The following is a 127268-nucleotide window of genomic DNA, read 5'->3' on the forward strand; positions in this document are numbered from 1 at the left end:
GGAACTATCGTTAGGTAAAAGTTAGGAACAAATCGATCTTTGTGCAAAAATGGTACGAAAAAGGCATCTGGTCAGTAATGCATTTATTAAAGGATGGAGGTAATATTTAATTTGAAGATTTTTGTGCCAATCATAACTTGCAAATAAACAACAAAGAGTTTGAAAAAATTATTAAGGCTATCGCTCCAAACATTCTTTGTACGGCACATAATCTCTTTCAAAACCCTGACTATACAGCCCCTGACCTCCCTGGGCTTTTAATAAATGGGCACAACATTGCAGCTAACCATCTAAAACAACTCTAAAATTTGAATTATTAGAATTATTCACTAATGCTCTTTACAGATATGGATCCAATCTAAATTCAATTTCACAACCGTTCTCCTGTGATCAAAAGAAAGAAATCAGAGCAAATTACCTAAAACTTCCCATTCCTCCAAAAGCTAAGGAGGTCCATTATGAAATACTCTCAGGCGTTTACCGTTCCAAAGAATTTCTCAGACATCGTTTTCCTATTGATAATAACACAACTGGGGAATAATGAATCGACAGAACTTTTATTTTACAAATGTGTATATACTGTAAAGCCCCGTGGGACAATATGCACTACTGGCTTTTCCCAAAGATTCCAAACTTACTTGAATTTTCTAAAAATGATATTATTTTTGGATGTCAAAGAAAAGAAAATAAACTTGAAAATGTCTTAAATGTGATAATTATTATGTATAAATTCTTCATTCATAAATGTCGATTACTAAAAACTAAGCTATTCTTTTTCACTTTTCACGAAGAACTCTGCACCTTCTTCTCATCTGTAAAGTTTATGGCCCAAAACCAGCTGTGGATCTGCATCACATGGTTAATGAACTGAAATGACTTTTAGAAAACCTTTTGTGTAATTAATAATTTTTTAAAAAGCCTTCGTTGCCTGTCTGTGACGTAATCGGACTTCAAATGCGGCTTCCGAAGGATGCAGCCTAGGTTTTGGGACAGACCTTATATTCTCGCTCACTTTTGCAATTTTGTACTCTTGTGTTACTCGCAGTAACAACTACACCTTATTGTCAGTCCATTTAATAAACTCGGCACTTTTCCTCCACATTTTGCTGCAGCGTTTCAAAGAGCCGGAAAGAGATCTTTTTTTGATATACAGAAAGCATATGATATGATTTGGAGGGAAGGACTATTAATTAAAATTAGGGAAATGGGTGTAAATGACTGAATGTTCAGATGGATTAAGAATTTTTTAGAAGGAAGACAAATAATGGTAAGGATTGGGAGGAGTTATCTGGAGAGTTTGCCGGTAGAAAATGGAACGCCACAGGGGAGCATATTTAGCCCATTATTGTTTTCATTGCTGATAAATGATGATGTGTTTAAGAACATAGTGAGTGGAATGGAGTTTTTGCTTTTCGCAGACGATGGGTGAACCTGGGCAAGAGGAAATGGGTTAGACTTTTTGGTAAAGAAAGTACTGGGGTCAATAACAGGAAAAGAACAGTGGTCCTAGAAATGGAGGTTTAAATTCTCAGTTGATGAGACTAAAATAATGTTTTTGTTGTTTTAAAAAAATATACATTAAAAATGGATACTGTCATTGCCTATCCCTAGCCTGGTTGAGGAGTTTAAACGTGCAAAAGTGAGGCTTCAGATGTCACTCACGGACTCCCGGGACCCCATAGTGAGAGGCACTGCTCCCACCCTAGCAACGGGGAAGAAGTGGACCCCAGCCACATCTGTGCTACAGGCAAAATCCGCTGTTCGGCATTGTAACGTGGTGGTCTTTTTAGACCTTGCCAACGCCTTTGGGTCAGTTCTGCACAAGATCTTGTGGATGGCCTTCAACTATTTCAGCGTACCAAACCACATCACATCACTGGTCACGACCTACTTTCAGGATTTACAGTTTTGTGTGACAGCTGAGAACACCACCACAGCCCGGCAGCACTTGGAAATTGGAGTTATGGTAGGCTGCACGATTTCCCCTCAGGCATTTATCATGGCAATGGAGTCGGTCATGCGGGCATCCCGGTGGGTAGTGGGAGGTGAGAGACACAAGAGTGGCCTTCGTCTTCCTCCCATTAGGGCCTACATGGATGACATGACCAACATTACAACAACAAAACCATGTACTAGGCAATTGCTACAGAAGCTCCAGGAAAACATAGAATGGGCAAGAATGGAGTTTAACCCAAGTAAATCTTGCAGCATCTCCATCAAAAAAGGAAAACTGACAGCCGAGCAATTCTATATCAGTGAAGAACCAAGTCCAACAGTCTTAGAGAAGCCCATAAAGAGCCTGGGATGGTAGTATAATGCAGATCTCAATGATACATGGCAACTAGAACAGCTAAGGCAGAACTTGGCCGATGACCTCAAGCGGATTACCAACACTGCCCTTCCCAGGGAAACTGAAGCTCTGGTGCTTCCAGTTTGGGTTATTACCCAAACTACTGTGGCTGTTGACAATGTACGAGGTCTCACTCAATCATGCCAATCGACTAGAGAGGCTAGTGAGCTCCTAGGTTAAGAAGTGGCTCGGACTTCCCAAATGCCTCAGCAGCGTTGGAATCTACTATACATCTTTTTTTGGTTTTGTCACCTTGTACAAGACTTCTGGCAGAGATTATGTGTCTTTATCTCAGAAAATATATTTAAATGATTTGCACTGATATAGAAATATGTATTATTTTGTCTCCACAAAAACCAAAGACAGTTCAACATTGATAACAGATATGATTAACTTGTTAATCTTAATGGCTAAATTTCATATTCACAAATCCAAATGTTTAGGAAGAAATTCCTCTTTTTATGTATACTTCAATGAGCTTTTGCAATATCTTAATTCAATAAAGAACACTACTAACCCAAAAAATATTTAAAAAAAAACAACTATGGTTGCATGTGACAAAATAAAGATCCTTAAATCACTTTACACTTTGGCTTAATCAGTCAAACTTCTCCCCCTATCATATGTATATTGTAGGTATGTTCTGAATAATGTTTGTTTTTTTGTTTGTTTATGGTTTACAATTTCTGTAAGTACAAAACCTTTAAGTTAGTACTGTTTAATTTTACTTTGTATTGTACTGATGTTTAAATAAAGGTTTTAGAGGGGAGGGGCTGGGGGAAACGGCAGGTTGGATCGTCTTACGTTTCACGCATGCGCAGTACGGGGACGTAAGCGTTGTCGTTGTGGAAGAAAACGATTGAACCTGATAGTGTAGACGGGGAGCGTTTTTAGACGAAAATGCTGGTTTCAAATTTATCCATATTAGTGTAGACGTAGTAGAGAGTTAAAGGCAGAGCCGCGCCGCGAGTTTAAATAAAAATAATAATAATGAAACTGATTCGTGTATGTCTCTGATTCGTGAGGATGACGCGCTCTGTGAGTGTCACATAATCTTGACCCTAACGTTCTAAGTCCGAGGATCTATGTAAGAGTTGGCGGAGTCGGTAAGTGTCCTGGTTGAATGTAAACTCTATGTGGAGATAATGTTTAGAGTGTGAGGAAGGCTGTGAAGGTCTCCTCTCAGCTGGGTGGTGCTGCTGTAATCATTCTGTGTGCACTTATTACTACAGTAGTGTCAGTGAGTCCTTATACAAGCTGCTGTGTGTGGTTTGTGCTCTGTGGTTATACACTCAACATGAGTCAGTGCATTCAAATTATTATAGGCATACTCAGGGATCAATGATCGATGGATTCACGTTACAGTTTAACTCGTACCCTCAACTGTTTGACTTTGAACTTTGGACTCATCTTGCTGTGCTAACAGAGCCTGTATGAAACTGTAGACGGTATGAACTGTACAACTAGTCAGACCTGTCTGTAAGTGTCAAGTCTAAACAGAGATGGATAAGTCTGCTCAGACTTGAAGAGATTAAAATCTGAGCTGTGAGCTGAGAGCTGGTGTTATGTCTCCTCCCAGCTTAGATCGGACTGTTACACCTGATATCTGGGGGTCCATGTGCACACGGTGTTGTGCTAAAATGTGATTTCTGTTTGTGTGTTGTTAAATAGTCTGTAGTCAACAGGATTTATGACGGGGTTATACATTAAAGAAAGAAATGACCTGACTCCAAGTATCTGTATGACTCTGTGTTAGTGCACCTGCATTATAGTCAGTCCACTCCTTGCTGTCCACCTAAATGATCTTCATAGAACTATTATCTTATATTTGTTGGATTGTCTGCTCTCCTCTTGGCCTGATTTCTCTTAAAGAAGATATGTTTAATGTCAAAGAGACTCTAGCTGGTTAGATAAAGCATATATGAAGGTCACTTTGCTGAAACATGACTGAAGCTTCTACCCTGTAACAGGAATGTTGTTTAGGACTAAAGATGTTTGACACATGTTTCACAGATTGTGGGTCAACACGTCATTTGCAACAGTTAAAATGTGGCAGTCAGTTTTTAGCAAATACCAGAAATTGTTTTTTACCAGAACATCAGTTTTTGGCACAACATCTGCAGTCAGAGCATGGCATCCTAGTTTGGACTAGGGCTGGGCAAAACGATTATTTTCCTAATCGATGAATCTAGCGATTAATTTTTCGATGCATCGATTAATCGAATGATTAATTTTTCAATCCGATTCGATTTCGATTTGATTCGATTATCGATTATTTCCATATTTTTTGACTTGTATAGCAATTTCACATTTACTAATTTATGTATATCAATGAAAAACACAAATTTCTTCATTTGAAGACCTTTTAATAAAAAAAATTGCAAAATAAAGTTGTAGAGGTCATACAATCAATAGCATTTAACAAGAAATGAAATGTGCAAACATATAAAATTAAGGAAAAGTTAACAAAACATTTCAAATAAATAGCAACAATGGTGTCTTTAAACAAACAAAATGTAACATTCACTTTGCTTTCTCCCAAAAAGTGATCTTCATTCACAAAACAAAATCCACAATAACATTGTAGTACAATCTTCTGTTTTTAACAAAAAATTAAATGTTGTGCAGAACAAATATGAACAAAGGAAATCATAGCAAAAAATTAATAAAATATAAACAGCAGCAATGGCATCTTTGAACAAATACAACGTAACATTCACTTTGCTCTCTGCAAAAAAAGTGCTCTTTGTTAACAAAATATCCATTTTGCTGCCTTCTCTCCTATTTGTGTGTGTGTGTGTGTGTGTGTGTGTGTGTGTGTTCAATCATGTTCATCACATGAAGTAGTTATGCATTGGAGTGGAGAAATGTTAGCATTTCTACATGCTCAGCAGTCAGGCTTGCCCTTTTTTTGGTGACAATGTTTCCAGCAACTGAAAAAAGCCTTTCAGATGGTGTTGATGTGGCAGGTACAGCCAAATATGATTTGGCTAAATTAGCCAGTGTGGGGAATCTTGTTGCATTATTCTTCCACCATGTAAGGGGGTCATTATCCCTTGGAATAGGGGCTTCCCCAAAATACAGCAGTGCTTCTTTCCTCACCGCCTCATTTTCTCCATCCCCACCCTGGTCAGTGTTTTCATTACAATCTTCCTCCTCAGAATCTGTACCCAACAAAGTGTCCAACACAGACCTCTTCTTTGTTGGGGGACTTGCTGAGGCTTCCTGTCCCACATGTTCCTGCTGTAACTGTGATCTCTGCTCCCTTTTGAGATCAAGTGCCTCCCTCTGTACTGTTACTTGCAGTTTCAGAACATCTTCTGGAGAAAGGAATTTCAGTTTACGAAAACGTGGATCAAGGGCAGCAGCAATGAGTGACACATTTTTTCCATCTGCTTGAAATGCAGATACCTCTGGCTGCCACCTATACAAGATTTCCTCTTCTGCACAGTTCTGGAAAGAGTTCACTGCAGCAGAATCAAATGATTTGTTTTTGGTGGATTTCAGGAGACCTTTCAGCAGGGGGGGAAGAACAGAGACTGTGACATAAGACTGTCCACTAAGAACATTAGTGGCTTGCTCATAAGGCTTGAGCACCTCCTTCAATTCATCCAGAAGAATCCACTGATCACTTTTCAGATCTAGGTACTGTTTCCCACGCTGTGTGACTTTTGGATCTGAAAGCGTCGCAACCACTGGCCATCTCTGTTCCAACAGACGTTCAATCATGTAGTATGAACTGTTCCATCTGACAGCGACATCCTGGATTAGTTTATGCTCAGCTGTACCCATCTGCTTTTGCTTCTGCTTAAGTTTGGTGCAAGCTGGCTCACTTTTCCTGATGTGCTTTACCAAGGCCCTGTGCAGCTGATAGTGCCTTATCAATCTTGGGGTCTTTCAGTGCATGGTTTACAACCAGTTGCAGTGTATGCCCGGCACACCGATAGGACACCACTCCAAACTTCTCTTTCAGGATGTGGAGAGCTGCAACTATGTTACTTGCATTATCATGCACAACGGCAAGGACATTATGCAAGGAAATGTGGAATTTCTCTGCCACCTTCTCCACCCAGGAGGCAAGGTTTTCTGCAGTGTGGCGCTCTTCAACTGGCAGTGTTGCTAAATTGAAGGAGAGAAGATCCCAATTGTCATTAATGAAATGACAAGTTACCCCTAAGTAGGACTCTGTGACCAGACTTGTCCAAGCATCAGTGGTAAGGGAGATTTTGGATGTGGCCTTTTTTAGTTCATTCCTTAGTTTCTCAACCGAAGTTTCATACTTTCTCTCCATCATGCTTGTAAAATGACGCCTAGACGGCAGAGTGTATTCCGGTTGGAAAGTGGTCAGCATTTCTTTGAATCCCTCACCCTCAACCACAGCAAGTGGTCTCATGTCTTTTAAAATCATAGTTAAGACGCTCTCGGTAAGTACAGCCGCCTCCTGGGGGGTGCATGGTGTACTTCTTCTCTGACAGTAGTCCTCCAGACTTTTCTGTTTGTTCCTGAAATCATAAATCACACACAGCACACAGATGAATTCGAATAATTACAAAATAATTATATGGAAAGCATAATATCAAAATAATTAGATAAGGATCTGGTTGTTATAATAAATAAATATAAACCATGTATGTGCCTTACTGTTATGCCATGTGCTTTCATAGCATAACAGTAAGAGATTAATGATAATCACCAATGTTGAACATATGATATGGCTGCAAAAAATAACTGCAAAAAATAGCATTTAAACAGCCATAGCTGATGGCACATTTACTGGTGCACTGCTTTCTAGCCATTAGATGGCATAACTTTGACCTATAAGATCAAGCTGAAGAAGCATTATGTATAAAAACAGCATTCAAATAGGATGAAAGACATTAAACTTGACAAATCAAGAGTTCGTTGTCATTTTGCTTTTGCAAGCACTTTAACAATGTTGTAACATTGTCCACGACGGCTACGTTTAGCAGGTGGTGCATTATCCTTGTTAACATTTCTCCTGCGGCCAATTCTATGTCTCACATTTTCATCTTTCGCCGATTCTGATAATCAGCCTGCGCGCATTCCGACTCATTTTGCCAGCATGGGCCACAAATTAAAAAAACAACTAAACAGCAGCTGCTATATGTTACTGCTAAGCAGCTTAAATTAGTTTTGTATTTATGGAGGTTGGGTGTTTATCTCTGTCTATGAGTGAGTGTATGTCTAGGGGAGGGGGGGGGGGGGGGGTCGGATGAATTAACGGGTAAAAACCAGCGTTAGTAAAAAAGTTGAAAACTTACGGTGGTTTGTCCTTTTCAGAAGCTGCTCCTGGATGTCGTCGTTTGAGGTGCTGGTGCATAGCCGTCGTGCTTTTATGATAGGCCATTTCCACCTTACAAAGCCGGCAAACGACTGAATCACTTCCTTTTCGGTTAAAATATCCCCATACTGTAGAACTGCGTGTTCGGGTGCAGTGGTTTAAGTCGACTGCGACTACCTCACTCATGTTACCGCTACTCGCTGCCGCCATGTATTTTTTTGAAAGTGACGACGCATCGACGCAAATTGTTTTACGTCAACGTATTTTACGCGTCGACGTAATCAATTACGTCGACGCGTTGTCCCAGCCCTAGTTTGGACGTTTTATGTCTCCTATATCTGTGCTTTTACTCCCTTTTTTAAGTTTCTGGTTTGTTTCTTTTATATTTCTGTATAACATAGATTTGCACAGTTCAGTGGGTTCTCGCTCACCGCTTGTCTGCAGGCTTTATTAAATGGAAAACCTCCACAACAGTTGTTACTACTTTGGTTCCCTTTTCCACGTTTACTGACGTGGAACAACGGGAAGAACAGTGAGACCAGAAGTTTAAGCTGAGTTTTTTAAAAACATTTGAAACTGTTTTCTTTAGTGTTCATGTGCTGTAGCATCGGAAGCAGTTGAAAACACAGCTGACATTAATCTTTGCAGCTGCTGCTCATGTGACCAAACACTTCAAACATGAGGAACTCTGACTTTTGCTTCTCAAACAGTCAGTCTTTTCTTCATGTGGGTTATTTTGGAATCTTTTACAGACTAAAAGACTGTGTTGTTCACCGCTACAATTAATTAAAGGCCTGTTGTTAGTATCCACCAAAGCTGCTGGTGTTTTTGTTGTGACTTCTTTATCATTTCCAAACTCCGTTTTTTAAGGGAAAGCCATGTAGTAAATACTTGTGCTGGTTTAAGGGTTTCTGCACCTGTTGATCATAATTTCTGCTGTGTTCAGTCCCTCGTGCTGGGTGAAGCATATACCTAGCTTGCTTGTTGTCAAACTTTTTTTCATGCTTATCTTTGATTTCTCCTGCAGACCACTTGCAGCCTTTCTCCATATTTCTTGAAGCTCACAGTAGAGCTTGTTAACAAGTGCTTTTGTAGTTGTGGCATTATCCAAGTCTTCCATAAAGCTAATACCAAACATTGCATTTAAACATCCTGTGAGGAACAATACAAAAAACTCTAACACGCCACCATCTTCTGGCTTAATTATTGGATAGTTCAACACTTTATGAAGCTTCTGCAATCCTATAGTCATCAACAAAAAACTTGTCACGCAAGTGTTTTACTTTAGCATCACCGCTGTAATAGTTTAAGGACAGCATTTTTACATGGTTCAAAATTCCCTTTATCTGCACCACTGATATCTGCTGACGTCTACATGAGCGTTCTGTACACAGCTCTACTAAAACTTTCGTTTCTGCTTCTGACCCAGCCAGAGCAGCAGTGATTGTATTTTCTTTCAAGCCTTTATAGCAGCTTCTGTTGTTTTGTGTTCTTCTAGAGTCTTAATTTATGCTGATAGACGTTTGGTTTTATCAATGACTTGTTCAAGCCACTCATTCATTTTATCTTCATGTATTGCTTCTCTTTTCACAAGTGCACATACATACAATATACAGGCTGACGTCCTAAGGAGGAGTTTGTTTTCGTTCATTCATTACTATCATCACCAGACACAGAGTAGTGCCTGAGTCATTCCAGTTTGCTTACAGAGGAACAGAGCTTATCTTCAGTGACCTCACTAAACCTGATTTTTGTTTGGACTGTAACTAGGGCTGCCACGATTAGTCGACTAGTCACGATTACATCGACTATCAAAACCGTCGACGACGATGCGTCGTTTGAAGCTTTGTAAGATCACAAAAGACGCAGGAATAAGTAGTAGTATTTACGAGTGTAATAATAGACTGAAACAGAAGATGGTAGCACTGCATGTACAAGGATGCCAGCTGCCATTAAACCCCGAAGAAGAAGAAGTAGCTCTGTACAGAATTCATAGCACAGCCCAGCTCAGTTTCCAACAATGGCGGCAGCTAGTTAGTTTTAATATTACTCTTATTATTCTTTCTGGGTCACAAAATAAACGTTTAACATATTTTTAGGCGAGAATGTAACTGTGTAAACCTCAAATATCTGCTCAGTTTATCAAGACACCACATATTTTCAAAAGCGCTCCGACGTTTTTGGAGACGTCTGTTACCCACTAGCTCGATAGCTAGCCGGGGGCAAAGCTCACTAGAGCCCGTGAGAACACCGGACTCCCGGTAAATCGTTTTCAAACCCACCGCCGTCTTTCGCTACTCAGGTTAAACATATATAGGTCACTTAGATCAGCGGTCCCCAACCCCCGGGCCTCGGACCAGTACCGGTCCGTGAGTCGTTTGGTACCGGGCCGCGAGAGTTGAGGCTCAGGTGTGAAATGCATGGTTTTCAGGGTTTTTATCGGTTTTCAGCGTTATTTTGTTATCGTTTTTATCGTTAACTCGGTTAGAATAAATACAGTACACAACTGTACAGAATAGAATAGAATAAAATAAAATACTATATACAGTAGAATAAAATAGAATAAAATATACAATAAGATAAAAATAGAATACAAATGCTATATATGACTGAGTAAAAATACAACGATGCCAGAAAAGATTATTGCACTTAGTGTTATTGCACATGTGTGGATGTGTGTGTTTGATCAGTTAAAGTCTTTATTGTGGAGTCTGACAGCAGTGGGGAGGAAAGACCTGCGAAATCTCTCCGTCCCACACCGTGGGTGCCGCAGTCTCCCACGGAAGGAGCTGCTCAGTGCTGTCACAGATTGCTGCATGGGGTGGGAGATGTTGTCCAACAGGGATGACAGCTTAGCCGCCATTCTCCTGTCACTCATCACCTCCACTGGGTCCAGAGGGCATCCTAGAACAGAGCTGGCCCTTTGGTTCAGCCTGTTCAGTCTCTTCCTGTCCCCGGCAGAGATGTTGCCACCCCAGCAGACCACACCATAAAAGATAGCAGAAGCCACCACAGAGTCATAGAATTTCTTCAGGAGTGGGCCCTCCACTCCAAACGACCTGAGTCTCCGCAGCAGGTACAGCCTGCTCTGCCCTTTCCTGTAGAGGGCGTCTGAGTTATGAGTCCAGTCCAGTCTGTTGTTCAGATGAACACCAAGGTACCTGTAGCTGTCCACAGCCTCAATGTCCATACCTTGGATGTTCAGTGGTTGCAGTGGAGAATGCTTGTGCCTGCGGAAGTCTACCACCAGCTCCTTGGTTTTACTGGCGTTGATCTGGAGGTAGTTCAGCTGGCACCAGTCCACAAATTCTTGAGTCAGATGCGTTCTGGTGCAATAAGCTGTACGTTTTACGTCCAATGGATGCATGATCTGATTAGTCGACTAATTGCAAAAATAATCGGTGACTAGTCGACTATCAAAATAATCGTTTGTGGCAGCCCTAACTGTAACTGTGCTGAAGATTTGGAAATCAAAAATAATTTAAGTTACAGGTGAAGTTATGATTTTGTATTTGTGCTCTATCCATTTTTATATTCTCTATTGTTTTTCTTTCTCTTTTCTGTCTGTCAGCTTTGACATTGTTATATTATACATATACTGTGAGTAACAATAGAAATGAATACATTACATTAAAAAACAACCAAACAGGATGAGCCTGTAGAGACTTTCTAGAGCTCGTCTTAGAAAAGCAAATCTGTTTGGCACAACGGTGCATTCTGATCATAATTCAGATTGCAGAGGCTGCCTGACAGGACCGGCTTAAACATATCTAATACAAAAGAAATGAGTATTGAGTTTAGAACATGTACTCATCAGGTCATATCCATTTAAGTCAGAATGTGCTCAGAGTTTAAATATGTGGGAACAGTTTTTGATTCAAAGCTGAAGTTGTGTGCTTCAAAGGGAACCAGTGCCTTTCATGTTTGAGACATCTTTCTCGTTTCCACATTGATAACATCATGATGATTTCATATTATCGAGCTTATGTTGAATCTCTTCTATGATTTTGCTTGGTGTCTTGGACATTTGTCAGGAAATGAAGCTATCAAACAGCTGATTGGTGAATCAGTTCTGAACCATCACCACTTTACAGGAGACACATACAGCAGTTTACTGCTTTAATGTTTCTTGATGACTGAACATACTTTTGCAGTTTGTTCCTCTTTCCCTCTTCCTTCTGGACAAAGGTTTCTGTTTCCAGAATAAAGAACAACAAAATTTAAAAAAGCTTTGCATCATTTAGATCAATGAATCATAGCTTTGTTGCTTTGTTGGTTACGCGATGCTCAAAACCTGACTGTATCAGGTGAGACAGAAACAGTCAGCTTCATCATGTGTTAGTAATTCTGATCTAAAATCATTGGTTTTCCTTGTGTTTTTCCAGATGTTTTCAGCCTGTTCTTCATGTTAGAAACTCCATCATCCCAAATCTCAGGGACATGCTCTTCTTTTGGACCATGGAAACTTACCCAGGAGCCGGGTAAGCGATCCAAACCTGTGTGGAAAAACGTTTTTAAATCATGAATAAACTATGATTAACCACATTTGTTGGAAAGTTGAGTTGAATTTCTCTAGCCACACTCAGGCCTAATTTCAGACCTCCTGAATGAAGAAATGCCTTAAAATAAATCTTTCTGACAGAGTGAAGTAATCTCAAGTGTCTCATAACCCAGTCTGAAAGGGTTACAGAGATATGAGTTTATGCTGCTACCAATGGGTCTGAGTTGGACCCCTTCTTTGTAGATCTTTGTAAGTCTGTAAATACAGGGTACAGCATTTCCTGGGTATAGACGGTTATATGTAGGGCACTCAATGATTTTGTCCTTTTCAAGTTGTTGAAGGCAAGCGATAATGTTCACATTTTATACAGAGTAGACAGTAGAGCTGGGCGATAGAACGATAACGATATGTATCGCGATATAACTTTTACTCGATAGAGAAATTAAGCTATCGCGATAGACCTCGCCGCTCTTGTCCTCTTAAAAAAAAAAAAAAAAAAAAAGGGTCAGCCAATCCAAATTAAGTAGCGCAGAGCCGAACCAATCACAGCCGCAGCGTCACGTCGCGTGACTTGTTACGTACAGCACAAGTACCAAGCCGCACGTGTGTTTGTTTGGGAAGCAGCCAGCGCGTAATGGAGGAAATGAGTGTGCCGACTAGAAAAATCAACCGAGCATGACCGAAGAGAAAACAGATGATGGTTCCAATGCCGGAGAGATTGTCGAACGGAAGAGCCATAGAAGTTCCGTAGTGTGAAGGTATTTTGGCTATTTCAAGTCTGACAAAAAACAGAGTAGCGTGCACTGTAAATTGTGCCGAAAGCAAGTCTGGAAATACAATAAACTGGTGCATGCGTCACACTGTGCGCCACGTTATTGTTTCGGTGAAATGAATTTCTACAATACTGTTACTGTTAATTCTACTCTCTGCAGTGTTTAAATGCTTACACATACACACAGTTACTGTCCCTCCACACATACGACTCGGTTCTGCTTCTATGCCCCAGCTTTGTTTACTTTTTCCCACCGAGGCTTCTAGACTTCTGATTGGCCAACATTTCTGCACGGTTAGGAATCTAGCGCCACCTGCTGCTTTGGCATGTTCATAGCAGCGTTTTCCTTCATTTCTGCCTTTATGTGTGGACGGGATTCTTTTTTAAAACGAAAACGGAAAATCTCCGTTTTCAAAAATACCCGTGTACGTGTGGACGTAGCCTCAGTCTCTGACTGGAAGCGCTAATTCATCATTCGGCTTTTGTCAGACTAAAGTAACTGTTAAAACTGTTTGAAAAGCTAAGCTATACAACAAGGAGAGATTGAGAATTTCCTTTTAGTTCTCAGTTTATTTGATATTGACAAAAGTTAGTCAGTTTTGTCTGTTCTTCTGTAAAACAAACTAAGATTTTTTTTTAGAATTAATATTTTGTTTCTAAGTGGAATTGACAATTTAGTCTGTTTTGTTTGTTCTATTTTGAAACTTAAACGCTTTAGCGGCTGCCTTTTGTGTAGTTTGCAATATTTGCCTTTATTTATCTGAAAAAGTCTCATGTTCCTTAAGTACATCTACCCTGTTGAACTTATTATGGGAAATAAATATTTAAATAAAAACAAGCTGCTGATTATTTCACATTTTACTTGTGAGCAACGGCACATTTAAATCTTACAAATATAGTTATTTGGCTTATATCGTGATATATATCGTTATCGACTGAAATGAAAAAATCATATCGTGATATGAAAAAATCTTATATCGCCCAGCTCTAGTAGACAGATGGTTTGAAAGATGAGGGGAAGAAGCCATCTATGTCCACTGTGAACAACCATCTTTGAACGGAGGTGGTGGTTTACGACACCAACCGTCTGCCATCTATAATCCAGTTTTGAGATCCTTTCCCAGACGCCTTAACACCCACTCACATCCTGGGCCATTTGACCTCAGGAAATCACATGATAGAGTGGGGCCAGGTTTCACAGCGGGTTCACCTCAAACCTTGGCTGATTGTTACCTACACCCGTTTTTACACCCTGGCTTGTTTGATTAGGTAGAGGATCAACAGGGGGTCCATCCATGTCCCTCTTGGGGGACACTCCCCTAGGACTTAACTTTGGGACTCTCCACCATTTGACCTTAGAACTGAAGAAGCTTCTCGGATGAGAGGTGAAACGTCTTCAAGCAACTGAAAGAAGTCCAGATGCTTTTCTTTCCAAGCTCCTTAGACCAGTCTTTCTCAAACTGTGGTATGCATACCACTAGTGGTACTTGGGTTCTCTCTGGTGGTATGTGGGAAATCTCCATTTTTTTTAAGATTAAATAACATACCATTGTAGAGGTATGAAAAGATGGCGCGAGAGTTCTCAAGGCTTTTCTGGGAGCCAGAGTCAACCAGAAAACGTCTCCCCCAGCGTGAGCCCTCTATGAAGAGCAGCCTTTCCTTATCGCCAGCGGTTGCAGCCGCTACAGAGCGCTGGTGGGCTCGTTTCCCTGGGCCTTAAAACAGCAAAGGTGGCACGGCCCTGTCACGCTGATGGTAAAAACACAGCCTTTTCCATGGTGCCGCAATCCCACCCACAATCGATGAGTTGGAGGCCCCCGGGAGAATCAGTGGGGGCCAGCTCGCACTGGTGCCGGCAACTGTCGGAGGAAGACGTGCGTGAAGAGGAATCCGCCGTCATCCGTTACTAGAAAGAACAGCGTGCTCTCCATGAGCTTGAGAGCGGTACCATCACCCAGGCCAGAGAGAGAGAGGGGTTTCTCGGCCCACTCTGCGTCAGAGAGGGAGTAGTGCCGAGCAGCAGCGCCTTGAGAACGGTGTATTTCCCTTGGGTGGGGGGATCCCATGCAAGGCCCACATGATGGTATTTTGTGTTGTGGGCTGAAACGCCATGAAGAGCAAACTGATTTTTGACGTGCATGAACCACGAAGGAGGGTCGTGAAGTCAAAAATCCAGCAGCTTACCCGCCACAGCAAAAGGTAAAACCTACACCTCTGCTATCACTTCTGACATAAATGAAGACAGAAGACTAAACAGCAGTGGTGTTTGTGTGGTTACTGAAGTTGGGCTAGCTGGTATATAATAAAGTGCTGCGTGGTGGCTAGCTATACAGCTATGGTTTGCATAATATAAACAGTGAAGCTGGAGGATGAACGCTAACTTTTTTCCACTTGATAAAAGTTAACGTGAGGGTTCCCGAAGGTTAGGGACAAATGCAAATGTCATCTCTTAAAGACTGTATATCCCACCTGCTGCGAATGTTTTAATGCAGTACAGTTGCTATTATTATCACATCCTATTTATGACAGTTAAAATAAATAACATTCATATAAGAAATAAAATTGTCTGTGTAAACTATATGTGGTGTACTACTGTACTTTAATGTCAGTCATAAGGGTGGTACTTCAAGAGACAGTTTATAAGGTGGTACTCATTGTGAAAAGTTTGAGAACCACTGTTGTAGAGGATAAATCTAAATTTCAAATATAGGAAAACTCTCCACATCAGAATCAGCTACAGGTACATAGAGGGAAATAAAACCTTTTTCAGAATAAGAGTATAACCTCTGTACATTTATCATTATTTTTTACCATTATAAAGTTTCTCTGTACCTGACAAAGGTCACACAGATATTGTAACTGAATGAAATAATGGCAAACCTGACAGTTTTCAGAGGTTATACTTGTATTCTCTACAGAGGATAAATTGTTTTCAGTGAAGTAGTAGTTGTGGATCATTTGTTATTTCTGATGTAATGCAGTCCATTGTGTGAATGACTTCTTTATATGGGTTTCCCCCCCTTATTCCTTCAGTTTTATTAAAATATTTACATTTTAAAATGATTTTTTTTTTCCAAAAACATTAATGAAAGTGTGTTTTTGTTTTTCTTTCTGTCAGGATGTGTCCTGTAACTGAAAATAGGACTGCGTCCTTAAAGCGCACCAAGTCATTACAAGAGCTTATAAATTTTGACAGAGGACAAGGTCCTGCTACTGCAGAAAGGTAATGTGTGTCTAAATGTTGTTCCTGACTCGGTGTTTGTGAAAAAATTCTTTCTCACACATATGGGCTCAAAATGTGGTCATAAATATTTTGTACTTGTAAAAAAGATTTGTATGTGTAAAAAAGATTTGTGTGTGCGTAAAAAAGATTTGTATGTGTAAAAAGAATTTGCGTGTGCGTAAAAAAGATTTGTATGTGTAAAAAAGATTTGTATGTGTAAAAAAGATTTGTATGTGTAAAAAAGATTTGTGTGTGCAAAAAAGATTTGTGTGTGCGTAAAAAAGATTTGTGTGTGGACTTAGAAAAAAAAACCCTGCAAGTTACAAGTACGGATTTTTGACCCTATTTTTCTTCCCTTCATCTGATTGGTCAATGTCATGTCAATCACAAATGTAACAATCCAATCAGAGAACAGATGGGTTTGGCTGTCGAGGGGCGCTTTTTTTGAACTGCAGGTCTTTGAAGGGAATAAATGCCCTTTTACATGCCAACCCAGCGTTTTCCTTCATCACCACGAAGGAAAACAGTCTGTGGTCGTCCGAGTTTGGTGATTTTTGTGTCAGAGGTCTACGTGTTTAATACAGGGACTTCCACAGCCTTTTCAACAGCGCTGCGGACCGCGGGGTGGGGGCGGGCAGTGTTTTGGAAATGACAGTCTTCATTACAAAGCTTTCTTCGTTATGAATTAGCATACATGTTTTTATTGAACATTTGAAGAACTAGCAAAAAAAACAAACTCTTGTAGAGGACATAAAGTCAGAGATAGAAAAGACAAGGAGCAGGTGCATCTAGTACAGGTAGAGCTGCTGCAAAAACCCACAGAGCCCAGCAGCCAGCGTAACAAATTCTGGATCCTTTGCTTTTAGTTAGCAGTTAGCATTAGCAGCGTATCCTGCATCCGATGTGAAAGGACTTTTATGCTGCGCACTGTGACTCACAGCAATGGTCCTGGGTCAGCCCTGACTTTGTGTTAAACTAATCCTAAAGTAATAATGTTATTTCCAACCACTGATATACCACAACTTTTTCCTTTCAACAGCTACTGAAAGTTAGGGGACCTAGCTGCTATCGGATATTTATATAGCGATCCTCCAGCTTCAAACGGTATCACCCTTCAAGGACCTGCAGTTCAAAAAAGCTCCCCTCCGACAGCCTAACCCATCTGTTCTCTGATTGGATTGTTACATTTGTGATTGACATGACATTGACCAATCAGATGAAGGGTAGAAAAATGGGGGCAAAAATCCGTACTTGTAACTTGCAGGGTTTTCTTTTCTAAGTCCACACACAAATCTTTTTTACACATACAAATCTTTTTTATGCACACACAAATTCTTTTTACACATACAAATCTTTTTTACACATACAAATCTTTTTTACGCACACACAAATTCTTTTTACACATACAAATCTTTTTTACGCACACACAAATCTTTTTTACACATACAAATCTTTTTTACAAGTACAAAATATTTATGACCACATTTTGAGCCCATACACACACTCCTGTGTTCGTATGTGAAGCTCAGCTGTTGTTTGGCCTGTAGCTTACTATGATTGGTTCTCTCCAGTTTCCAGCTGACTGCAGAGCCTTTCTGCCAGTGTTGCCAAGTTAGCGACTTTGTCGCTATATTTAGCGGGTTTTCAGACCCCCCTTAGTGACTTTTTTTCTAAAAAGCGACTAGCGACAAATCTGGCGACTTTTTCTGGTGTTACTGGAGACTTATTTATGACGACTTTTTGACGTGAAAGCGCGTATCGCTCTTACTCTCAACAAGCAGCGGTTGCTGCCGTTGGCACCTTGCCCGTACCAAAGCGCTCACAGGCGGAGGATAGTCTTCATGCAGCTGCTATCAGTGTAGGAGATGTTCACCCCAATGCGTCGAAACTGCAAATGAATCGCACATGAGCGAAGTCGCTGCTCCCGCACTGTCTGTAACGCAATCAGTTCTTCTTTCACTGTTATGCTGTTTTGTGGATCTCAAGGTTTAAAACTACTCATAAACACACACACAAAGTAACTCCAAAAGAGCGCCTATTTTGGGTCACTTTTGCCGGTCCAAGCCCGGATAAAGGAGCAGGGTTGGAATTGTGACGTTAAAAAAAACAATAATTGCTACAAGAAATTTAATTTGTAGTTCTAAATAAATTCTAACTGCATTTAGGACGTTTTTTACTCACTTTATGTCTCTTCCACAATGTTATTTCTCTCTCCAACAGCGTAGGTTACCATACATTAGCATGACCAATTATGCAAATTGCGCGATGATGTCATTTAGCGACTTCTAGCAACTTTTAGGACAGCCAATAGTGATTTTCCTTACTGAGGAGTTGGCAACACTGCTTTCTGCTCTTATTGAAGAAAATATAAAACTATTCCAAGGAACCATCAACGACTCATCCAGGAGGTCAAAGAAGACTCCAGAACTACATCTGTAGACCTGTAGACATCACTTGGCTCAGTTAATTCAATTTCATACAGCGCTAAGTCAGAACAACAGTTGCCTCAAGGGGCTTTATATAGTAAGATAGACCCTACAATAGGGTTAAGGTCAAAAGTCATGATTCAACAATAAGAAAGAGACTGGGCAAAAATGAATAGTTCAAGGAGGAAAGGTTCGTGTCACATCTGCCAAGAAACATAGATTTTCCTGGGGCTTCTCAGAAATATTCTATGGATTGACGAGACAAAAGCTGAACTTTCTGGAAAGTTTGAGTCCCGTTACATTTGGCACCAAAATAATGTCATTTTATAAAGTGAACATCGCAGCAGCAGTCAGACACAGTGGTGGTAGTGTGGATGGTCTGAGCTGTTCTGTTATAACGGATGAAACCATAAAGTCTGCTCTTTACCAGAAAATCCTGAAGGAGAATGTCCACACATCTGATTATGTCCTGAAGCTCAAGAGCACTCGGGCAGCAGCACAGTGATACAAAACACAGCAGCTATTCACCTCTGAATGACATATAAAAATAAAATGAAGGTTTTGGCACGACCTAATTAAAATCAGTACTTCAGATTCAGACTCATTCAGATTGAGATGCTTTGGCCTCCCATGTAGGTGAAAAATTCAAAAGACACTTTTGGACTTCAGAGCAGCCAATGCAGAGCAAGCTGTTAAACTTTAGATGGCAATCCTGATGAATGAAACCTTAGCTTGATGCGTCTAACCTCTCCTGTTAAATGAATCCACTCGTGCAAACAAACAGTTCCACGAGATAATTTGATAAACTCCACCATGACTCTTTATTTTGTCACCAAGATTTCCAAAGTGTCTTGGAAGTTTTACATTTTCACATTGAACTCTTTAACATCGATCAGAGGGATGTGGAAAAAGTCAATCCATGGTGAACCAGGATCCCTGTGCACACTGACTTTCATTTTATTTTCCTTGGCTTCTGTTTCCAGGGTACAGAACATCAAGGATTAGGAACAGATTTGTTCACTCAGATGAACAAGTCATAGCTGTGTCACTTCTGAGTTACATGATGCTCCAAATTAAAAATATTATTTTGCTTTTATTATTTTGTACTTAGCATATGTTTTGTCTGTTGTGTTGATATTAAGGGTCTGCATGTGAGGATGGATGACAAAAGACTGTAGATTAATAAAAAACAAAATAAAAAAAAAATCTTTGTGTTTGTCCAGCTGTTCTTCCTGTTAACACTCCATCGTCTCAAATCTCCAGGGACAGGTTTCGTCTTTTGGACCAAGGAAACTTTGAGCCTGCCAGATCAGATGTCTCCAAAAGGAAACCTGTGAATGTTGCCGCATTTCTGGTACGCACTCTTAAGATACATCACAGCATTGTAAGATGAAGAAAGATCTACCCTTAGGCCTGCTCCTCAATTTGGAGACGGTTGTTCCCTTTTCATGTAAATGGCCTCCTTGACTCTACGCTCAAACCAGTGTTCTGTCTACTCAGATAGACACTCCACAACTTCAATCACATTGGCTGTTTTTGTATTACAATACAGTACCTCCTAATGTGCATGATTCTCACAGCAATGCTGCAGAGTGCCCCGTGATGTAATTAGTATGTTACACAAATGCTACAACAAAGGTGGATGTTGAGGCAAGAATATATCTGATGCTTGGTCTGTGACTTTCGTCAGACTAGGGGAACAGGGCCTTGTTTTTGCAGCCATTTCCCTCATTCACGGATTTCAGAAATTGGCAGTTTTAATTTTCTTGAGATGCTCTTATGACTCGTTGAGTGACACCACTGCCCAGCCAATCAGTGGCATGCAGTCTCACGATGTCACATTTTAGTATCGTTCAGATTGGTTTGAACGCCGGCAGAGGAGCTCCTTTTTTACTAATGGAAAAGGGGCTCAAGTGACAGCCTAGGCCAAAAGCGGGAGGTAGTGAGCCGGTTGAGAATGATCATTAAGCATTTTGGGGTTTTAATTTTACTAGTTTTTGAGATATTGTGGAGGTAAGCATCAACGACACAGCTCTCAGTTCTCACTCCTTCTTTATTCGTCTCCAACATCAACTGCGCATATCGCGCCACAAAACACAGGAACACACTTCCTCTACACTGGGTGTGAGTGGAGCCCTCTAGTGGTCCCCCACAATATTAATGTTCAATCATGGCCTAAGATTTCAATTTGTGAAACAATGTCTGAAAGTGGGTCGGCAAACAAATATCTTCAAGAAAAAAAAAACAATATGTAGAGTACACCCCTCACATTTTTGTAAATATTTTATTACATCTTTTAGTAGGACAACATTGAAGACATGACTCTTTGATACAATGTAAGGTAGTCAGTCTACAGCTTGTTTAACAGTGTAAATTTGCTGTTATCTCAAAATAACTCAACATACGGCCATTATTGCCTAAACCGCTGGCAACAAAAGTGAGTACACCCCTAAGTAAAAATGTCTAAACTGAGCCCAATTAGCCATTTTCCCTCCCTGGTGTCATGTGACTCGTTAGTGTTACAAGGTCTCAGGTGCAAATGGGGAAACAGATGTGTTTGAATTTGGTGTTATTGCTCTCACACCCTCTCATACTTGTCACTGAAAGTTTAACATGGCAAAGAATTCTCTGAGGGTTTGAAAATAAGAATTGTTGCTCTACATAAAGATGGCCTAGGCTATAAGAATAATGCCAACACCCTGAAACTGAGCTGCAGCACAGTGCTCAAAACCCTACAGCAGTTTAACAAGACAGGTGCCACTCAGAACAAACCTTGCCATGGTCAACTAAAGAAGTTGAGTGCATGTGCTCAGCGTCATATCTAGAGGTTGTCTTTTGAAAATAGATGTATAAATGCTGCCAGCATTGCTGTAGTGGCTGAAGGCGTGGAGGTTGAGCCTGTCAGTGCTCAGACCATATGCAGCAAACTGCTTTACATGGCTGTCTTCCTAGAAGGAAGCCTTTTCTAAAGATAATGCACAAGAAAGCCTGCAAACAGTTTGCTGAAGACAAGCAGACTAAGGACATGGGTTACCTGTGGTCTGATGAGAACAAGACTAGCTTTTTATGGTTCAGATGGTGTCAGGGGTTTGTGGAGGCAACCAGGTGAAGAGTACAAAGATAAGTGTTTCTTGCCTACAGTCAAGCATGGTGTTTGGGATGTCAATGTTTGGGGCTGCATGAGTGCTTCTGGCACTGGGGGGCCTCAGTTAATTGAGGGAACCCTGAATGCCAACATGTACTGTGCCATACTTAAGTAAAGTAGAGCATGATCCCCCTCCCTTCAGAAACTGGGCCACTGGACAGTATTCCAACATGATAACAACCCCAACATTTTCACTTAAGGGTGTACTCACATTTGTTGCCAGCGGTTTAGATGTTAATGGCTGTATGAGTTATTTTAAGGGGACAGCAAATTTACATTGTTATACAAGCTGTACACCAACTGCTTCACATTGTATCAAAGTGTCATATCTTCTCTTAGAGTGTTAACTTGTTGACTCTTGGTGGCGCTGTCACTTGGTGTTCGCTTGCTCTGTGGTAGAGTATCACTTCCTCTTCCTGCTCAAACACAGTGGTGTTTCTGAGTAGCTTATCTGCTTAGCAATTTAATTTAAAACTTTTAAATACATTCTGTTTTCATAGTATAATCTTCACGTGCTTCATCTGAAGCACACTTTCTCTGTACTCACTACCTAATTTATAGCCAAAGTATTCACTCACTGTCTCTGTACTGTTTCGCTAGCTTAGCTCGTAGCCGACTCGTTAGCACCATGGCTACTTCACCTGTCCCTCCTGCACTTTCCTGCTCATTGTGTCAGATGTTTAGCTACTCCTCGGCCTCCTTTGGCAGTAATGATACCTGTAACAAATGTAGCATATTTGCAGCTCTGGAGGCCAGGATTACTGAATTGGAGACTCTGCTTCGCACCCTTCATTCACCCGTAGCTAGCCAGGCCCCTGTAGCTGGTGCAGTTGAAGATAGCGTAGGCCCCGCTAGCTGTTCCCCGGCAGACCCCAAGCAGCTGGGGAAGGAGGACGGCTGGGTGATGGTGAGGAGGAAGCATAGTCCTAAACAGAAGCCCCAGGTACACCATCAACCTGTTCATGTGTCGAACCATTTTTCCCCACTCGGTGACACACCCGCTGGGGGTCAAACTCTGGTAATTGGTGATTCTGTTCTCAGATATGTGAAGCTAGAGACACCGGCAACCATAGTCAATTGTCTTCCAGGGGCCAGAGCAGGCGACGTTGAGGGAAATTTAAAACGTAAATTCAGTAAAATCATAATTCATGTCGGCAGTAATGACACCCGGTTCCGCCAATCGGAGGTCACTAAAATCAATATTGAATTGGTGTGTAATTTTGCCAAAACAATGTCGGACTCTGTAGTTTTCTCTGGTCTCCCTCCCCAGTCAGACCAGGAGTGACATGTTTAGCCGCATGTTCTCCTTAAATTGCTGGCTGTCTGAGTGGTGTCCCAGAAACGATGTGGGCTTCATAGATAATTGGCAAACCTTCTGGAGGAAACCTGGTCTTGTTAGGAGAGACGGCATCCATCCCACTTTGGATGGAGCAGCTCTCATTTCTAGAAATATGGACAAATTTATTAAACCCCCCAAAATATGACTATCCAGAGTTGGGACCAGGAAGCAGAGTTGCAGTCTTACACGCCTCTCTGCAGCTTCTCTCCTCCTGCTGCCCCCCCAAAAACCCATCTCCATTGAGACTGTGTCAGCTCCCAAACAGACAAAAAACAACTAAAAACCAGCAACAAACAACTTAAACATAAAAAATCACAAAGAAAGAACAATACAGTATCCACATCTGAACCAAAGAGTAAAACAGTGAAATGTGGATTATTAAATATTAGGTCTCTCTCCTCCAAGTCTCTGTTGGTACATGACTTAATAATTGATCAACAAATCGATTTACTCTGCCTTACAGAAACCTGGTTGCAGCCGCATGATTATGTTAGTTTAAATGAATCAACGCCCCCGAGTCATTCTAACTACCAGAAATCTCGAAGCACAGGCCGAGGGGGCGGTGTGGCAGCAATTTTTCACACCAGCCTATTAATTAACGAAAGACCAAGACAGACTTTTAATTAATTTGAAAGCCTGATGCTTAACCTTGTCCACCCCAGCTGTAAAACTCAGAAACCAGTCTTACTTGTTATCATCTATCGTCCACCTGGGCCTTACACAGACTTTCTGTCTGATTTCTCAGACTTTTTATCTGATTTAGTGCTCACCTCAGATAAAATAATTATTGTGGGTGATTTTAACATCCATGTAGATGCTAAAAGTGACAGCCTCAACATGGCATTTAGTCTGTTATTAGACTCAATTGGCTTCTCTCAAAATGTAAAAGAACCCACCCACCACTTTAATCACACTCTAGATCTTGTTTTAACATATGGCATAGAAACTGAACATTTAACAGTGTTTCCTGAAAACCCTCTCCTGTCTGATCATTTCCTGATAACATTTACATTTACAATAATTGATTACACAGCAGTGGCGAGTAGACTTTATCACAGTAGATGTCTTTCTGAAAGTGCTGTAACTAAGTTTAAGAATATAATCCACCCACTGTTATCATCTTCAATGGCCTGTACCAACATAGAGCAGAGCAGCTATCTGAACGCTACTCCAACAGAGGTCGATTATCTTGTTAATAATTTCACCTCCTCACTACGTATGACTCTGGATACTGTAGCTCCTGTGAAAACTAAGGTCTCAAATCAGAAGTACCTGACTCCGTGGTATAATTGTCAAACACGTAGCCTAAAGCAGATGACTCGTAAGCTGGAGAGGGAATGGCGTGTCACAAATTTAGAGGATCATCATTTAGCCTGGAGAAATAGTTTGCTGCTTTATAAGAAAGCCCTCCGCAAAGCCAGAACATCTTACTATTCATCACTGATTGAAGTAAATAAGAACAACCCCAGGTTTCTCTTCAGCACTGTAGCCAGGCTGACAAAAAGTCAGAGCTCTTTTGAGCCAACAATCCCTTTAACGTTAACTAGTAATGACTTCATGAACTTCTTCACAAATAAAATTCTTATCATTAGAGAAAAAATTACCAGTAATCATCCCACAGATGTAATATTATCTACAGCTACTCTTAGTACCATTGATGTTAAGTTAGACTCTTTTTCTCCAATTGATCTTTCTGAGTTAACTTCAATAATTACTTCCTCCAAACCATCAACGTGTCTTTTAGACCCCATTCCTACAAAACTGCTCAAAGAAGTCCTCCCATTAATTAATTCTTCGATCTTAAATATGATCTCTAATAATTGGCTATGTACCACAGGCCTTCAAGCTGGCTGTAGTTAAACCTTTACTCAAAGAGCCATCTCTACACCCAGCAGTCTTAACTAATTTATAGGCTAATCTCCAACCTTCCTTTCATATCAAAAATCCTTGAAAGAGTAGTTGTCAAACAGCTAACAGATCATCTGCAGGGGAATGGCTTATTTGAATAATTTCAGTCAGGTTTCAGAGCTCATCACAGCACAGAAACAGCTTTAGTGAAGGTTACAAATGATCTTCTTATGGCCTCTGACAGTGGACTCATCTCTGTGCTTGTCCTGCTAGACCTTAGTGCAGCGTTCGATACTGTCGACCATAATATCCTATTAGAGCGATTAGAACATGCTGTAGGTATTACAGGTACTGCACTGCAGTGGTTTGTATCATATCTATCTAATAGACTCCAATGTGTACATGTAAATGGAGAGTCCTCTTCACACACTAAGGTCAATTATGATGTTCCACAGGGTTCGGTGCTAGGACCAATTCTGTTTACATTATACATGCTTCCCCTAGGCAGTATCATTAGAAGACATAACTTAAATTTTTACAGCAATGCAGATGACACGCAGCTAGGGCTGCCACAAACGATTATTTTGATAGTCGACTAGTCACCGATTATTTTTGCGATTAGTCGACTAATCAGAGCATGCATCCATTGGACGTAAAACGTACAGCTTATTGCACCAGCAGCATCTGCTCTTATATAACTATCATTAGCTTACAGCTTTAAGTGTTTAAGGTATGTGCTAACTAAAAATAAAGGCAAGATGATAGTTTATTAAATTTTAATGAAATTTACAGATTGTTTCGGTGAAGTTTAACTCCTTGCTATCTAAACTATAACGGGACACTGGAATATATTCTCGAGCATCTCACACTTCTGATAATCAGTTGTCTGCTTGACGTTTATTCAGCTGTGTTAAAAACTATAACTTTAATCTCAGCCAAACCGATTTACTCAGGAATAAATAAAATACTAAAAAAGAGCCAAACAATAACATTTTAAAGTTATCTAAGTGACTTGTATATGTTTAACCTGAATAGCGAAAGACGGCGGTGGGTTTGAAAACGATTTGACTGGAGTCCGGGGTTCTCACCGGCTTTAGTGAGCTTTGCCCCCGGCTAGCTATCGAGCTAGTGGGTAACAGACGTCTCCGAAAACGTCGGAGCGCTTTTGAAAATATGTGGTGTCTTGATAAACTGAGCAGATATTTGAGGTTTACACAGTTACATTCTCGCCTAAAAATATGTTAAACGTTTATTTTGTGACCCAGAAAGAATAATAAGAGTAATACTAAAACTAACTAGCTGCTGCCATTGTTGGAAACTGAGCTGGGCTGCGCTTTGAATTCTGGGACAGAGCTACTTCTTCTTCGGGGTTTAACGTCAGCTGGCATCCTTGTACATGCAGTGCTGCCATCTTCTGTTTCAGTCCGTTATTACACTCTTAAATCCCACTACTCATTCCTGCGTCTTTTGGGATCTTACAAAGCTTCAAACGACGCGTCAACTAATAAATCAGTCGTCGACGATTTTGATAGTCAACGTAATCGTGACTAGTCGACTAATCGTGGCAGCCCTACACGCAGCTCTATCTATCTGTGAAGCCAGGTAATACACACCAATTAGTTAAATTGTAGGAATGTCTTAAAGACATAAAGACCTGGATGGCCGCTAACTTTCTGCTTCTTAATTCAGATATAACTGAGGTTATTGTACTTGGCCCTGAAAATCTTAGAAATATGGTATCTAACCAGATTCTTACTGTGGATGGCATTACCTTGGCCTCATGTAACGCTGTGAGGAATCTTGGAGTCATTTTTGACCAGGACATGTCCTTCAACGCACATATTAAACAAATATCTAAGACTGCTTTCTTCCATTTGCGCAACACCTTTAAAGTTAGAAATATCCTGTCTCAGAGTGACGCTGAAAAACTAGTTCATGCATTTATTACTTCCAGGCTGGACTACTTTAATTCATTATTATCAGGATGTCCTAAAAACTCCCTGAAAAGCCTTCAGCTAATCCAAAATGCTGCAGCAAGAGTCCTGACAGGGACTAGAAAGAGAGAGCATATTTCTCCTGTTTTGGCTTCCCTTCATTGGCTTCCTGTTAAATCCAGAATTGAATTCAAAATCCTGCTCCTCACATACAAGGTCTTAAATAATCAGGCCCCATCTTATCTTAATGACCTTGTAGTACCATATCACCCTATTAGAGCACTTCGCTCTCGCACTGCAGGCTTACTTGTTGTTCCTAGAGTATTTAAAAGTAGAATGGGAGGCAGAGCCTTCAGTTTTCAGGCCCCTCTTCTATGGAACCAGCTTCCAGTTTGGATTCGGGAGACAGACACTATCTCTACTTTCAAGATTAGACTTAAAACTTTCCTTTTTGCTAAAGCATATAGTTAGGGCTTGACCAGGTGACCCTGAATCCTCCCTTAGTTATGCTGCAATAGACGTAGGCTGCCGGGGATTCCCATGATGATTGAGTTTTTCCTTTCCAGTCACCTTTCTCACTCAGTATGTGTTAATAGACCTCTCTGCATTGAATCATATCTGTTATTAACCTCTGTCTGTCTTCCACAGTGTGTCTTTCATCCTGTTTTCCTTCTCTCACCCCAACCGGTCGCAGCAGATGGCTGCCCCTCCCTGAGCCTGGTTCTGCCGAAGGTTTCTTCCTGTTAAAAGGGAGTTTTTCCTTCCCACTGTCGCCAAAGTGCTTGCTTATATAATTGTTGGGTTTTTCTCTGTACCTATGAAGCGCCTTGAGGCGACTTTTGTTGTGATTTGACGCTATATAAATAAAATTGAATTGAATTGTCCCATGTAAAGATATAACAAAATATTTACAAAAATTTGAGGGGTGTACTCACTTTTGTTTGTATGTAGGAACAGCTACGATACAACTAGGATCCTCAAGCTCCCAGGCCTCTGGTAGACAACCCAAATCGCCACCAAAAATTGTAGTGGCCCCTTTTCTCTATCTTCAGGTAATTCTGATAATTCTGATGAACGTCTTCAATGGTCTCAGCCTCACATGTCATCAAGGAGAGTATCAGATAGGAAGTGAATGCTGTCCGAAGTGCCTTTCAGGTAAGAACCAACTGAATGATGAATGCATGTGTTTTCTAAGCACACAACTTAGACAGAATAAAAGAGGAAAAAGCAAGCTTGAAATGAATTTGTTGCTTTTGTTTTCATCAGGGAGTATAGTGAAAACGCACTGTAATGAGTATAGAAGTACGTCATGTCTGCCATGCATGGATGGAACCTTCACTGATCAACCTAATGGCCTGGAGCGATGTATTCCCTGTACAAACTGTGACTCAGGTAGATTAATTTCACTGGGCTTAACTATGTTTTATGTTATAGTAGTTTAAAATCAAATTAAAACATTAAGGGAGGTCTTTCTCCATGATTTCTTTAATTTAAGATGATCATGTTTTCACATTTCGTAAAGACGACATAATGACCAAATTTATTTTCAGCAAAAAAACAATAAACTCTGAGCTCCAGTGTCTCTTCACAAACACATGAAACATGTTGAGTATGTTCTTTTTATGTTGGCAGGTCTTGGTCTCAGGGTAAAGACACCATGTACAGCAACATCAGATACAGTCTGTGAACCACTGGAGGGATTCTACTGTGTTTCTTCTGTAGGACTCAGCTGTGACATAGCACAGAAACACAAACGCTGTAAACCAGGACAGTACATCAGTCAGAACGGTAGGTTTGTGTTTTATAGAATATTGTTATTATCATTGTAATGCAGAATTTGTACAGCAAAATTAAGTCTAAAGTCAACAGTGCAAACATCAGTCGCCATATAAAAACATCACCACTGGGGTAAGTGCTATTGGCAAGTAGTGACTGATGCTGGTACAGACTGGATTCTCAGACAGAGGATATAGAGACTGGTTGAAAATCCCAGCTGGTCTGTGCAGTCCTTCAGCACAGGTCCAGGACCACCATTGGGTCCTGCAGATTTTCTCCCATTTATTTATAACTTAACTGTTGTTACGGTCCAGATGACCCTCGATCCTTCTCCTGTAGCCCACCTTAGATGAGACCTTTCTTCAGGTTGACTTGGACCATGCTGAGGAGACCTGTATTATCAGACCTGAAGATGGTGTCCTTTCTTTCAGGAGGTGCAGGATCTCCCTGTTTTAATGTGGGAGCAGCTGATGGAGCAGCTGTTGGTGGAGCTGTGTGTGTTTTAATTGTAATTACTGGAGGAGGGGGATTATTATTATGGCACTTAAAAAAGAGGGCTCCGTCTAACCCCAGGTGAGGATAATAAAACAATGGAAATGTTTAATTTACTGCATCATATTATCTTCTGACACTGGCATAATTTTCACTGCTTTGGTTACAGATCACCAATCAGAGTAGGAGGTATGTTTGTGTCTCTTTCTCAGTGTTCACTGCATCACATCATCACATTGATTTATATAATAAAGGTTTTTTTTGTTTTGAAATTTCATTTAAGAAGGCCACGATGGGGAGCCTTTACTGATGACATCACCAGAAGGTAGGACAGTGAGCTGCTCACTGACTGAGCTGCACTGATGTCTCTACAGATTTACCAGAGTGTGCTTATTAAACAGAAGCCTTTTCATGTATCTCCCACAAATGTGCAGGTGATAAAAGAGCAAATGCAGACCATAATGAAGGAATCCCTCAGTGAGCCATCTACTTCTTCCTGTGCTGCTCCAGTTGTTGTGGAGAGCAAAGTGATCCAGTTACTTCATGACACACTGTACCAGACTTGCATCACATCCTCCCTCCTCCACCACCAGTCCACCAATACCATGATGATCTTTCAATGGGCCATCTTAAAAGATATAAAACACATAAATAATTACCAGAACTCATGTACTGGTCTGAGATGAGTCTGAATGTGTACAACGCTGTAGAGTGCATCAGTGGTACAAACTGTAGAGATTACCTGGAAAGCTCCAACAACCAAGTTTGGTCAGCAGGCCTGCAGAGGTCCTGGGAGAAGACCTCATGGGACCCTTTACCTACACTGTCAGTGGAGACCTGTATTTAATAGTCTTAACAGGCTGGAGGGGACTGTTCTCTCTTTATAAAGTGTCAGCAGAAACCACATCTCACATCCTAACTAGAGAAATGCTCTCCTGATGGGTTATACCAGCTTACATCCTCTTAGACCGGGACCAGCTGTTCATATCCTCGAAGTCTAGAGAATCCTGCAGACTGTGGAATCTCCAGCTGAATCCTCCATGTCATCCTGAAACCAAACTGACTGAAAGGTAAGTAAATATGTGATTTCCACATGTGTGATGTGAACAGGAGGTGAAGCTGCTGTTGTACAAGATATGAAGTTTAGATGTTGTTGTTCCACTCTGTGTGTTTCTATGTTGTTGACATTTAATGTTTTACTTTCTAAAGTCAGACAGCAAATAAAATGACAGTTACAGTTCAGTATGCAGTGATTTCACACACAGGATGAGTGTTTGTGTTGTGAGTCAGTAACAGTCTAAAAACAGTGTTCAGCTGCTCTGATGGAAGATGGCTTTAAAATGGACTTTCATTATATACAGGACACACATGGACAAGATGGAGTCCATCAGTATTGTGTGGTTGTGTTTATGCAGCTCACATCAAATTATTACTAAATGTTTCCTTCTTATTGTTCCAGTGTTGTTCCTCTGGGGTCAGATCTTCATGAAGCAGTCAGGTTCTTTGTGAGTCTATTCTGTGCAGCAGCAGAGAGAGAGAGCAGCAGACAGGAGAGACGATACTGGAGCTGTTATCATCAGTGTGCACATATCAAACATTCCCTGTTCATGAGATATACATGGGAGATTATTATAGGAAATATCAGTGACTTCCTGCTGGATCTGTACTCTGATGTGAAGGACTGTGAAACTAAAACAGGCTTGAGTGTCCTTCCATCATTACAGTCAGTTTTACAGTCAGTTCCTGCAGTCTGGTCCATAAATCTCTCAGAGAGAAAGACCTCCATCCTCCTGGAAGTGCTGAAACTCCAACCAGAGAAGAAACAAGTGGAGCTGAAACTTTGCATGATATATGGAAGAAAAACACAAAACTGGATCTGCTGATAGCTTCATCATTCCCTGCAGTTCAGATCCTGCACTTCTTACAGTGACACCTTTACCTAAAAACACTTAATAATAACAAAATGTTTTTTATGCTTCTTATTAAAACCTGACTTGATTACAAAGATTTGATCAGGTTTGAACCTTTCCCCTTAACCAGCAGCAGCAGTGCTGTGATTTCTGAGAAATATAAAAACTGTTGCAATTGTAAAACTTTACTACTTTACTTCTGTCAGTCTGTCCCAGGGCAGCTGTGGCTACAACTGTAGCTTGCCTCCACCAGTTTGTGAATGTGTGTGTGTGAATGGGTGGATGACTGGGTGTGTAAAGCGCTTTGGGGTCCCTAGGCGGGACTAGTAAAAGCGCTATACAAATACAGGCCATTTACCATTTACTTAACAACTTTGTGACTTGTAAATGTTTAGGTTTAATAAATAGTTCTTTATCTCCTCCTGTATTACTGATCGCTATATACACAGTATACATATATACTGCTTGCCTCCTCCCAGACAGAGACGTGGCTTCCTGGAAGAAATTGCTGAATTTTTTTCCAAAATGACAACATTTGACTGCATTTAGGTGATTTTAACATTCACACTGACAGTAGCAGCTCTGACAGCGGACAATTCACCACTTTATTAACATGTTTTAATTTTAAGCAGCATGTGACAGAACCCAGCCAAACAACAGGTCACAGCCTCCATCTGATTGTTTCCAGAGGCCTCAGTGTCTCACTTACAAATGTTTTACATGTCTCGCAGCATTATTTCATATTTTCAGAAATGTTCTTCTTCTGTCAAAACAAATACAAACAGATTTATCAGTAAGAGTCATGTCAGTGCCAGCACAGCTAACACATTCACCTGTGAGTGTTCAGGTTTCATTAGCATTATTGTCTTTATGATGAAATGATGGGCAACCGCTCTAATACAAGTTCTCTAATTATATTGTTATTATTTCCTATTTATTGTTGATATGTCGACATATTAATGTATGTAGAACAACAAAAGCAGCCTGGATGTGATTTATGAATAACTGATTTCTTGTTTTGTTTCTGACCAATGCGCTGTTTTTGATTTTGTTGCATAAACGAACTGATAATGTGTTTGGTTAGTGTTAGCTTTGACTTCACTTCCATCCTGCGTGTGATTTGGATGTATCTGAGCTGACCAGGTCCAAGGTCCAATCTTGCATGTCAGGACAGAAAGGATTCATTTACATACTTGGGTTTATTGAACAGTCACAGTTTGTGAAAGTGTTTCTCTCCTCAGCGTGAAGCAGACACAGTGGACAGGAATGAATCCAGCTGAGTTTCCTGCTTCCTCCAGTCTGGATCGTCCTGCAGTCCCAGTTAAGGTGTTCAATCCACCGTCGGCAGCACAGAACTGAATGAAGCACAAGCTTGAAAAACTTCAATTAAGAGTCTATGTTTGTAGTGCAGTGAGTGTGAATGCTTCTCTGTCTCAGTGTGTTCGCCCTGTGACAGACTGCCAACCTGTCCAGGTGTTACCCCACAGAGTAACTCTGGTGAACAGAGCAGAGTGGATGGGTTAGTTTATTTTTCATCTTGTCGTGATCAAAACGATGTGCCGTTAAACATGAATGTGTTTACTGTGTATACTCTGTACAGTAGAGCAGAGGCCTGGCACAGACTCCTGGTGATGTCTGAAATATGAAGAAGGGGAGGGACGTCAAGCTTTACTTATAACTATATTTTAAAACGGTTCACAGTTTCCCTGCTGATCAGGACCTCCTCCATGCTCACTCATACTATTCCAGTGTTATTAAGTGATAGTTCAGCTGGTTACTGATGCTTGTTTTTCACTATCTGGATAGATTTTATTTACAATGGCTACGCCCACCAAAGGGCATTTTATGTCAATTAACAGAAACCTCGTATATAAAACTGCTCTGGAACAAGGTGGGAGCTCGGCACAGCGTTCACATCCCCAAAAAAGAGTGTTCAACAATGAGCAGTCCCTATTCACCGTTTCAGTTTAACTCCCGGGCCGGGGATTCTGGGAAGATGGCGGAGTGAGCGGTTAAACTTGAGTGGGCTCCGAGGCTTTTCCTGAAAAGAACCTCCTTTATGTCTTGACCGCAATCAAGTAAACTGGAATTAGAAGCAGACTAGTTATACTTCATCTCTAAAACTCAAAAACGTCCTCCCTGTGTTTCTCTCCGTCATTCTCGGCCACCTTCTCCGAAGCGGCGAAATGGCTAACATTAACAAAGATCATGGCTACCACCTAGCGGCTCTTCAACAGGCGTGCGACGAAGAAGATATTGAATGGATGGAACAGCAGCACGACTTATCACAAGACAGACCGCAAGCTGATCGTCACCACACACCAGTTAAAAGTCCAAATCCTAAAAAAATGAAGGCTAACGAATCGCAGACGCAAAACGAAGTTTCAAATACAGTTCTCCTCAATGCTATCCAAAAACTGGTATGTAAATTCGACACCCAAAGTGAACTTTTAAAGAATTATGAATTCCAGCTGCAAGAAAACACCAACGCTGTAAGAAAAGTAAAGGAGTCCGTGGATGCTAATACGGAAGCTGTTAGATCTGTGGTGGAAGATGTGAAACGTATTAAAACGCAGATGGCGACGCTGAAAAAAGAGAACGAGGCTCTTCGTGAAATTTGTCTGGAGCATGCTAGATACAAACGGAGATGGTCTTTGCTGCTAACTGGCGTTCCTGAGAAGGAGGGGGAGAACACGAGAGAAGAAATAATCAGAATTCTGACCAAGATAATTCCTGCGAACGCTGAGCAGCTGTACAACACAGTGGATACAGTGCACCGGCTGGGTCAGAAGGGACGAGTTGGTGACAAACCCAGGCTGATTGTCATACAGTTTGCCATGAGAACTGTTCGAGACTTAGTGTGGAAGATGTCCAAGGAGGCGAAGTTCTGCAAGGAGATGAAGATTCGGTTTAGAGAGGACTTTTGTAAGGAAGACAGAGAAGCCCGCAAACGTCTGTGGCCGAGGGTGGAGGAGGCAAGGAGCAGAGGGCTCAAAGCTTTCCTGAAGGACGGATATGCTGTCATCGATGGTCGTCAAATCAAAGAATGAAAGAACTTTATAACGACCTAGATAAGAAGGTATAACTGTTCAACTAAATTTAAGCCGGTAACTTGCTCAATGGTCCCTGACTTTGACTGGGTTTATTAGTTAATAGGAGGTAAAATGTGCCATTGCCCTACTCTAGTTATTACAGCACTTTCAAGCTATATTCAATGGTTCTTTCAATATTTTCTTTAAATGTTCGAGGTTTAAGAAGTAACATAAAGCGTAAAGCGATTTTTCTTTTTTGTAAGGAACAGCCTAACACGAATTGTTTTTTATTTCAAGAGACACACAGTAGTAAAGATGATCATATATTTTGGAGAAAGCAGTGGGGAAGCGGTGATATTTATTTATCTCATGGTACCTCTCATTCAGCAGGAGTGGCTATTTTTCTACATCGTTTTAATGGAAGAGTTATTGATCATAAAGGTGATGAGGAAGGTCATTGGTTAATGGTTAACATAGAGTTGGATGATACTAAGTACATTTTAGTAAATGTTTATGGGTTCAACAATAGAGCTAAAAACCGGAAATTAATTTCTGATTTGAAAAAAATGATAGAAGAATGGAAGATCATCTATTCAACTGAAAAAAGTCGTTGTTGCAGGTGACTTTAATATGGTACCAGATGAAAAACTGGATAGATTTCCAACTAAATATAACTCTTCTCATTTTAACCAAATATTAATGGATTTCTCCTGCACCCTCAACCTAATTGATATCTGGCGTAACTTAAACCCGGAAAATCTGCAATACACCTGGAGTAATTCTGAGCGCTCTCAATGCTCAAAACTGGATTATTGCTTAATAACTGGTAGTCTCTTCCCCCTATCATCCAACTGTAAGATTCTTCACTCCCCTGTTACTGACCATTGTGCCATAACACTTTCAATCTCCCCGGATAATAGATTATCAGAACCGAAGAATTCTCACTGAAACTTTAACAGTAACCTCTTAAGAAGCTCATCTTTTTGTATAAAAATTAATAGGAGAGGTAAAAGCAATAGAGGATTTTTCTTCTACTAGTAAATGGGAATGGTTGAAGTTTAATGTCGGAAAAATTGCCAGTGAAGAAGGAAAATTAATGGCTAATAAAAGGAGACAGAAACAGGCTGAAATCACTGCACAAATAAGTTCATTGTGCAATTTATCACATCTGACAGAGGAAAACTATAGAACTAAACCAGTTGCAGTACAAACTAGATGAACTTTATATAGACAAAGCAAAAGGTGCTTTCATTCGTTCAAGGGCTAAATGGATTGAGGAGGGGGAAAAGAATTCTTCTTATTTCTTTAACCTGGAGAAAACTAGACAAACAAAAAAAAACTATAATGAAGTTACAAATTAATAATACCCTGACTGAAGACCAACAGACTATAAACAACTATATTACAGAGTTCTATTCAGCCCTCTACACTACAAATTATTCCAGTTTGGAGACTAATTCTTTTTTTAGCTCTATCCATGAAAAAATTCCTCAAATTGACACACACTTTAAAAATCTCAATGAGTCTGAAATCACTTTAACTGAATTGGATGCTGCTGTTTCCCAAATGGCAAGTGGTAAATCACCAGGTCCCGACGGAATCACGATTGAATTTTACAGATATTTCTGGAGTGACATTAAAGATCTATTACTAGAGGTATTTAATGAATGTATAAATGATCAGATGCTATCTCCAACTATGAAACGAGGAATAATTTCTTTACTTCCTAAACCAAACAAGGACCCTATCCTTTTAGATAACTGGAGACCTATCACACTTCTTTGCTGTGATTACAAATTATTAGCTCATGTCTATGCCAACAGATTAAAAACAGGAATAACTCAAATAATATATGAGATACAGTCAGCCTTTATAAAAGGACGTCATATCCATCATCATACCCGTTTAGTATTAGATATGTTGGATTACAATCATTTAAATCCTCATTATTCGCCTTATTTTATTTCTTGATTTCTTTAAAGCTTTTGATTCTTTGGAGCATAATTTTTTATTTAGAGCTCTGGAGGCTGTGGGTTTTGGTCCCAGATTTGTTAGTGGTAAATGGCCTGTATTTATATAGCGCTTTACTAGTCCCTAGATTAAATGTAGTTAAAAAAATATTTAATCATTGGTTAACACGTGATTTATCCATATTAGGTTGTATCTTACTGTCTAAAGCAGAAGGACTTTCAAGACTCATATACCCCTGTTATTCAATTTTTACATCTCCTAAAATGATTAAACTGTCCAATTCTATTATATTCAGCTTTATCTGGAAGAATAAAACACATTATATACGCAAATCACAATTAGTTAAAGACTATGAAAATGGGGGCTTGAAAGCTTTAGACTGAATCCATTATTGCTGCATTCAGGCTCAGATGGATAAAAGACTGCATTTCCTATCCTCAATCTATGTGGTACCATATTCCAAACAAACTCCTTAATAAGGTCGGGGGGTTAGATTTTTTGCTCAGATGTGAATATGAAATGTCTAAGATTCCTCTTAAGTTGTCTAGTTTCTATAAGCAAGCTTTGAATTTTGGGAAACTAATTTTCACCCACAATTTTTCACCTCACAATTCTGTGTTGTGGAATAATAGGGTTATAGTCATCAATAAGAAGTCCTTATTTAAATCAGACTGGTATGATAACGGTGTATGTTTTGTTGTTGATCTGCTTGATAAAAATGGAAACTTGCTATCTTATGAAGAATTTATTGATAAGTATAAATTAGAGATTTCATTTAATAATTATAATAAGGTTTGTAAAGCGATACCCACACCGTTGTTAAATCTTATCGTAAATACTTTAAAGTATTCATTAATAAGAACATGCTTACCTTCACTGACGATAGGTAATACCTCAATAAAGGACAAACAGTTTAATAATAAGTTCATCTCTAATACCTTTAAGCAAATAGTATTCTGCAACTACAATGTCAATGTCAGACATGACCTTGATAGCATGTTGAAAGAAAAGTCATTTTCTTTTTACCTAAAATACCCACTTGCGCCTAAAATGAAAGAAACACACTTCAGAATCATATCCGGCATTTATCCAGTTGGAGAATTCCTGCATAAAAGGTTTAATTTTGAGGCCGACTCTTGTGCTTTCTGTTCTTCTGATCCAGAAACACTAGAGCATCTATTTTTCACTTGTCAGTATGTTAATGCTTTTTGGTTTGAAATACACTGTTGGGTTTCACTCAGAATTTCCAATGTACCTGCCTTCACATCTAAGGATATTCTTTACTTTATGGACAATCTGGATTCTGAAATCTCAGATGTTGTCAATTTTGTAATAGTGCTATGTAAGTTTTTTATTCATTTATGTAAGTGGAAGAATGCCTCTCCTATGTTTACCGTCTTCTTGAATTACTTTTGTCAATATTTTAAGTCACTTAAGCTTATTTCAAATATGAACAAAAAAACTGCTGTACTATACTGTAAAATCACAAAATACTTGCTATTCTAATTTTCCTGCCTGTGTCAAAAGGTCTATGTTCCTTATTACTTTACCCTAGAAACTTTTATTTTCTCCTTTTAAAGTTATGATGACTTGCGTCACCATCTTTATAATGTAAATTGTTACAATTCTGGTCTGTTTCCTTGACTTGTTTTGTATATGAAAATTTGTTTCAATAAAAAAAAAAAGAAAAAAAAAAGTTTAACTCCCGGGCCGCCCCACAAATCAACCAATCAACATTCAGCAATTGCTTCCGGTACAATGGGAAGTCTGTGGGGGTGTCGCTACCCGATCCGTACCGGAAACCCGATCGGTACCCCGCATGCGCAAATCTTACGTCACTTCCTCTCTTTGCCAACATTTTTTTTTTTTAATATTAAACTTTATTAAGAAACAGTATACAGAACATGTATACAATCAGAACAAAATTAACATATGCCAGGGGGTGCAATACAAAGAATACCAAACATTCAAATAATTTGTAATTACTACAAATAGCAATAGTTTTCATAGCCTTTTTGTTAAGTGATCCACTAATCAATTTTATGTAACATAAAACATCATTATAGTAATGTTTAAAATTAGGTTTTTTGTTACTGTATTTGCATTTGTGAAAATAAAATTTAGCTAAGATAACTAACAAGTTTATTATAAAGTAAACATCTTTTTTTTGCCTTCGAAAGAAACAAAATACAACATTTTCCCATTTCACAGTAAAGTCTTTATAGAGATGTCCAGCAATGAATCTACTGAAGTCTTTCCAAAATGTTCTAGCGTATGAACAGATCCAGAAGAGGTGTTGCACAGTCTCAGGATGGCTTCCACAAAATCCACAGTTCACATTTATGTCCCTTTTGAACTTTGTCATGTAATGATTAGCAGGATAAAATTTATGCAGTATTTTAAATGAGACTTCCTTCACTTTATTCGTTACCAGATACTTGTTAGGAATTGTCCATACTCTTTTCCAGTTAATGTCACTGACAAAGACATTCCAATAAGAGACCACATGTGGGATAGTTAGAGATTCTGTCTGGAACAAAGCACGGATATTCTTATTACTTTTACTGTGGTTTGTTGGACAGATTCTTCCTATGTGTGAATCTAAAGGGTTGGGGAGAGAAACAGATGATATGCAAGATTGAATACCTTTAAAAAGCATTATAATACCCGTAGATATTGCATCAAATAATATGGCATATTCTTTGGGTGTGGCTGGAAATTTATAGGTGTTTAAGAATTCTGAATAGGACATAAGCTGCCCATTAGGATTAAACAGCTGATTCACTAAAACAATCAGTTTCGCAACCCACCTAGAAAAAAATAATGATCTATTTTTATACACTATGTTCCTATTATTCCAAATTGAATACGTATGGGGTGTAAAGTTGATGAAAGATTTTTATTTTTGTGATTATGCTTAGTTGTAGCTTCATTTAAAGGAAGAAGAGGTTGTGAATGGGAACCAACACAGGAAGAGAGATTGAAGCCATATGTGTAGAGGAATGCGGTGACATACGATACTACCTCCTGTTTTAAACAGACAAGCTGGCGCTCTCCCTCTCTTTCTCTCCTTTTATGGGAATGTCTGAATTTCTATACATGCAAAGTTACCTCCTTTTTCAGCAGATAAGCGAAAGGTTTTCTCCTTTTAAGGAAAACTTAACAGTTCCATACATGCCACTCCTACTGCTGTGGAAACTTGCTTGAAGTATAAATAAACGAAGTTCTGAATGCCCTGGGCGGTTTTTCTGTGTCACATTTGTTGAGCAGTGACCGCCCATGTGCATGTAAAAAATAGATATCTGAGTTGTAAGTTTCTTTGCCTTTCTAACAACTTTCTCTTCACAAAAGTTGTGTTTATATATAAGGGACCAAGCTAATAGAACTTGTTTGTGAAACATCGAAAGCTTTTCTGGAAGCTTATCTATATTATAATCACAACCTCAGATAAAACTTAGGCCACCAAACTTAGAGAAAATGTAGTGAGGAATAAAATTCCAAATGGATACCGGATTTTTAAGAAAATGTTTAGCCCAATTAATCTTAAATGTATTGTTTAGAGTAGTAAAATCCAAAACATTGAGACCACCGTGTTCATAGTCATTCATCAATACACTTTTTCTGATGTAATGTGTCCGGTTTTTCCAAAGGAAGTTGAAGAGCATTCGGTCAATATCCTTACAAGTTTTGCCGTCCACATGCAGAGAAATTGCTGCATAAGTCAGTCGAGACAGACCTTCTGCTTTTGAGAGCAATACCCTTCCTCTTAAACTTAAATCTCTCTGCAACCATTGATTTTATTTGGTTTGAGATTTTTTAATAATTGGGGGAAAATTTAGTAAAATTCTGTCTTTTGGATCTTTGCAGATAATCAGACCTAAATATGTTGCTTCATTTTTAACTGTTATATTACAAATACTCTGAACATTACACTCTTTGACAGGTAATAATTGACATTTATTTAAGTTTAGGACCAATCCAGACCCTTTTGAGAAATCCTCTATTACACGTAAAGCAATTGGCACTTGGCTGGCATTTTTAAGAAAAATTGTGGTATCATCTGCCAATTGACTGATGACAATCTCTCTGTCTGCTATGTTTATACCCTTCACAGGGCTATTCGAAATATGAGAGGCAAGAATTTGGGTGCAAAGTAAAAAAAGATAAGGGCTAATCGGGCAACCTTGGCGTACACCTCGATTAAGACTAAAACAAGAAGTGGTGCCATTTTTCATTCTAATAGAACTATTAGCATTGGAATACAGAGTTTTGATAGCTCTGCAGAAGATATCACCAAAACCAAATTTCTGAAGTATAAGAAATATAAATTCATGCTCAATTGAGTCAAAGGCTTTATAGAAGTCCAGGAGAAGGATAAATGAGTCATCAGATATTAATGCCGAGTAATGACAGCCTATCCTTGTCATAGCGCTGAAGGTTGTCACTACCCGATCCGTACCGGAAACCCGATCGGTACCCCGCATGCACGAAAGATGTCTACTTCCGGTCGAAGCATTTTACGATAGTTACACGTCAGAGTATGTGTTAAGATGTTAAGAATAACAAGTATATCTTAAAATGTTTGCAATAATGAAGCATTTCAGTACAATGTAGACAAAAACGAAAAATAAAAAGAAAGTTACGGATCAGGACTCTCCGATCCTTACTGCGCATGTGTAAAGTCTGACCGTACAAATCGGGTCTACCCGATCCGTACCGCGCATGTGCAGATGTTTTCTTCTTCTTCTGTTCGTTTAATGGCAGTTTACTCCCCAGTGTACGAGGATACCGCCACCTGCTGACCGAGCGAATAAACCCTATTATAAACTGAATTAGCGTCATTACAAACGTGTGTTAAATTTGATTTAGTGATAGTCGAGTGTGTTTATGCTTGTCTGTGAGGAGAGGATTGTTGGAATAGTGATGATGATGTGCGCTATCACTGTCAATTGTCAGTAAACACTTAATCTGGCTGATGAATCTACACGTGAGATATTACAAAGTCTGCATTATTAACTCTGTAATTAGGCGCCATTCTTCTTATTTTACGGCGCTGTTGCTCAATCGGGGGATGCTCTCTGTTGTGTAAGTGACTTATATATTACGTTTAACCCGAGCAGCGAAAGTCCGCGGTGATCTGAAAATGATGTGCCGGGAGTTGTGCCGTTCTTGGCCGCATCAGTAACCCTCGAGCTCCCGGCTAGGTATCGAGCTGGTGGGTAGCAGACATCTCCGAAAACGTCGAAGCACTTTTGCAAATATGCGATATCTTGATAAACCGAGCAGATATTTGATGTTTCCACAGCTACTTTCTCACCTGAAAATATGTTAAAAGTTTATTTTGTGACCCAGAAAGATTAGTATGAGTAATTTTAAAACTTAGTAGCGGCCGCTATTGTTGGAAACTGGAGTTTGGCTGGGCCGCGCTATGAATTCTGGGATATGGTAGGCCACGAAGGACACACCCAACCCATCCTTCAAATTCAAGGAAAAGGAGGACGCATTTGTCGGCTGCATTCGGAGGAGTCTATGAATTTGGACAGCCTTTGGCGCGTCGCTGTGACGTAATCGGTCTACAAATGCGGCCTCAGTAGGATGCAGCCCATGAATTTGGACACGATCTATAAATACCAAAATAAGATCTCTCTTTCAGGATGCAATGGTCTCTGTTCCATCAGCCATATTTTATTGGGCCAATTTTGTAACAGATATTGAATGGAAAAAAGTTTGGACTTTACCACAAAGGTTTTTCATGACAAACAAAATTAAAGAGATTTCCTTTAAGTTGATTCACAAGTTTTACCCTACCAAAAAATATTTGTCCAAATTTATGGCTGAAATAAATGTAAATTGTACCTTCTGTCAAGAGCAACCTGAAACAGTTTCTCATCTGTTTTGGTCATGTAAATTTACGTGTAAATTCTGGAAGGATTTCCACAAGTTTATTACTGACTTTGTTCTCCCTAATCTTCAACTATACTATAAGGATGTTATCTTTGGCTATTATAATTTTAAAGACAAGGACAATGATGCTTTCTTCTTTATAAATTTGGTTTTATTTATGGCAAAATTTCATATACACAAAAGCAAAGTCCTCGGCAGAAAGCCTGAACTTCTTGTATTAAAAATGGAACTTGGAAAATATATAAGGACAATCTCCTCATCAAAAAACACTAAGGCTCTCAAGACTGTTAACATCTATAACCGATTGAAACTGCTAACTTGATTTTGGCTCTTGCAAACTTTTGTTTATTTATGTTCCCCTTAATTTATTTTATTTTTTGTACTCACTTTTGTCTCGCTGTCCTTGTCACTCTTTCTGTTCTTCATTGTACTACCACAATGTCATCTTTTATGTGATCTCTGTTTTACTTGACTGTATGTCTAAAAAAAAAAAAAGAAAAAGAAAAAAATGAATTTGGACACGACCACATTGAATGTCGCAATTTTGGCAAAGAGAGGAAGTGACGTAAGATTTGCACATGCGGGGTACCGATCGGGTTTCCGGTACGGATCGGGTAGTGACGTACAAATCGGGTCTACCCGATCCGTACCGCGCATGTGCAGGGGTTTTCTTCTTCTTCTGTTCGTTTAATGGCAGTTTACTCCCAGTGTACGAGGATACCGCCACCTGCTGACTGAGCGAATTAACCCTATTGTAAACTGAATTAGCGTCATTACAAACGTGTGTTAAATTTGATTTAGTGATAATCGAGTGTTTATGCTTGTCTGTGTGGAGAGGATTGTTGGAATAGTGATGACGCTGTCCGCTATCACTGCCAATTGCCAGTAAACACTTCATCTGGCTGCTGAATCTTCACGTGACATATTACAAAGTCTGTATTATTAAGTCTGTCATTAGGTACCATTCTTCTTAGTTTACGGCGCTGTTGTTCAATCGGGGGACGCTCTCTGTTGAGGAGAAAAGCCAAAATTTGTTGCGGATACGGATTATCCATTGTTTAAATGTCCCGGTAGTCGAAAAGGAGGCAGAGCTGTTGAGAAATGCTAAGAGCTAACTGGGCGCTAACCGTGTCATTCAAATATTTTTTTTTTCCTTTTTATTAGTAATATAAACATACAAACAAAATGCACCATATATTATAGATTCAGAGAATAGACATTTCTTACATATTAGCAACTTTCATACATAGTGAAAATAAAATATAAAGATGGGGGTCACATAATTTAACAAATTATTAACTCACTAAATCAAAATCTTCCATAAAGGAAACAAAAAAAGCGGCCTTTTTCTTTTTAACTAAAGTCAAAGATTTAACCAACAGGTTTAAGTCGTTTTTCCAGTAAGCTAGTGTTGGTTTAGCCTTAAAAAAGCGACATTTATGTATAAAATGCTTGCACAAGGGCAGCACGGTGGCACGGCGGTTAGCACTGTTGCCGCACAGCAAGAAGGTCCTGAGTTCAATTCCACCATCAGGCCGGGGTCTTTCTGTGTGGAGTTTGCATGTTCTCCCCGTGTTTGCGTGGGTTCCCTCCGGGTACTCCGGCTTCCTCCCACCGTCCAAAGACATGCAGCTTGTGGGGACAGGTTAATTGATTAATCCAAATTGTCACTAGGTGTGAGTGTTCGAATGAATGTGAGTGCAAATGGTTGTCTGTCCCTGTGTGTTGGCCCTGCGACAGACTGGCGACCTGTCCAGGGTGTACCCCGCCTCTCGCCCTATGACAGCTGGGATAGGCTCCAGCGCCCCCCGCGACCCTGAAAAGGATAAGCGGAAGCGAATGGATGGATGGATGGATGCTTGCACAAGATTAATAACACATTAACACCATAATTAGCTTTCTTTTCTTACAAAAACACTCCAAACATTATCATATTTAAGGTAAATGGGGTAATTCGAATCCCACTGGAATAAAGCCAGGTATGAAAATCCAACCAAAATATTTGTATAAAATTGCACAAAAAGAATAGATGGTCCAAATCCTCCTCTTCCGTTTCACAAAATACACAATTACCCGTTTCTATTTTGAATCTATCACTAAGGAGTCTATTTGTCGGGTAAATTTTATTCAAGATTTTAAATTGGACTTCTTTCCCTTTAGGAGGGATAGGGAAGGTGTGTCATTCAAATATCCGGTTGTTCAGTCTGACGTCACTAGCCGTGTCTGGGTCTAAACTCCGCTGCAGGTCCATATATCAAACGATCACTGTGGCATTACTGAGAGTTGAAAAACTGTGTAAAGTCTTTCATCTTTAATAAAATGATCAGCGTTCTGCTCTACCAGGTGTAACAATTGAGTTTAACATCCAGGCATCCATGAAAACGGAATTTATGACATTTAACGGAGTTAGAAGTTAGCAGGGAGCTAGCTTGCTAGCTTCTATCTAAATACAATATAGCATGTCCTGACTGCGGGGTTTTGGAAACAAATTAAAACGTACAGCTTTCTTATCACTTCCAGCATAAATGAAGACAGAAAACTAAACAGCAGTGACGTTTGTAGGGTTACTGAAGTTGGGCTAGCTGGTATATAATGATGTGCTACGTGACCGCTAGCGACATAGCTATGTTAGCATAATATAAACAAGCTAACTTTTTTTCCACTCGATAAAAGTTAACGTGAGTTTTCTCGGTGGTCAGAAACAAATGTAATTGCATGGCAGGATGCTGTAAAAGGACCAAACTTCAGCCAGGAGAACAACTGAGATAATCCATCCACAATACGAGGTCAGTCATTCATATACTGCTGCATGGGCTGGGCTGTAGTTACATCCTAAGGTTTTAAAAACTGAGCTTAAATAAATGATTAGCGGTAATAAAAGCCGAGGGAGGTCAACAGGGATCACTGACTGTTTTAGGAGCTTTTTGAGATCAAATAGAAGAAAATACATAACATTAAACATGTTAACAACACAAAAGCCATATTAAACGCAGACTACTTTAGACCCGGAAGTAGGATTCGTCGCGTCATCACTTAACAACCGGATAGAACGAGAAGGGTCTGGCTGCAGCCACTGTGGAGCTCCACAGTAACCGGATACACGTTACCTCCACAGTAGCCAGAAGCACGTGACCGCCACAGTAGCCGGAAGCACGTGACCTCCACACTAACCGGAAACACGTGACCTCCACACTAGCCGTAAACACGCATGGATACCATGGAAGTCTTGCAAGTTGATCGCAAAGGTTGGTTAAATCTTTCTTTAATAAATTTGCCGTTAGTGATTTCATAATTCTAGGAATCGTCTAGTTTTCTTACAATGATTATGTTGCCACTTTTTTTGCGTTACAACAACATTCCTCCTTATTTTAAAGTTTTATCATCGTGCTCCATGGCAGAGAAACACACAGATATGCTTTTTCCTGGGCCTGGTTTAAGTAAGAGAGCTGGATTAACGGCTTCTGTGGGCGAGAAGAAGCAAAAAACACATTTTGCATTAGAGTATGATTTATTGTTGGCGTCAGAGATGCAAAATAACGAATACTTCAATACTGTACTTAAGTAGAATTTTCTGGTATCTTTACTGCTGTACTGTTTTGTGCCTACTGTATACTTCTTTATACTTCTCACATTTTAGCACGCGTATCTGTACTTTGTAATCCGTACATTTGTAAATCAGCCCCCCACACGCGTGCTTTGGACGCAAGATTACTTCAAAATTTTGTACATAAATTATATTTTAGACCCTGTACTTCTTGCTTCGACTTGACTAAAAAGTCGAGTCAGTGCTTTCTAAACAGAGGTATCTAAACTGTAGTAAGGAACGTGTGTACTTGTGACACCTTTGGTTAGCGTCAACACTGTAAATTTCGTCACAAACAGATTTAGATATTTATCAATACTTCTATTCGTTATTCTTTTCTGTACAGCTTTTTTATTGCCCAGATTTTAGTTAGCCCCTGTTCAATTGACTGTTATATGTCAATAGAAACATGTCTCACAAATTAAAGTGTCTTGTAAAATATTTGTGTTTTTTTTTCATGCATTTTCTTCCCAAATCTATTACATGCCAACTGTAAATTGTTATTTCTGCTAAAACCTTAACTTAAATGTGTATATGGTGTTTATCTGTTTCTCTCTCTGTTTTAGATGCACATATCAATCTGGAATTCGGGCTTAAAGCCAGAATTGCAGGAATGCAACACGTGTTGCAGAGGACTCTTTCACTGCCCTCTGTGCCCCACTTTCAGCCCTACTGTCAGGGCAAAGATTGAGGAGCATCTAAGTGTGCATATAAAAAATGCTTTGCCTTTCAAAGGTATGTTTGTATTAAATATACTTTATAGTTATAAATATGCACTTTTTTAAAGCACTTCTGCAGTATCTTTGTTGACTTAAAAGTTGCTGTTGATATTGTACTGTTCATCTGCAACAAAAATAGTGTTTTTATAAAATATATTTTTATTTACTTTTCACCACTTTTCTTGACATAACTTTTGTGATCCATACCATTTAACTTTCATTATTGAGGTTGGCTTGGATGTTTTTGTTAACATGTACAATCTGATTGTTAGACAAATTGATTGCATTCTATACAACTACATTTAAATTACATCTGTTTGTTTGTTTGTTTGTTTTTTTTCTCTTACAGATAAAATGATATGCCGGTGCAGGCTGCCTTGTAGGACAACAGGACACTTTCACCGCCCTGTCTGTAAGATTACAATCATACAGCGTGGGGATATGGCAAGGCATTTATTGTCTTGTCAGCATTCTTCAATGCCAAGTCAGCCACCATTATCAGGACTGCTCCCCGCTGAACTCTCCGAGGAGACCCGTATTCCTCCGGCAGTACTCTTCGAGGAGCCCCGTCTCCCCCCCAAGGTTTTGTCTTCGGTTTCTGAGTCTTTGTTAGAACATTCATATGCTCTACCCTCTGTGTTCAATAAAACTGCAGCTGATGGAAAGTCCATGAAAATGACATGCCCTCACTGTGGCCTTACTCTTCGTAGCTCTGGCAAGCTATTTGCACACTGGAGAGAGGAAGCCAAACTGTGCTTGAAGCACAACACGTGCCCATTTTCAGACTGAAAAAGCGCAAGTTCCAGGAAGTCAGTCAGGTCAGTATTCACTTTAAACAGTAGTGTAATTACATGGTTAGTGAAATTTGAATAACTGTTAAAAAACTGTTCTGCAACAGAGAAATAACTATGTTTTCATCCCCATTTGCCTGACACAGGAGCCAGCAGTTGTTGAAGATCTGCATCCTGCTGTGCAGTGGGTTGTTCAAAATAAGGCACTTTTCCGTGGACATGTAACAATGCCCAAATATCTGTCCTAAAATCAAGGGGACCAGCAGAGGGTCTTAAGAGACATGTCAGAGGAAGAAGACACTGGAGCAAGGGACTTGTTCCTCTTTGTTTTACAGTTTGCAGAGGACATGGAGCTCTTTTTGAAAGCATGTGCTGATGAGCAGGGGCTAAGGGTCAGTGCTATGTTTGACATGTGATGGACAAATGAAGGCACTGGCTGTGTTTGTTTGTTTGTTTGTTTGTTTGTTTGTTTGTTTAATATGTTGTTGTTTTTTTGTTTTGCGTTTTGGGTAGTACAAAATTCCAATTAAACTTATTTCAAAATGTTGTTCACTTTATTCTGTGTCCATACTTATAATAAAGGATTACAGTGAAACAGCATTAAATGTAAATGTAACAGCATTTTTTTTAAACTTGTATTTTCAAAATAAAAAGCTTATTGTTGATATTAACAGTAAAGAATTGCAATCAATAATATTTTTATACATTTTAAACATTAACACTCTGGGCTCTATCCTGGCCATTTGTGGACACTTCACTTATTCTTTTTTTTGACTACTGCACTGCAGAGGACCAAAAGAATGACACGGGTTTGATCTTAAGGATCTAATAGTTGTGTGTGTTGTGCATGACATTGCCACACAAATATGTATTTGCAAGATAGAGTAGAATAAATTATGACGCATGAAATATTACATAGGCTGCAGTGAATTTCTGTTGATACAGACTATTGAGCTTTGAGTTTCCCAGTCAAACTTAGCTTTGAAGCACATGCTAAAAACACTTTTACTCTTATACATTTCATAACAAGACACCATAGCCAAAATATTAACAAAATATATATTATTAAAAAATTCAAAGCTGCAGCACATACAGCAACAAACACCGTTAGTAAATGTGTCCTGGAGTTTATGCAGGTGCAGAAAGTGCTGCTGCTGCTGTAAGTAAGCCTAACAGCTTCCAGATCAATTATTTTTCTGGAAAGATGGTAGGAAGGGCATCAATGCTCATTTCTACAGTCTCCCAGATCTTGGAATACAATCCCTTTGTACCATGAAACCACTTCGCAGTACTAGGATTCCACTAAAACCTATAAAGAGAGTGATCCTGGAAGAAATGGGGCACACACTAGTGACCTCAACAATTGCAAGACAGCCTTTTCCCCGATGCTCAGATGGGGGAAAAAAGGAAGTTTCATGAAAACATTAGGACTTTAGGTAATATATAACCTAACTGGCTATAAAGAGTAAAAAATTTAGATACAATTTTGATTTTGATGAAAAGGACTGGTGCTATTTTAAAGAGTCACGTCGGTAAAAGTAGAAAAATGTTTTAAGAAATATACATTTTATAGCATTTTGTGAACATACACAAAAAGTGGCCATTTTTGGCAACAAACAAGCTGAGAGAGAGTTGTATATTTTTGGCTCTCCTTGAACAAAAATAATAGTGCATAATAATCAATGTTGATGTTAATCAATTAGATGTCCCAGACACTACTATTAATAATACAGCAGCCCCTCGTTTATCGCTGGTGTTACGTTCTAAAAATAACCCGCGGTAGGTGAAATCCATGAAGTAGCCAACTTTATTTTTTACAATTATTATAGATGTTAAGACTGTAAAACCCCTCACTACATGCTTTATACACTTTTCTCAGACAGGCATGAACATTTTCACACTTTTCTCTTTTGTTTAAACACTCTTAGAGTTCAAACCTTCGTAGAAACATGACTCCAGTATTATGGAATGAAACCTAAAGGTGCATTTGAGGGTGCAAAACGTTTCGTCGGCATTGTTGTGTTTGTTTGGGAGAAAACTTCCAAACATACAGTACAGCACTTCAGAGTTACATTGCTAGTGATCGAAGATTTATGTAAATTCGACAAGCTAAACGCATTCTGTACTGTACAGCAGGAGCCCCCAACCTTTTTGCACCACAGACCACTTTAATGTCAGACAATATTTTCAGGGAACGACCTTTAAGGTGTCGCGGTTAAATACAACAAAAGAATTAAAAAAAGAAACTGTGGTATTTTGTAAATATAATAATAAACGTGACTTGAGCTGTGCGCCAACAACAATGACAGTGACATCCTCCTCTCTGCTTTTTAATGCTCTCTGGTCGCTATGGTAACGCGTAAATAGTTCTTTCAAAATAAGACACACAACTACAACCATACATTTCACACCGGAGGATCAACTCTCGCGGAACGGTACCAAAAGACTCACGGACCGGGACCGGTCTGTGGGCCTATTAGGGACCGCTCCTGTACAGGAGACACTGGACTAGATTGATTGTCTATGCATACAATTCTTTTGTAAGTACAACACCATTATTGTAGTACTGTTTAATTCCATTTTGTATTGTACTGATGTTTAAATAAAGGTTTAAAAAAAAAAAAGACTAGATTGATTGACAATGGTCTACAGCAATCAGAACGCACAACGCGATGTACTGTAAAAAAAAAAAAAAAAAAATCAGCGAAACGGCAAGTGTCACTTTTGGCCACGAACAATTTAGGGGATGGTGAATTTTTTTGAACAAACCCAGAGTGTTAAAAAAAAAACCATTTAAAACCTTTTTTTTTCTCAGCAGCATCAATACTACCAAAAACGCAATTTAGTTTTCGCTGTCAAAGTCGATTTAACCAAAGTTACGTGTTTACGGCAAGTGTGGAGGTCACGTGTTTCCGGTTACTGTGGAGGTCACGTGTTTCCGGTTACTGTGGAGGTCACGTGTTTCCGGTTACTGTGGAGCTCCATGTCACTACCCGATCGAGGGGTGGCGCAAGATGGCGTGTTGAGCAGTCGCACGAATTAGGAGCTCGTTGAACTTGTCCCAGAATTTACTTTGTGTTCGTTATTGTTTCCACTCGAAAGTAGTAAAATGACTGCCCCAAGTATAGTTAAACCTGCTAAATTCAAACTCGACCTCAAAAAACAAGAAACAACATCGCCATGTGATGGAAAGGAAGACCGCAGAGAAGGAATGGATCATGACTACGTAGCAATGGACGTAGCAGTGATGAGCAAAAGGGAACGGGGCAACGATTCGGTTCCATCTACACCTTGTAAGAAGCCTGCAGAAAAGAAAGCTAAGTCAGCAGAGATAAGTGAAAGTGACGAAGTCTCCAATGCTACTATATTGAAAGCGATTCTAAACCTTGAAAAAAGAGTGGACGAGCAGCTAGCTGACCTGAGTGTGCAATGCAAGCAAGCTAGTACGATGCTAGCCAGCCTAGCCAAAGCGGTTCAGTTCAACTCGGAGGAGGTGAAAGAATGTAAACAAAAGGTTAGAGAGTTGGAGAGACGAAACGAGCAGTTGACCAAAGATAACTACGATCTCAAGGAGAGAGTGAGAGAGCAAGAAAGGTACAAAATGAGGTGGTGCCTCCGGATTAAAGGATTAGAAGAGAAAAGAGATGAAGATGTCAGATCGCTGGTTATTGGAATTCTTGGCAAGATCGCACCTGATATGATATCAAAGCTTGAAGAATCTGTGGATGTGGTGCATAGAGTTGGGAAGAAGATTGAGAACAAGGTCCGACATATCATCATTCTGTTTGCTCTAAGACACGTGAAAGAGGAGATTTGGCGTCGCACCAAAGATTCGGCTGTCTGTAAGAACGGGGGTTTCCACTTCACTGAGGTACTGCCGCGGGAGGACTGGGAAGAGAGGAGGCGGCTGTGGCCGCAAATTGAACAAGCCAGACGGGCTGGGAAACGGGCCTTTTTCCGGGGTCCTCATGGATACATCGAAGGACGGAGGATCGTTGACGTTGAATGAAAGACTTGATGTAAGACTGTATACAGTGGAATATTATTAATAGGACAAAAGAGTTCTACTTAAAGTTAAAGGTTATTAGTCACTGAGTTGGTGACAAGTGTTACAATTTAAACTCATATTTATATATTTTTCTTTTCTTTTTAAAAAAAAAGAAGTTATTTTCTTAGCATATTCTTATTATGGTTCACTCAAAAATTTCTTTTGGTTCATTAAACGTTCGGGGTTTGAAGGAAATTGTTAAGAGAAAGGCACTTTTTTTATTTTGCAAGGGGCAAAAATGTCATTGTCTGTTTTTACAAGAAACTCACTCTGTGAATGCCGATGCTACCTTTTGGGCTAATCAGTGGGGAGACAAGATTCTTTTCAGTCATGGATCTAACAGATCTGGAGGTGTGGCGATTTGTTTTAATAAGTTCCCAGGGGAGATTATAACATATAAAGCTGATAGTGAGGGTCATTGGTTAACTGCAGTCTTGAAGAGCGAAGGTATATTTCTAATTGTTACAAATCTTTATGGACATAATAATGAGGGTCAAAATAAAAGTCTATTGGAAAATCTAACAAATGTTATTTCAGAGTTTAAAGTTATGTACCCCACAGATTACATCCTAGTAGGAGGAGACTGGAACATGACACCAGATGAATGGATGGAGAGATGGCCTCCTCGCTTAGGAAGGAGGCAACAGAATAACATTATTGAGAACTAATTTTACAGACATTTGGAGAAGTTTGAATCCTGGAGTTAAGAATTATTCTTGGTTTAAACCTAATGGAGAAAGCAGGTCAAGACTTGATTATTGGTTAGTGAGCGATGACATTTTGAGGTGTACTTCACAATCTAAAATCTCCAAAGCACCCCTTTCTGATCACTGTTTCATTGATCTTGTCTTAGAACCAACAAGAACGAAACGTAGTAGCAGAGGATATTGGAAATTTAATGCCAGCCTTTTAAATAAGGACAAGTTTTGTGATAAAATTAGACATATAATTATAGATATAAAAAATGATGACTCAGTAGTGGGTAATATACAGAAATGGGAATTTGTTAAATTCAAAATCAGAGAATTCACTATAAAATTCTGCAAAGAACTGAACAGGGAAAAACGGGAATATGAAAGTAATTTACTTCGTGAAATAACTCAGTGCTGTAGTAAAGAAAAACTAAACGTGCAAGAGAAGAATAAATTGATGGAGTTACAATCTAAATTGGACGATCTTTACCTAGAGAAAGCCCATGGTGCCTTTATAAGATCGAGAGCCAAGTGGATTGAGGCAGGTGAAAAGAACTCTTCATATTTTAGTAAGCTGGAAAAGTGTAGACAGCAGAGAAATCTAATCTCAAGCTTGTTGATAAATGGGACTGAATGTAAAGATTTCAGAAAGATTGAAAAGGAAGTCTTCACTTTTTATTCCAAATTGTACTCCTCAGAATATTCAGCAGCTGATTCTGATAGTTTCTTTGATAAGATTCATAATCTCATCCCATGTATTGACAAGCCTTTCAAAGATCTGTGTGATTCAGAGTTTAAAATTGAGGAACTGGATTTGGTGGTCATGAAAATGGCATTAAACAAGTCCCCAGGGACAGATGGACTCACTACTAATTTTTATCAATTCTTCTGGAAGGACCTAAGAACTTTATTGTTTGATGCATTAAAGGAATCGATAGAGAAAAGAGAACTGATGCCGAGCATGAAACAAGGGTTGATAACCCTGATTCCTAAATCGGGCAAGGATAAAAGAATTTTAGACAATTTAAGACCCATCACCTTACTAAACACTGACTATAAGATCCTGTCTGGAGCTGTAGCTGAGAGGCTAAAGAAAGGCATCTCAAACATCATCAGTGAAACACAATCAGGTTTTTTGAAAGGAAGACTAATTCATAACAATATTAGGCTGGTCTTGGATCTCCTTGAATACAGTGAATTAATCCAAGAGAGAGGATACATCCTGTTCTTGGATTTTTACAAAGCTTTTGACTCAGTTGAACATACGTTCATATTAAAAACTCTGCAGTCTTTTGGTTTTGGAGAGGAATTTGTCAATGTTATAGAGATGCTATATAATGACATTAACAGCTCTGTTTTGCTAGAACATGGTACATGTTCAAGGTTTGAGGTTAATAGAGGGATAAGGCAGGGATGTAGCAGCTCACCACTTCTGTTCATCATGGTTGCTGAGCTGTTGTCTATTTTGATTAAAAACAGTCACATTGAGGGGTTAACTGTGATGGGTGAACAGATAATAATCAGTCAGCTCGCAGATGATACCACCCTGTTTCTAAAAAATGAAGACCAGATTCCTTTAGCCTTACAGGCGATCAACCATTTCTCCAAAGCTTCTGGCCTACAGCTGAATATTAATAAATGCGAAATTCTAGCTCTGCATGAGTGTACCCTGCAAGCAATAGATAATATACAGATTAAAAAAGAGGTTAAGTATCTGGGCATTGTAATTTGCAAGGATAAGACATCAACTGAAAATAAGAATATCTGTACCAATATAGAAAAGTGTAAGTCTATTTTAAACAGGTGGCTGCAAAGGGACATAACTCTGTTTGGGAGAATTTTGCTAACCAAAATGGACAGTCTATCCAGACTAATCTATCCAGCCTTTTCTCTGCCCATATCTCCAAAACTAATTAAATCTATAAATAATCTTAATTTTAGGTTCATATGGAGGAACAAATGTCATTATATAAAGAAAAATGATATGATTAAGAATTATGAAGAGGGTGGGGCTAATGCCATTGACTTTGATGTTATGAATGGTGTACTAAAATTGAAATGGTTAAGATCTTTCATTAGGAACAAAAATTCCTTTTGGAACATTATTCCCAGTGTGATTTTTGGCAAAATGGGTGGAATAGACTTTTTGTTACGTTGTGACTTTGATTGCAGTTCGTTACCTGTTAAACTCTCAGCTTTCCATCAGCAGGTCCTTCTCTACTGGAAATTAATCTACAAACATAACTTTACTCCTCACAATACCCCTATATGGAACAACAGGTATATTCGTTTGTGTAGGAAATCTGTGTACGTGGATGAATGGAGATCTAAAGGGATTTGGGCTGTAGCTCATTTTATGGATGATAATGGGGTCTTATTAAAGCATGAGACGTTTTGTGAGAAATTTGATGTAAGATGTACTGTTAAGAGATATAAATCCCTAGTGAAAGCCATTCCAGTCCCTTTGAGATCAATGATAAAAGAAGATATTGTGCACTCTAAAATTTCTCCTGGACTGAGGCAGCTCTGCATAGCTGGAGTTGAATTTGGTGACAGCAGGTTTACAAACAAAGTGATCAGGAATATTTTGATAAACGAAATTTTCCCTAATCCGGTTAAAAGAAATTATATCCTTAAAGAATTTGAGACCATGGAGGTTAAGGCGATAAGAAAAAAGTATATTTCACTTCCTCTTTCCCCTAAAGCAAAAGAGGTTCACTTTAAAATCATTAATGAGGTTTATCCAACCAATGAATTCTTAAGACGGAAATTTAATTTAGATGTGAACGCCTGCACATTTTGTGAAAATGATATTGAAAGTCTGGATCACTTGTTTTTCAACTGTGAATCAGTGCACTCCTTCTGGACTGACATGTGGAGCTGGCTACAGTCCAGGAGAATTCAGTTACCACATTTGACGGTGACAGTAATACAATTTGGAATACTTGCTGAGAATGCAGATTTTGACCTGTTGATTAGGACGATTTTGTTAATGGGAAAATTTTTTATTCACAAATGCAGATACTTTAAAGCTAAACCATGTATAAACAGATGGCTGAATGACTTTAGACTCTGGGCTAAATCGCTGAAACTTGTGAATAACAAGAAAGCCCATAAACTTGTTGTTTTATTTAAAGAGTTTAACCTATGTTAAAAAAAACAAAAAACTCCCTATTTTATAATCACGACTGCCCTTTTTTTGCACGTTAGTTTTTGCCTTTGGTTCGAATCCTTCAATGACTGTTCTTTATTTTTGTGCTAACTCTTTTAACTTTGTGCTTATTGTTGTTGTTTTTGGGGGTTTTTTTGTTCGTTTTGTTTGTTTGTTTGTTTTGCTATAATGCTCAACCGAGGATGTAACATAATCGGATTAATGATGGTGCCTTGTATGTTAAACTGTTGTTTGTAAATAAAGTTTAATTAAAAAAAAAAAAAAATGTCACTACCCGATCCGTACCGGAAACCCGATCGGTACCCCGCATGCGCAAATCTTACGTCACTTCCTCTTTTTGCGACATTCAATATATTTGAATGATGCGGTTAGCGCCCAGTTAGCTCCTAGCATTTCTCAACAGCTCTGCCTTCTTTTCGACTGCCCTGGACATTTAAACAATGGATAATCCGTATACAAAGAAATTCGTGCTTTTCTCCTCAACAGAGAGCGTCCCCCGATTGAGCAACAGCGCCGTAAAATAAGAAGAATGGCGCCTAATTACAGAGTTAATAATGCAGACTTTGTAATATCTCACGTGTAGATTCATCAGCCAGATGAAGTGTTTACTGACAATTGACAGTGATAGCGCACATCATCATCACTATTCCAACAATCCTCTCCTCACAGACAAGCATAAACACACTCGACTATCGCTAAATCAAATTTAACACACGTTTGTAATGACGCTAATTCAGTTTATAATAGGGTTTATTCGCTCGGTCAGCAGGTGGCGGTATCCTCGTACACTGGGGAGTACACTGCCATTAAACGAACAGAAGAAGAAGAAAACATCTGCACATGCGCAGTACGGATCGGGGAGTCCTGATCCGTAACTTTCTTTTTTTTTTCATTTTTGTCTACATTGTACTGAAATGCTTCATTATTGAAAACATTTTAAGATATGCTTGTTATTCTTAACATCTTAACAGATAATCTGGGCTGTAACTATCGTAAAACACTACGACCGGAAGTAGAAACCTTTCGCGCATGCGGGGTACCGATCGGGTTTCCGGTACGGATCGGGTAGTGACAGGCTGCAGCCAGACCCTTCTCTGAAGTCCAATTTAAAATCTTGAATAAAATTTACCCGACAAATAGACTCCTTAGTGATAGATTCAAAATAGAAACGGGTAATTGTGTATTTTGTGAAACAGAAGAGGAGGATTTGGACCATCTATTCTTTTTGTGCAATTTTATACAAATATTTTGGTTGGATTTTCATACCTGGCTTTATTCCAGTGGGATTCAAATTACCCCATTTACCTTAAATATGATAATGTTTGGAGTGTTTTTGAAAGAAAAGAAAGCTAATTATGGTGTTAATGTGTTATTAATCTTGTGTAAGTATTTTATACATAAATGTCGCTTTTTTAAGATTAAACCAACACTGGCTCACTGGAAAAAAAACGACCTAAACCTGTTGGTTAAATCTTTGACTTTAGTTAAAAAGAAAAAGGCTGCTTTTTTTGTTTCCTTTGTAGAAGATTTTGATTTAGTGAGTTAATAATCTGTTAATTTATGTGACCCCATCTTTATATTTTATTTTCACTATATATGAAAGTTGCTAATATGTAAGAAATGTTTATTCTCTGAATCTGTAATATATGGTGCATTTTGTTTGTATGTTTATATTACTAATAAAAGAAAAAAAAAAAAAAAAGCCAGACCCTTCTCTACGGATCGGGTAGTGACACTCCACAGTGGCTGCAGCCAGATGCTCTTGGATAGAACGGCAAAGAGAGGAAGTGACGTAAGATTTGCGCATGCAGGGTACCGATCGGGTTTCCGGTACGGATCGGGTAGCGACAAAGGTAAGTGTTCCGATTTTAGCCTGAATGCTATTTTAAGGTCATGTTCCGACAGCTCGATAAAGTTATGAGGTGGCTGCTGGCTGTGTGAGTCGCGTCACTTATCCACAGCAGTGATTTAGTCTCACACAGCAGCTCAGCCAACAACTGTTGATTTTGTGGGTTTAGTTTCACTAACCAGCAACGGGATGTATTTCCTCGATCTCGGCTGTTGCCGTCGGTGTTGTTTTTTTCTGGTCGTTGGTGTTGTTATGAACGTGTTCGTGTCTAAAGTGTCACACGTAGAGACCTGCGTGGAACATTACTTATAACTTATACAAATTACGGATGATTATTTTGTTGATTTATTTGCGTATGTTACCTAAATCGCCACGTCAGAGATCGTGTTTATTTCACCCTGTGGGTTTTAAAAATAAATAATAAATTACTTAATTCTAATATTACACCTCAGAATGCAGTATTTTCTGTGTTTAATGCTTGTACTCTTTGAAGTAACTGCTTATTTCTTAAAAAGAAATCCCCTTGCACATGCGCGGTCATTGGTTCTCTGGTCACGTGACTTCCAGTAAATCGGGTGATCTGTTTATCATCTACAAGAACCAGAGTGTATACGTCATTCATCTCTGTGTGTGAGCCGATGAGAAACCCGAGGCACAAAACATGCAATCTTGCCTTTCTTCACATATCATAATTGGGTTTACATTCAGCGTAGAAATTATGCTGTGTGCCATATATGTAGGAAGACAGTTTCAAATTCAAATTTTATTTGTCACACACACACAACCATACACAGTATGACATGGGGGTGAAATGCTTGTAGCTGTACAATGCCCGACCATTAAATGACAGAAGAAAAGTTTTACAATATTTACAATTTACTACAAAAATTTACAAATTAACTTAGGAATTTACAGTAAAGAATGTGCAAATAGCAGAAGAGATTATAAAGATAAGGATTATAAATTATAGGGATTATAGGAAATGTGTGGTGGTGCGTGTGGTGACGTGTGTGAGAGTCCAGTCTTATAGTGACGTGTTTGGGAGAGTCCAGTCCTACACCTGGTTCAGGCCCCGAATAGCCTGGGGGAAGAAGCTCCTCTTCATTCTCTCTGTTTTGCCACAGTTAAATACTGTGGCAACACAACAAACCTCGTTTAAAAAAAAAAAGAAAAAAAAAGAAAAGTGGGGAGCCAGCTCTCAATTGAAGGGAGTTGGCTGTTCTGATTTTGTGCATAACACATCACTAAGTGGTAAACTTAGTGGTATACTTTGACATGGGTTCTTTATAAACTTGAAGGCGGTGCTTTACTTGCTTTGTTTCACTAAAAAAACAGTCTATGCTGAGTATTACTTCCTCTCACACAAAGTCCCACAATTAAGGGGAAATTACAAAAATGTTTCTAACAAATACAAGGAAGAACATTAAAATAATTCACTCTTAGGTACAGTCGCTATGATTTTGATGACAGAGATTAGCGGCTTAATTTTGCTCTGCCTTGCCTATTGAGAAACCTGACACCTGGTCATTTGTATACTAACAGTGATTAGATGTTGAGCTAAGGGGAGGGTGAGTGGGGGATCTCTGCCTAGTGCTGTGTGACCCTGCGCACAAATGGAGCACAGAGGGAAAGAGCGAACGAAACGTGAAACTTATCATCTCATTGGTGCCTCTTTCCAGTGGATTTTTCAGCTACTGTACCAAACCTTGTCCATATTCAGTTTTGTGGGTAATCTATTATTTTCTTTCTTAACTTCTAAAAGTTTGACTTAAGGGGGCAGGACGTTTGTTTAAGGGGGTAACGCCCCCTCTTGACCCAGGAAAGAGCCGGCCCTATGTGGTTAAATAATTAATATGAATCACTGTGGTCTCTGTTTCTTGCAATAAATGTGGAATATTAGAATCATGTTCGGTGGTTAACGATTGATGGTTTAGTAGTTCTGTATGTGTGTGTGTCCTTTTGCAAACAGTCAGTTTCATCATGTGTCAGTAATCCTGATCTAAAATCATTGGTTCATCGTCCTCTGGAACCCTTTAAGGCCTGTTGATGGCTCATCTCTAACCTGTCATTTCTTTGTGTTTCCAGATGTTGTCCTTCCTTGTTCTTCCTGTTAGACCTCCATCATCCCAAATTTTAGGGACATGTTTCTTCTTTTGGACCAAGGAAACTTTGAACCTGTCAGATCAGATGTCTTCAAGAAGGAAACCTGTGAATGCTGCAACATTTCTGGTAAAATATTTACTTGGATAACTTTATGGAAAGCCTAAGGAGCTTGGAAAGAAAAGCAAATTCTTTAAGTTTCTTGAACACGTTTCATTCGAGGAACTTCTTCAGTTTTAAGACCAAATGGTGGAGAGTCCCAGATATTTAAAATCTACTGGGTCAACATCCTTAAATGGGATGTCGACCCACTATTAATCATGTGCCCTATCACACAACCCAAGGTGTGAATAAAGGTGTGGGTGAAGTTTCCAGGTGAAATCTCTGTGATACCTTGCCTCAGTGTATCATGTGACCCAATCAGATCAACTAACCCAAGATGTGAGTGGGGGTTGAGACACCTGGCAAGTATCTTAAAACTGGATTGTATGTTGTAGACAGTTGTTGTCACAACTGGCTCAGTAGGCACCCCCAATTTCCCACACCCTGCCACAAGGGGGATAATGGCCTTGAGGACCACTGAGACCACTGAGTCCTCCGGGGCAGCACCCACCTTCCTTCCCACACCTTCTTGGGCTCATCTGGACACAGTGTCACAACACCAATCATCCAGTCAGTTACAACAGACACACAGTAAAGGAACAAGACACACTGATATTGGTCTGGAACAAGCTGCACACCCCACTGGACACCCCACCCCACCTAATGGGCAGCCGTGGTTAAAGTTAACAACATCACATGGGGTTTATTTAAAACCTTCAAATTAACTCGAACTCACAACCACCTCCAACGTGGAGACGCATCCCTTCTCAGGAGGGTGTCTCCTGACTGACACCCTCATCACCACTGTGAACTCATTCTGCTTCCTGGGTACCACTATCACCCAGGACCTCAAGTGGGAGCCCACCATCACTTCTGTCATAAAGAAGGCCCAGCAGAGGATGTACTTCCTGAGGTAGCTGAAGAAATTCAACCTGCCAACAAAGGCGATGATGGAATTCTACACTGCAATCATCGAGTCCATCCTCACCTCCTCCATCACCGTGTGGTACGCTGGAGCCACCATCAGGGGCAAACATAGACTGCAGCGTGTTGTGCGCTCTGCTGAGAAGGTGATTGGCTGCATCTCATCTCTGCAGGACCTGTACACCTCCAGGACACTGGGGCCTGCAGCTCGGATCACAGCTGACCCTTATCACCCTTGACACAGTCTGTTTGACCTGCTCCCCTCAGGCAGGAGGCTCCGGTCCATTCGGACCACAACCTCTCGCCATAAGAACAGTTTCTCCCCCTCTGCTGTTGGACTCATAAACAACAACCATATGACTGTTCCCGCCACAAACACATGAGCCTGTACTGTGTTCTCTGCATCTGTTCCATTTTTGCACTGATCATCACCTGCGCACATGTATATATTATTCTGCTTAGCACTTTTAATTTTGATTTTTAAGTGTTGTCTTACAGTATGTTTTGCACTAAGTACCGCAGCGATTTCCTAATGTTGTAAACCTACTCAACATTTGGCAATAAAACCCGTTCAGATTTTTTTCTGATTCTGATTCTGAAAACTGAGAGAAAGCTAGTAAACTTTGAAAGGAAACTTAAAAAAAAGTAACAGTTGCACACACAGTCTGGTGCACATCTTTTGCAAAAAGACATCTCCTCGCCTCTGTCAGTACGCCCCAGGGCAGCTGTGGCTACAATGTAGCTTGCCATCGCCAGTGTGTGAATGTGTGTGTGAATGGGTGAATGACTGAATGTAGTGTGAAGCGCTTTGGGGTCCTTAGGGACTAGAAAAGCGCTATACAAATACAGGCCATTTTACCATTTTACCATTTACATCTGGATACCCTCCCCAATAGGAGTATCACAAGGACAAGCGATCCTCCTCTCACATCCACACACAGCGTGCACACTGCCCCGAATGAACCCACAATAGCATTTCCTCTTCCCCCTTATATGCAGGGTTCGTATGGGTGCTTCAAATCCTTGAAAAGTGCTTGAATTTCTGATGCGGTGCTTAAAAGTGCTCGAAAGTGTGACTGTATTTTATTCACCACATATAACTAAATGACTGAATAGTTTTCTTATTAGATAGAAAAAAAACTAGTTGCAAAATGTAAAAACTAAATTTCCCTGCCTGGGCTGCCTTGCGCCTCTGTCTGTTTCAATGTGTGACCCCGCCCCTCCCTGGGACAGTCGGGGATAAGTGTGCTAACATACCTGTAGGTTGCTGTTTTAGTGGGTGGAGTTTGCGCTCTCCAGTTGCATGATAGGTGAGTCCTAGTAAATCATTTTCCAGTACGTGTACATACACGTGCTATTTTTTTTTTTTTAATTATTATTATTATTTTGCTAGCTATCAAACTCGCTGGAGAAATGATTGAAATGCACTGAGTGTGATGCAGTATGGCAGCGCTATTATAGTAGTTAGTTATGGCACGGAGATTTATGGAATATGCTGTGAATTTAGCTAACATTACTTAGCAGTAATATGAGTTAATTTACTCAAGTGAAAGCTTTAAACATTAGCCCAATACATAACTAGCCAACTTAAGACTTAAGGCTGATTAACCTTCTGGGGTCGACGGACCCAGAGTCTCCATTTCAACTTTTGTCAAAAGTTGAAATACTGACTTCAAACTATATACCAGTTTTTAAATTGTGTTGATAGGCCATGTAAAACCAGAGTTATGATCAAAAGTACACGCAGTGATTTTTTCTGAATAAAACAGTGGCGTTTACTCCGGGAAGAAATGGTAAAAATGGCGTTTTCTAAGGAGAACGCTACCAAACACTCTCTGCTTGTGAGCAAAAAAACACTCCTTCCCTTCCCTATTGGTGTTAAAGTGTACCATGTCAACCAATCAAAAAATATATATATGGAAACATGTGGCATATGGTTGTATAGGCAGAGGGAAAGTAATAATTTTTAAAAATGTACAAATTCTATTTGCATTTCAAGTTATGAAAATGATTCGTTAAACATGTTTGTGGTTTTAACAGTCAAAACTTTTTTTCTATGGTATTTTACATTTTTTGTCTGGATTTAGATAAATTGTGCTGATACAGTATGTCAAAATGAAAAAATAACAGATTGGCAAGATAAACAGTTTTTAAAGGTGAAATATAGAGGCCAAATCAAAAGTAATCAACAACAGCCAGTTATACCCTGGACACCAGAGGGTTAAAGGCTAAAAGCAAAGTTGTCACCAAGTACTCTTTATATTTTTGTGTATTGTTGCTGCTTTTTTAAGTATTAACTTTGTGCCTGTGGGGGAAATAATGGTAATATGAGGGACCGATCCATATGGTCACAAAGAATAGCCACTTGTTTTTGTGCTACCAAAATTCCCTGGCTTTCATTTAAAATTTGTTTATCGTGAGCACCTAGTAGAATAGAATAGAATACTTTTATTTGTCAATTTCTTCAAATGTACTTGCCATACAAAGGAATTGAAATTACGTTTCACACTGTCCCATGCGTAGGCATTGACAACAATAAGGTGCAGATGCACAACAAAAACAAAAACAGCCCTAACAATAAGATAATAAATAGTAATATAATAATATAAATAGTGCTAAAAGAATACTAAAAATATATATATATAGCAGCAGGTGTGTGCAATTGCAATGCAAGTCAGGAATGTTTTCAGTTCTTGGTTCAGAGAGTGTTTCCTTGTTGGAGAGTGTGCGTGGGTGGGGGGGTAGAGTCCAATCTGTCTACTATACTTCTGCCAATCTGGTGATTCTGCTGGCTGGGAGCCGGGAGGGAAGAGAGTTCAGCAGTCTCACAGCCTGGTGGATGAAGCTGTTGGTGAGCCTGGTAGTGCGGGAGCGGAGACTTCTGTATCTCTTTCCAGAGGGCAGGAGGCTGAACAGACAGTGCGCGGGGTGGGTTGCATCGTTGACAATTGTGATGGCTTTGCGGGTGAGGCGAGTGGTGTAAATGTCTTGCAGGGAGGGGAGTGGTACACCAACTATCCTCTCAGCTGTTCTCACAATGCGTTGTAGAGCTTTCCTGTTATAGTCAGTGCAGCTACCGCCCCACACAGTGATGCAGCTGGAGAGGATACTTTCAATAGTTCCTCTGTAGAATGTAGTCAGGATGGGTGGTGGAGCACTTGCACGCTTGAGTTTGCGCAGGAAGTAGAGGCGCTGTTGTGTTTTCTTGGCCAGTGATGCTGTGTTGGTGGTCCAAGAGAGGTCCTCACTGATGTGCACCCCCAGGAACTTGGTGCTGCTCACCCTCTCCACCGCAGCGCCGTCGATGGTCAATGGGGGGTGACAGGTGTGGCCTCTCTGGAAGTTGACAATAATCTCCTTGGTCTTACTGACATTTAGCAGGAGGTTGTTGTCTCTGCACCACGTGGTCAGGAGCTCAACCTCTTTCCTGTAGTGGGTCTCATCGCCCTTGGTGATGAGCCCCACCAGCGTTGTGTCGTCCGCAAACTTCACAAGGTGGTTGGAGCTGTAGGTTGGTGTGCAGTCATGTGTCAACAGGGTGAAGAGCAGAGGACTGAGCACACAGCCTTGTGGAGCCCCCGTGCTCAGGGTGATGCTGTTTGAGACCTTGTTGCCCACACGCACCGCTTGAGGCCTCTGGCTGAGGAAATAGTGGCACAGTCTGCAGCGTAAATATGGCTGAACTTAAACATGTAACATTCTGATGATCAGACAGGCTGCAGCCTTCATTTCTACTGGTTCATGTTTCTACAGTAGAATCACTATAATCTGTCAGCTTTGTGTTCATACTACATACTATAGGAATTATAGTATGTGTGTTATCATTAAGACAGAGATGTTTGTGGGTATGTGGGACTGTAGCCTATAGGTTTATATTGTTAAGTAGCGTACTGCATTGCTTTTAAGAAAAGTAACAAGTAATATGTATTGGATGACTTTTTTGAGTAAAAACCCCAATACTGATTACAACAAAGTGGAGAAATAACTCCAGCATGCACAAACATTTGACCACGCAGGATGCAATAATGTCTTTGATATGCTGCTTAGCAATGATGGTGACTCTCAAAGCAGCACCAATGAGAATCAATAATTGAATCAACATAGCTAAATCCTTATCAGTTCTGATCCCTGCTAACGAGTGCACACAACTTTAATGCTCAATGAGAAGTTGAACGCTTTTCATGAACTTGTTTTATTTAATTTCATCAGGAAGTCGAGTAAAAAGTCACTGCAGCGAGTACAGAAGCACATCCTGTCTGCCCTGCGTGGATAGAACCGATAGAACCTTTTTTACAAAAACATGAATCAAAGTGTTTTTCTTTTTTTCTGTCTTTTTTATAGGGAGTTTCCTGTAACTGAAAATGGGATCCTTAAAGCGCACCCGCTCATTCCAAAGACTTGATGATTTTTGCAGAGGACCAGGTGCTGCTACCACAGAGAGGTAATGTGTGTCTAAATGTTGTTCCTGACTCAGTGTTTGTGAATAAATTCTATTTCACACACGTACGTGTTCATATGTGAAGCTCAGCTGTTGTTTGGACTGTAGCTTACTCAGACTGGTTCTCTCCAGTTTCCCGTTAATGAGCTGACTGCAGAGCCATTTTGCTCCTATTGAAGAAAATACATCACTGTGGGAAAGTCTTGAGCCACACCATATTTCTTTATATTTTGTTTCCAAGCCTACAGGCCTTCTATATTTGTGTTTTTAAAAAATAATTCTGCACTGAATCACTGAAAGTCTTTCAGTTTTTTTTTTTGTGCATTGGCTGCTTTTTCACTCATTTTCAGTCCAGTCCTTAAACCTGACCACTTTTAGACCAGTCTTTATCAAACTGTGGTACATGTACCACCAGTGGTACTTGGGCTCTCTCTGGTGGTATGTGGGAAATCTCCATTTTTTTAAGGTTAAATAATATGCTATTGTGGCGGTATGCAAAGATGACACAAGAGTTCCCAAGGCTCTTCGCAGTCAACCAGCTGGAGTGCCCATTTCCATGGGCATTAAAACTGCTAAGGCTGCATGGTGCTGTCACGCTGATGGTAAAAACATTTAGTGTAGAGGATCAATCTAAATTTTAAATATAGGAAAACTCTCCACAATTGGAGAACCACTGCCTTAGACCATGGTAAGGGTCATTATCCACTGTGACAGAAGAATGACAGAACCGCCCACAATTCAGTGATTTTCAGCATTTTCAAACACTTTTATTAACGGTTTTTGTTCAAACAATCGGCTGCAACTTTCCAGCACAGAGTCACACACACTAACAACAACAACCTCGTTCAGCCTTTAAGCTAGCGAGGCGTGTTTGCGGATGCCACTCAGATGAATCTGCCTCCCCTGCAGCTGCACTGCAACCACGCCCTGCCACATACACACATGGAGAAAACATGGAACAGTGCTGATCCTTCCTTGAGAGACCAGCCTATCAAAACTATTCAAAGGAACCATCAATGACTCATCCAGGAGGTCAAAGAAGACTCCAAAAACTACACCTGTTTATCTGCAGATGTCACTTTGCTCAGTTAATTTAATTCAATTCCAATACATTTATACAGCACTTGGTCAGAACAACAGTTGCCTCAAGGGGCTTTATATTGTAAGGTAGACCTTAGAATACGGTTAAAGTCAGAGGTCATTATTCAACAATAAGAAAGAGACTGGGCAAAAATGGAGAGTTCAAGGAGGAAAGGTTAGTGTCAAATTTGCCAAGAAACATCGATTTTCCTGGGGCTTCTCAGAAATATTATGTGGACTGACGAGACAAAAGCTGAATTTTCTGGAAAGTTGAGTCCCGTTACATTTGGCATAAAGCGAACATTGCAGCAGCAGTCGGACACGGTGGTGGTAGTGTGGATGGTCTGAGCTGCTCTGTTATAATTGATGAAACCATAAATTCTGCTCATTACCAGAAAATCCTGAAGGAGAATGTCCACACATCAGTTTATGTGCTGAAGCCTAAAAGCACTAAGGCAGCAGCACAAGGATACAAAACGGAGCAGCAATTCAGCATCTGAATGACATAAAAAAAAAATAAAATGAAGGTTTTGGCGTGACCTAATTAAAATCGTGACTTCAGATTCAGACTCACTCAGATTAAGATGCTTTGGCCTCAAAAGTAGGTGAAATACTCCAAAGACACTTTTTGACTTTGGAACAACCAATGCAGAGCAAGCTGTTAAACTTGAAATGTAAATCCTCATGAATGAAACATTAGTTTGATGCGTCCGACTTCTCCCATTAAATGAATCCACTCGTGCAAACAAACAGTTCCACGAGATAATTTGATAAACTCCACCATAACTCTTTATTTTGTCACCAAGATTTCCAAAGCGTTGTGGAAGTTTTACATTTCACATTGATCTCTTTAACATCGATCAGAGGGATGTAGGAAAAGTAAATCCATGCTGAACCAGGATCCCTGTGCACACTGACTTTCAGTTCGTTCTCCTTGGCTTCTGTTTCCAGAGTACAGAACATCAAGGATTCAAAACAGATTTATTCACTCAGATGAACAAGTCATAGCTTTGTCACTTTTGAGTTACATGATGCTCCAAATTAACACTATTATCATTTTGCTTTCATTATTTTGTATTAAGTATATCTTTTGTCTGTTGTGTTGATATTATTGTGTCTGCATGTGAGGATGGATGGCGAAAGACTGCAGATAAAAAAAAAAAATCTTTGTGTTTCCAGGTGTTGTCCAGCTGTTCACTCCACTCCATTGTCTCAAATCTCAGGGACATGTTTCTGGAAACCTGAGAATGCAGCAACATTTCTGGTAAAATATTTACAGAAAGTTACAGCTCACCTGGCTGAGCAGCTCTCCTGGAGGCTTGATCGCCCTCTGCTCGTTCCTGTTCATTTTTTGACTTCATATCTTCTTCTCCTGATACTCTTTGTTAGTCAAAAGTATACAGTAACAGAATGTCACCACATGCAGAAACCTAAAGGTAATTTCAGCTTTAAGAAGCAAATTTTTTTTTAGAACATTTTTTAGCAGAACATTGATCAATGGTCATAAGTACCATTCACAGAGTTTTGGGGAATGGCTTCAATCACAGCATTGTAAGATGAAGAAATGGCCTCCTTGACTCCACCCTCAAACTAGCGTTCCATCTACTCAGATCGACACGCCACAACTTGAATAAGATTGTCTAGTTTTGTTTTAAAATCCAGTACCTCCTTATTTGCATGATCGTCATAGCAATGCAGCCGAGTGCCCCGTCATGTAATTAGTATGTTACACAAATGCTACAACAAAGGTGGACGTTGAGGCAAGAATAGATCTGCTGCTTGGTCTGTGGCTTTCATCAGACATGGGGAACAGGGTGTTGTTTTTGTAGCCATTTCTGTCGTTCGATTTCAGAAATTGGCAATTTTATTTTTCTTGAGATGCACATATGACTCGTTGAGTGATGCCACTGACCAGTTAATCAGTGGCATGCAGTCTCACAACATCACATTTTAGTATCTGTTCAGATTGCTTGGAACACCGGCCGAGGAGCTCCTTTTTTACTAAAAGGAAATGGGCTCAAGTGACAGCCTAGGCCAAAAGCAGGAGGTAGCGAGCCGGTTAAGAATGATCATTAAGCATTTTGAGATTTTAACTTTACTAGTTTTTTAAATATTAATGTTCAATCATGGCCTCAGATTTGAATTTGTGAAACAATGCCGGAGTCAACAAAAAAAAATATCTTGAAGGAAAAGAAATGTATAGTACACCCCTAACATTTTTGTAAACATTTTATTATATCTTTTAATGGGACTACAATTTGACCCTTTTGATACAATGTAAGGTAGTCAGTCTACAGCTTGTCTGACAGTGTAGATTTGCTGTTACCTCAAAATAACTCAACATACGGCCATTATTGCCTAAACCGCTATCAACAAAAGGGAGTAAAAGTGAAAATGTCTAAACTGAGCCCAATTAGCCATTTTCCCTCCCTGGTGTCATGTGACTCATTAATTTTACAAGGTCTCAGGTGGAAATGGGGAACAGATGTGTTTGAATTTGGTGTTATTGCTCTTCAGTGTTGGGAAGGTTTCTTTTAAAATGTATTCCATTACAGATTACAGAATACATGCCCCAAAATGTATTCTGTAACGTATTCCGTTACGTTACTCGATGACAGTAACGTATTCTGAATACTTTGGATTACTTAATATATTATCATGCTTTTTACAACTACGTGAATGTACTATTGCTGTGTGATTTATTACTATTACTCAAGGTCCGCGGCTCCGAACCGTAGTAAAGGGACCTCTGGCTAATATGTCGGGTTTATGTCAGGCTCGTAGCCGAAAACTAGCTTTACTTTGTTGTCTGGGTCAACTTTGCTTGCGAGAGACAGAGAGAGGCGTTGAAAGGCTGCTCCAACAGAACTTATTGTTTTTGGAGGAATACACGAACATGGTGTACAGTCGAGTCTTAATAGCTTACTTACAACTGGGCTCGTCAGGCACTCTTCTTGGCTGCAGTGGTTATTTTTATATTTACATGCTTCCAGCTCCCGTTTTTGCTCGGTGACAGCTCGTACATTTCCACTTTCCTTTTTCTCCCTCCTCTTGCTCACAGACACATAACGGGTATGGCAGTCCATTCTCCCTGCAGCACGGACTACACTGCCTATGAGGCTACATTCATTAGGGCTATGCTTGTAGCATTCTGCCTATTAGCGTAGCACAACAACAACAACAAAAAGGCGCTCTCTCACCCAGGAAACACACAGTCACAGAGAGAGAGAGAGAGAGCGTCGCCCTGTAACCATGGCAACTGTAACGCTGCCGCCTGGAACAACAGAACATGGCTGTCAAACAAAACCCAAACAGTCCTGACCCGCTACAATATGAAGCAGGAAAGTACCGCCGTTTAATCCATTTATGTCACCAAAGTAAATGTATTATAAATACCACCTTTTTAAACTGTAACTGTAACGGAATACAGTTACTCATATTTTGAATTTTAAATACGTAATGGCGGTACATGTATTCCGTTACTCCCCAACACTGTTGCTCTTACACTCTCATATTAGTCACTGAAAGTTTAACATGGCACATCATGGGAAAGAATCTGTGGACCTGAAAAAAGAATTGTTACTCTACATAAAGATGGCCTGGGCTATAAGAATAATGCCAACACCCTGAAACTGAGCTGCAGCACAGTGGTCAAAACCACACAACAATTTAACAGGACAGGTTCCACTCAGAACAAACCTCGCCATGGTCAACCAAAGAAGTTGAGTGCATGTGCTCAGCGTCATATCCAAAGGTTGTCTTTTTAAAATAGATGTATAAATGCTGCCAGCATTGCTGCAGTGGCTGAAGGCGGAGGTTGAGCCTGTCAGTGCTCAGACCATACGCAGCACACTGCATCACATGGTTGTCGTCTTAGAAGAAAGCTTCTTCTAAAGATAATGCACAAGAAAGCCAGCAAAAAGGTTGCTGAGGACAAGCAGATTACCTGTGGTCTGATGAGACCAAGACTAACTTATTTAGTTCAGATGGTGTTGGGGGTTGTGGTTGCAACTTGGTGAAGAGTACAAAGGTAAGTGTTTCTTGCCTACAGTCAAGCATGTTGGTGGGATGTCATTGTTTGGGGCTGCATGAGTGCTGCTGGCACTGGGGCGGGGGATGGCAACATGTACTGTGCAATACTGAAGCAGAGCATGATCCCCTCCCTTCAGAAACTGGGCTACCGGACAGTATTCCAACATGATATCAACCCCAAACACACCTCAAAAAAGACCAGCGCCTTGCTAAATAAACTGAGGATAAAGGTACTTGACTGGCCAAGCATGTCTCCAGACTTAAACCCTATTGAGCGTCTGTGGGGCATCCTCAAATGGAAGATGTAGAAGTGCAAGGTCTCTAACATCCACCAGCTCTATGATGTCATTATGGAGGAGCGGAAGAGTGGTACTAGTGGTACCCTGTTAACTCCATGCCCAATAGACTTAAGGCAGTGTTGGGAAAAGATGGTCACAAAGAATATTGACACTTTGGGGACAGTTTGGACATTTTCACTTAGGGGTGTACTCACATTTGTTGCCAGCGGTTTAGATATTAATAGCTGTTTGTTGAGTTATTTTGAAGGGACAGCAAATTTACATTGTTATACAAGCTGTACACCAACTGCTTCACATTGTGTCAAAGTGTCATATCTTCATTGTTGTCCCATGAAAAGATAACAAAATATTTACAAAAATGTGAGGGGTGTACTCACTTTTGTGTGTATGTAGGAACAGCTACGACACAGCTAGGATCCTCAAGCTCCCAGGCCTCTGGTAGACGACTCAAGCTTGAAGGATAGCCTGCCTGCAGGGGCGAGATGGGATGTGGTTTTTTTTTTTGTTTTTGTTTTTTTTAACCAAACGGGGACGACGACGACTAAAATTTCATGGCATGGCGCCTTTTCTCTCTCTTCAGGTAATTCTGATAATTCTGATGAACGTCTTCAATGGTCTCAGCCTCACATGTCATCAAGCAGAGTATCAGATAGGAAATGAATGCTGTCCGAAGTGTCTTGCAGGTAAAACCATCTGAATGATGAATGCATGTGTTTTCACACAACTTAGACAGAATACAAAAAGGCAAACTTGAAATGAATTTGTTGCTTTTGTTTTCATCAGGGAGTCGAGTGAAAACGCACTGTAATGAGTATAGAAGTACTTCATGTCTGCCCTGCATGGATGGAACCTTCACCGATCAACCTAATGGATGGGAGCGATGTATTCCCTGTACAAACTGTCACCCAGGTGAATTAATTTCACTGGGCTTTACTTTGTTTTATGTTATAGTAGTTTAAAATCAAATTAAAACATAAATGGAGGTCTTTCTCCATGATTTAATTAATTCAAGATGATGATGTTTGATATTTCCTAAAGACGTCATAATGACCAAATGTATTTTCAGCAAAAAAAAAAATCGTGAGCTTCAGCGTCTCTTCACAAATACACGAAACATGTTGAGTATGTTCTTTTTATGTTGGCAGCTCTTGGTCTGAGGGTAAAGAAGCAGTGCACAGCAACATCAGATACACTCTGTAAACCACTGGAGGGATTATACTGTGTCCACCATACAGGACACAGCTGTGAGAGAGCACATGAACACAAACGCTGTAATCCAGGACAGTACATCAGTCAGAACGGTAGGTTTGTGTTTTTAAATGAGAATACCAAAGTTCAAGGAAACTGATCTCATCTACTGTTTGCTGAACATTTTTATACAATATCCTTATTATCATTGTAACATGGGATTTGTATAGCAAAATTAAGTTTAAAGTCAACAATGCAAACAGTCATCATATAAAAACATCACCACTGGGATACGTGCTATTGGTCAATAGTGACTGACACTGGTACAGACTGGTTTCTCAGACAGAGGATATAGAGACTGGTTGAAAATCCCAGCTGGTCTGCGCAGTCCTTCAGCACAGGTCCAGGAACACCATCAGGTCCTGCAGCTTTCCTCTCATTTATTTATAACTTAACTGTTGTTACGGTCCAGATGACCCTCGATCCTTCTCCTGTAGCCCACCTTAGATGAGACCTTTCTTCAGGTTGACTTGGACCATGCTGAGGAGACCTGTATTACCAGACCTGAAGATGGTGTCCTTTCTTTCAGGAGGTGCAGGATCTCCCTGCACCTCAAAGGCTTCTGATTTCTTTATTTAACATAAGACAGCGTCAGTGAAAGTTCCCATGTCTGACAGTATCCCAGTTAGTTCTGCTGAAGCAGTCATCCAGCTGTTGAGAGGCTCCATCAGACCAGCTTTTAATGGTTCTGCTGGAGATGAGAGCTGTTCTCCTCAGACGGTGTAAACAGGGATGTGTGGTCAGACAGGCCCAGGCAGTCTAGCCGTATAACCTAGCTTGATGTTCGAGTAGCTCTAGTCCATTGTGTTTGCTGCTGTGGTTGTTAATGACAGTCTTCCTCCCCTGCTCTTACCAGAGTCACTGGTTCATGTCACTGTGTGGCAATGGGGAGATATAGAGTTTAAGTTCAACTTTTCAAGTTTTACTTCTGTATGGTTCCCTATAATTTGTAGATTCTTAAAAAATAAAATTAAAAAAAATCTTGCAGATTAGATGAAGATATTTTATATGAATTTATGACATGAAGATGTCAAACTGTACCAGTTTTTTTAATTTAGTACACTGAGCAGCCCAGAGGCCTGCTGGACGAGGACCTGGGGTAGGACAGAGAGATGTTTGGACTCAGTGTGAGAGATATCACAGATAGTGAAGTTCAGATAAAACATGAAAATACCAGCAAGTCCAGATATTCTTGATCGAGTCTTTGTGTTGCTGTTAGTTTGCACAGCACAGCTTCTTGGTGTGTTTGAGGACAGAATTCCACACTGATCCACACATGTCGTTGTTGTTTTCATCAGGAACCGCCTCCACAGACACTGAGTGCTCTGACTGCAGCAGTGGAACATTTTCTAATGGAACATTTCACTCCTGTCAGCCACACACACAGTAAGTGAAGCTTCAGAGACACATGTGCAACATCTGTACATGTCCCCTAACAGTGTCCCTCTGTCCTTCCAGATGTCACTCACTCAACCTTCAGCAGATAACAACGGGAACATCTGCAGCTGATGCTCAGTGTGGAGAACGCAGTTTTAATGTGGGAGCAGCTGTTGGTGGAGCTGTGGGTGTTTTAATTTTAATTATTGGAGGAGGGGGATTATTATATTGGTACTTAAAAAAGAGGGCTCCGTCTGACCCCAGGTGAGGATAATAAAACAATGGAAATGTTTAATTTACTGCATCATCATATTTTCTGACACTGGCATAATTTTCACTGCTTTGATTACAGATCACCAACCAGAGAACAAGGTATGTTTGTGTCTCTTTCTCAGTGTTCACTGCATCACATCATCACATTGATTTATATAATAAGGTTTTTTTTGTTTTTAAATTTCATTAAAAAAGGCACAGATGGGGAGCCTTTAGCGATGGCATCACCAGAAGGTAGGACAGTGAGCTGTTCACTGATTTAGCTGCACTGATGTCTCTACAGATGTACCAGAGTGTGTTTATTAAACAGAAGCCTTTTCATGTGTCTCCCACCAAGGCACAGGTGATAAAAGAGAAAATGGAGACCATAATGGAGGAATCCCTCTGTGAGCCAACTACTTCTTTCTGTGCTGCTTCATGTGTTGTGGAGAAAAAAGTGATCAGGCTACCTCATAAAACACTGTAGCAGACTTGCATCACATCCTCCCTCCACCACCAGTCCACCAATACTATGATGATCTTTTATGGGGCCATCTTAAAAGATATGAAACAGATAAATAATTACAAGAAGTCGTGTACTGGTCTGAGATGAGTCTGAATGTGTACAACACAGTTGTACAAACTGTAGAGATTACCTGGAAAGCTCCAACAAACTTTGTCCAGCAGGCCTGCAGAAGTCCTAGGAGAAGACCTCATGGGACCCTTTACCTACAGTGTTGGTTGAACCCTGTATTTAATAGTCTTAGTAGACTGCTGTACAGGCTGGAGAAGACTGTTCTCTCTTTATAAGGCCTCAGCAGAAACCACAGCTCACATCGTAACCAGAGAAATGCTCTCCTGCTGGTGTCTGTGAAGGTTCTCAGTCATCCAGGTCATCGTAGTCAAAGGAGCTTGCAAAGAAAAGCGTCTGGACTTCTTTAAGTTACTTGAAGACGTTTCAAGTAATGGATGTGAGTGGGCGTTAAGGCATTCCCAGACGCCTTAACGCCCACTCACATCCTGGGCCATCTGATCTCAGGAATTCGCATGATAAGGTGGGGCCAGGTTTCACAATGAACTCACCCGAAACTCTGGCTGATTGGGACCCACACCCAGTTTCACACCTTGGCTCAGGGGATTAGAGGATCATCAGGGGGTCCTTTTGTCCCTCTGTGGGGGGATACTCCCACTAGGTTTATATCTGGGACTCTCCACCATTTGACCTTAGAACTGAAGAAGCTTCTCGGATGAGAGGTGAAACGTCTTCAAGTAACTTAAAGAAGTCCAGACGCTTTTCTTTGCAAGCTCCTTTGACTCTCCTGCTGGGTTATACCAGCTTACATCCTCTTAGACCGGGACCAACTGTTCAAATCCTCAGAGTCTAAAGAATCCTGCAGACTGTGGAATCTTCAGCAGAATCCTCCATGTCATCCTGAAACCAAACTGACTGAAAGGTAAATAAATATGTGATTTCCACGTGTGTGATGTGAGCAGGAGCTGAAGCTGCTGTTGTACAAGATATGAAGTTTAGATGTTGTTCCACTCTGTGTTTCTATATTGTTGATATTTAGTGTTTTACTCTCTAAAGTCAGACAGCAAATAAAATGACAGTTACAGTTCAGTACGCAGTGATTTCACACACAGGATGAGTGTTTGTGTTGTGAGTCAGTAAAAGTCTAAAAACAGTGTTCAGCTGCTCTGATGGAAGATGGCTTTAAAATGGACTTTCATTATATACAGGACACACATGGACAAGATGGAGTCCATCAGTATTGTGTGCTTGTTTTTATGCGGCTCACATCAAATTCTAACTAAATGTTTCCTTCTTATTGTGTGTTGTTCCTCTGGGGCTAGACCTTCATGAAGCAGTCAGGTTCTTTGTTAGTCTATTCTGTGCAGCAGCAGAGAGAGAGAGCAGCAGACAGGAGAGACGATACTGGAGCTGTTATCATCAGTGTGCACATATCAAACATTCCCTGTTCATGAGATATACATGGGAGATTATTATAGGAAATATCAGTGACTTCCTGCTGGATCTGTACTCTGATGTGAAGGACTGTGAAACTAAAACAGGCTTGAGTGTCCTTTCATCATTACAGTCAGTTTTACAGTCAGTTCCTGCAGTCTGGTCCATAAAGCTCTCAGAGAGAAAGACCTCCATCCTCCTGGAAGTGCTGAAACTCCAACCAGAGAAGAAACAAGTGGAGCTGAAACTTTGCATGATACATGGAAGAAAAACACAAAACTGGATCTGCTGATAGCTTCATCATTCCCTGCAGTTCAGATCCTGCACTTCTTACAGTGACACCTTTACCTAAAAACACTTAATAATAACAAAAAGTTTTTTATGCTTCTTATTAAAACCTGACTTGATTACAAAGACTTGATCAGGTCTGAACCTTTCCCCTTAACCAGCAGCAGAGCTGTGATTTCTGAGAAATATAAAAACTGTTGCAATTTTAAAACTTTACTACTTTACTTCTGTCAGTCTGTCCCAGGGCAGCTGTGGCTACAACTGTAGCTTGCCTCCACCAGTGTGTGAATGTGTGTGTGTGAATGGGTGGATGACTGGGTGTGTAAAGCGCTTTGGGGTCCCTAGGCGGGACTAGTAAAAGCGCTATACAAATACAGGCCATTTACCATTTACTTAACAACTTTGTGACTTGTAAATGTTTAGGTTTAATAAATAGTTCTTTATCTCCTCCTGTATTACTGATCGCTATATACATATACAGTATACATATATACTGCTTGCCTCCTCCCAGACTGAGACGTGGCTTCCTGGAAAAAATTGCTGAACTTTTCTCCAAAATGACAACATTTGACTGCATTTAGGTGATTTTAACATTCACACTGACAGCAGCAGCTCTGACAGCGGACAATTCACCACTTTATTAAAATGTTTTAATTTTAAGCAGCATGTGACAGAACCCAGCCAAACAACAGGTCACAGCCTCGATCTGATTGTTTCCAGAGGCCTCAGTGTCCCACTTACAAATGTTTTACATGTCTCGCATCATTATTTCATATTTTCAGAAATGTTCTTCTTCTGTCAAAACCAGTACAAACAGATTTATCAGTAAGAGTCATGTCAGTGCCGGCACAGCTAACACATTCATCAGTGAGTATTCAGGTTTCATTAGCATTATTGTCATTGTATGATGAAATGATGACCAACCTCTCCAATACAAGTTCTCTAATTATATTGTTCCTATTACTCCCTATTTATTTTTTATATATCAACATATTAATGTATGTAGAACACTAAAAGCAGCCTGGATGTGATTTATGAATAACTGATTTCTGTTTTTCTTTCTGACGAATGCGCCGTTTTTGCTTTTGTTGCATGAACAAACTGGTTATGTGTTAGGTTAGTGTGAGCTTTGACTTCACTTCCATCCTTTGTGTGCTTTGGATGTATCTGAGCTGACAAAGGTCCAATCTTACATGTCAGGGTGGAAAGGATTCATTTGGATTACATACTTGGGTTTATTGAACAGTTCCAGTTTGTGCAAGTGTTTCTCTCCTCAGTGTGGAGCAGACACAGTGGACAGGAATGCATCCAGCTGTGTTTCCTGCATCCTCCAGTCTGGATTGTCCTGCAGTCACAGTGAAGGTGTTCAATCCACAGTCTGCAGCACAGAACTGAATGAAGCACAAGCTTGAAGAAATTCAATGAAGAGTTTATGTTTATAATGCTGTGAGTGTGAATGCTTGTCTGTCTGTGTGAGTTAACCCTGTGACAGACTGCCAACCTGTCCACGTGTTACTCCACAGAGTAACTCTGGTGGACAGAGCAGAGTGGATGGGTTAGTCTGTTTTTCATCTTGTCGTGATCAAAACGATGTACCATTAAACATGAATGTGTTTACTGTCTATACTCTGTACAGTAGAGCAGAGGCCTGTCAAAGACTCCTGGTGATGTCTGGAATATGAAGAAGGGGAGGGACGTCAAGCTTTACTTATAACTATATTTTAAAACTGTTCACAGTTTCCCTGCTGATCAGGACCTCCTCCATGTCCACTCATACTATTCCAGTGTTATTAAGTGATAGTTCAGCTGGTTACTGATGCTTGTTTTTCACTATCTGGATAGATTTTATTTACAATGGCTACACCCACCAAAGGGCATTTTATGTCAATTAACAGAAACCTCGTATATAAAAGTGCTCTGGAACAAGGTGGGAGCTCGGCACAGCGTTCACATCCCCAAAAAAGAGTGTTCAACAATGAGCAGTCCCTATTCACCGTTTCAGTTTAACTCCCGGGCCGCCCCACGAATCAACCAATCAACATTCAGCAATCGTTTCCGGTACAACGGGAAGTCTGTGGGGTGAAGGCACGGGGAGCGCATCTCGGTGAGTAAAACTACCCCCTCTGTCCTACCGGAATAGTGCACCTTCAGACAGCACGACATCGCTAATGCTGGACTTCCTGCTGGGCTTACACTGTGCGATTTTTGGCCCATTTTGAGCCGATTTTTGAGTCGTACGACCGTTTTGGCGATCGGCCCGATTTTGGCCTTCGTCGTGCATCGTGTAGTATATGTGGGGTAACGAGAAGCGATTAACACCTCACGACCAGCTCCCGATCATCAATCGCTTGGTCGTGAGGATTTCAAACCTTTTTGATTTCAAACAGGATTTCAAAACTGTTTGAAATCCTCGCGACCGTCGTGAGGGTGTCACCGCAGTTTCTTACACTGCGCACGCGCAAACAAATGTCAGCGAAAACGACTGCGCAGCACGTCAGTGCAGCGTGTGATCTGGACACAAGCGATGGAGGTACTTGTAGAACTTCGGAAAGCTCATCTGAGCTTTTTCGATGTGGCCTCACAAAATTATCACAACCGTGAAAATGGTTGGATAGACATTGCTGCTCAATCACAGCTGCCTCATCAATGTTTTTCATTAGCAATTTAGCAAAGTTGATGGTGGTGGTGTGTGTCTGTGTGTGTGAAAGACAGAGCGAGCAACAGAATTTCTGCTATAACCTTAATTTTATGGACGCACAGTGTGAGCACTCAGGTCGCATCAGAGCATCGAGCCGTATAGTGTGAGGCCCTGCATCGTGACCTACGAACTTGTAACCTCTGCGAGTCAATCGTGCAGTTTGAGCAGAAGCTGAACGTAGACATGCGGAAGTAGCTACGTGTCCTTGTTTTTTGTTAAGATAAGATAAGATAAGATAACCTTTATTAGTCCCACACGTGGGAAATTTGTTTTGTCACAGCAGGAAGTGGACAGTGCAAAAGTTATTTAGCAAAAATTAGAATACAATAAGAATAAATACAGTACACAACTGTACAGAATAGAATAAAATAAAATACTATATATAGTAGAATAAAATATACAATAGGATAAAAATAGAATACAAATTCTATATACGACTGAGTAAAAATACAACAATGCCAGAAAAGAGTATTGCACTTAGTGTTATTGCACATATATGGATATGTGTGTTTGATCAGTTGGAGCCCTTGTTGTACAGTCTGACAGCAGTGGGGAGGAAATAGGGCTGTTCGATATAACGATATATATCGGATGACGATATAAAAAGTCTATCGTTTCATTTTACGCTATCGTTTGTTTGGTGGTGTCGCAAAATAAATTGTTTACGGCAATATGTTTTCATCGTTTTGATGGTCACTGTACTGACTATATTAATTTCTTAAAGTTCTCTCTTTCTCTTATATTTTATATAACCACACTATGGACGGACAAGCGCCTGTTTTTATGCATTGTGGTTAGCAACAACAACGGTAACAGCATCGCGTGTCCGCTTGTTTATGTTCCACATAAACCTTTCACAATAAAGCTCAAGATCCTGTTGAGAGTTTTCAAAATAAACTGAATCACGTGAAAGAGCAGATTATTTACGGATGAGAATAAAAAAAAAGAGCTGCCAGGTGCTAAAAAATAATCCTTAGACTCAAATGTTAGAACAGGCTTTTCCCCGCAGCACGCCGTGTAATAAATACAAAGAATATGGCGGCTGTTACAACTTATGCCTAAAAATGTCTAGTTTCATGCATCGGTTAAAACACTCGACTCCAGCTACATGACGTGCAGCTGGAAACACTTCCCGCAAGATGAGCTGCCCAAGATTCACAGAATTTACAGAAAATGTTACATTTTTGTGATTTATATCGTTATAAATTCTTATATCGGGATATGAGATTTTGGTCATATACCTGCGAAATCTTTCCGTCCCACACCGTGAGTGCCGCAGTCTCCCACTGAAGGAGCTGCTCAGTGCTTTCACAGTCTTCTGCATGGGGTGGGAGATGTTGTCCATCAGGGATGATAGCTTAACCACCATTCTCCTGTCACTCACCACCTCTACTGGGTCCAGAGGGCATCCTAGAACATCCCTTCTGATCAGCCTGTTCAGTCTCTTCCTGTTCCCGGCAGAGATGTTGCCACCCCAGCAGACTATACCGTAAAAGATAGCTGAGGCCACCACAGAGTCATAGAAGGTCTTCGGGAGTGGGCCTTTCACTCTAAACGACCTGAGTCTCCACAGTAGTTACAGCCTGCTCTGCCCTTTCCTGTAGAGGGCGTCTGAATTATGAGTCCAGTCCAGTTTGTTTTTCAGATGAACACCAAGGTACCTGTAGCTGTCCACAGCCTTGATGTCCATCCCTTGGATGTTCAGTGGTAGCAGTGGAGGATGTTTGTGCCTGCGGAAGTCTACCACCAGCTCCTTGGTTTTACTGGTGTTGATCTGGAGGTAGTTCTGCTGGCACCAGTCCACAAAGTTTTGGGTCAGTCCTCTGTACTCCTTGTCGTCCCCATCAGTGATGAGGCCGACTATTGCGGAGTCATCAGAGAACTTATTTAAACCACAAAATGGGAGCGTTCAAGTGTTCGTCCTACCTCCTTTTCCTAGTGTCCTTTCCTTGACCTGGATTGAAACGTGATCGGGATTAAGGATGGAGAGGTGATTGGAGGAGATGCTGGAGAAAACGCTCTCCTATTATTCATAGCGACCTTTGCATACTCTAATGCTCCATTCATAGTTGACATTCTCTCAATGTGAAGTCATCTGATAAGACTGCAGTACAGTCTGGACTTATGTACTGAATAATTTATTTTGTGATGAGCTGGTAGATAGCTGTACACCACTATACTGACATACATATTCAATTATCACGGACTGTAACATGCATGTGTGGAACAAACATTATATCCATGTTAGAGTGCTGACTGTGGTTATATGAATGTCCTCGCTGTAAAAGAGCTTTCAACCTCTGGTTCATGCAAATACATGTCAGTATTTGACATATCACCTTTCATGTCCAAAGTTACCTTGGATACGAAATGCAAACTATGCAAAGTTCAAATGTTTGCAATAAATTCAAACCATAAAGAAGCCTCTGACTGGACTTGTGTGACATAAAGTGTCACCACCATCAGCTCGACAGATTACCTGAAGGTTTACCTACATATTGTTTGTTCTGTCAGGTGTGATTGTGTAACATGTTAATTTGTGTTTCACATGTTTAACATGGGCAGCTGCCTGCTCAACACAAGCCAACGCTGTGGCAATGGTTTGTATGAAATAAGCAAATGTGCTTCATCTTTCATGAGCTCAGCTCATGTGGATCGTCACACCAACTTATGTGACTTGAACCTGTTAGATGTGATTTAAAGGAGGAAACAAACTTTCACATATAATCAATATCTTGATGTCAGATGTTTGAAATTCACAGCACTACAGTCTCACCTACGAACAACATAAATGAGTATTTTTTTCTTGTCACAGTAACATTTAAAAATGTTAATTTTACTTTTGGATGCTCTCTCCTTTATTGGTGATTGGTGGAAAACTACCAGATGGTCCATCACCACCAACGACTAGTACGGAGAATGGACTGAGATGTTGGTCAGACAAAACCAAACTAAAATCCTAATAAACAAGTTAATCATTAAAAAACAAAAACTGTGCTGTCTGTTAGCTTTTAAATGTGTTAAAACATTAGAATATAATTGTGGCTAATAATGGATTGGATTTATATAGCGCTTTTCAAGGCACCCAAAGCGCTTTACAATGACACTATTCATTCACTCTCACATTCACACACTGGTGGAGGCAAGCTACAGTTGCAGCCACAGCTGCCCTGGGGCAGACTGACAGAAGCGAGGCTGCCATATCACGCCATCACGCCCTCTGGACAACACCAGTAAGCGGTAGGGTAAAGTGTCTTGCCCAAGGACACAACGACCAGGACAGAGAGCCCGGGGATCAACCCGGTGACCTTCCGGTTACAGATGGGCTTCCCAACCCCCTGAGCCACGGTCGCCTGTTGATGGTTTAGTTGAGCATTAGACTCCATGGTCACAGCTCACACTGTGACCACGGAGGCACAGATGTGGCTGCTAAAATCTTTTCTCTGCCTCCCCTGATGCCCTTTCACTCTCAACTGTGTGAAGTCTTGTGTAAACAGTATCAGTTTCATTATGATCTGACTACGTTGGTTCATCATTGTCTAGAACGCTTTAGGGCCTGTTGCTGGGTAATCTCTAACCTGTTGTTTTTTTTGTGTTTCCAGATGTTGTCCAACTGTTCTTCTGGTTAGAACTCCATCATCTGAAATCTCAGGGATGTTTCTTCATTTTTTCGATCACGGAAACTTTCAGCCTGTCAGATCAGATGTCTTCAAGAAGGAAACCTGCGAATGCTGCAGCATTTCTGGTATGCACTCTTAAACTCTTTGTTAGTCTAGTAAGCAGTGGATGATCAGATTAAACCTTTTTGTTTCCCTTCAGATAATTCTGATGAAAGTCTTTAGTGGTCTCGGTCTCTCGTGCCATCAAGGAGAGTATCAGATAGGAAATGAATGCTGTCCAAATTGTCTTGCAGGTAAGAACCAACTAAATGATGTGTGCATGTGCTTTCTAAGCACACACGTTGGATGCACGGTGGAAAAAAAAAAGTTTGATTTCTTGCTTTTGTTTTCATCAGGAAATCGAGTAAAAACTCACTGCACTGTAGAGTCAAGTACTTCCTGTCTGCCCTGCATGACTGGAACCTACACTGATCAACCTAATGGACTGGAACGATGTCATCACTGTACAAACTGTGACTCGGGTACATTTATGTTCACATCTTCATTCCCTGACACTGAATCGGCTCTCAACAGAGTTATTTTGTTCTTAATTGTTGTTAATCTTAAATCAAATCAAGACATTAAGGGATGTCTTTGTTCATTAATCCAAATATTCAACATGATGATGTCACATCTTTCCTGATTGTCATAACGATCAAAGGTGTTTTTCAGTCAAGAAATCATGAATCACAAACACATGAAACATGTTGAGTACGTTCTTTTTATGTTGGCAGGTTCTGGTCTCAGAATAAAGACACCGTGTACAGTAACATCAGATGCACTCTGTGAACCTCTGGAGGGATTCTACTGTGTCCACCCTACAGGACACAGCTGTGAGAGAGCACAGGAACACAAACACTGTAAACCAGGACAGTACATCAGTCAGAATGGTAGATTTGTGTACCTTTAAGTTTCCTGATCATGTTTATTTTATATAAATAAAACAAATGTTGGGTGGGGGGTGCAGGAAGGTCATCTGGCATAAAAATCTGTGCTAAAACAAAATTCTGACTCATCGAGAATGAGTGTATCAAAGACTGCCTCTGGCGGAAGGTATCTTAGGAAGCAGTGAGAGAAAAGGAAGGAAATGTGACACTAGGGACTGTGACGGTAAAGAATGAAAGCTGCTATTATGATGGAGAGAAGGAACGTAGATAATAATGTGTGTACAGGAGAGCAGGTGGAACAGACGAAAGGCCAGGGTCATTGGATGTGGAATCAAACTATACCATGGTGTAGATAGGAAGGGAGTAGGGGTAATATTAAAGTAATAGCATGTCAGCAGTGTTGTGGAGGTGGAGCAAGGCTCAGACAGGATCATGAGTCTAAAGGTGAAACTCAAAGGTGGGATGTTGTCCGCTTTCTGAATGTTCCCTTGAATGTTGTTGCTGTGTATGGCCCACATATGGTACAGTTAGTGGGAAGAGAGAGAGAGGTATTCTGGAGTAAGTTTAGTGAGGTTGTAGAGGCTGGGGATTGGAGCAGAAACTTGTATACATGCAGGTGAAGGAACAGTGGCGATGAGGACAGATAGTGGTGGATTTGGGGAAATGATCAAAATGGCTGGGGTGAACAAATACTTTAGGAAGAGGGCGGAACATGAAGTGAAATAAGAGTGGAGGCAGGTTCACACAGGTGGACTACATCTTGTGCAGAAGGTTGAATGTCAAAGCAAGACAAGACTGCAAGGTTCTCATCAGAGAATGTAAGTAAGCAGCATCAGATGGTAAACTGTAGCATGAATTTGCATGTGAAGAAGAGGAAGGAGAGCAAGTTGACAAAGGAAGAATGTTCCCCAAAAGTTGATTCTGTTGATCTGGATGTAGAGTTTACGAACAATTAAAACTCTACGGCCACTGTTAAAACATTTCATACACAGTAAAGTCATAGTTATGAGCCATAAGTATTGATAAAACAGACATGATTACAGAAACATGATTACAACAGGATGATTATGTTAGTTTAAGTGAGTCAACTCACCGAGTTACTCACTGTCACAATCCTCAAAGCACAGGCTGAGGAAGAGGAGTTGTAGCAATCCTTCACTGTAGCTTATCAGCCAACCAAAAATCCAGACCGAGTTAAACTCTTAGTGTGTGAAGAAGATAGTGATTTAATATGGTAATTATTGTTTATTAGTTGCCACATTATTTATTAGGTGTACAACTATAAGCCCCACACCTATCCGCACATGTCGTTGTTGTCATGTTGTCATCAGGAACAGCCTCCACAGACACTGAGTGCTCTGACTGCAGCAGTGGAACATTTTCAAATGGAACATTTCACTCCTGTCAGCCACACACACACAGTAAGTGAAGCTTCAGAGACACATGTGCAACATCTGTACACTGTCCTCTAACAGTGTCCCTCTGTCCTTCCAGATGTCACTCACTCAACCTTCAGCAGATAACAGCAGGAACATCTGCAGCTGACTCTCAGTGTGGAAAAAAAAAGTAATCATGTGACACTGGTTGTCATTATCACTGTGATGCTCTTAGTAGTTGTCATTATTGCTGCAGTGTTATTACTACGGCATTACAAAATGAAGGGGTTTTGGAGTGTAAATACAGGTGAGGATTAGGAAACAAAGAAATTGTTCTTTTTACTAGATCATAATCATTTTTGACAGTGATTTTATTTTTTTTATAGATTTTGTTTAATTACAGTCTCAAACAGTTAAGACTGTGTGTTTGTGTCTTTCTCAGTGTTCATTGTATCAGATGTAAGCAATGTGTTATCTAAAAAAATTTCTTTTTTTTTCTTTTTTTTTTTCTTTAATGGACCAAAAAGAAGATGTTGTAAAATGATGACATCCGAAGGTAAGACAGTGAGTTGTTGAGTGAGTGAGCTGCACTGATTTCTCTACAGATGTATCAGAGCTTTAATCACATGTGCTTCTCTCCTCAGTGTGGACCATCATGAAGGACAATAGACAGGAAACGATCGGCTCTCTGCAGAATAAACCTGTCCTAGAATGAGGACGGTGACAGGTTGTGTTTGCAGTGGACAGAAATAAAGAAGCTGAGCGTCCTGCATCGCTCCAGTCTGGATTATGATGATTCATAATTCAGTTCAGGTGTTTCACAAAAAAAAACCAATTCCTTTGAAAATCATCAAATACAAGGACTGCACTGAAAACAAGTGAGAATTCAGCCAACTTCAGTAATTCTCCAAACATGGCTGCTGGTTAGTTTTCCACCTGTGTTTACGTCCAAAGATCTACACATCTGTATGTTTCAGCTTTGTCCTTCTGTCACAACATTGTTCATCTTCATCTTAACTTCCTGCTAGCTTCTATCATGGTTAAAGTTCATGAGTCATCGGGACATCCAACAATGATGGTGTTACTGGAGCTGAGTGAAGTTTGATGGCTTTATTATCCACGCTGTGACACATGGCAGCTGTCACAGCAGAACACATGAAGTCAGCAGGTGTGTTTAAATTCAGGCTCTGCTTCATCTGAAGGTCGATTACATCACACCAAGGCGACGAAGCCCATCCAGAATCCGAGGCTCCTACAAACGTGTCCTCCTCCTCCCTAGATTTGAAGGACAAGTCGGTCCACCCGATCCCAGGATTCATTGCAGCGTGGTAGTGGAACATATATTTTGGTCCAGAGATGGAGCAGCACTCTCTCTCTCTGAGTCTCTGATGCTGTTTTATGTTTAAGTCTGGCTTCAGTTCAATCTAATTTAGCTGCTATGACATCAGAGAGTGTAGGGAAGGAACAGCCACACCCACAGGTGACATCATGCAGTTTGTGTTTTCACCTTCAGAGGACGACAAATCAACACAGACAGAGAGCTACATTCAGACTTTCCAGCCATCAGTAATAACTTCAAAAATAATCATCAGTGTTTCAGCAGTTATGATATCAGAGATAATCTAGATATGTGTGACAATACTGAACATGACACATGACACACGACACAAATCATGTGATCCACTCTGACTGCACCTTCATTCATGACTTCAACATGTTGAAATGAGCTTTGAAGAAACATTTAGTGAAATAAAGCTTTCATCACAGGATTAATGGGAGCACCAGTTGAACTTTGTACTAACAACATTTTGAATAACAGTTTGAATAAAGCTCAGGTGTTGAAGATACTCACTGATTGAATGGTTGTTTTCAGCTCTGCTCCCAGTCTTTACTGGTGAAGATAGAAGGTGTGACTGGATCTATAGACAGAGAGACAGAAAAGCATGCTGAATATTTGAAGCTTTGCAGTAGAAATGTTTATATTTTAAATACAACAGAGCTGATGTGGGATCAGTGTGTTCACACCTGCAGATACAAGGTTTCATGTCTTCACACGTCAACATTTGAACATTACTCTGACTTAGACTCAGTCTGAGCAGCCAGAGAACATATTTTCACATATCAATACACACAGAGATGAGCCCCTCCCACCTGTCCTTCTCCAGGTGGAGTCCCACCTCCTTACAGGAAGCAGCTCACCTGTGTGTCTGTGTTTAGTGTCCAGGTGTGGAGTGGAGCTTGTTGTTCGTGTGTGTGTTTGAAGAAACTGTAAGTTTGCTTTGTTTCCTCTTTTAACAGTTTGGTTTTATGAACTTTACTGTTTGTTTCTGCTCTCTAGTGTTTGGAGCAGATGTTCAGCTCTTATTTCAGGACAAACTTTGGATCACTCTTGTGTTTGAAGACTAATCCACATCATTTTAGATTATTGATTGACTGGAATCCACACTGGTTATCCGTCAGTAACTTTGCAACAGTTACTGACAGTATATATCGATCTGTATGAAACTTTAGACCCATCAGACTCTAATCAGTAATCTGATAGAACATTGTTCTTCCCTTTAACTAGAAAAAGTCAGATAAAATCAGTTTGTTCTTAAGAAGTCAACATTCAGGTCTTACTAAAGCAATGTTGAGAAAACAAGAAACAAAGAAGCTCCAGCTCAGTTCAGGATCACTGCAAGGAATCTCAGAATAAAAAAATATATTCTCACAAAAACCACAAACATTAACAGCATGTTTTAAACCCTGCATGCTGTGACTTACATCATGGATAATGTGCGTAAAAGATTATGAACTTGTCGACTTTTCCACGTCTTTGTGTTGTTGTCATGTTCACTTGTTCTTAATAAGTGGATTTGGAGTTTTCTTCTTTAGCATTTGAAGGTTTTAATCATTAATAGTTGGTCAGAGTGTGGTCACTTGTGTTTCTCTCTATTTTGAGGTCCCAAGTCTCTGAATTTTTTTTTAACGCTTTGAAATTTTGCTACTTTTGAACTGTTTCCAGTCTCAATGAAGGCTCGCATTAAGTGAATCACGTCTTTACTGTCAGAGTAACGTCTCAAACACATTCATGCCTCTCCCTCCATAAATGAAGAACGTGTAAGATGTAAAGTGCAGAACCTAACTGTAATACTTTTGAAAAAGTCTTATGAAACCAGAGGCTCCCTGAATCTTTGCACCCTCGGTCTGTGCTCTGTGGGAAACTTAATTCTGTAAACTTTATTCTGTAAAAAGACTGTTTTAGAGCAGCCATACTCATGTAAAGGTTAACATCTCCACACAAGATACAACATGAATCAGTACTAGTTATCTGATGTCAGAGTCCTTATATACCAGGCACTCAGTATGTTCAAATTCAGTTGAGGATGTTCAGATGTTCAGATCTAAACCACTTTAACAAAGACTGCACAGTTGTGTCCAGAAGCTCAGGTCTGAGTCTGTCTCAGACCTTGTTGTCAGCAGAGCTGAGGAACTACAGAGCATCAACAGTCTGATCCAGACTGTTGATGCTTTCCTTTAACAATGACTCAGGATAATTCATGAAAACAGAAAATTGGATTTAAAAGTAGAAGGAACAGACTAGAAAGCTGTTTCAAACAATCAAACAGTTTCTCTACTGATAGCTGATGATTGACAAGTCACAGAAACTTGTCAAGCTGGTAGAACAGAACAGGAAGTGAGACATTTCTTATTTACTTTAAGTAAAAAAAAATCTGATAAATAATGTGGATTACTGAGTAAATAAACTTCTGATGTATGTTAGTGTTTTTACAGCTCTGTTAAATAACCTGTTGTTACTGCTGATGCATCCCAAAGATCAGATGTGCTGCAAACTGAAACTATGCTGCATGCAGTTACCTGTTTTTCCAGTTTAAATTTTTATGAAGATTATTTCCTTGTCTGAAAACACCGCCTATCATACAAAGCATTTTTGTTTCTCACGAATATGATGGAAGACAGAGGAAGAAACTAACGCTTCTTCTCACCTGACTGTGTTCCTGTTACAAACATTATAGGGATATTATACAAATTGCTGTAGTTTATAATATAGCTTTTAAACATTTATTTATGCCTGTGTCCCTGAATTAATTTGATAATCATGTGAAGAACTTGTTGTCTACACATGAATTATGGTCTATTAATAAAGTCGAGACTATTAATTCTGATGTTATTATAGGCGATCTGTCAGCTTTCTGTTCAGCTTCCTTCTCTCACCCCAACACAGCAGATGGCGGCGCTCCCTGAGCCAGGCTCTGCTGGAGGTTTCTTCCTGTAAGAAGGGAGTTTTCCCTTCCGCCTTTTACCAAAGCGCTTGCTCATATGATTGATTGAGGGGGGGGGGGGGGGTGTATTACTGTAGCCGTCTTTACCTTACTACAGAAACAACTTTTGGTTTGTTGTTTTTGCTATAGAAATAAAATTGAACTGAACTGGTGCTGTCAATATAGAAACAGTTTGTTCTCATAGTTCCTACTGAAAGTAATATAAGTGTGAAACGTTGCTTTAAAAAAGGATTTAAAGCTAAACAAATGACTTTTAGCTCAGTGTTGCTAAACAGTGTATTTTAACCCAAACCATGATGATGAAATAGAAATCACAGAAACTCTGTCTGCTCTCTTCTGGTGTGTTCAGAGAGCAGGGAGGGTTCTCTGTTTGAGTTAGGATTAAGACTGTGTTGGTCAATCGCTCGAATCTTCTGTGCCGTTTAATAAAAAAACAAACAAACCCCAAAACAACTACAGGATATAATAAAAATCATTTCTCACATACTTGACTCCTCTGCTCAGCAGTATCAGAGCTCTTTTCTTGTTTTCTACTTTCTTGGCTTCCCGTCATGAAGCAACTGCCATCTTGTTTTTTCTTCCATATCTAGTGTCTGTTCTCCATTTTAGAGAATGTAAAGCTGCTGAACCTGTTTTCATGTTAGTGTCTGTTTCAAAGGATGCTTCCTTTGAAACAGCATTTCTTTTTTTTTTTTTTCTTTTTTTTTTTTTTTGCCTGTCCCATTTGGTTCTTTAGCCATCAGAATTGTTGTCTGAAGACCAACAAGGATACCCAATGGATTTACTTTGCCAAATGGATCATCGTGGCATTGCCGTATTGGTCCATTTGGTCGATCTTTGTTTTTATTATTTATTATATTTTATTTTCAGATGTTACAGACGGGACAGACATGAGTGAGGGATAGGAAAGGGAGAAAGAAAGAGGAAGGAAAGGAAAAACAGAAGGGGAGAGGGACAGTGAGAAAGGGGGGGAGAAAAAAAATAAAAATCTCCTGGATCACCTGTTGAGAGAGGAATAGAAAACAAGCAGAAAAAAAAACAAAGCAACATACTAAACACAACACCATCGCATTAATCTAGCTAAGTGTAAACAGCAGTAAATACTAAATATTCAATGTTGTTGTGCAGCACGCAGGACAGATGTGCTTCGAAGTAGCAGCCAAGAAAGGTGTAATTTGGGTCTACGAGCAGTGAACACCCGTGTGCATACCTGTGTGGATCAGCGCGCTTGTATTCCAAAGGTTTCTCCGTGTAATGATCTGCTAGGGAGTGTGTGGGGGGGCCACAGCCCCGTCCTCCGGGGTGTGAAGCGGGTATGGAGGAGATCAAAACTCCAGACATCCAGAGGCCCCCAGAACACAAGAGACCATGGAAGACCAACAGAGGGGCAGCCGCGCCACTGTTCCAGTAAGAGCTGAGGAGAGTCCCAGATGAGGGCTCCCTCAGCAGCCACGGAGCAGAAGCCAGGGGGAGTTGCAGTGACGCGCCCATGAGCTCCCCCAGCTGTGCCTGAGTGACCGAGCCCCAGGCCGAGAGGCCGGGGGCACCCCACCTCCGAAGGGGCCCGAGCGAGCCCTAGGCTCCAGGCCCCGATAAGCGGCCGCCAAGGAGTGAGCCGGTGTGTACCTGGACGCCCACCCCCAGACACAAAGAACCACCAACGCACCGACACCTGAGGGAGTCCGCCACTGGCAGGGGAAGTGGTGGTGGGCGGAGATAGGCCTCCAAACCTTGGAGGGCCTGAGGTGTCCCCAGAGAGGTGGCGTCTGATACCCAACCTGACATATAGACACAGACATACAGGCACACACAGACACAAACATCTATTCCCCCCCCCCCCCCCCCCATGCTCTCATATGCACTCACTCCACACTCAACCAACGTGGAGACAGACATAAAGAGACGCTGTACACACGATCACACTCCCCAAGCGTACTCTACAAACCGGGTCTAGGTGCCCCCGCCCCTGGAGGGGGGAACTGCACCCAGACCCAGGTGGTGTTACCCTTTTCCCTGCGGTGGGGAGAGGCAGACCACCCCGACTCCGTAGCAGCAGGGAGGCCCCACACCCCAGACCGCAGTCGGACGGCCAACTCCTCCTAGCCCTCCCGCTCCAGCAGGCCGCAGAGAATGGGGGTGGGAGAAGACTCCAAACCTCACTCCACCCGCTCATTGTAGTGTTGATGCATGTGTGTTCTAAGGTGCATTTAAAACCCAGGAGGGCATGGAGCTACCTGCCAAGGAGCAGCAGGTAAGCGCATAGTCCCTCCTGCTAGCCCTCAATGTCTAAGTGTATTTAAAATTGAGAGGTGGGCAACGACGCCAGGGGTGAGGTGTACACCCTGATGGTAATTTGGACTCCGTGATTGTGCCCACAGCATTTCTACAGTGTAGCACTGAATCGGTTCACTAAACAGGTTCAGAGGAATAACTGGAATATTTCCCAAACAGAGAGAGCCTGATGAGATTTTTATACCCAGTGTACACTGTTTCTACTTTGAAATATACAATTTTTTGTGCTTTTTAATTACACAAGATAAAATCTTTTGTTTTTTGGATTCCAATAAATTTTACTAAATCTTCTATTTGCAAAATAAAACCAATAAAGGCTCAACTACAGCTTAAAGCCAGTGACAATAAATAGGTTTCAAATAGTTATTAAGTTGCTGTCAGATTAGGGAGCTCTAATGTGAAAGGACAAGTTAAATATTAGGAACCACCATCGAAGAGACTCGCCTCTGCTTTTGAGCTCAGATCTATAAATGTCTAAGATTAGTTGGTTCATAGACTTCAGGGTCATGTTAAGACTGGCAGGCTGTAAACGTTCGGTTAGGTACAGTGGCACCAAACCATCTCTGCACAGACAGCATGCTAACACAAAGCTAGCCAGGAACACAGAGTGATGTCAAATCTGAGTCTCTGGAGCACAGCAGCCAGAGCCTGAACTACAACTGATGAGCAGTCAGGCTGCAGCCTCCTTTTCTACCTGTTCATGTTTCTAAAGTAGAAACACTGTGGTGATCGCTTTGATCATAGAGCTCATAGAGACCAAGAGAAAGTGATCTGTGTTGGTGTGTGGGGCTGTAGTCTGTAGGTTTATATTGTTTAATTGTGAGACAGTTTCAGGTCATTTATGGAGACGTGAAAATAGTGTAACAAGTACAGGAGCAAAATACTCCACCGAGTGGTTAGGTAACATTTTGCGTTACTTTAAAGAAAAATGCAGTCAGACAGCATATTTTAGGAGTGAACACATGAAGGTGTGGCCTGCCTACACACACACACACACACACACACACACACACTGAGAGACAAGAACCCGCAGTTAAATGGTTCAGGGTAGACACACTGGTCCACGGTGTCTCTTACATGCTTTGCCTTAATATGGGATTGGAAAGTGAATCCTTCTCTAAAGCTTGATGCTCGTGTCAACACTGTGGTAAACAAGTTGAAAGAACGATCAAGCCTCTTATAAACGCATCCTTGAAATAATAACACATTCTTTTGTTACTTCTTGTCTCGATTAGTTTTCTTTTTATCAGAATCAGCGAGGCCTCTGTTGCTCGTCTACATTTGATGCAAAACACTGGTGCTTGATTTTTATCTGGTGCAAGTGAAGAGCACCTGAGTTCAGTGTCAGCTTACCGTTAACGACTTTGCTTGTTTGTGAATATATTTTAAAATCATTTTTGTTGGCCTTTAAGTCTCTTAATGGTTGTCCCTATTTTATCTGTGTGAGCTGCAGCACCTTTATGTCCCACCTTGTACTCCCAGGTCAGCATACCAGATGTTTTTACTTGTTTCAAAGACACAATGTAAACTGAGAGAGATTTCACAGCTGTGGCGCAAAAATTGTGGAATGATTTGCCGTTGATGTCCAGCTCCTTCAATCCCTGTTTTGTAAATCTTATTTTTTTAAATCACGCTTTTACTCCGAACCTATAACTCAGTGTGAGATGTTGTCTGTGATCTTAAGTTACTTTTTATTTTTCCTTTTATTGTTCAAATTCTTTAACTCCTGTATCTGTATCTTTACATTCTGGTTTTTATGTTATTGTACAGCATTGTTGCTGTTTTTAAATGCTCTATAAATAAAGTGGTATTCCAAACTTACAAACACAAAGTGTGTGGAACAAGAACAACACACACACACACACGTACACAAGTTAAGAAAGGATCCTGTTTCTCTTGCTTCATTCTTTAAATCATTATAGATTATTGACTGGAATCAAAAAGTTTGATGAACAGCTCATGTTTGATTTCTTCACACAGCTGGACCAACGAGGCCGAGTGTGTCTGCCATTTCCTGTAAGTGTGTGATCAGAGTCTGGGAATCATACTAAACACACTGAATGAGCTCGACTGGAGAGACTCTGAGCCTTTATATTTACAGGGACAGCAGGAGATAGAGAGTGGACTTTTTGAATGATTATTCCTTACAAATGTATCTTAGATAAAGATCAAACGTGTCGGCTTCTGATTAAAAATACTACGCCACAAACTGTTGGCTCTGTTCCAACAGGAACCAGCGTTAGAAAACACATAAGGTTAGTATAGTTCACTGAAACTAAACTCAAAAGTAAAATTAGATCTGAGAAAACATTTTTAACTAACTAAAATTATAATAAAAAGTAAACTTAAAAAGATTACAACTAAATAAACTAACTGAAATTAAATTATTGGGGTAATATCCTTCGTTTTAGGTTTTATAGTTTGTTAAAAATCAATACTTACCTTATGAGGCTTTAAGAGACATAGTTACTTAGACTTTGGATGTCTCCATGACTGAGAGTCACAGCTTTCAAAAGGTTCTGTTTTTATTATAAAATCTGTACTGATTTTCTTTAGTCTAGCCTCTGACATACACAATTAATCTGCCTTCTCCATCTTCCTTTGGTTTGCTGTCTACATTAATCCTGAACTCACAGTGACAAAATATCACGTGTTATTTTTCTCATTACCAGTAAATCAAAGGAGAATTTCAGTTGATGTGCACATGAATGGTTTGTGTTTCCTCTGTAGGTGAAGGTAGAAAGTGTGCGTGAGCTGATGTGGATGTGAATTCAGCAGCATGGATCAGTGTGAGGACAGAGAGGAGGGAGTCCCTCCCTCTAAAACCACTCTGTGTGGGGAACATGAGAGCCAGACCAAAGCTCAGAGGTGAGATGACCATCTCTAACTGTCCATGACTCTTCTCCATGTCACAGCTCAGCACTCACATCACTGCTCCATCATTATTCACAGGAAGAAACGAGGAACTAAACAGAAACATGAACCTGGACCCAGCTGTGTGTCCTTACAGAGTGACCGGTCAAAGGATTTTTATATTAAGTTTAAAGCAGACCACTGTTCTTCTGCAGAGAGGTAATGTGAGGCTGAGTGTATATTTTGTCCAATCACTGATAAATAGTGAGATGCACTTCCTTTTTTTTTTTTTTTTCATTTTAAATAAATAAATAAAGCAGCAAACTATTTCTCCAGCCTAAATGATGGTCTTCTAAGTTTGTGACACACCATTTCCTCTACAGCTTATGAGTTATCTGCTGTAGGCTATGTGTTTGAGAATTATACCACGGAGTCAAGTACTTCTGATTTGAGGCTCTATTTTTCACAGGAGCTACAGTATCCAGTGTCATACATAGTAAGGAGGCAAAATCATTAACAAGATAATCGACCTCTGTTGGCGTAGCGTTCAAGTAGCTGCTCTGCTCTATGTTGGTACAGGGCACTGAAGAAGATAACAGTGGGTTGATTATATTCTTAAACTCAGTTACAGCACTTTCAGAAAGACACATTCTGTGATGAAGTCTACTCCCTGCTGCTGTGTAATCAGTTATTGTAAGTGGAAATGTTATCAGGAAATGATCAGACAAGAGAGGGTTGTTAAAGATTTATTTAAGTTAACCTATTCATCCTGATGCAACCAGGTCTCTGTAAGGCCGAATGAAACGAATATCTTCTATATTCAATCATATACTAACAGGGACTCAAAAGATTATTAAACATCAGAGACCTAATAATACACATTTAACTGTTTTACTCAGTTCCAGATACTCTTGTTTTGTTGTTGTTGTTGTTTTTACTATATATATATGCTTAAATAGTATTTGGATGACTTGGACTCCTCCCAGAGCATCAGCAAACCATCTTTGAGCATGGGGTTTGGGGGAGATGACAGGAGGAGAGAAGCAGCATAGAAACATACAAGACTGTACTCTGGTTCCTGCTCTCAGTTTTATGTCATCACGTTTCATAATAATCTGTAAAGCCCTTGTCGTTTTCTGGACATCACTCAGACAGACATTAGTTTCAAGAGAACATGTCACCACTGGTCTGACTGGGAAGGGACCCAAACTTGTTGTTACACACCAATTAAATATTACTTTTGAAGACCTCAGATTGACAGTTTAATTGCAGTTTTGCCAAATCTGTGTTTATCCTTAGACATCAGTTTAACATTTAGTGTTTCCTGCTCTGAGCCCAAGAATACATTTGGCTGTGGTCGCTGCAGCTTCATATTCCTAAGAATGGTTAATAGAATAGTTGGTGGTATACTGCAGGCTTCTGTTTAGGGCTATGCTTCCACCTCAGAGTCACCTATGTGGTCTAATTCCCCTGCTGTTTGAGATATTTTGCTGATGGACAGCTAAAAGTCACATTTATAATAACAGAGAGACTTGTGAGGTGTGTATTAGGACTGACAGATACATTTATGGTGCAGTTGTCAGATCTCTTTGCATTTTAACTTTATCTTTGATGTATCTACTTTCAAGATACTGTCTATAAATGCACCAAAACTAGATGTGTCAGAGATCATCTGCATACTAAATGTTTGAGATCCTGAAATATGACCACACCAGACATTTAACAAATAAATTGTCATGATTCGGCTGTGTGGCAGGCAGGAGAAGGACCCAAACGCAAACTCACGGAGACGAAACGTAAACTCAAAAACACAGCTTTAATGCTGGCATAAAGTGAAACACAAAAAACAGTACTAAACTTAAACTGGGGAGACTAAAGCACGAGGAGCCACAGGGAAAAATCACACAGCTATGAGGGAGACTACGACACTGACAAAGAGAAACACAGGGCTTAAATACACAGAGGGATAACGAGGGAATGAGACACAGAAGGAGAGCACAGCTGGGAGAAATCAGGCTGGACGAGACAGAGACTCAAAACTAGAAACACTCACATGAGGCATGGACCTACAAAGTAAAACAGGAAAGATCACACAGAGACGCGAACTTGACACAGTGGAGACAGCAACTAAGAAACACAGAGACATAAACCATAAGGCAGAGGACTCTAAGAACCGAAAGACACAGAGGGGAAATCAAACATGCAGACACAGACTTACACAGAACAGAGGGGACACAGAGAAACATGAAGGGCAAGGGATCGAAACTAGAAACCATAAAATAACTCACAAGTACAATATTACAAACATCACAAGGAACTAAAAACGCTGGGTCAGGGGACCCAGGACCATGACATAAATCATTACTGCAGTGCTTAACTATAAATTTCAACATTCGTGTTTTATATGACACATCTTAAAAACATGCCTAATTTAGATTGCCATGCACTTACAATGTTATTAGTTAAACTTAAAAAGATAACACTAACATTGGTCAAGATATCCAGGAGCAGGTCTAGAAAAATTTTGTTAGGGTGGCAAGGAAATCAAATAAGGTTGCAAACACATGTACAGATATTACATTCTGTAATATGCATTATATATTGTTAAAATACATCAAATGAAATAAGTATACATGTTTCATATAATCATAGTCTATAACTTTTTTATTTTCTTTAGCCCACATAATTAAACATTTCAGTTACATAAAACATGTTAAATCTTTATTTTATCTTTATTTTATGCACTCTATGGTCTATATAATAAATAAGTATGAAGCCCAATAAGTATAACATCCAGAAAGCTACACATCATTCATTAACAAATACACATCTAACTTAGGTTTCACACTCTTTCCTTGATTTGAAAGAATGAAATTGTTACATGTTTACATTTATACAAAATGTCAGAAATCTGCACTCTTCATACACAAATGTTCAGCCAAAAATTGAAAACTAATTTTTCATGATTGATTATAACTTGTTATTTTTGACTACTTTTGATTTTAGGAGAAGGAGGCACTCACACAAGCTCCCACTACCCACTAGCTTGTAGTTTTTGTTGTTTTTTGTTTTGTGTTGTTTATTTAATTCGTTTTCAGATGTTCATAAAGAAAAGCTGGTTACATCAATTCATCCCTTATGTTCCAATACAGCCACCAGGCTGCGCTAGCTTTGGGGAGGAAGGAGTCACTGAGTTTAATAAAAGCAGAGGAGGGGGGCTCTGTGCGCTTTTTGTGCTTACACAACAATTAGTGTAGCAACAGCAAGACTATTATCCAACTTTGGTCATGATTTGAAAGCACTTTAAGTGCTCAGTTAGTGCTCATCCCTAGACTAGGAGTCAGACAGGGTATCATCAGAGCTCCGGGTGTTTTATTTTTCTTGAAAAATCCAGAGGACTAGCAACATTTTAGGTTTTAATGTTTTGTTGTATTATTTTGACTCTTTGATTCCTCCACAGAGTGGACCAAGAGAACTCAGAGGTTCCCAGTGGTCAGTCTGCCCAGCAGCATCAAACACACCTGGACTCCATATTTATGGTGTGTACATGTACAACAACTACTTTTACATCTGTTCTGTTCGGTTGTCTCCATGCTGGGCACCTGGGTTCTGATTTAGAACATAAAGGTTTTTTTTTTTTAACAGAACGTTAATGGTCAGAATGGTATGTTGTAAGGCTAGCTTTAAAGACAGGGAGAGAATTAATGTTGTGAATGTGCTGTGGTAGTGTGTCCTAAAGATGAGTGGCCACTGAGCTAAAAGCTCCAAAGCCCATCATGGTTTGGTGAGTAGATGGTAAAATAACAGTAGCAAAGGAGGAGGATCTAAGTGTAGAGGAAGGTGTGAGAATATGCAGAAGACAAGAGATGTAGAAGGGGGATTTTTTTGAGGGACTTGAAAGTAAAAAGCAGAATCTTAAAATGAATGAGATATTTTACAGAAACCCAGATGTTGAAGGACAGCAAGAATTTGTTCTATGGAAAGCATTGTGGCAATGACACAAGCACTTGCATTTTGCACAAGCTGAAGTCTTTGGAGAAGTTTCTGTGGTAAAGGAACAACACTGACAACTCTGCCAGCTTATGATCTGAGAGTTTTCAACTGCACATACTAATTATGATCTGAGAGATACAATGTAAACCATTCATGGGAGTTGCAAACAGATCACTGTATCACAGACAGAGCCCAGATCAAGGAGTACAAGTATGGCTAACACCCAGAGTAAGCCACCATTAGAAAATATTTTGTGATTTTGTCCAGGGCTGTCTCTGCACTGTGAAGTGGCCTAAAAATCCAGACTGAAATCATTCAAATAGATCAATAGATAGGAGTAAATCTGTACAGCAACAGAGTTTTCTAGAATTTTTGAAAGAAAATAAATTACCATTTGGATGGAACTGGAATTATTACTATTTTAAGAGGTAGAGGGGAAAATATGCATGTTAGGGAAACGTGAATACTCTCAATTATTAAAGAGAAAGGGGAATGAACAGTGTTTAACCGTGTAGGAAATAGGTCAAGGTGCCAGGTAGAATCAAGATCCTCAGCTGCAGCCACCTCAAAGCAGCATTGTGAAGCTTCCTGGCACATATAAACCTTTATCCAACAGGGCTTGAAATTTCTTGGGGGATTGTGTTTATTGCACATAATTAAACTGGTTCTATTAACGCTAATTTTTCTTATAACCTTTCTTTCTTGCTTCTTTTTCTTCACCCCGCAACTGGTTGAGGTTTTGGGGCTACTGGGTCATTCATAAAGTATTATTTTCCAGATGCTTGAGGACAAAATCATCTCTTTTGTGAAGAACGAGCTGAAGAGGATTCATAGAGATCTCAGGCTAGAAGGCCTAGAAAGCTGCTCACCTGACCGATGTGAGGATGAGTTATTAGAGGGTGAGGATGAAGAGCAGAGTAACAGCAGCAGAGAAGCATTTGTGAAGATAACAGTCGACTTCCTGAAGAGAATGAAGCAGAAGGAGTTGGCTGAGTGCCTGCAGAGCAGTGAGAATATTTCTCTAAATATTTATGCTGCTGGATAAATAAAAGCCTTTGCTAATGACTGAAGAAATAAACAAAAATAAATTCAAAATGTGTACACTTAGAAATACTTTATTGATGTATTTTCACTGGTTGGTTCTTTTAGGAACCACAACAAGAAACTTCCAATGGTGTCAGCCCATACTTAAATCTAAGCTGAAGAAGAAGTTCCAATGTGTGTTTGAGGTGATTGCTAAAGCAGGAAACCCAACCCTTCTGAATCAGATCTACACAGAGCTCTGCATCACAGAGGGAGGGACTGCAGAGGTCAATGATGAACATGAAGTCAGAAAGATTGAAACAGCATTCAGGAAACAAGACAGACCAGAAACAACAATCAGACAAGAAGACATCTTTAAAGCCTCACCAGGAAGAGATGAACCAATCAGAACAGTGCTGACAAATGGAGTGGCTGGCATTGGGAAAACAGTCTTAACACAGAAGTTCACCCTCGACTGGGCTGAAGACAAAGCCAACCAGGACATCCAGTTCATATTTCCATTCACTTTCAGAGAGCTGAATGTGCTGAAAGAGGAAAAGTTCAGCTTGGTGGAACTTGTTCATCACTTCTTTACTGAAACCAAAGAAGCAGGAATCTGCAGCTTTGAAGACTTCCAGGTTGTGTTCATCTTTGATGGTCTGGATGAGTGTCGAGTTCCTCTGGACTTCCACAAAACTACAATCCTAACTGACCCTAGAAAGTCCACCTCAGTGGATGTGCTGTTGATAAACCTCATCAGAGGGAATCTTCTTCCCTCTGCTCACCTCTGGATAACCACACGACCTGCAGCAGCCAATCAGATTCCCCCTGACTGTGTTGACATGGTGACAGAGGTCAGAGGATTTACTGACCCACAGAAGGAGGAGTACTTAAGGAAGAGATTCAGAGATAGGGAGCAGGCCAGCAGGATCATCTCCCACATCAGGACATCACGAAGTCTCCACATCATGTGCCACATCCCAGTCTTCTGCTGGATCACTGCTACAGTTCTGGAGGATGTGCTGAGAACCACAGAGGGAGGACAGCTGCCTAAGACCCCGACTGAGATGTACATCAACTTCCTGGTGGTTCAGGCCAAAGTGAAGAAGGTCAAGTATGATGAAGGAGCTGAGACAGATCCACACTGGACTCCAGAGAGCAGGAAGATGATTGATTCTCTGGGAAAACTGGCTTTCGATCAGCTGCAGAAAGGAAACTTGATCTTCTATGAATCAGACCTGACAGAGTGTGGCATCGATATCAGAGCAGCCTCAGTGTACTCAGGAGTGTTCACACAGATCTTTAAAGAGGAGAGAGGACTGTACCAGGACAAGGTGTTCTGCTTCATCCATCTGAGTGTTCAGGAGTTTCTGGCTGCTCTTCATGTCCACATGACCTTCATCAACTCTGGAATTAATCTAACTGAAGAACAAGAAATGACACCCCAGAAGTCAGAAATCAGACAATCTGGAGAGAAACATTTCTACCAGAGTGCTGTGGACAAGGCCTTACAGAGTCCAAATGGACACCTGGACTTGCTCCTCCGCTTCCTCCTGGGTCTTTCATTGCAGACCAATCAGACTCTCCTACGAGGCCTCCTGACACAGAGAGGACATAGCTCACAGACCAATAAGGAAACAGTCCAGTACATCAAGAGGAAGCTCAGTGAGAATCTGTCTGCAGAGAAAAGCATCAATCTGTTCCACTGTCTGAATGAACTGAATGATTGTTCTCTAGTGGAGGAGATCCAACAGTCCCTGAGTTCAGGAAGTCTCTCGACAGATAAACTGTCTCCTGCTCAGTGGTCAGCTCTGGTCTTCATCTTACTGTCCTCAGGAAAAGAAATGGATGTGTTTGACCTAAAGAAGTACTCTGCTTCAGATGAGGCTCTTCTGAGGCTGCTGCCAGTGGTCAAAGCATCCAACAAAGCTCTGTAAGTAAACATAACACCCAGTACCACCCAGACCCATAAAATGGACCCACAGCTTTTCTTCAACTCCTCAAAAATATGAATGAATAGAAATGCAAAGAAAATAAAAATCATGATTTTTATTTCATTCTTTTTGCCTATAAAAAGTACATGGGACCATCAAATGTTCTGCTCCTGTAACATTCTCTCATCAGTTTTCAGTCTGATCCTGTCAACTAAATTCTTTCCTTCATTACACAGACAGTTGTAACATTGTTCTTTGTATGTTATGATTAGCCTTGCTGGTATACTACAGCATAATATGTATCATATGCCCTAGCTTTTGGTTTTCTGTTAAAGGTTCTAAGAATTGTTTTTACTGATTCGGGAAAAAAGTCTTTCTCCACACACTTAATATTGATTGAATTTTTCCCAGTTTTTAAGAAGTTTTTTAATTAGTAATTTTGGTGGAACTTTGCCATTCAGAACTATCTGCACTAACAGCATAATTCAGCCTTCAACATCAAGTACCTCCATGCTCAATTTTTTCAACATAACAACATTGGCCTGATCCTTTCAGGTGTACACAACTCAGGTTGTTTACTCATAATCTTGTCTCCATGTCCAATGCATATAATTAAGTCAGCAAACTGTAACTACTGGAAGGCAGCTTGTATCAAACAGAAGATAAATAAGGAGATGCAACAACGTTCAGTTTGTAGTAAAATTTACATTATTTTGAAACCGTATCTAGCAACAAAAGTCCCAGATATTATCATTTGTAAATTATGTTCTCATGTGTAAGTGAGTATTGTTCTATCACTACAAGTACTAGCTCCTTACCTGTTTACAGAGCAAGCTCAAAGTTTTTTTTACAGACTTTAATTTTAAGTTGTATTCTTATTTATGAAGTGCACATGCAAATGTTTTTTGTAGCAGCATGACTATAAGCCATTTCATTTGTTCAGATTGTCAGAATGTAACCTCTGCGAGAGAAGCTATGAAGCTCTGTGCTCAGTTCTCAGCTCCCAGTCCTCTAGTCTAGAAGAACTTGACCTGAGTAACAATGACCTGCAAGATTCGGGAGTAAAGCTTCTGTCTGCTGGATTGAGGAGTCCAACTTGTACACTGAAAAGTCTCAGGTCAGGAATGTTTTTTGATGTAGTTTTTTTTATCAGTATTGAAAAATTGTGTCATATTTGTGTTATTTTATTAGACAAAGACAAATATTATGGAATTCTAAATTGACTTTTTATTTTACATTTCTCTCTATATTACCGTTTTATTTTTTCATTTTTCATTTAATTCAAAAAACAAACAAACTGATAAGTATGAACCTGTGTGTATAACATATTTTTTAATGCAATAGTTGATTCAGAGATTTGGGATATTTTGCATTCACATCATATCAATTTCCTTTGCTTATTACCAACTGTTTGATGCAGGAGTGCATCAAATTTACGTCAAACCTTTAACTTGATGGAAATGACAATTCTAAAAGAGAAGTCAAACATGGGATATCACCAGAGAGTAAAGAAATCGGGACATGAAACAAAAGAAATATACAAGGAAGGTATACTATGATGCTACAGCAAAGGCCAAAGGGAAATATATAGAGTGGTTTCTAGAAATTATAATTTTATTTTGTCTAATCAGTCAGAAATGTTTATTTAACCAACTCTTTCATCAACAAAACTTTCCAGCTTGATTTCGGTCTGTTTTGTAGGTTAATACACAGTATGTTTATAAACTGGAAGTTGGTTACTCATGTTATTCCTAAAACCCTGGTCAAATTGTCTATTTTGGGCTCACCATTCCTTTTGCCTTCTTTTAAACATAAATATCTAAACGTAAATATCTAATATGTAAATAGAAACCTAATTGTGGTTTAAGAAAAAAATGAATTAATAAAACGACAATTGGAATTTTATCACAATACCACATTTAATTACATGTGAACTAGATATGTTTGACACAGAAGTTACAAACATGGCATTTCAAGGTTTACAACACCTTAAAGCAGAGAAAGCATCAAACATCTCATTTCATACTGTGACATACACCTGTTTTTTCAGAGCGTCTGCAAATTAAATTCAAAATGTGACACTAGCACTAAGATGTGTCACCAGCCCTTACCTGTCAATGTCAAATATTCTGTCAGTTATTAGTCCTGTGCTTCTTTTAACTCTCATTGTACTAAAATGTGTAATAAATGTAGCTTGTTAGTAGCTGTTAAATTTTCTGTCCTTAGTGATATGCCCATCAAGGGCCCCCAAAAACAACAAAACAAAAATCAAACAAAACAAAACAAAAAAAACATTGGTTATTGACAATTCTGTTTATAGAAATGTGACTCTAGACATTCCAGGTAACTGAGCCTTGTGCTATATTAACATGATAAATATAATAAAATAATATCAGTGAACGGAAATACAAATCTTAGAATAAAAAAAAAAAATAGACTAATTACACTCAGCTTGAATCTGAATAAAAACAAAGAAAATTAAAAATGCATATCCATTTCCTGTTGCCTACATTTTAGACAGTTACTAAATAGGAAATTGATGTTTGGTTGTAATACAGGCTGTGATCAGCTGACCTGCTGCTCTTTGTGGATGTACACAACTAAATTCAACCAGATGCCAGCAGTTGTTTATTGAGTTGTCCTGGTTGATTTCCATCCTCTACACTGACAGTACACTGTTTATGCTGTCTTTATATTAGACTGTATAAAGTTGGTATGAAGGCGAGATTCAGTCAATGAATGTCAGCATCATCAGCTAAAATTCATATAAGTCTCTGCTACACTTGATATAAGCTAACTCTTACCATGAAACCACAGCCACTGTGCACCAGTCACACACTGTTCTTCACTTTAAATACATCACAGTACAGCAAACTAACCTGTTTATCCTGCACTAACCTGCAGAGGATTTCATTCAGCCTTTAAATAGCACAATTACCTCAGTTTGTTTTACAAACTGTCAGTGCGCCCCAGGGTGGCTGTGGCTACAATGTAGCTTGCCATCACCAGTGTGTGAATGGGTGGATGACTGGTTGTGTAAAGCGCTTTGGGGTACATAGGGACTAGTAAAGCGCTATACAAATACAGGCCATTTTATTTATTTTTTTTACACCATGTTTCACAATATGAAAATACATAAAGTCACACATACAAACTCAATATCTGACTTAAAAACATGAAGACTTATATTTGAGCTTTAAATGAGCAGTTCTTACCTTTAAATCTAAGGCTGAAACGCTGCTTTTGAAATACCATTACAGTTAAAAATAAGTCAATGCCTTCATGCATGCTCTTCTTCAGTAGGGCTAGCTAATCACTGAAGTACAACAAACTCAACTCACAGACACCTGCAGTCATTCCAGTGCTGTGCCAAAAATAAACAAGCAAACAAAACAAAAGAACCCTGTCCTATACACGCCATCTTCTTTTTCGTCTCCTATCTCTTGCATCATCTGCATAAAATCACATAAAATGCACTTCTGTGCACCTTCTTCCATTCTTACACGTCACCCTATGTTTCTCCTTTTGCTTTTCTTGAAGTACATATTCAAATATTCAAAGTCATTTCCATTCCTTTGGAAAATTACACATAACCTATGTCCTTCTGCATTTCTCAAAATTATCATTACCCAACACCTCCTCATCAACGCAGGTCACTTCACCTGTATGTTCACTAAAGTCTGCTCCAATAACCATTCTCTCCCTCTGGGAGGATTGGATTCCAATTTATCCAGCTTACTCCAGAATTTTGGTTTCTCTTCTTACTGAAATCCTAGCTTTGGGGCCTATGCATTAAGGTTCAGCATAACTGAAAACAGAAATGCTGTAGGTGACGTCTGACGCCAGAGACTTGGCAGAAAAAAACTGAATTAAACAAACAAACGTAGTGTGCATAGTGTAGTGTACGCTGTTAAGTGCCAGGAGGATCGCCATGATTTATACAAGAGGAAAACCAAACAACCTCTGGCAAAGCGGATGGCACAACACAGAAGAGCTAACTTGTCAGGTCAGGACTCTGCAGTCTATTTACACCTATAGGCCAGAAAGGACTGAAGGTCCAGATGAACAGAATTAACCTTTTGGGATATACTTACCTGGATGATTGAGCATGCATCAAAACAATTTTTGAGGCTTAAATGATACCAAACCATTAATGGACAATTAACAACATTTGAAAAATAATTTCTAATACCCTGGAGGACAGCAAGGATAATTTGGAAGGTCTCCAATAATACATTTACTGGTGCTTCTACGCTATAGTCATGAAGAAGGCCCAGAAGTCATCTTCCCCAGCCAAGAACGAGACGTTTTCCCAGAGAATAGGCACCTAGCAGGAACAACATGACAGACCAGTAAAGACATCCTGGAATCAATTCCTAAGTAATTTTCCAGCAATAACGCAAGGTTGACCCTGGTTGAAATTCTACACAGGGAATTGGAATACATGAGGGAATCTTTGGAATACAGCACACAAGTGGAAACACTCACTGCTGAAAACGCCTTGCTATGAGACTCAGTCAAGTCTCTAACTGAGAATGTCACCGAGGTGAGTAAAAAAACCAAAAAAATAAAATAAAAGAGACCATCATCGATCTCCAGGCCTGTAGCATGAGAGACAACCTGGTGTTTTCAGGCATTTCAGGCCTTCATTAAGACCCATCTAAGCTTCCAGAGGACATTGTGAAGAAAATCTCTGAAAGAATCCATGGGTGCAAAGAGTGCATGCTATTGTGGCAAAATTTGAACATTTTAAGAGAAGGAACTAAAAGTAATGGACTTGAGCATAACTGGCCAGTTTCTTAGAAAGATCCACTACATATATTTCTCCTGCTCTTCCCTACAACATCTATCTTGCCTCAGTCATGTCAATTCATTAAGCCAGTCGTGTCATAGCAGATAAAACACCACCAGTCTTTGTTAAAGTTATTGATTACAGGGTTCTAGTTTTCTCTTTCATCCCTCCAGCTTGCCCCCTTTTCATGTTTTCCGGTTAAGTCACACACAACTTTCTTGGAAGATGAAGTGCTGTTTGTTACTTTTTTCACTCCTTCTTACCCCTACCCTCACCACACTTTCTTGCACCACGTTCACGTTTTTTTTTCCTCTTTACTTGAATAGGAATTTAATTTCCTATTCAATTCCTCGTCATCACACACAGCATTCAACATTAATACACACACAACTATGGGCAAAGTAGGGATAAAGCCAATGACCAGCACATTTCTGCATCAGAGAATAAATGAGTGAGAGCAACAGCAACAACAAAAAACAATAACAAATAAAACAATACTTCTCTGCAGTCTTTACAGATGGCTTGTTGTTTTGTGTGTCTGCAGTCTTTCAGGCTGTCTGATCACAGGGGAAGGCTGTACTTCTCTGACCTCAGCTCTGAGCTGCAACCCTTCCCATCTGAGAGAGCTGGACTTGAGCTACAATCATCCAGGAGACTCAGGAATAAACCTACTTATGGCTGGACTGAAGGATCCACGCTGGAGACTGGACACCCTCAGGTATGGCGAGAATGTCTGATAGAGAAGGAAGAGCTGGAAACATATTCTGTGCTCTGCACGCACTTCCTGTTTGTTTCAGGCAGATGTGACATAAACAATCACATACATGAACATTGTTCATTTGCTTGTAACAGCAACTCTGGTAGCACATTATAACTTGACCTGCAGGTGTAAGTACCCTATAATTAAGTGCAATTTGCAAGTAATAAGTCATGTCTTTTGCAGAAATAATAAAAAAAATAAAAATTGCACTTAGTCGTATATACAGCTCTAACAAGCTTATATGAATCCCTGACAACATCAGGCAGGTGTGTGGGCTAATAAAGTGTCAGCCATGTTAAATGTTTGCGTTTTGCATTCTGGATGAACAGCTTTAGATAGGATAAAAACAGATAAAGAAACAAGGCTGTGAATCGTTTAAGTCTGTATGTGTGACAAAGAGGCAGACAGGAGTAGCTAACATTCAGAAATTGCAGCTTAAATACTGATCTCAGCAGGATTAGTGTATCATACTGTTTATGGGCCATGGTAAAATCAATATTTCATTCTCATTCAGTTGTTTGACAACAATAACTGAAAAAGGTGTACTTGAGAACACATTTACTGTGGATTCAGCTGTGAATGTCGAGTGTCTCAGAAAAATCCAGAGCAGTGTAAAGTAACATAGATAGCATAAGCTGTTTACCTGCTTAAAGAGCATTTCAAATGAGCATTTGCTACTAACCAGAGCAGTTTGATCCATGTATGGATTGAAGTGTATTTTTAAAAATGTTGGACTGTTCCTTTATCAGTGTCTAAAAGTATGCGTATGAGAGTGATGTAATGTCCATGTGTGCATGCTGAAAGAGACTGTGCTGGTCTGACCTCCCTCCTCCTTTCAGGGTGGAGCCTGCTGGAGTCCAATGGTTGACACCAGGTCTGAGGAAGTGTAAGTGTGTTTTTAATGTGATTAATGAAACAAAGCAGTACACATTCAACCATCTTCAAACTGGCACATCACTCCTATACATCTCTGATGGCAAGAGTCATCATGAAAATGTCAATCAATGAACAGATGATGGCTCAATAACTGCAGCTGGATTGTGTTTGTTCTCTCCATCAGATTCCTGTCAACTCACAATCGACACAAACACAGTACACACAAACCTCAAAATGTCTGACAACAACAGGAAAGTAACAGGTGTGAAAGAGATTCAGTCATATCCTGATCATCCAGACAGATTTGAAGTTTGGTCTCAGCTGTTGTGTAGAGATGGTCTGACCGGTCGCTGTTACTGGGAGGTCGAGTGCAAAGGACACGTTTATATATCAGTAAGTTACAGAAGAATCAGAAGGAAAGGAGACAGTTATGACTGCTTGTTTGGAAACAATGATCATTCCTGGAGTCTCATCTGCTCTGATGATGGGCCTTATTCCACCACTCACAATAAGATATCAGCCCCCATCTCCTCCTCCTCACCCTCTGTCTCTAACAGAGTAGCAGTGTATGTGGACTGTCCTGCTGGCACTCTGTCCTTCTACAGAGTCTCCTCTGAAACTCTGATCCACCTCCACACCTTCAACACCACATTCACTGAAACTCTTTATCCTGGGTTTAGACTTTACTCTTACCCTCCTGGTGCCTCAGTGTGTCTGTGCTCAGTTGAGTGTAAAGAGTCTCATTTTGTTTGAGAAAAACTCTGACTGTTGAACAGATAGTTCAATCTGTACATGTCTGTCTCTTTCACTCAGAAACACGTTTTCAGATTCATGGATTCAATCCATTCATGTTTTAAACTGTTCTAAATGATTCCTTGTAAATGTTTTCCTGTCTTTTTTCCACTTAAAGCGTCACAGTGAATATCAGTATGCTGTATTTCTCTGAAGCTCGGATAACAACCAGCTCTTTTGTATTTTCAACAAGTCTGAGCTTATTATAATGAATCCAAATGATTTTGCTTTCTTAATTTCGTTTTCTCTCCACATGATCTTACAGTTTCACACATTTGTTTGAAGCTACACATTTAAAAATGCTCCAGCCATGTAAATTTAAAAAAATTGGCTTAATAGTTTTTAAGGGAGTTATAACCATAAAATAATTGTGTTTGAGGTATCATAATGCATGTGATTCATCTAATAAATAGCAAGACTGTATATACCATTTGAAACTAGTCTTGTCTTTTTCACAGACACCTTTGAACATGAATATTGTGCAGTATGTTGGTAAAAGCATCGTTATAATATTCTTAGAAACATTTAAATATGTCTTTATAACATTCAATATGTCGTCTACCACTTCAGTTTGTATAAAACATTAGAACTGTCACAAAACTTAATGTTAAAGAACCTGGTGGAATTCTTGTAGTGTATTTTAGTCATAGTTTTGTGTCCATGATTCCTTTTACACTATTTGAATTCAAAGTTTTTACTGAAAGACAATGTCAAATCAGGTGAATTTTGAATGACAAGAGTTTAGTTCATTATTTTTGAAGTTAACCCTTTCAAATTTGATTTACCAGGAACAAATATTGAGAGTTAAGCAGTTAAATGCTAATATGAATGTTGGAGTGAGTTTGTTAAAAGTTGTTATTGTTGTGCTTAAAATTGTGAACCTTTTTTTAAACTGCATGATTAAAGATATTCTTCTGTTTTTATTCTCCTCCCCTGGTGGGGGAGGCTATAGCTATAGTGTTCAACTACAGGCACATTCCATGACTCATTTGACTTATTTGGTAAGGAATGTTCACTTCCTGCCCTTTAGGAGCTGACCTTTGCTTGTATATGGTGAACCATTAAACCCACATAGCAAAGTTGGTATGGCCCGGATCTGGCCCACAAAATGTGCTTAGACATGGCCCACATACCGCAAAGAATGACGGCCCTTTGGTGGCCCAGATCTGGTTTGCCAAAGTGGCCCACACATGGGCCAGCACAGGGCCAGTTGCAGACATACTGGTGGTCCTGTGCTGGCCCATGTGTGGATTACCTCTGGCAAGGCTGATGGGGCCGTCATTCTTTGCGGTATGTGGGCCATGTGTAAGTTGTGTGCAGCCACGAGCCAGTTGTAGACACACTGCTGGCGAAGAACAGTTTCAGCTCTGGCCCCAGATGTCAGCCTAATGTGTGCCTTAATCAAGCCATGTAATAACAACATGTGCTAGAACATAATAGTGCAAAAGTAATATGATAAAACACTTCAGACAGTGGATGGACTGATTCTTATACAGCACTTTTCTACTCTCCCGTATTATTCTATACAACATGCCACATACATCCAATCACACACTTTCTCTAAACTGAGTGCTTCCTAACTACATTCATACACATTCACACTCTTGACATGCATCCCTGGAGGAGCCAGGGATCTAACCACTAATCTTCCAATCAGTAGGTGACCTGCTCTACCTCCTGAGCTACAGCCACCCGGTGGTAAACATGAGTAAACCCTCACTAGGTTTTAGATAAAGTGTACACTCACAAACCTGTCGAACCTGCATTTTAAACGTTGGCTACCATAGCAGTATAGTATTGCAACATGGCATTTGGGTCTTCTAACTAAAATCGGAAAATAGGAACATAAACAGTGGCGTCATTGCCAGACCTGGCCCACATCTGGTTGACATACACCCTGCCATGACACCAGTCAGTCAGAAGTGCCAGCTTGATGCCGGATCTGGGCCAGACCGGTTTTCTATGAGCCTGGGCCACATAAACCAAACTACAATTGGGGCAGATGTGGCATGCCATCACATAAACAGTGCCATCTACGCCAGGCCTGGCCCATATCTGGATGACATACCACCTACCATGCCAGAAGTCAGCCAGCAGTGCCAGCTTGACACCAGATCTGGGCCAGACCTGTCTGCTATGCGGGAAGAGGTTAAGCCTTTATACGGGCCAGGGGAGATGACCGTATGATAACTAGGGATGTGGTTAAACGGTTGTAAGCACATATTGTGTAGCAGGAAGTCACGTATACAGAGACACATACACACATGCACACACACACACTTTCACTCACATGCTCGCACGTGCATGCACACACACAATGCCTTAGTTTTTACAACACGTCGCAGAGGTTTTACAGTGGGGGGTTGTGTTAGCTTTGTGAGTGCAACCTCACCTTGGAAGTGAAAACGTACGAGTGCCTCTTCTGTCCTGTTTCCAGTCTCTTGTGGTCTGATTCCAACAGGGTCAAATATTTAGATCCAACAATGGATAGTACCTTGGATAGCTGATCAATAGTGTCACACATCAGTTTGATATCATTGCCGCTACTGGTGGCTGTCAGCATTCATTAAATAAGGTATAACCCACAGAGTTATGTAAATGGCCGAGACAGAATATGTGGCTGTAGAAATTGCTGAGGAAGTTTGCCGTAGAATAAACTTCTATAGTCCTTGTAAAAAGTTTCAACTTCAATCTTTAGAAAGTCTAGAAAGTGAAGGAAATTAGAAAATAAGAGGGTGTGGAGGGTTTAATTCTCATAGCACACTCTGGGGAGGAGAAAGTGTGTTTAAGCAAATAGTATTTCCACTCTCTGATTACATTTGTGAGGCAGTTTCAGCTGCTCAATAATTTAGGGTCATGTCTAAAGTCAAATCTAGAAGGAAAACACTGCTGTGTATGTTGTGATAAGCACACAGGTTTTCAGATGTTTTTTCTTTTTGGCTTCGATTTCTGCCAGCCTTGGAAAAAAACACCCTCAGGGTTTCGATGATTTTGGTTGACTCGAAGCTTTCTGTGAGTTTGTGTCATCAGGTTTGTTCTAAACACTGTCAAACAAAGGTAGAAGCTGCCATGACTTTAGCTTTGATTGGGCTTTACAGTCACAGCTGCAATTGTGAGGCTGGCTGCAGTAATCACTCCCAGTCTGCAGTAGCAGTAAGAGAGTGTGCTGTGCGGATTGATGTGTGGCGAGCCATTTGCACTGACCCGTCACCATTATGTTTCCATACAGGAAGTAAATATGCAACAATCAATCAGAGACTCCTTGCCTTCTTAGAAAAATACAACACGATGCAGAGTCAAGGAGTTTGTTTTGGCCGACCTGTTGCAGCATGGTGATGCAGAAACCAGTTACACAATAATAATGATGACATTGCTTTCTTTGATATGTATGTCTGCTTGGAATAAATAGAAGCGCTAGCAGCAAAAACATTCATTCAGTAATTCCAAGGCCAAACCCAGATGACTCTAGCTGATGAATATGGGAATCCTGGCCCCTCCCCTCGCTGGAAGTAAAGGTAAGCCCCCTGTCCAAACAACCACTTCAGAGAAACGTTTCCAAATGTGCACTTCAGAAGCTCGACACAGCGTGGAAATGTCAGTGTGGAGTGTCCCATCCCTTTTGCGTATTTCCTTACTCCTCAAAGTTGAATTTGGCTTTTTACTGCCCTCACGTGGTCACAGTGAGGAACTGCATGATATTAAACCATTGACAGGTGCCTTCCTTAATAAAGAGCATTTTCAACCAATATATATATTCCAACAAAGAGCAATAAGAATCATTAGTAACACTGGCTTCAATCGAGCATCTGACTCCCTCTTCATCAAATAAAAAAAACACATCAATTTAATGAGCTGGCCAAGCTTCAAACAGTCTACAGGCCACTCAATCCTTATGCAGCCATTGCAAGAGCTTGGTCCGCATAGCTGGCAATAAGTTGGACCCATTGCTGGTGGATGATGGGCCACCCTTTGTCACCGATTCTGTTCATAATTTTTGTATGGACAGGATTTCTAGGCATAGCCAAATGGTGGAAGGCTTTCACTTGGGTGGTCTCAGAATCTCATCTCTGCTTTTCACAGATGATGTGGTTCTGTTGGCCTCCAGCTCGGTCTGGAATGGTTCGCAGCCGAGTGTGAAGCCGTGGGAATGACAATCAGCACCTCCATGGTCATGGTCCTCAGCCGGAAAAGGGTGGAGTGCCCACTCTGGGTCAGGGACGAGTTCCTGCCCCAAGGGGAAGAGTTTAAGTATCTCAGGGTCTTGTTTATGGAGAAGGGAGTGGGAGATTGATCAGTCAGCAGTGAAGGTTGGGGAACGAGCCACGTTCCCCACCCTCTGATGATGATGTGTCACACCGAGAGGCAGCTTGTCATTGGAGTGGCCCTGCTGTTCTTCACCGGGCTAACGATTGCCCTGTTGTGTAGCCTTTTGGGAGATCTGCAGCTGGAGATGATGTCACAGCCCAGACGAGCCTGAGCAGCAGGAGACAGCGGCCTGCAGACCAAAGTGGTGGTAACAACAGTAAAGAGATAATTGACAGTAGAATTTGCAGAATTTTATTTGTATGATGTGATAGAGTCTTATGACCGTGCTACTGCGTGGCAAAGCCACAATGTGTATATGTGTAATACCGGGAAAATATCACAGTATTGGATCCATAAGGGCAGCACGGTGGCATGGTGGTTAGCACTGTTGCCGCATGGTCTTTCTGTGTGGAGTTTGCATGTTCTCCCCATGTTTGCGTGGGTTCCCTCCGGGTACTCTGGCTTCCTCCCACCGTCCAAAGACATGCAGCTTGTGGGGATAGGTTAATTGGATAATCCAAATTGCCTCTAGGTGTAAATGTGTGAGTGAATGTGAGTGTGAATGGTTGTCTGTCCCTGTGTGTTAGCCCTGCAGCAGACTGGCGACCTGTCCAGGGTGTACCCCGCCTCTCGCCCTATGACAGCTGGGATAGGCTCCAGCGCCCCCCGCGACCCTGAAAAGGATAAGCGGAAGCGAATGGATAGATGGATCCATAAGTCTGTGTCCGGCCTGGAGCGGGGTTCTTTGGAGCACAGGGCTGGGTGGTTGGACAGCAACCCCCAGGGTAGGTAGCCTCAATGCACAAGGGCAGGCATATTTCTAACTGACCAGGGCTCAGGGAAGAGACGCAGCTACAGGGAAAGAAAACCCAAGTTTGAACAATAAAAATGCAACAAAATCTTGTTTTGACATAAGCTGCAGGAGCAGCGAATGGACATATTTCACCTTAGGTGTAGATGTTGGAGGTGCGGACACTGGGTTTGTTAAGTGTGAAGTTTGGGATGCCCATGTCAAATGCGAAGGTAACTAAAAATGCAACCTCAGCCCATGCACCAGTGGAGCTGTGAGGACCATAGCTGGTTACTTATTTAAACATGAAGACGCGGTGTAAATAGAAATAGGTTATAGAGATAAAAATTTATGGCTGGATTGGATAGCTGATACAGCCAAGTCTAAGACATGATAGAGTGTGTGGCCTTCTCTACAATGCGCCCCACACTGTTCACTGTGCTTGTCCCTTTATTGTTCTGGGAGGACAGGCCGGGATTTGATTGCATGCTACAGCACCACATGAAGGAAGGGGTGGATCATGATTGCACTATATTGAATAAACTCTTCCAAGTAGTTAAGAAGAGCATTACTCCCCCTGTATTTTCTCTGAGGGCTGGAAATTACACCTGCCTAACCAGGGTAAGTGTCACCCCTATAGGTACTCCAGGTGATTCATGGTGTGATAAAGTGATAGATGTAACTGAATGGACAAATATGAGCAGCGTTAATGTTGATCGGGAACTTAATATTACTATTGTAAGATTGGCACTCCCTATAGTGTTAGCAGGATCTCATACCACTGCAGAGACCCGTGTGGGTAGTGTCGAGGAGGGAAATTATTTTACTGCTATTGTTAAATAATTGTCATTGCATTAATAATATAATCTGCAGCATGGATATTGCATTCCAAGGTTTAAACAGTGTCTCTTTCAGAAAGACTGAGTTGCAGGCTGACAGGAAGTTGTATGTAGAAAGAAGCAGGAAGTTATTTTGAGCCGCAGGCTAAGACGAGGCTTTAACAATGTAACAGATAGCTTTAAGAAGGCCTTAAGCAGTTATGACTATTTTATACACAATGCATATCTGTGCTTATTAAAGAGTTGGAGCTCGGTCAATTAATTGGGGGTCGGAAGCTTTGTTCGGCGCGATGTTCGGACAATCTATTGTGCAAGTGACTTGGAGCCATAGAAGGAATCGCAATACATGCTTACAAAACACTTATATCAGGTCATTTTATATTAAGGTTTTAGTAGAGGTTCTTGGTTAAAACATTTATTTAGTAGAAGACATACACATAGTCTCAGTGAGCTTCTGGTCTGGTAAAAGGTCAGAAGTGCAACAGGTGAATTGAGAAAGAGCATTTGAGGACGAGACACAGACAGTAGGTGAAGAGGTGACACAAAGAGCATGTGAGGTCAACACATACACACACATAGAGTTAAATTTATTTAGAGGAGAGATTACTCATGTCTGGTTGTAACTGCAAAAGTGTCTCGGTAAAAGAGGAACCGTTCCTTGTTGTCTCGGCAAGAAAGAGGAACAAGACAAGAACTGAAAGGTAGACAGGAAGGGCTAGCCATGAAAATAGAAGATGATTTTCTAGGTGAAAAGTCATGATGATGTTGATCTGATCTATGTATAAAATGTACCGGTGACGCATGAAGGGGCGTCAGTAAACAAACCCTGATGCTATAAAATATCTGTTCATGCTTTGATTAAGTCAAAGACTACTTCCTGTCTGCGTACAGAGTTGTCTTCCCACGCGTGTATTCATTAAAATCATCGTTTGACTTCACCCGGCCGGATTGGTGTGGTTATTCTTCGATCACCTCTTGTACCCTTCCTCAATAATGAATCTTAACATTTGGGGGCTTCGTCCGGTTATTGAGGAGGGAGAGTTGGAGGTTTGGACGGAGAAATCCGGGGTCTTAGGTGGTCTGACGGGCAGACATGAATTCCAGTGGTCTAAGTGAGTGGGCATAAGCCGGCTTATCCAAAAGGTAAGGCACTACCTGTTGAATTATTTCCAAAGTGTGCCAAATTGGACATGATAAAATTTAAGTCTACTCACTGAAGTTACTGGTGGATGTCTGTTTTGATTTTGATGAAAATCTCATGAGTTGAAGCAGTTAGAGTTCTGCTAAGAAGAAATGAAAGTAGTTAAGAGTCTGATAAGAAAAGTTTAAATACTGGGTTGAAGTCCCAAAGAAATTGAGTTAGAGTCTCAAGTAGTTTGGTAGGGTATTTGGTCATTTTGAGGGTTAAAGTCCCGGTTGGTCATTAGGTCAGACCTTGGTTGGTCATTTTGTGGGTTAGAGTCCCCATTGTCCATCAGGGTCGATCTGCCTCAGTTATACACTTGTTTCGGGTGTTGATTGTTGTTTCAAAGTATTATAAATTATTCTAGAACGGCAGTTCGAGTCTGCTAGGAAGCGCAGTGCTCAGAGGTAACGCTTGCCAATGTCAAGGACGCTTAGACATTGTCCTCGAAGAGGGATAGTCAGTTGGTCACTGTGGAGCTTGGGGCACTCCAGAATAACTAGGAGTTAGTCTCCTTACCGTTTGCAACGGTATCTGCGCTTTTTTGGACAGGAGAAGTTGGTCTTCGGGCGTGTAACTTTAACTTAACACTTCGAGGTAAGCCTTGGCTGTGAAATGCCAAAAATAGAGCTTCAGGCAAAGTTTGGGTTGGTTGACGCTTTTAAATTGAGTTAGGGATTTTAGAAATGAGGCCAGAAACAGTTAAAGTCTTGATACTGGTTAATTGGTGGGCGGTTATTTTAAATTTGTCGAAATTGGTTAGGCGCTAAAGCTGACAGATCTGACAGTAGTTGTAAATATAAGACGTCTTTGTAATAAGAGATCTCTGTGTGAAAGGAGTCTGAGGCAATGCTGCTGCTATTTTTAGACGGTGTGTGTGAGTGAAAATGCAAATGAGTAAGCAGTGAACTGTTTAAGCCACAGTTGGTTTTACAAATACTGCTGCAAACATTGTTGAGTGTGTGTTTCAAATGCCATTTATGTTTATTAGAGGACTATAAATAAAGTTTTGAGTTGCCGTAGTGGATGTATAGTAATTGACTGAGTTTGGATGTAGATATATAAATATATTGAGTGCACTGTATATACTTAAGACTAACACATCACTTTCAGTAGTAACTGTTCTCCAGTATTAGCTGCTGGTGGGTTTTATTTTTTCAATTTCTTGTGTGTGCGGTGAGAATTAATGGAGGTTTCAATTTTTTGTTTGTTTGTTTTTTACTTGCTCTTTTTGATTATGACAAGCATGTCTAAAATACTCTTAGGAAAGTGTGTTGAGTTATATTCCTTAACTCTAGTCACAGTTTAAGTGTGAATGCGGTGACTAGAAGCTTTGACATGATGAATAAAGGTGTGAGAGGTATTTCTTTGGTGATGTAAAGTAGGAGGTTTTAAAGTTTGAAAGTGTTTTTAATTTGAGAGAGGCATGAGTGATGTTATAAGAGTTTAGTTTATTTAAAAGGTGTGTGTGAGAGGATTATGAAATCATTGTGTGAATGATGCTACATTTTAGGTCAAAAGTTAGTAGAATTACAGAGGGTTTGTAGATTGTAAATACAAAATAAGTTTGATTAGCCTGGAGAAACAGCAAAGCAGCTTGAGCTGCTCTGAGCAGCTGCGGGCGGTGTGTGTGTAACAGGAAATGGTGTGGGTGACAGGAAGTTTGCATGCCCATATAAGGTGATGTGTGAACAGAGGAAGTCTGAGAGAGAAGTGTGTGTGTAGGCAAAAGGCAGAGTGTGTGCGTGAAAAAAGGGAGTATTGTTTTTACATCAAGGCTTAGTAGAGCTAAAGTAGAACGTCACAAACAAACAAAAGAAGGTAAAATGAAGAGAGAAAATAATGTGGTTCCCTGACCGGGAGAGAAAATAACTGACAATTACATTAATGAATAGAAAACACACATACACAAAGTGCCATATGTGAAATTATTCTAGGAAGGAGTCAGAATTGAGATAGCTTATTATAGAGATAGTTTAACATAAGATGCAATGAAGGAAGCAGCTTACATTCCTTTAATTCCCAGAGCCAGTGTGTTCCCTCCCCTGCCCACTTGGGCCCCGTATCAGGCGAGTATGGAAGGCTGGATAGCCCATGACGGGTAAGATCCCACCTCGAAACCCTGGGACAACCTAAGGCAGGCACAGTCACGATTACTCTCGGCTTCAGTAAGAAGACGGGTCCTGACGGGTAAGGCCGCTGGGCTAGGGTGGAGGTGGAAAGTGGCAAGTGGAGCCCTACCTTCTGGCTGAGGACAAGGAATGCTGCTATTTAAGGTAGGAAATCAGAATTTGGGTTAGTAAATTTGGGGAGGAGAAAATTGACTGTTTAAAGGCAAAATTATGAAGGAGTCTGACACACTGTAAAAGCACCATATGCAAATTCACACACACAAACAGGAAATGCATTAAACTTATAAAGACAAGACAAGCTCATGGAGTTTAATGCATAGACACTGATTAAACCTGGCTAAGAACACAAACATAGGCAATGAAGAACAGCTTGCTATTTTGTATGAATGATACAAGGGTGTGAATGTTTAATAAAATACATTTGAGTTTGTAATTGAGGAATAGAATAAGCCATATGACAAAGGGAGTTATGAAAACGAAAAAGGGATTAAAGTAGTTTTAAAAAAGAGTGACTTAGGAGTGCTCTCGTACTGAGTGATCAACACTAGTGATCACTGTTGGAAGAAATAAAATGATTTAATGAGTTGGGAATGTTTAAACATATGTTTCTGTTGTTACAGCTTCTTGAGAGATGACTCAGTATGCAAATTAGCTGGAGTGTGTGTGTGACTGTGACTTTCAGGAAGAGGAAGCATAGCAGAGACGAGAAGTGCAGATTGGGGTAGGGAATTTATAGTTTAGTGATTATATGATGTCGTAAGGGGTCTTATGCTGAATTTAAGAGTATAAGGGGGTGATTTTTGTGTGCAAATTGAGTGGTTTTAATGAGACTTTTGGTGTATTGAGGAGGTGAAATTATGTGGTGGCAAGATTTGTGTGTTTAAGGTTGTTGTGGTGATGGGTTGATTCTGTCAGGTAGGTTGTTGTTGGTGTTTTTGTTTTAAATAGAGGGAGTTTTAGGAAACATGGACATGTCTAAAATTGGGCCCATTATTTTGTAACAGTGCACTTAAAGAAAACCTGTCAGGTGATTTTGTTTTGTTTTTATGAGCTAACAATCAGCTCTATTTTTCATTTCTGTTTTAAGCAGGCCTGCAACAGTGAATAACAGCGCTGAAAATTCTCGGGAGGAGCAAATATAAGGGGGCTTTCCAGATTACAATTGGCTGAGGAGAGCTACCTGGGGACAATTCAGGTCGTAAGTCCCTGTAAAAGGATTTTATGCGAGTCAATCCAGTCCAAAAGCATAAAGAAATATTTTCCTATGGAAAATAAAAAATGACGGAGCTCATTTTGCTGAGGGTGGAGTATCTGATCTTGCGGGAGGCTCCACTATCAGCAAATACATGGTGTGACTGCATGTGAGTGAATGTGTGACTGGATGAAGGTGAGGATGAATAAATGTGGATAAACAATTTGTTTTTACCAGAGAAAATTTCTGTTTTGTTTTATTAGGTGGGGTTAGATTATGAGATTATAGTATATTGTTGGGAGAATGCCAAATGCTAAAGGGGAAATATTTTTTGATGTAACTCAGTTACCATTAATTGTAGAAACACATGACTGATAACTGTTCTGTTTTAAGTTTATTTTTATGACACAGATTGGATCATGAGTGGGGAAAACTGAGCAGTTTTAAGTTTTGTATAGTATCTTGACACATGAAATGTATCAAGATAAAGGGGGGTTTAGGGTTTAATAATTTAATTGTTTAATAATTTAGGATCATTTTAGGACCTTTTGGGTTTTTGATCATTTGGATATGGTAAAACTGAAACTGTTATTTTTAAGTTAAGGTTAAAGGATTAAAAGTGAACTTGTCACGGTTTGCGAGGCAAGCCGTGTGGAGTTGTAGAAAAGGACCCAAAAGGCGGCAGCTCTGGTGCAGGTGAATATTTATTTACAACGGTGGGCACAAAACAGCACTGGTGGAAAAACAAGAAACCGGAAAACTGGGTAAGCTAATAACACAAACCAGAAACGAGGATGCAGGGAGGTCCGGGGAAATACACAAGAGACGCAGGGAGACCGAGGGGAAACAACACAGACAAACCAGCAACTAGAATAACAGAAGACACAACTTAAATACACCCAGAGCACGGGGAGAACACAGACATAACAGGCTGGGGGAAACATGGAATAAACACAAAGAGAGACGAGAGCTCATAAATACACAGAGGGGCACAAGGGGGTAAGAGTCACAAAGGGAAAAACACTTAGGGAACACCACAACAGGACACCTCAGAAAACCTGGCCTAAATAAGGAGTGAAAATACAAGGAACCAAGAATACTGGGCCAACATGGCCCAGGACCAAGACAGAACTGAATCCTGTTTAGAAGATACAATGCCGGTTTTTCAAAGCTGTGAATAAATCTTAGAGGGAAAATTAGTGAGGGTTGAAGGGGTAGAACAGCTTTGATTTTTGATCTTTAGAAGAAGTGGTTATAATGTAGGCTTACACATACAGATATTACATAGGAGGTATTTTTAGGATAAAGGGGGAGCTTATAAATAGAAATGATTTTTATACATATTGCATTTTGTGCTTTTAAAGGAGTTGTGGCTCAAATTTGTCTCTGGAGGGTCACGAGCCTTTGGCTAGCGCTATGATTAGCCAATCTACTGTGAGGATAATATGAGTTCATGAAGGATTGCACACGCTTACAGACACAGAGTTAAGAAACACACATGACAGTATTGATTCCAGGCAAAAGGCCTTAAATTCATTTAGCTTTTAACTGAACTTAAAGAAGGACCAAAAGAGGAAGGAAAGCATATATTTTGGTTAAGTCTGATACATTAGAATTAGAAGGTATTGTTACATTAAAGGGAGCAAAATGAAATAAAAAGGCTATACCAAAACAGGTGATAACATAGGAAATGTGAGGTTTTAAAATGAAGTTAGTGTTAACACATAGGAGTTGTTTCAAGGCAGCATTTAGCTATGATGAAATGTATACAGGAGTAATTGCTTATATGCTTAAACTTAATTGATTAAAGTGGTTGTTTTCTTTTGGAGTAGATTAACTTGCAGCAGCGACAACTTGTGCACAGGATGTTGATGATCAGATGAGGGAAAATAGAGCGAGCAACCGGACGTGAAACCAGCGCTTAAAGAATTTTAAAGTGATGAGGAACGTTGAAGAATGTACATAAATACAAGTCAATAAGTTAAGAAGATAATTAGGATTAGGCTTTTGATTAAAGAGTCCCAGATAGGATAAGTTAGGGAGATGCAGGAAAGGTGTTTTGTTTCCTTTGCAGAAGATCTCGGCGACCACAGGAGGGGCGAGGATCCTGGAGATCTCGAGGTTCGAGACCACCAGAGAAGGGTCTGCGTGAGGACACAATGTATTGTGACCTCTGGTGTTCCAGAGGTCAAAAGGGGGAGTGTCGAGGAGGGAAATTATTTTACTGCTATTGTTAAATAATTGTCATTGCATTAATAATATAATCTGCAGCATGGATATTGCATTCCAAGGTTTAAACAGTGTCTCTTTCAGAAAGACTGAGTTGCAGGCTGACAGGAAGTTGTATGCAGAAAGAAGCAGGAAGTTATTTTGAGCCGTAGGCTAAGATGAGGCTTTAACAATGTAACAGATAGCTTTAAGAAGGCCTTAAGCAGTGATGACTATTTTATACACAATGCATATCTGTGCTTATTAAAGAGTTGGAGCTCGGTCAATTAATTGGGGGTCGGAAGCTTTGTTCGGCGCGATGTTCGGACAATCTATTGTGCAAGTGACTTGGAGCCATAGAAGGAATTGCAATACATGCTTACAAAACACTTATATCAGGTCATTTTATATTAAGGTTTTAGTAGAGGTTCTTGGTTAAAACATTTATTTAGTAGAAGACATACACATAGTCTCAGTGAGCTTCTGGTCTGGTAAAAGGTCAGAAGTGCAACAGGTGAATTGAGAAAGAGCATTTGAGGACGAGACACAGACAGTAGGTGAAGAGGTGACACAAAGAGCATGTGAGGTCAACACACACACACACATAGAGTTAAATTTATTTAGAGGAGAGGTTACTTATGTTTGGCTGTAACTGCAAAAGTGTCTCGGTAAAAGAGGAACCGTTCCTTGTTGTCTCGGCAAGAAAGAGGAACAAGACAAGAACTGAAAGGTAGACAGGAAGGGCTAGCCATGAAAATAGAAGATGATTTTCTAGGTGAAAAGTCATGATGATGTTGATCTGATCTATGTATAAAATGTACCGGTGACGCATGAAGGGGCGTCAGTAAACAAACCCTGATGCTATAAAATATCTGTTCATGCTTTGATTAAGTCGAAGACTACTTCCTGTCTGCGTACAGAGTTGTCTTCCCACGCGTGTATTCATTAAAATCATCGTTTGACTTCACCCGGCCGGATTGGTGTGATTATTCTTCGATCACCTCTTGTACCCTTCCTCAATAATGAATCTTAACAGTAGGATCCGTAGAACCACGTTGGAGAATTTTTATTTAACTAAAAACTCCCCAACTTACATAGATGCTATAGGGGTTCATAATGAGTGTAAACTGGCCAACCAGGTCATGGGAGGGTTTGAGTCCATCTTCTTATGGATTACCCCAAACAAGAATGTAGACAAGATAAATGTGTGTGTGAATGGGTGGATGATTGTGTATAGTGTGAAGCGCTTTGGGGTCCTTAGGACCAAGTAAAGCGCTATACAAATACAGACCATTTACCATTTACAATAAATTATGTTCATTATAATGTTCAGCAACTGGCCAATTTGATACACGATGCAGTCATGGGCCTATAACCCTAACCCCTTGGAGGACTGGTTTAAAGCCATGGTAGTGTCTTTGCTAATGTCCATAGCCACATTTGCTGCTATACTTAGAAGCTGTGGCTGTTGTTTCATTCTGTGCCGCCGCATCCTACTGAATAGATTAATCACAACCGCATTGACAAGAGAAAATGAACCGCCTAAAATTTCACTTGTAACACAGCCCTCGTTACAGGCAGAAAATATGGATAGTGATGATGAGAGTGAGGATGAAATTTAAAGTACGAAATTGTTTTGTTTTATTTCTTTTCCTTCTTTTTCTGACATTGTAGAATGATGCACACTGTATAAAAGAGTTCAGGGTGGTGTCCCTCATCAGAAATCATTTTGGTGTTTGACCTGAATGTTTTCTCCACTGCAGTGTATTTAATAAATTCCATTTCAGAGACATGCTCACCAGGTGTTTGCAGTTTATTTAAAGAAGAAGAAGCAGCGTAACTAAGAAGACCGACAGAGACAGAGAGAAGAGCCAGGATGAAGATGAGGGAGAGGAGACGTGACTTGATGGCGTCCCTTCTTGGCTCGGTACATTTCTTCTAGAGAAAAGGTTGCATTTGCCGTGTACAATACCATACGGTGTACCATATACTTTACTTGTATAACTACAGTTTCACTCTGCAATCATTATTATAACTAGTTTTTCAAATTAATTAGAAATTGGGTGACAGACTAATAACTTTGCATGCTAATGGTCAGAAAGACACATTATATCCACTTAATGTGGAATGCATGTCCTCTGTTCCTACAGAGTTTGGACTCTTGTGGAGACCTTCAAATCCTTCTGTCTGTGAAATGTGCTATGTGAATAAACTTTTATGTACTTACTAACGTTGCCATCAACATTGCTCTTTAAAGATGGTTTCCATGGTTTCTGTGTTCAAACTTGTCCACAGTAATAAAACTCTTTCATGAAGTGTTGAATTAGACCTGTGGAGAGCTTTGATCAGCTGCCTCACAGCAGGTCAACACTCAGTGCTAAAAGTCTCGAGTCCCCCTCAGTTCTTACCATTTTGGTAGGAAAGTGTGAAATGAGTGCAGTCATACATGTAAATACAGAGTATAAGACACAAAGCTTTATTCTGCAGCACAGTCTGAACTCTCTGAAGCAGCTTCCTATCAGCTCTTTAAGGATTTTCAAAAAACAAGTTCTCCAGGCAAAGACATTCCAACATTATGGAATAAAGATGAGTTCCACACATACTGACAGCTCTGCACTGACATGTTCAACACTAATAACATGATCCAGGTATGAAGCTGACCTTTGACCTCAGACCCAGAAACAAACATCCCTGATGTGTCAGTTATGGGGCTGATGACATCACTGCCCTGTGTCTGTACAGGGACTGTGATCATAAATGTGTGTTCATCACATTAATATCACCTCAGATGTGTTCTTGTAGAACAGCTTAATCCTTTTATTTTAGCTGGTGGCTCAAACAGAGCTGGGATCTCATAAAAATATAAAATCAGAATTCAAAGAGCTTTTAATAACTCATAAATGCAAGGCTTCAAGGCTAAAGCAGCTGGATTGATGCTCACAGAAATCAAAAGCTTGAAATAAACATTATATGTTTTTTAAAGGTCACAAGAGGTCAAAGGTCCGACCTCCTGTGGGTCTAAGTGCGGCCTCATGTTGAAGGGGTCTGACCTGAGCCAGTGTTTGAGATGAACACATCTGCACTGCTATCAGTGTGCCTAACGACAGCCGTTAGCATTTTTCAGTGTTTTAGTCATTTAAAAGCACTTCCTGTTCCTGTGGTGGTTACAGTGACATCATGCAGTTTGTGGTTCGACCTCCAGAGGGCGACAGATCAGCACAGACAGAGAGCTCCATTCAAACTTTGCTGCTATCAGCAATAATTCTTGAAATATAATCATCAGTGTTTGAGCAGTTATGATATCAGGGACGATCTAGACACGTGTGATAAGACTGAACATGTCAAATGACACACCTTAAAAATCATGTGATCCACTTTCAGTCTGCACTTTCATTCATGACTTTAACATGTTGAAATGAGCTTTGAAGAAACATCAGTTTGATGCTAAAATATTCTAATGCTGCCAGAAGAAGAAGAATAAAGTGATGACAGATGTTTATGTTTCAAACAGGAAAATCAGCAGAAATAAATCCCAACCTGCAAGACATTTGGGAGTTTCCAAGGGCACCTGAATAGAGCACACAGTGTTTCGATGATCCTGATTGTGAATGTGCCCTTCAGTGAAGGTGCCTCTTTGCGTGTTTCCTTCCTGCTTAAAGTTTTTTTTATTCAAAATATTTGTGAGTATTTGTGAATATAGTTTACAAAGAAAAAAGAAAGACGGAGAACACAAACTGTTTACAATGAATACAAAACAGAACTTCTCATGTTGGAACATTGTTTTCCTCTCTTATTATTTACCAAACAAGCAACGAGGAAAAAAAAAACAGAAAAAAAACAAAACAAAAAGAGACAAAAAAAAAAAAAAATGAAAACAACCCCCCCAAACAAAATAACAAAAGCCACAACCCGGAGGGATTATGATATTAACTAGCCCTTTCCATAAGAACCACACAGAAGTTAGCTACAACATCACTGAGCTTCACGTTCCCGTTAACACAAACAGACATCAGACCACTATGGAGAAGCAAATCCATTAGTCAGCTGGAACATCCTTAAGTTGAAGTTTAGAGAAGTTTTCCAGAAAGAGACCCCAAATTTTATCAAACGTATCCTTTTGGTTCTGGATGGAGCAGTGGATCTTTTCCAGACTGAGGCATGACATGAGATCAGCAAGCCACTGAACATGGGAGGGCGGGGCAACAGTCTTCCACCTTATCAAAATGGCACGCCTAGCTAGGAGGGCTTCCTGCTTAAAGTTTACTTTCACTTCCTGAACTTCATGTTTCTGACATCTCCATGTGAAGCTTCGTGTGAAGGTAATGGAAGCAATCCTTAATGTTTTCCTGGCTAACAACAGCAGACTGTTGAACTTCTTCTTCCTTTTTGTTATTGTGTGCATTGGATTAAACATTTCTTTCTACTGTGCCTCTATCTATAGCCTGTATACAAAAGATTGTTGCAGACACCAGGTTCATAGTTTAGTTTGTATGTAAGTATTAAGTTGAGTGCTTTGTCTTCAGTTTCTGCTGTTGTTTAGACATTGTTATTGTTTCTGGGTTTTAAGGAAAAAATACTTCACAGAGAGTCAGTTTAAATATTTTGAATGATGATCTGAAGAAAAATAACAGTGAAGACGTTTCAGTTCTCAGCACAGGGTGGAGTTTGTAGTTTAGCATGCATTTTAGATTGAGTTAGCAGCTCTGTAGACTGACAGTTTTATTTCTGGACTCATGTAAAAAGTTTTGCTGATGGTTTCTGTTGTCTAAAAGCTGATACTGCTCACAGATAAATAAAATGTGTAGAGATACAGGGGCACATTCACCCCTCCTCCTGGGGGAGCCCCTGGATCTGGGAAAGTACAAGGATACAAAGAGAAGAAAATAAGTCTTTTCTGGAGCTAGGAAGGAATCTACTTCAGTTTTTTTTTCAACTCAAGCATAAGTTCCAGTAAAGTCAATATTTGAAAGATCAGAAATGAAAATATCTAAACTGCCATGTGTCAAATGGACAGAATTAAGACCTCTGAACAAAGCAGGAAGAAGAGAATGGCCTGAAGTTTCTCTGGTCTATAATTCGCCTCATCCTGGTCTGTGTGACATAAACGCTAAACCGCTAACAGAAACATAGCTGTGATGATGAGACATGCTAGAGTTTGATGAAACCACTTCCTCTTCTAACACACTCAGCCATGCAGAGACAGCTTTGCTCTCAGTTTGTGGGTTTGCAGGTTTAGATCTGATTCAGACTTCCTGTCCAACATGTTTAGACCTGAATAAAAGTTACTTTCTACACAGCAAAATCTCCAGTGTTAAATTAACACTGGAGAGTGTCTATATGGGTCCACACCTCTGAGTGTTAAATACAACACTGTTGAGTGTTAAATTAACACTTTTGACAGTGTTATATGTTTAAAAGTAACCTAGTCAGTTTTGAAGATTAACAATGACTAACACTGAGCAGTGCTGATTTTCTAACACTGGAAAATAACTCAAAATGTTAGAAATATTTATATTTATATAAATAAATATATATTATATATATATATATTTATCCTCATTTATCGAGGATACTTTTTAAAATTAAACTTAAACAACACTGATGATGCTTGTGTATTCTCTGTAACACCTGGCACTGATTATTTAAAAATTATTTTAATTTTCACAATAACCACTGAATGTCTCAGGCTATCACCATTTAATGTGAGTGTGTTTACTGAATCATGATTGCGTTTGATGTCCAGTTATATTTTTCAGATCGGTGTCAGAAACAAATTATTCAGGTACACGCATGCTAATATGATCAACCAGTCTTATTGATCATATTAGCAATTCAGTTTTATTTATGTAGTGTCAAATCACAAAAACAGGTCCCTGATGTATGTATGTATGTGTATGTATGTATATATATATATATATATATATATATATATATATATATATATATATATATATATATATATATAATTCAATTCAATTTTATTTAAATAGCGCCAAATCACAACAAAAGTCGCCTCAAGGCGCTTCATAGATACAGAGAAAAACCCAACAATCATATGACCCCCTATGAGCAAGCACTTTGGCAACAGTGGGAAGGAAAAACTCCCTTTTAACAGGAAGAAACCTCCAGCAGAACCAGGCTCAGGGAGGGGCGGCCATCTGCTGCGACCGGTTGGGGTGAGAGAAGGAAGACAGGATAAAAGACATGCTGTGGAGGAGAGACAGAGGTTAATAACAGATATGATTCAATGCAGAGAGGTCTGTTAATACATAGTGAGTGAGAAAGGTGACTGGAAAGGAAAAACTCAATGCATCATGGGAATCCCCCGGCAGCCTACGTCTATTGCAGCATAACTAAGGGAGGATTCAGGATCAGCTGGTCCAGCCCTAACTATATGCTTTAGCAAAAAGGAAAGTTTTAAGCCTAATCTTGAAAGTAGAGATAGTGTCTGTCTCCCGAATCCAAACTGGAAGCTGGTTCCACAGAAGAGGGGCCTGAAAACTGAAGGCTCTCCCTCCCATTCTACTTTTAAATACTCTAGGAACAACAAGTAGGCCTGCAGAGCGAGAGCGAAGTGCTCTAATAGGGTGATATGGTACTACAAGGTCATTAAGATAAGATGGGGCCTGATTATTTAAGACCTTGTATGTGAGGAGCAGGATTTTGAATTCAATTCTGGATTTAACAGGAAGCCAATGAAGGGAAGCCAATGAAGGAGAAATATGCTCTCTCTTTCTAGTCCCTGTCAGTACTCTTGCTGCAGCATTTTGGATTAGCTGAAGGCTTTTCAGTGAGTTTTTTGGACATCCTGATAATAATGAATTACAGTAGTCCAGCCTGGAAGTAATAAATGCATGAACTAGTTTTTCAGTGTCACTCTGAGACAGGATATTTCTAATTTTAGAGATGTTGCGCAAATGGAAGAAAGCAGTCTTACATATTTGTTTAATATGTGCTTTGAAGGACATGTCCTGGTCAAAAATGACTCCAAGGTTCCTCACAGTGTTACTGGAGGCCAAGGTAATGCCATCCAGAGTAAGAATCGGGTTAGATACCATATTTCTAAGATTTTCAGGGCCGAGTACAATAACCTCAGTTTTATCTGAATTAAGAAGCAGAAAGTTAGCGGTCATCCAGGTCTTTATGTCTTTAAGACATTCCTGCAGTTTAACTAATTGGTGTGTGTTATCTGGCTTCATGGACAGATAGAGCTGGGTGTCATCGGCATAGCAGTGAAAATGTATGCTATGTCTTCTAATGATGCTGCCTAAGGGAAGCATGTATAATGTAAACAGAATTGGTCCTAGCACTGAACCCTGTGGAACTCCATAATTAACCTCAGTGTGTGAAGAGGACTCTCCATTTACATGCACAAACTGGAGCCTATTAGATAGATATGATACAAACCACTGCAGTGCAGTACCTGTAATACCTACAGCATGTTCTAATTGCTCTAATAGGATATTATGGTCAACAGTATCGAATGCTGCACTAAGGTCTAGCAGGACAAGCACAT

At 40.1% G+C, this 127268-nt stretch overlaps 5 protein-coding genes across 6 annotated transcripts; all 5 read left to right on the top strand.

The window, feature by feature from the left end:
- Nucleotides 1-16011: 16011 nt before the first annotated feature.
- On the top strand, nucleotides 16012-73490 carry LOC113015769 (tumor necrosis factor receptor superfamily member 5-like). Its single transcript, XM_026158025.1, has 8 exons — nucleotides 16012-16148; nucleotides 19838-19928; nucleotides 27893-27995; nucleotides 28107-28232; nucleotides 28473-28628; nucleotides 72301-72388; nucleotides 72461-72643; nucleotides 72732-73490. The coding sequence occupies exons 1-8, from the start codon at nucleotides 16045-16047 to the stop codon at nucleotides 72913-72915; spliced, it is 1035 nt and encodes a 344-aa protein (XP_026013810.1). The 5' UTR covers nucleotides 16012-16044; the 3' UTR covers nucleotides 72916-73490.
- LOC113015767 (uncharacterized) lies at nucleotides 45954-47472 on the top strand. The gene is made up of 4 exons (XM_026158023.1): nucleotides 45954-46243; nucleotides 46577-46821; nucleotides 46938-47045; nucleotides 47165-47472. The coding sequence occupies exons 1-4, from the start codon at nucleotides 46075-46077 to the stop codon at nucleotides 47264-47266; spliced, it is 624 nt and encodes a 207-aa protein (XP_026013808.1). The 5' UTR covers nucleotides 45954-46074; the 3' UTR covers nucleotides 47267-47472.
- LOC113015768 (tumor necrosis factor receptor superfamily member 14-like) lies at nucleotides 64245-71117 on the top strand. The gene is made up of 5 exons (XM_026158024.1): nucleotides 64245-64346; nucleotides 66603-66687; nucleotides 70335-70437; nucleotides 70538-70663; nucleotides 70900-71117. Exons 1-5 carry the CDS (start codon nucleotides 64267-64269, stop codon nucleotides 71100-71102), a joined length of 597 nt encoding a protein of 198 aa, XP_026013809.1. The 5' UTR covers nucleotides 64245-64266; the 3' UTR covers nucleotides 71103-71117.
- Nucleotides 73491-73910: 420 nt separating the features above from the next.
- Nucleotides 73911-84061, top strand: LOC113015941 (tumor necrosis factor receptor superfamily member 14-like). Of its 2 annotated transcripts, XM_026158327.1 has the most exons (9): nucleotides 73911-74085; nucleotides 76163-76989; nucleotides 81186-81328; nucleotides 81403-81496; nucleotides 81599-81724; nucleotides 81977-82132; nucleotides 83461-83550; nucleotides 83624-83694; nucleotides 84036-84061. In XM_026158327.1, the coding sequence occupies exons 3-8, from the start codon at nucleotides 81287-81289 to the stop codon at nucleotides 83650-83652; spliced, it is 537 nt and encodes a 178-aa protein (XP_026014112.1). In that variant the 5' UTR covers nucleotides 73911-74085; nucleotides 76163-76989; nucleotides 81186-81286; the 3' UTR covers nucleotides 83653-83694; nucleotides 84036-84061. The 2 variants fall into 2 exon arrangements, with proteins under 2 accessions (XP_026014112.1, XP_026014111.1); XM_026158326.1 differs by lacking the exon at nucleotides 84036-84061 and having other exon boundaries at nucleotides 83624-83762.
- Nucleotides 84062-85742: 1681 nt separating this feature from the next.
- LOC113015944 (NLR family CARD domain-containing protein 3-like) lies at nucleotides 85743-107119 on the top strand. The gene is made up of 10 exons (XM_026158331.1): nucleotides 85743-85773; nucleotides 92811-92948; nucleotides 93033-93152; nucleotides 96394-96472; nucleotides 97705-97933; nucleotides 98076-99882; nucleotides 100827-101000; nucleotides 105220-105393; nucleotides 106275-106321; nucleotides 106496-107119. Exons 2-10 carry the CDS (start codon nucleotides 92860-92862, stop codon nucleotides 107062-107064), a joined length of 3288 nt encoding a protein of 1095 aa, XP_026014116.1. The 5' UTR covers nucleotides 85743-85773; nucleotides 92811-92859; the 3' UTR covers nucleotides 107065-107119.
- Nucleotides 107120-127268: the final 20149 nt, after the last annotated feature.

This window comes from Astatotilapia calliptera, chromosome 23 (genome assembly GCF_900246225.1).
Source record: "Astatotilapia calliptera chromosome 23, fAstCal1.2, whole genome shotgun sequence".
NCBI lineage: Eukaryota > Metazoa > Chordata > Actinopteri > Cichliformes > Cichlidae > Astatotilapia > Astatotilapia calliptera.

Excerpts from the sequence above, each read along its gene's own strand:
- LOC113015769 (XM_026158025.1), top strand. The coding sequence starts at position 16,045 with ATGTGTCCTGTAACTGAAAATAGGACTGCGTCCTTAAAGCGCACCAAG. Across the intron at positions 16,149-19,837 it reads GGTCCTGCTACTGCAGAAAG|GGACAGGTTTCGTCTTTTGG; the intron begins GTAATGTGTGTC and ends TCAAATCTCCAG. Across the intron at positions 28,233-28,472 it reads CTGTACAAACTGTGACTCAG|GTCTTGGTCTCAGGGTAAAG; the intron begins GTAGATTAATTT and ends TTATGTTGGCAG.
- LOC113015767 (XM_026158023.1), top strand. The coding sequence starts at position 46,075 with ATGCACATATCAATCTGGAATTCGGGCTTAAAGCCAGAATTGCAGGAA. Across the intron at positions 46,822-46,937 it reads CCCCCAAGGTTTTGTCTTCG|CTCTGGCAAGCTATTTGCAC; the intron begins GTTTCTGAGTCT and ends TACTCTTCGTAG. Across the intron at positions 47,046-47,164 it reads AGTTCCAGGAAGTCAGTCAG|GAGCCAGCAGTTGTTGAAGA; the intron begins GTCAGTATTCAC and ends TGCCTGACACAG.
- LOC113015768 (XM_026158024.1), top strand. The coding sequence starts at position 64,267 with ATGGGATCCTTAAAGCGCACCCGCTCATTCCAAAGACTTGATGATTTT. Across the intron at positions 70,438-70,537 it reads CTGTCCGAAGTGTCTTGCAG|GGAGTCGAGTGAAAACGCAC; the intron begins GTAAAACCATCT and ends TGTTTTCATCAG. Across the intron at positions 70,664-70,899 it reads CTGTACAAACTGTCACCCAG|CTCTTGGTCTGAGGGTAAAG; the intron begins GTGAATTAATTT and ends TTATGTTGGCAG.
- LOC113015941 (XM_026158327.1), top strand. The coding sequence starts at position 81,287 with ATGTCTTCAAGAAGGAAACCTGCGAATGCTGCAGCATTTCTG. Across the intron at positions 81,329-81,402 it reads CGAATGCTGCAGCATTTCTG|ATAATTCTGATGAAAGTCTT; the intron begins GTATGCACTCTT and ends GTTTCCCTTCAG. Across the intron at positions 81,725-81,976 it reads CTGTACAAACTGTGACTCGG|GTTCTGGTCTCAGAATAAAG; the intron begins GTACATTTATGT and ends TTATGTTGGCAG.
- LOC113015944 (XM_026158331.1), top strand. The coding sequence starts at position 92,860 with ATGGATCAGTGTGAGGACAGAGAGGAGGGAGTCCCTCCCTCTAAAACC. Across the intron at positions 99,883-100,826 it reads AAAGCATCCAACAAAGCTCT|ATTGTCAGAATGTAACCTCT; the intron begins GTAAGTAAACAT and ends TCATTTGTTCAG. Across the intron at positions 101,001-105,219 it reads TGTACACTGAAAAGTCTCAG|TCTTTCAGGCTGTCTGATCA; the intron begins GTCAGGAATGTT and ends GTGTGTCTGCAG.